The following is a 115,000-nucleotide window of genomic DNA, read 5'->3' as shown; positions in this document are numbered from 1 at the left end:
AGGAGAATGATCTCAGCGTTAACCCCGCCAGGGACCCCTATTACCGCAGAGTGACCCCGGCCCACCGCTGGCTTATCGGTCGGCTCCACGTGGGCTCAGGAACCAAACCCCCCCCCAGCCCATCACCATGACACCCCCGAGCCATTAAAGAGGTTGATACACAAGCAGGCCTCTTATCCTATACAACACTCAGCCAATGACAAGGCCCTGTGTGTGTAGTTCAGACTAATACTGTACACATGGTAAAGATTCCATTTATAGACTGTGTATGGCCGCATGATGGGTCTTAATCTAGAAAGTCAACGTAAACGTCAAATACATTTTTATCTGACTGATAATCAATCATCGTTTGGCTGATCAATCAATTAGTTAATTGATCAAAAAATGGACAAAAAATAACTATTCTTATAAATCTGAAAGTTGAATCTTTAATAAATAGTGCATTGATTTGATTGCAGTTCATTCCCGTAGGCTCCAGGAAACTATGATGAGCAATTTTTTCCGAACATGTAATTAAGAAAACAATTAATTGATGGAATAAACTAATAGAATAAATTCTAAGAGCTGAGTCCTTCATACCCTCCACTGTCTTGATTACTCACATTAAACTAGAAATTGCTTTGAATGATATTAGTTTGTATGCACCTCTGTGATAATTACCAGCCCATTGCACACACTGTTATCGGCATTTGGTCTGTAAATAATTCAGGCAGGATTAGAAAATGAACAGAAACAAAACAACACAAGAAGGCAAGATGAAAGATTTTGTCGAGGAGTAGGGTTTAAGGGGTAGGTTCAAGAGGTTGAATTAACTATATTTACTGATTATAAAGTTGTTATTACAACTTGACGTGAGATGTGATGCAGCAGCAGCAGCACTGATCTGGCTCCAGTGACACTGAGCTAACCCGGTGACATAGAACCAGCACTACAGAGCCCTTTGGTCTCTGTGAACAGGCCTGTGTCTCTGCAGAGGGCAGTGGCATTCACGGGGCACATATTTGCATAGCAGATAAAAAAAACCTTTGAATTGCCTTTGCTGCCCGCAGGACACGCTGGTGTTCACCGACAACTGGGCCACTGACTCTGTAATTAATTATCGCAATGCACGATCCGCACTGCTGTTGTTATCATTACGCTCAAACTCTACTCTGGGACGTGAAGGCCCCGAGATCCCAACCACGCTCTCTCTCTCTTCCAGCGGAGACAGCAAAGGAATTTATCCTTAATGCCAACAATCATCTCCTTACGTTTCCTGGCACTCAAACAGCCGGAGGAGTTTTTCAAATACAACTCGACGCAAATCACTATCAGCGGATGATGAAACGTGGAAGTGTGTTGTCAGCCGACCTCTTTCTACTTGGCATGAATATGTCAGAATGGTATTCACAACCCCAAGTCCTTATGGGAGACACATAAATAAGACAGATAAGAAATTAATGACACACAAGGGACATATCCAGTGAGTGATGAGTGCAATGTAGTAGCAGAGTGCGACCGACCAACAAGTTTCCTTATCAACGGCACTGCGATAGAGAGACTATCAGAGAAACTGTGCGAGTGTGTGTTTAAGTGTGTGTGTGTGCCCTCTTCGTGAGCATATGTGTGTGCCCGCATAGGCCAGAAATAGACCGAGCTCAGCATTGCGAGCTCCTGCAGACAAAGACTAATAAACTCACTCATGTTGCCACTGTTGCTTTCTTTTTCTCTTCCCCCTGCAGCGTTTTCATGTGGTTCATTGTGACACGGCTGCAATTCACCCTCTGCCTCCGACCTGCAGAGCTCATACAAACCAAACACGTCCAGTTTCCTCTGGGTGCAAGACATACTGTATCGATTTTTTTTTTGTTGTCAACTCGAGGAAATCCCAGCGGCATTAAGGTTTAGCAGCTTTGATAATGTATGTTTGACTGGAGGAAATCTTGAGCAGTAGTAGAAGCTCAGGTTAAATCTGAATTCTTATTTAAAAGGTGTAAGGTTGCAGGTTCAAACGCCGCCAATAGACTGCATATAAAGATGGATGACACTTCCACCCACGATTCAGAAATGAAGCCACGAGTAAGTCAATTGTCAATCCTGGCGTTTCAGCCCATTTTCCGAGTCTAAAATAACTAATTAAAACCAAACAATCCAGAAAAATTCACATATGTAAAAAGCATCTGTGTGAAACATTTCTTTGACACAAACTTTGACTTTTTAGTTTGATGCATCTCCCCATCCACTAACATGGAGGAGGCAGGATTTATGAGCAGTCCTGCCATCCATCTTTATACACAGTCTATGTGTAAAGCAGTGACAGAGCAATGCTTTCTCCTCAGAAACAACTTCACTTAAGAAACCTCTATGCAAAGCACTTGACCTCCAGCTGCTCTTGTGGATTTGCCCAGACGCCGCTGGTCAATGTGGTCAATGTGGGAAGCCTCGGCTGAACGTGGCGATAAGAATCTAAAGGGCAGGGCTGCAAAAAACGCTTTCCTGGAATAAGATGGAAAAAGTGCCCAGTGTTTAGGCAGGCAGCAGCAAGGCTTTGTGAGAAAGAAAAAAAACCAAGCTTGCCTGTTCACAGTCCAAACACTGCTGGCACTTCAAACTAGTTTAATTAGGGAGCCTTATTCAAAATGAAAGGCCGCCGCATGGAGTCCCAAAGGTGGAAGAAACCCGTCATCAGCCAGGGTGAGAGATTTGGTCTAGACTCGAGTCTGCTCAACTGTGGCCTTGCAAACTGCCGATACACACGAACACGCTGGCACATGCAGAGCCAACCCCGCAATCAATAAAACAACAAGCGTTTACAGTGTGGAAATACTGGCTTTATCTCCAGCCCAACAACCTGCAGCATTAAAAATGAATATTGACACGGATGAGTCAGCCGCTTTGATACTGCATTCGAAAACATGTCTGAGGAGGAATATGGGTTGTGGAGGAACCACTAAGCGCTGCAGTTGTTACCACTGAAGTGCTTACGGCAAATGACTCACCGGTGTGACCACAGAGCATTTTCTCACACAACCCACACGGGCATCCTCACACATTCATAAAATAAAAAACGCTGCCGTGCGCACACACAAACACACACACACACACACACACATACACACACGCACACACACATACACAGACGTCTCCCCAAGGCTGTTGGGGCTGTTGATCAATGTGTTGCTGATGGGCCACTCGTGACCCCTAAACCCTGCAGCAGATAATCAATTTCTCCCTCTTGGACAGAATGATTGCCCAATCTATCTGTCAGTCAAACCAAACCCCAACGGGCCCGTTCAGAAACAGGGCTGGGAGAGCAAAGGGTTAAATACCACACATGCAACAAATATGGAAACACACACAAACACACACACACACACACACACACACACACACACACACTATCCCGTGTCTGTGGGAGGCACAACCCGAATACACACATGCTCTCTGGCTACAATCAAACCTTCAAATCCAGTTTGGTTGGTTAATTTTGGAGATGGTAGACCAGAGCTAAATTCAAACAGAGATCTGATTGGGCGGTGGAGCAGCAGCACGGGGGGGGGGGGGGGGGGGGGGGTTGACGACTCTTAAGAAACCAGATGCCAAGTGGAACATTTTTTCCCTGCATGGCCTAAATATGGCCACCAACATAGTGTTTGTTCTGGCAGTCGTCGTCAATGACAGAGCTGGAAAACGGGGGGGAAAGTTTACAGCCAAATCACAGGTTCTATACTGGAGGGGAAATAAACGCGTGACTGGGGCGAGTAAACAAGTGCATTCATCAGGAGAAATCTCTGCAGGTAGACACACACACACACACACGCACACATGCATTACTGCTGCAAACTACTGCAGCAGCGAAATGACCAGGATGATTTGGAATTTTTTTACTTTATATTTTAAAGAAAGAAGTCCATCTCTACATCCATTCACAGATCCATCCCTTGCTCGTACTCACACAACCCAATTAACCCTTTCATAAACCATGACGGGTGCCCAGCCTCCTGCTTGTGGCTCAAGGGGGGGGGGCCCTCACTTTTCTCCATGATGCTTGCATCCTTCTCTGGTTTCAGCCCCTGCTTTCAACGCTACTTCATGATTTTTACTTGATTTTTAACCCACACATACATACATTCATACTTCTATCCTTCTTTTTTCTCACCCGCCCTCCCTCCAGCAATCAGTCCTTCCTCAAATCATGACATGCATGTTTCAGAAGCGTCTTCAACACCTCCTGAGGATCCTACTTGATGTTCTTAGGGGACCATCATGGCTCCATGAAGCTTGACTCAGCCCCTGCTATCAATTCTAACTATATCATGATTTTGATTTAAGTCTTTTTTGTCCACCCATTCAGAGATCCATCCTTCTTTTTGCTCACAATCATTCCTTCTTTTAAATCGAGAACATGGTCAAAACGGTTATGAAGGTGATGAGCAACAGGGATTTTCCTTCCCTTCAGGATCCTTAATGACCCGTCACACATTCCATTCTCTGAATCTCACCGGTTCCCTTCAGGCAGACGTTACAGAGCCTGTGAGTGTAACACCAACCGCCTCCAGCTCTCATTCATCCCTCTGTCCATCACACCACTCGATAAGGAAACATGTTGACTCAGCCACGAATCTCAATAACCTCTGGCTTTTAGGTTTTAATGCCAGTTTTGTTTTGTTGTTTTGCATTAATTCCTTTGAGTGTTTTTAGGGCAGGTGCAATATTCAACTCACTTTTATTCTGCATTATTATTCTGTGCCTTGCAAGACATGTACTTGTGTAGTTTTTTTTGTTGTGTGTTGCACAATGTACTGTTCTGCAGCTGCTGTGGCACTTTGGCCCCACATGGCTCCATGATCTTTGTATCCATCTCTTGCTTCCGCCCCTGCTATTAGTCCTATTGATTTTCACTGTATTCACTGTATTATTAAAATAGATAATACACATTTTTAGTCCTTATACATCCATTCATTTATCCATCCTTATCGTTGCTCACACAGTCCTCCCACCAATCACCAATTCCCATAAGCCATTATGAGGCTGAACCTCTTGCTGAGGATCTGACCTCACACTCTTGAGGAACCACATGGCTCCAAGACGCTTGCATCCATCTCTCGTTTCAGCCTCTACTATCAATCTTAACTTCTATCTCATATAGAAAATATAAATATCAAATCCATCCATACATCCATCCTCCTTTTTGCTCACACAGCCCTCCCTTTAATAACCCCTTCCATTAACCGTGACACGATGCCCAGCCTCCTGCTTGTGGCTCAGGGGGGGTTGGGCCCCCCCCCACATGGTTCCATGACGCTCGCATCCATCTCTCGTTTCCAGCCCCTTCTCAATCCACCCTGACACCAGCTCCCGTAGCAGCCTCCGCACGGCTCCATCCTCAATGGGTACACACGGCGAGGTGGGCCGTGCAGGAAGCGCCCCGTAACCATAGAAACGCTGGGGATGCTTACCTGCTCTTGTATGAGCTGAAACAGGGAGCTTCTATCCATATACTGGCCAGGGAGGTGAGAGGAGCCGCCGAGGACAAGGGCATAGGGAGGAGCGGGAGGGGAGTGAGTGGTGGTGGTGGGTGAGGACGTGGGGTAAGGTGCAGGGGGATTCGGCTGAGGTAGCAGCTGCTGCCTAAATTGTAAGAGTCAGGCCCCCTCCTCCTCCTCCTCCTCCTGCTGGTGCTGCTGATGCTGCTGCTGCTGCTGCTGCGTCCCTCCTGGTGATGGATGGATGGAGCACGCGTGGTGAGCTCGGTCCCCCTGTTTCCTTTTTTTTTGGTTTCCTTGCAGGTGGTGCTGATGATGCTGGAGGAAGAACCGGTGCTGGGAGCGCGGATGGTGACGGCGGTGGTGGCCAGCTTCAGCAGCAGACGACAGGCGTGCAGGCGAGGCAGATCCAGCCACTTCTCATTCACTCATTCCTCCTCCGCCTCCTCGCTCTCCTCTATCCCATTGCACTGACTGCTACCTCTCTCTCTCTCTCTCTCTCTCTCTCTCTCGCTCTCTCTCTCTCTCCTCGTACACACACACACACACATGCACGCACGCACGCACACTGCAATGCACACTGCATACCAATGAGGAAGGGGAGGGAGGTGGCCACACTCTTCCAATTACAGAACAGGGGGGAGTGGCCAGGGGCTGCGGCTCCTCTCCTCACTACATCTCAGGGATGGAGCAGGGGATGGGCACCACTGCGGCTCTGCTATTACTACAGGAGCAGACCCTCCCTCTTGCATACACACACACAAACACACACACACACACACACACACACACACACACACACACACACACACACACACACAGATAAGCTGTAAACAAAAGCTACTAACACAGGCCAAGTAAAAACCCAAGCATGCTCTCACCGTATTCATTCTTCCCAGAGAGGATGAGTGGCATGAGAGACAAAGTAACACGACTAATGATGATCACCACCTCCACCACCACCAAGAGGAAACTTGTTTTGCATCCTTTAACATCTCTCCGCCGTGCTAATTATATCCACTGGCACATTAGCACGTTGTCTGCACTGCTGCACAACCAACCCCCCCCACCACCACACACGCTAAAACATTAAATTGAATTAGTCTGTTTTGGATGGCTCGCTGATCCTCCAGTGAGCAACACAATCAAAACACAACCACACAGGGACAAGAATCCTCGATGTAATCGTGCATCAACCAGACAATGAGTCTTTATATATCTGGTAATCCAGTGCACTTCACTTGCTCAGACCATGAGGGTCAAGTGATGAAAGCACATTGATTGCAGTCAGGGGCTGCAGGTGCATTATTTCCCTCAGATCCCCCTTTTTAAAGGTGATTCCTTTCTGCACAAATCCGCAGTGACCCCTCCTCCTCAGGACAATGGCGAAAAGGCGGGAGGGAAGCAGGCAGGGCCAGTAATGCTTCACTCATATATATATAGAATAAAAATGTGAATCAGCCTTAAATGCCCTGTGGGTGAATGGAGCAGGAGACGTCGTCAGAGTCGAGACGTGGTGACGACTCCGGCGGTTGGATCGTGGTTGGAGCAGGGGGGGGGGTTCTGGTCCTCTGAGATTTACCATCAGCAGTGAAAGTTAGCTTCTGGCTCTGTGTCAAACACTGCCTCTGTCTGTCTAAGAACCATGACTGCACCTGATATGTAGGTTTTCAACCTGTGTTTCCATGTGGTGTCACATGAAAATTAACATATGCATTTAAGATGTAATATTACTTCAGTCCATCACATTTGAGTTTCTATGATCTATAACCAACCTCATTCCAGCCAATATGTAGTCACCCTCACATTTAGCCATACACACACTGCCTCGTCTGCAGAAATAAGTCTGATTTGATTTTGTTTTGTGTTGTTTATTATGTTTATATTTTCAGCATTTTATTTGATTTCAGTTGTTTTCTGTTGTGTGCATGCATTTGTGGCAGTTCCTATAAAAAATATAGGGAAATGTACATCTTAGAATTCGTGGGTCTTTTTTCCCTTCGCTGTCAGTGTCAGTTCAAGTAGAGAGAGAAGCATCAATATGAAGCATGGCCGTTTTTTCTTCAGACCTGGGGAGTTACAGTCGGTTATCTCTCATAGGCAGAAGGCTGTAAATCAGTTCAGTGTGAGAAGTATTATTTTAAATGCGAGAACCTACTCATTACAACAACGTGCCCGGTGTTTTATTGGCTCAGGCCGCGGCTTCTGACCATATGAAGCCGTGGGTAACTGCTGTATTTATCCTAATGGATTGGGCCTCGGCCACCTTGAACATGGCAGAGCTCCCAGGCTTTCTCTGTCACCTTCCATCTGACACACTCTTGTTTAAACAAAAACCATCGTGACGACCGACTCTATGAAACAACTCGACTTTCCTGCAAGAGAGGACTCCAGTCACTCCGTGGCGTCCTTTGTGCGTCCTCTATTCTAGAGGATAGTTAGCCTCCAATATGCTGCACTTGTGAACATGAATAGGACGAATGGAATTATAAGGTCACCGCTGGAGGATTTGCAAGCGGCAATAAATGAGTTGGATTGAAGGAGCAGCGAGTAATGGAGTCGGATTCAACTGTTTCCTTGGTTACCTCAAGTCTCCCATCAAACAATGACAGACAAGGACCATGAATTAAAAAGAAAGAAAGAAATCAAGTGACAACAAACCACTCAGGGTCATATCGTATTATGTTAAAAACTGAAAGTGAAGGATTAACATCAGCACTACACATCCTCAGCTCTGTCATAAAGATAACTTATGTATATGTACGTAGCACTAATCTTAAATATGTTGTAAAATAAAAAAGCAAGAAGGATATAGCACTATAGACGGAGGTAAACAACATTCCTAAGTATATTAACAAGATGGCAACTAGGCTGCCAGCCCCACCAAGGATCATGCCAGTGTTATTGTTTCCATTACACTGCCACCCAGTGACATTATACAGATGACTGACAGAGCGCGATAAGCCTGCAGTCTTCTGCCGGAGGGTCTTTCCTGAGCCTAAGTAAACCCTTCACGTCCCGTTGGATGCACGCAGGCGGCGGGACGAGCTCTGGCGGCCTGCTCCCTCTTTAACGAGGCCCGAGCGCGGCAGACAAAACGCCTGTCTCTGGAATAACAAGGCCTTTTCAGGGAGGCACATTAATTAGACCACCGGGCTGCTCTCTTCCACACCAGCTTAATGACCTCCAGGTCCATAAGGCAGGTGTTTATCTTTCTGTGTCAGGGTGAGAACGGTTGTGGGCTGTAAACACAGCCCCTCCGAGGTCTGGATCTGGTGTGTTTTACTTACACACAGGCTGTACCGGGGGTTTAAGCATGGAGAGACCGCAGGGCTATTTATAGAACAGACTTCTTATGTACGCCACATACTGTCTGTGTATGCACAGTTCAGGGATTTGTGCTCCAGCTCTGAGCCTTTAGGATGGGCTGCACCGACCGAGATTAACTTCAAACCAGAATTATTTATTATTTATTTATTTTGTATTTCTAATGCACTAAAACTTCAGTCCATCGTAAATTTGACTAAATTCAGGCTTCTTTTAGGCACAGACTACAAACAAAGGCAATGCTTGTGTGTTTTTAGTTTTTGTTTGTTATTGTGATTTGAATTTCTGCTCTAACAAAATATCGCAGGGGGCAGCAATCTGTACAATTTCAATATCATACATGTGTAATAAGGGAGTAATAAAGGATTATTGTATCATATGGTATTGTATCATCTAGTTGTACCGTATCTAATTATCACCTCCATGTTATCTTCATTTCACAGTATCTGGGATAAATAAAGCTGATAGTTGTGACACGTCTGCTTCACAGTAACATATGTCATTTATTGTAATTTAAAGAAAAATAAAAGTAAGAAATCATTCAATAGGGATTTGATCTTATATTAACTACAAAAGTGTTTCTGTGTAAGTAGAGTGAGAATAATAATAAAATTAGATCTTCGTTTTTCGCTGCACCGTGAACAGCTGTTTTGTTTGAATTGATGTTACATGTTAAGTTTCCCTTGGGAGATTTTTGTTTTTCGAAAACTCTTTAGAAAATGGCAGCTAAGACAGAGTAGAGAGGAAATGTTGGCAACCATTTGCTGCAAGAAGTTTAAAGGATCCAATCGATAAATCAATATCTCACACATAGATGCACTGGAATGGAATATTGTTATAAATTGAGCTTTTATGAATCTTGCTCAACCTTATATTCAAAAACACAAAAACATATACGAACATAAAGCAAGAGCAGGATAATTCTCTCAAAGAAGAATATGCAAAAAGAAATAAGCAGAAATTACCACATGAAATCATGTTTCAAATCCAAGTGAGAAGTCCCAGTGCATGCTGGGAAAACCACCCCAGCTTTCTACCGACACCCAAAAAGGAGAGAGAGTAAGTTTGTCAAGTGAATCAAGCTGAGAGAGAAAAAAGAAAAGCTACAGTCTGAGAGCTCAGGAGGGAACAATATCTCAACTAATATCTCAACTAGTTTGAGGGATACAATTAATAATAATCAGCATGTTGTCAATGTGCAGGATCTCAGTGTGACAGCAGCTGATCTGCTCTGTCATAAATAAAGGAAGACGAGTTGCTCCTGTGGATCTCTGGAAGCCGTCGGCCTCCACTAATCGTGTGAATCAAAAAAAATGGTACTTCACACCCCGGCCTCTGCATGTCAAGCAGCAGCGATTGTGCAATAGAGGGAATCACCCGCCTGATGAAAGACAGCAGGAAAATGAATCAGGTCACTGACTGACACAGTTTCAGTCCAAACTGCTCCATTTAGAAGATCTCTCGGGGATGTGAGACGGAAGGGGCAAAGGAGGGGAAGGAGCCACTTGGAGGAAGGAGGTTTAAAAAAAAGAGAGAGAAAAAAAAGGGGGGGTGGGGGTATAATAAAGGCCAAAAGGGGAAGGCAGGAGGGGAAATGGATACAAGTATAGATTACAAATTCTCTAAACTCTGCCAAGATGTGAATTCATAGGAGAGCTGCTCCTTCAGCCCAGACTCGGCAAAATACGCATCTTGATCTTTCTCTCAAACATCAGTCACAGTTGTGTTTTTGGTGACATTTTCGTGTCAGTGTCACTTTGGGTTGGGTTGAGGATATCTGAACAGCTTCCTATGATGGGGTATGTGGGTATCAGTCAGGTCAGGGGGGGACCTCTGCTGTCTGAAACTGCAGTTGCATCCTGAGCTGAGGGCAGGATTGTTGGCAGGTGGACATCCACATAAACAAACCACTCAAGGGACACTCAGACTTAACCTCAAAAGGTCATTCCTGCACTTTAAATATAATCACGCCCAGTAGATAATATATATCAAAAACATATTTAGTGCCAGTATTTAATGTACTAATTCCACTGATTTTAATACCTTTCATAATGAATGTATATATCCTCAGTTTGTGAAGCAGCGCTAGATACATTGAAACCAAGAGACCTGAGATCATACGGGTCACAAATAAAACCGTTATTTACTCATTCACTAAGCTACTACTGCCCTCTGTTGGTGAAATCCGCTCACACCAGAGGTCACCACTGTATGAGGGGACTGAGGTCAAATACTTTTGCCCTTGCTTTTTCAAACTTGGGGTTAAGAAAACACAGGAGCTGTAAAACCTTTAAATCCCTGTTTGGCAGCTTATGTGACAAGAGAAGACAAAGTAGAAAGAACGGACAGGCCTGTGCACGAGATGTTTGTTTCCAGGTGGGTTTGAAAGACTAAGGATGCAATGACACTATGTAAGAATAGCTTCAGTTTGAAAAAGAAAAAGAGATAACACAAGTCTACATGAAGTAGATGGTTGTAGTGTAGCTGCAGCCTGTTGCAGCAGCTTGTGTTCCTCATGTACTCAACCCTAGCCTCCAAGTATTAAAGGGGCAAAGGTTAAAGTCAGGATTAGGGCTAAATGTGGCGTTCTTCAAGAGCAATGCATCAGTGGTAATTCAGATGTGAGGGCCGCAGGTCAATACACCACAAGTGCAGGTTCAGCTTGGACAGAAAGGAAAGAGTCGGACGTGCGATTTTACGACTCTGCATTTCAATAAGCGTGTAATAACTCTGGTTTATTTACAATACAGAATGTCTATTGACAGATTGATTCTCTTACAATGGAGCACATCTCTTAAAACAAACAAACACATTTCAGGTGTATATAAACTGCTGTGTCATGTTTCAAACCTGAGAGACAACAGCTCACAAAAGCCTCAGTTTGAGACATCTCCGCTGGTTTGAATGACGGCTCACAGGTGCTCCGACACCGGGGCCAAGGTGGTCGGACAGCTGACATTGTGTAAATAACGGCTCCTCATTAACGGAAGGACGTTCACAAAGAGCTGCATGGTGCGGGACAGAGCCACAGGGCCTGGGCCTGCTCGGCTGTGCAGCACTTGGCTGTTGACACCTGTTCAGGCGTCCAAGTGTTGTAACAACTGTCGAGAAGCGAACATGTGCAAACACCAACATGCACTGTGCGTCCACAGAGCTGCACTCACACTCCAGCTAAGTGTTTTTACACTGTGTCAAAGCCTTGTTCTCACTTTCAGCTCTGGCTCAACGCAGATTTTGAGGCGCTTTCTCCTTTTCAAATGCTTGCACCCAGAACATGCACAGAGGCTGAGAATAAACTTCCAATTAAAGATAGAAAAACTGTTCCTATAAACTAAACCTATTCACGTGATTCTCTATTTCGGTGAATGGAGAAACATAATTTGTTGCATTACATAAACATAAAGCTGGAGGCCAAAAGTATATAATCTTTTTTTTAAATGTAAAACAATGTTGTGGTTTGAACAGGGAGGGTTTATTTCTTCATTTGTTTAGTTAAATTCAGGAGATGCTGTTTTTATAACCGTAACTACAGTGAAATCCTATGAGACTGTGACTAAGAGCCTAACAGATCAGTTTGGCTTATGCTGAACTGTGTCACTGCTCGGAATTCCAAATTGTTTCCACTTCTTCTTTATTTTCAAGTTAAAAGTATAACAAAGCTATGGGATGTTGTGTTACTTTATTATAGATCAGTGGGATTTTGTGTTCCTTGCGCACATTTTTGTGTTTTTTGCCTGACAGTGGGAATAACTCACAAGATATAAGAAAACATTAGAAAGCATTAAACCATTACTGGGATGCGAGAGATTATGTCAACGGACTTTTAGGGCAAAAGTTATTATTTAGAAAATGTGGGCTACACCCTAAAAAGTGGAATAAACGGCTTTAAGTATGTGAATAAAGAAGTGGTAAAAGAAACCCAAAGGATTCTTCGCTGAAGAAGAAACAATCTAATCTAGAACCTGTGCTCAGATGATCTTCACCCACAACATGAGTAGATAAGAAAGGTGTGATTTAATCAACCTTATCTGACTTTCAAATCCACAGAAAACGACAACACAGTCATCAAATCAGAGCAGAGAGAAAGAATGCTTTCAATGTAACACGATGTGATAATGTGCTGGACAGTTCTGGACCCGCTGATCCTCAGCCCTGATACCCAGCACAGTGAGGCCTTTGCAGGCGAAAAATGGTGGGTGCCGTTACCCAGAATGCTTTGGGCCAGAGGCAGGACCAGGCCTGAGAGCGTTTTAGGAAGCTAAAATTACAAAGTGGCATCTGATAAATTTAGAGGAGCAACTGTAAAACCCTCCTGACGTGGGGGTGTAGCTGTCTCCTGTAAATACACGTGGAAGTTAACTTTAACTTCTGACAAACGAACCGGCCGCTGGGTCTGCTCGCCTGATGGAAGCTGAATGTATTTGTACCTCTGACACTGGGATGACTCAAGATAAAACTGGGTGACGGAGAGCTTTAGAAATGAATGACAAGGGAAATCCCTCATTTAAAACTATACTTATACATGAATCAACTAACAAAATGTAATTAATTGATCAGGATATTGACTAAATGATGATTCTTTTTCAGTAATGCTGATTATTTTCTTTATCGATTGCTTGGTCTTTAGAGAAAAAAATGTACTATACATCTGTGAGTATATTGTGTGTGTGTATATAGTTAGTATATAGTGATTATAATGAGTGTGCAGTGAGTATAGTGCCTATATAATGAGTGTATAATGTGTGTATATGGTGTATAGTGAGTAAATAGTGAGCATGTAGTGTGTGGAGTACATTTTGAGAATATATTATGTATATGGTGTACAGTGAGTATATAAAGTATGTGTATATAGTGATTATAATGAGTATGTAGTGAGTATAGTGCATATAGTGATGATATAATGTGTGTATATAGAGTATAGTGATGTGTATAATGTGTATATAGTGAATTGTGAGTATATAGTGTGTGTGTATAAATTGAGTATATAGTGTGTATAATGAGTATATAGTGAGCATGTAGTGTGGTTGTATTGTGTATTGAGTATATAGTTAGTATACAGTGTGTAGTGACTATATACTGTGTAGTGAGTACATAGTGTGTATTGGGTACATAGTGTGTATACAGTGTGTAGTTAGTCCATTGTGTGTATACAGTGTGTAGTGAGTACATAGTGAGTATATAGTGAGTATACAGTGTGTAGTGAGTGTATATACTGTGTAGTGAGTACATAGTGTGTATTGGATACATAATGTGTATACAGTGTGTAGTTAGTACATAGTGTGTATACAGTGTGTAGTGAGTACATAGTGAGTATATAGTGTGTAGTGAGTACATAGTGAGTATATAGCGTGCATATAGTGTGTATGTATTGCGTAGTGAGAACATAGTGTGTATACAGTGTGTAGTGAGTGTATAGTGTGTAGTGAGTGCATAGTGTGTATATGGTGTGTAGTGAGTTTATAGTGTGTATATGGTGTGTAGTGAGTGTATAGTGTGTATATGGTGTGTAGTGAGTGTATAGTGTGTAGTTAGTACATAGTGTGTATATGGTGTGTAGTGAGTTTATAGTGTGTATATGGTGTGTAGTGAGTGTGTAGTGTGTATATGGTGTGTAGTGAGTGTATAGTGTGTATATGGTGTGTAGTGAGTGTATAGTGTGTAGTTAGTACATAGTGTGTATATGGTGTGTAGTGAGTTTATAGTGTGTATATGGTGTGTAGTGAGTGTGTAGTGTGTATATGGTGTGTAGTGAGTGTATAGTGTGTATATGGTGTGTAGTGAGTGTATAGTGTGTAGTGTAGTGAGTACTGAGGCAGGCTCGGCAGGTCCAGTGAGAGTGGAGGACGTCCCTCTGTCGGCGGATGAAGGGAGTGGTCTAAACTCCAGCGCTTCCTAAACGGGGCACAAGACAAAAACACATCAGTGCGAGCTCATCGGTGACAATAACAACGGCGCCTGTATCCTCAGCTGCCTCCACTGACAAAGAGGGGAAGACTGGAAACTCCACAGAGATGCTCCTCTCTGACCAGTGATCACATGATGTTATTACACAGACCTTCCTACTGAGCAGTGCTATCAAATCCAAGCAGCGCTGCACATCTCAATCACCTCCATCGTACTCTGTTGCTCGGAATGAATATTTATAGTCACTTGGCCAGTGTGGATCTCCTTACCTCCACCCCTCACTCATTCACCCCCCCACCCCCCACCCGTGTACGCATTTGTGCTGTACAATACAACATGAATGTATAACCTAAATACTGTTCTGATATAAAACAATCCCCCCCCCCTTCCTCCTCCTCCTCCTCACCCTTTCACTAGAACTCACCCCTTCATTCACTCCTCCCTCCCTCTTCTACTCAACTGTGGAGCAAGAAGGGAAAAAAAATCCCTCACTCTCTCATTCACTCATTCACCCCCCCTCCCTCCGCGTTTGCCTTCACTGTCCTTGCTCGCGCGCACACGCACACTCAGACACACGCACACACATGCACACGCCAAACAAAACACTCAAGTCATCAACTCCTAGTGAGGACAGGTGGAGACAGAGGGACAGACATTTCGATCACTTATCATAATAATATTTTTTTTTGTTATTTACATGATTTATCAATAAATGGCCTGAATAGAAAAAATAATTTTAATTTAGTGTGCGTGTTATTTGAACGACAGTGGACATGGTCAGTGTGGGTCCACAGCAGCTTGTCTGTCCCCTGGCCCACAGATTGTCTCCTCTGCACCTCTGCCTCCTGTGGACACACATATTTGTAATAACAAGTTCAAACTAAACATCTCACAAAAACACAAAAAGTGTGCTCATGAAAACCACACACTCCAGTGACTGGGAGACTTTCAGCTATATGGGAATCAAAATGGCGTTGCGGGGAGGGACACGCAGAGGCTGATATTGAAATAAGACGCAGACACCCGCACGCAGGGGGGGGTGATGCTGAAGTTTGTTGTTTGCGGGGTGCGCGTGCTCGTGCGGGTGCGTGTGCAGCCTCGGACCCACGCGTGGCGAAGGAGACCACCGTGTCACCCTGAGTGGGGGGGTGATGCGCCACTTCGTGAACAAAAGAAAGCACCATCACTGCGCCCTACGTGCCCCCCCCCCCCCACCACTCCACCCTCCACCTCACAGCTGGACCCACACCTGGACACACATCAGCCCCCCCCCCCAGACACCCCTGTCCCCCCCACCCACTTTGATCAATGTCCCCGGTCACGATCCCTGATGTTTGGAGGTGTTGGCAACTTTCCTGACAATGGAGGAGCCGCCGCCATAGTGACACTTATAAGCAAATCTGTCCAAAAAGAGGGGAACCCCGCACCCCCACCACCCGCACGCCCACACGCACCGACCCCCGCGGGGATCCCGGGTGTGACCCGCGGGTCGGATGCGGTGACAGGTCATTTATTGCGGGTTTAACAGCAAATAATCTCGACCACGTCACTCAAAGTCAATGGCCGGAGTGTGTTAGTTGTGAAAACGTCTCGCTGGTTTAAAAGCGAAAACGGACACGTGCACCGTCCGAACCGCGCGCACACGCACGAGCATAGATGGGACGTGCACGTGCGCGGGGCGGCGGGCGTGCACGCGCCGTCCGTTCGGGTCAATTTAACGCGAATTGTGTGAAATTGTTGGCGACTCGCGCTCCTTCCGGCCGGTTTTCCCGGAATAAAAGTTGTTCGCCGGCGACCACCGACGGGAAGCGACGTGTCCACGTGAAGCCCAAAGCCCCCTCTACCGGTCCCCGGTGCCCGGTGGTCCGGGGGGGGGCCGTGGGCTCCACATTTCACAGGAGTTTGCCGGCGAAGAAACACAAACAGGCCGGCGCCAGTTCCATGGAGTCCGCTGGATCAGCTGCTGGCAGTTGCTGTTCTCAATCACGTCCGCAGATCGGCTTCATAGGCTCGCCGGAGCGCCTGTGGAATAAGACGCTTAAGTGATCCACGGCACGCACGCGTCACCCAGCGTGCACGATCCGAACCAGACTTTTGTTTTGAATCATAAAAGGAAGAAGGTGTGAGGTGTTCAGTGACAGAGGAGAAGCTTTATCTGTGGCTGAGCGGCTTGTTGTTTTTTTCTCCTCCTTCCTGTTTCCCTGCCAGCTGACAGGACCCGAGTGAAACTACATCTCCAGGACTTTTTTCTTTTTGGGTGAACTTAGTGGAAAAGAGAAAGTCACCATGGCAGAGACGTCCGCGGCTCCGGCCAAAGCCAAAAAGACGGCGAAGCCCAAGAAGAACGCGTCTCACCCCAAGTACTCTGAGATGATCGGAGCCGCCATCCTGCAGGACCAGAGCCGGACCGGGTCCTCCCGCCAGTCCATCCAGAAGTACGTGAGGAAGACCTACAAGGTGAGCGACAACGCCGACTTGCATATCAAGATGGCCCTGAGGAGGCTGCTGGCCAACGGGACCCTGATCCACACCAAGGGCACCGGCGCGTCCGGCTCCTTCAGGCTCGCCAAGTCCGAGGGCACCAAGAAGAAGCCCCCCACCCCCAAGGCGGTCGTGGTCGCCAAGCCGGTCCGGCCCAAGAAGGTGGCCAAGCCGGTCAAGGCCAAGAAGGTGGTCAAGTCCAAGAAGGTGGTCAAGACGCCGGAGAAGCCCAAGAAGCCCACCCCGAAGAAGGTGAAGAAGGTGGTGAAGAAGGCGACGCCGGTGAAAGCCAAGAAGGCTCCGGTGAAGAAAGCCAAGGCGACCAAGCCCAAAGCCAAGCCGGCGAAGAAGGTGGCCAAGCCCAAGACGAAGCCGGCGAAAAGGGCAGCGAAGACAGCGAAGAAGAAGTGAAAGGACACTGACAGAGAGAGAGAGAGAGAGAGTCACTGTAAATACTGAAGGAAATGTTTTCTTATATGTATTATTTTTGTAAGGTCCCCATGACAACTTATGCTCTTTTTACCAGTAGTTTTCTCTCCATTGCACTATAGCTTCAAGACGCTGCATAGAAACAATTGTGACCATTCTTATTTGGCGTTAATATTCTGATTATTATTATTAATGATGATGATGTTACTCTGTCTGATCCTGGGATGCTAAAGACTGAGGATCTGGTTGTGTTCTTTTTTTTTTTTTTTTTTTGCTGATAAGGTAAAAAAAAAAAAAAGATGAAATTGTAAATACAGTGGAACTGATGACTGGTTGTTAGTGCACGCGGGGGTCCCGCTGAAAATACACATGTTTGAATAGTGCGCATTGTTGAGCCATGACAATGTACACACTATAGAGGTGGTGGACGTCAGCGAGATTTTTCCTAAAGGCTCCATAGATGGCATTCAAGCTCCACGCTGTATATTTCCTCATAACATACCCCCCCCCCCCCCCCCCCAGCTGTGTCCAGTCACCTTTAAAGACTGTTTGTATTCCGCCGCTCATTAAACCCGTGTCATCTTCTACAAAGGGGTCGTGTCAACTTCTTGTGCGCCTTTTTACGCGTGCGTAAAGGTGATGGAGCGGACCGCAGGGATCGCACTGCTTCTCCTCTTGAGTTTTACACACACACACAGACACACACACGTTGCTTACACCTGCACTTTTATTGAGATCTACACGTGATCATAGTTTTTATTGTTCTGCGCCTGGATGCTGCAAACAAAGCCCTCTGATGTCATCCTTCCGCAAAAAACTCATTTTATCAAACATTTCTATGAAGTGACTGAGCTTCTAATACCATCAAGTTATAACAGTAACTGAGCTTATAGCAGTTTGACTTATTACTAGTTTCATACGTTATATATGCAAATTTTTGAATTTTATCTTTTAGGAAAATAGACATTACACTTGAAATGAGTGTAGGGGGACATTTTCAAAATTTTACAACTGTTAAAATGGTGATATCCAGGATTTAAATGTTATTTTCAGTGGGAGCTATAGTCACAAGCAGTGAGTTGAAGTCTGAATGTGCTTCTTACTGTTAAACTAATATAAGGACAAATAAGGTTAATATTTCCTTTGTGGTAAAGCATAGAAATAGAATACGTTGAGAGATGAGTTATGGCCTCAGCGAAGCATTCCTCTCACATGTGTCTCATCACACGCATGAACAGTAGTAAATAAACACACGGACCCAAACTCAAAATCCCAGCATCCATGTTCCTGAGTGATGAGACCCCCCCTCCCCCCGGACACACCCACCGCCTCTCACATGAGGGGCAATACTGCCATCTTGCGGCGTCTTTCAGGAACTCCTCGCAGTGAACTGGGGACCTGCTGGAGTCAGAGCAGCTGAAAGTCAAGTCGAGTCATAAACCACACAATCAGTTACGGGCTGAAGCATCATCAAGCAGCATCCATACATGCATGGACATGCTGCACAAGTTTAGAACAGCCGAGTGTAATTGAGCAACAGTAGGTGTTGTCTCCACAGAGAACTGTAACATGAGATTTTAACTGCGTGACTTTCAGATATACCTCTGTAACTCATGGCTGTAGAGTATCCGTACTATTGGGACTATAGTAGCATGAAATCATAAAAACATAATATTCTATATCTAAGGTCAGAAAATTTAGTCCAATTGTTAACATTTTCAAAACAAACCACACTAAGAGCACACAGTCACCGAAGCCCAACGGTTGCCTTAAATTGAATCCAGCTGCACCACTGTGCCTCTATATGAATGTAAGATCTCTTATTGCACCTGATTATTTTTCATATTTTTCTGGAGAAACTCACCAAGATGTCCCCAAAAATTCCCACAATCCTAAAGAAAGTGAAATTTAATCCTGGATCCACCCTATTAATTAAATCTCAACACTCTTTTCATTTGTCTTTTGGGTGGAAGCTCCCACTGCTCCAGTCTTTTATTAAGCATCTCAATCTTGCAGGGGAAACAGTCATATCTTTAAAAGCTGCAGAAACAGCAGGTCACCTGCTAAATTGAGCAACAGAACAATACAATGGCAGGTCATGTAACGTGAATGCACAGTGTCAGGTACATGTGAAAAGAAAAGAAAAAGAAAAACAGAACAAATAAGAAATCTACTTCAGTCTGGTTTAAAATTAATTTGATTTCAGTATGAACAAAAGGAGTGAAAGCAGAGATCGGACCAGATCCTTTCATTTAAGATTTTTATCATTTTTAAGATTCGCTTCGTCTCAGGAGAAATTATCGTTCCTGCAATTTTTGTTTTGTTGCAAACAGCCATTTTCCATCATGCACAAAGAGAAACCTCTCCATGCCGCAGCAGATCAGAGGAGGCACCGCGAGTAACACTTCAACAATTAGATTCGAGCCATTTCATTCTCAGACAAAATGGTGTGCCCCAGAAGCAGCTAACATGCTAGGATTATTGCTCATTATTTGGCCCTTAAGAAATGAAGACCTTGTGCCTGTTGTTCACTGAGGAGGTTCAGCAGCAGCCAATCAGGATGTCCTCTCTGTTGAAAATGCATCACATGCTCCCTTTGGTTCTTCAGTCTTGTCAATTTGGCATCTCTGTCATACTGAGGAAACACTGCATGTATATAAAACTCTCTGATCTCACCATTAACTCTTACAGATAACTGAGGAAGAAGACACAGACTGGACTTTACAGTCCTTGTCCAACTCCTCTGTTCTCATAAAGCACCTTTTTGAATATGAACGGTAGCAGTTCTATGTTTTTCCAATGCACCGAGCGCAGATAGGCTTACTCCTACGTGGCCTGCTGAGACAATATAAGGCAGAAAAAGCTGGGCACAGCATCGAGGACAACAATAAACCACTAGGATCCAAGTGTGGTCTGTTGACTGAGGGTAGGACAAAGTGAGGAGGTCAGACAAAGGCGGGCAGAGATATGACAAGTTTCCTGGAAGCCTCCGTGGAGAAAAGTGAAATGTTTCAAACTGCAAAAGCTCTGGATCTGGTTTGGGAGGTTTGGTCTTGATGGATAAAGGGTGCATCATTTTGAAAAACAAAACAAAACGTAAAATCTCGGCTGGCTCTGGGTCATTTCAGTCTCACAGCGGCTCTGTAGATAGCAAAGCCCAGAACTGCGACCACAGCCGAGCCCAGCGCCACTCGCAGCCAGAAGGATGTGTTGCTCATGTCTGAACCATTCAGGTGTCTGCAGGTGGGAGGAAAAACAAGTGTCAGTCACAACTAAAAATGCACAGATACTAGCATTAACATTTCAAATGTTTGGCTTCTTTGACATCTTTGTTTATCACTCTTAAAAGGGGGATTCCAGTATATTTCAACCTAGACCATGTGTTGTATGTATAAATGGATGGTTACAATTTAATCTCATGGGGCAGCTGCAGAAGTGCATGAAATATCCAATATAAGTTCTTTATTTTGACAATAAAAGACTTGTTACTCTGCTTGTAAACACAGGGTCCAGGTTGAAAAATACCCCGTTTGATCGCTCTGTGTTTTCACATAATATTCTCCATTGGCTGATGTTTCACTTATTTGTTTCACTAGAACGTACGGGTACATCGCTGCCCAGGCAAGCCGGGTGTAGATGCTCTTGCTGGTGGAGTCCAGGAACAGGCTGGAGAAGGGCAGCGGTGGAGGCAGTCTGTGTTTATAGCAGAACTCTGCCGGGGTCATCCCGTGGAGCTGCTTCACTTCCGAAAGGTCCACTTTGGAAGCGACCAACACGCATGGGATATTGCTCTCCATGTAGTGTTGCTGAGGAAAAACAAAGGGATAACTAGAATTAACATACTGCAGTTGTATGCCTCCACCAAGCAGGGCAGTTTTTGTGTATAGTTTCCAGTTCCATATAAAGGTCACTGTAACCTTTCAACACTGGAACATTATGAATTTATCTTTGAGTCCAAGTGACAACTGATCAAAAGGTAAAAATATTCCCTCAAGAGTAGAAATTGCCTACGGGAAGTCGTAATATGTCAAATGCACAATAACATGAGGTCAATGTGATCTTGACCTTTGACATCCAGGCACCAAAATCTAATCAGTTCATCTTTGAGTTCAAATGAAAGTTTGTACCAAATTTTAAGACATTTTCTAAAGCTGTTCTTAAGGTATCATGTGCAAGAAAAACATAAACACTTTGTTAGGTCACAGTGACCTTGGGCTTCCAAAATCAAGTGAGTTACCACTCGACCCCAAGAGAATGTTTGTGCCAAATTTGAGGAAACTCCCTCAAGGCTGACCACATTTTATTGTCTGGAGATTGTTACCGTGGAGAGAAAACAGATTGTCCAAAACCCACATATGTGTCTCTATTCCACTGTTAAGCCTTTATGAGCTCTTAACCACTTGTAGAGTTTATTCAAGTGGCGAAAGATGTTTGGTTGAGTGATATAATAATAATATAAAGTGAAATAGTGTCTGAATCATAGCAGAAGCTGGAGTTGGCCTGTCTTCTCCCGCAGAGTAACATTTACAGATCAAAATGTTGCTTCACTAATGGTAGAAATGAATGTTAGCAAACTGTGGGCAATGGTAGTATCCCTTTAATGCATTTGTAACCTTTGTTGTGACTGACCTTGTATATACTGGCACAATAGTCGAAGGACTGTGGGTCACCGGTGTCATACATGAGACAAGCAACGTCACAGGAGGCGTCTGACTCCTTCAGGAACTCCGCCTCGACATCCACCTCTTTGAGCTGCATGGAGGGGGAAATTATAATCTTTTAAATACTGTTGCACTGAGACTTTAGTCAAGGTCAGAGGTTAAAGTTCACCATTAATATCATGATGGGAGCTACTTACAATAAGGTACTTCTCCTGCTTGCTGACTTGGACAGTGTTTATGGCGTAGGGGGAGAAGGCACTGCTGGGATTTCCTGTTTTCTATAGAAAAGATAGAGAAAACAAAACAGGAAAACAGTTACAGCTCAGCTTCACTGTTAATGATGAGAGCTATCAAAAGCTCATCAATTCAATAATCATACATTTGACATTTTCAGCTCCAGACGAGAAGATAGTGCCATACCTCAGCGTTACGACCCACGAAGGCCTGGAGAAAGGCTGTCTTGCCCGTCCCCCGCGGTCCGATCACCTTGCAGAGAAACACTGACCGCTGGGTCTGGCCCTTCTCCAGGTCCACCTCTCTCTCCCGTGTCACTGCACATGTAAACAAGAACAGACAGAAAATATAAACCCATCACACAAACACGCAGGACTGTCATTCTGCCTTTTGGAATCTGAGAAAACACAAGGCAACACCTGCCTTAACTCAACAGATAATAAAAATGTTCTTTGATTTTGCAATTTTCCCAACTTGCTAAGTGAAGTAAGAAAATGTGAACAGGCGATATTAATAGCTGTAATAGATTTAACTGCAGCAACCAGCAGAGAAGGAGCGACCTGATACAAGGAGCCGTTTCTGTTCTTCTACATACAGACAAATTAGTTTGTTCTCTCCTGTGTGTTGTGGTTATAAACCAAAGGAATTGAAACAAATTATGTGTAAATAAGACCTGGGTTGGTAAGAAAAGAGAGATTTCCCTCCAACAAGTCAAATGAGCAGTAACAGTCACTGGCTTTACTTTTAGATGAAGGCTACTTAATAACATTGAACAAATGACACATGCACCGTATGTTGAGTAATTTGAACATGAGTTAAGTTGACCTGTAATGACATTCAGTGTATAATAATTCACATATACGGCAGGTGAGTATTACACCTGTGAGAGTGTAAGGTTTGCCTGTGTAGTTCTTCATTTTGTGCAGTGGCCTCTTTATCTGGATATCTGAAAATAAGGGTGAAGTGATGAAGAAACCGAGATGTTAACATCTGCAATCTTGTACAAGGATACAGGACTGCTGAGCTTAGTTTACTAATGCTACTAAACTCGTTTTTTCATTTCACCACCATGACACACAATGTAAATTTCAAAAGGTATATTCTATTTAAAGTTTGGACTATACTTTGGCTATGTATTCTGAAAACAACAGCATGTGTCTAAGCTAAGTTAATTAGCTCACGAGGGACAATAAAATCCCTTGGGCACAATCAACAGGTATCAGGTGATGTGAACTGTGGCTCAAATATTGGAGTCTAAACCAAGCCACGGATTTGGACTGTACCAAATTCTGTAAACCCATCTCAACATTCTACTCAAGACCAATGTATCAGCCCAACAAATGTGATTCAGCAAACATGGTTAAAACTAAACAAACAACAAATAACACTACCCAATAAACGATGACTTACAAATCTCTAACACCTCCTGTAAGGTCACCTGAGGGTTCTGACCTCAGAGACAGAATTATGTGTGTGATTAGCAGCAGTAGGACACATTACATCACACTTTCTAATCTCGTAAAACCTTTCCTGGAAAACCGTCCTTAGACTAGTTCACGTCTGCACTGACACTTCTGCCATGCACACACTTGCACACACACACACACACACACAATACTACAGCTCCTCATATTAGCTCATGTATGAATCCCTAATTTAATCATTTATCACTGTTCCGTTCATCACAAGAATAAAAACGTCCTCATTATTACGTGTGGAACATGTATCATACTTCAAACCACGCATGCATGACAGTGTCGATGAGCAATTTGCAAACCCCCGGGTTAAATGAACTACTCACTCACGTCTCAAGGACAAAAGCATGTATGTAAATCTATTACACTCCAGTGAACTGGATTATGATTGATAATCCTCCTATAGTGCTGAAGAGTTCAAGGAGGATGTACAGTGCGTCTCAAAAGATAGATGTTCCTAACATTTGTAATTACAAGAAGTTGGTCTGAATTAACTACAATTTTCCTTCTCTCACACACACACACCTGTGATAGCCGAGGTCTGGGACTGCTGCTCAGTGAGGATAGGGTAACCTAGGTATCCGAGGTGCTCCAGGCAACGGTGGATGTCAAGGTATGCAGACAGCCTGCATGTGAAGGCATAGTGAACATGGGCTTTTAAGAGTGCAGAGTGTAAATGCATTACAGTGTTAACGTAGAACACGCTTATAATCACATCATCAACAACAAAGGGAGATACTCACGTCCACTGACAGAGGTAGCCGTGGTTGGTGATGTAGCCCTCATTGGTGGTCGCCACAGTCATGTAGACTTCGGCTCCCCACGGCATGTAGGGACATACACAGAACAGGTTCTTCAGCTCTGACGGGGACAAGGCAGAGTCTTTGTCCTACGAAGGAAAAAGAGAGACACCTTTTCATCCTCCGGTAAGATTTACCCCAACATTTACCTATTATACTTTAGATTCCACAGGGGAAATGTGGCCAGAGGCAGCGAGAAACTCACTTCATCGTACTTGTCAAACAGCTTCTGGAGGAACTGGTGGCCTAGTGGAGTGAGCTCTGTGGTGCAGTCGACAGGAACCCGTAGTCTGACAACACAAATACAACATTAGATATAAATGTACATGGCCATTTAAGTACAAATATCTATAACACATTACACTGATAGGAAGTCTGAGACTGATAACTGTAGAATATACAGTGTGGGATCTAAGCTCTCAATCATTTCAATACACCATGTGGCAGAAAACATAACATTTCAGCTGTCATGACAGACAGGACATGGTCAGACTCACTCAGGATAAAGGTAATCGTCAGTCAGCTCCAGGTTGTCATGATAACCAAACCTTCTGAGGATGGTCCACGTGGTTTCATGTCGGCCCCTCTGGATAAATAATGTATTAAGGAACAAGAACCCTGAAAGAGAAGAGAAACAATGCATGGTCATTATAGTTGAGTGTGGCTCTGCACCAGCATGGGTTTAAAGCTGCATGTTCTCATTCACGGAGGATTTTTACCATTAAGCGTCAGGCCGTTGTCTTGCACTCCGTCGCTTGTGTTCTTCCAAACTACCGTCTTCACGTCTTCTAAGGCTTGAGGTGCAAGAGGATTTCCAAAACAAGATTTCTACAAAAAAAGATGATACTTTTATAGCAAACAAAATGTTTTTGGTTCACATAATAGTCAAGAGAACAGTATATTAAATGATTTTAGGTGGCACCTGAAATCTGTTGAGTTCAGCGTCACTGAGGATATGGTCATTGTCCCGGTCGGAAATGTAGAATATTCTGCTGAGGGCTCGGACACATAAAGGTTTAAGCTGTGGGAAAATATTGAAGGTCAAAAAACGTCCAGTTATATGTACACAAAGTAGACTGGGACAGAAACACAGGCTGACTCAACACCTGGTATCACATTACAAAGAAAAGTGGCTGACCTGCTTGTCTTCAGGGTCGTAAAGAGGAGCAGTGGGGTGAAGAACGGCCTTCTGTGCATAGTAGAACAGCTCTGAGATGTTTTTCAGGTTCTTCGCAGAACACTTGAATAGGAAAACCAGCAGAGGGAATATTTCAGATACAAATATCTGCACAGCCTGAAAGCAGATTGTCTGCGCATGTGTATCGCAAACGTAGAGTCAGCAGGTGTATACAGACTGCAGAGATAAGGAATGGAGGGGAAACGTCTAGACTTCAGTCGTACCTCGACACATGTCTCAATCTCAGAGAACTGGTTCATGATGGGGAGGATCGTTTCCATTGAGCTCCCGCAGCGCAGATCAGACTTGTTTCCCACAAGGATGATGGGAACTCTGAGAAAACATGTGAAGACAGGTTAACTAATGACGATTTGTTACATACAACAACCAAAACATCACATTCAGGACATGTTACGAATCCGTTTTGAATTAAAATACTGTGTAAAACATGTTCTCACTCAGCACATAATGTTTTCAAGGTGACTCAACACTACAACAGGCTGGAATACATTGACTGCCAAGTTTGCCAACATTACATACAAACAATAGGAAGGAGAGCAAAGTCCATGAGACAAGAAAAGCTCCAAGAAACACACACCCAATGACAGCTTATACATACTTGTTCCCCTTTTCTGCATCTCCATTTACTAACGGGATCCATTTAGTTCTGATCTGAAAAGCACGAGGCAGCATTTAACACAGTGTAGTATGTATTTTAAATGAATTAAGTAAATATAAATCACAGTATGAGACAATGTGAACAAAGCTGGCAGTTACTACCTTTTCTATTGTTTCCTCATTGGTGACATCATACACGACACAAACCACGTTAGCCTGCGATGACAAAAACATCAATCAAAATCAAGACATTCTCCATTAAACCTATTAGAATTTAACTGTTTGTACACACTTGAGTTTAAAAGGATGTGTGATAATAAAGTGAAGAAGTTTAGATATCTCTAGAGATTTTTTTTCATGAGTAAGGAGAAGATAGAGCACGAGATGGTGCAGCCTCAGCAGTAATGCTGTACCAGATCATTGTGGTTAATAAGGAGCTGAGCTGCAAGATAAAGCTTTTAATCTATCAGTCGATCTACATTTCAACATCACTTATTTTTCATTACTCTAAACACAAACAAAGAAGAATGACTCACAGACTAATCACAAGTAGAAAGTACTGGTTCAGGTGTTTGTTACAATCTAAAAGTGTTTATGCATGTTCAAGGAGCCAGAGGCCGAAAAGGACCAGGCTCGTTATGTTTTTTTCATCTTAAAAACTGTAATGGACATGTCCTCTATGAGTATAAACAAACCTTCAAAAAATATGCTTTTCTTTGGTAAAATGTCAGGGAACATTTTGATTGCAGAGTTGCAAACAGCCTTACAGGAAACTAAATGTATTCATATTTTCCTCTCAGAGTTGATATTGAATTTACTTATTCAAGGTTGTTCAAGCTAAATTTAATCCCTGTGTTCATGTGGTTTGAGTTTGTTTATGATGAGTTACAAAGATGTAGATTGTTTAAAAAGAATGATTTTCAAGTTCAGAATGTTTGCTGGTGCAGTAAAGTGAGTTTACCTTGATGATCTCATCTTTCAGGACTTTATCACTCTGCTCCTTTTCTGTTGAGGTTAGAGACGAACATTTGTGTCACAAAGACCCAAAACTGCAACAAGCACGGACCCCAATGAGTACAATAGTATGGGTTAGCCCACACGTGATGTTACCTGAGTAGTCCACTATGTGTGTGGGCACCTTCTCTGGAGTCACATCAGCAGGGATGGTGATTTCTTCAGCTCTGGACGGAACCTGTCAATCACAAATGTACTTTCAGTTATGAGTTTGTTGCAATAATGGCCACTATTCTTGAAGCATACAAGTGATACTAATTTGATCTCCTTCCTTAACAAAAAAAGACTTGTTTGCACACGTCCCAGTGTTTCCTGTGATGCTGTAATATGATCTATGGCAACTAGTGTTGTCGCTCATCTGTTATAATCAAAAACCAAAGTAAAACCAAAATCTGAACCCTGATGACACATTTTTAATTTATGTGTTTTTCTAATTTTAACAACAATTGTTTTATCTTTTGTTGCAACCATAGCCAAAACATACTATAGTGAAATGTTCATACATTTAATTTGTCTCGTTATATCAAGTTTGTTTATGCAGCACATTTAAAAACAAACCGAGTTGAAGCTGGACATTGAAGAGCTGCATGGACACTTACCTCTTCTGGAAACTCCTCTCCCACCAGGGACATGATAAGGGACGTCTTCCCCACCTTGGCTGTGAACAGAGACACCATGAAGAGGATGAGAGAGCAGCGACCACAGGGAGACACACGGATCACACATGACTTGTATGTTGAAATGACAGAACTAACATGTCAGTGCTGCTTGTTAACATGGCATGAGGCCGCTTTACTGCAGGTTTTATTGAAAGAATGTGAAGCAACTGATCCACGGTGCAATAACTATTCACAAACACTCCATACAGTTAATGTTGTTACTTCGCGAATGTTCATTTGAATGTATAATGTTTTAGTTTCGTATTGTTTATAATAAGCTTTTTCTATTTCCCTCTATTTGAATATAACTACTGCACTGCTGAGCTGATCAGTTGCTTCCTGTGCTGTGACCATGTGTCGACCAGCACAGGAAGCAACTGGAAACTAACGTGAGACCATCCTGAATAAACACATGTGTCACGATGATATAGAATGCAACAAAAGGCCTAATACCTGTTTTTACACATAATAACAAAACACTATTATCTATTGTGTAATGCTGAGCTCATAAGTAAGAAAGGGGAAAATTACATTCAACAACTTTAAATTCCTTCACAACTTTAAGAGCAAAGTTACCTCGAAGCTATGTTATGCTAGCATGAGCGGAAACTAACATTGGAAGGCGCTTCATTTCTTAGAAAATAAGCCTTTTAATAGCACATTTAAACAAAAGCACACACGTGTAGGTGTGTTTATCTAGTGTACTGAGCCAACATGTCCCCGGGGGACACTCTGGTCAACTCGGCTCCAAGTTAGGGAGTTAGCTTCGGCGGCTAATGTTTGCTAGCCTCTTAGCTTGTGTGCGGCTAACAGCGGAAGCCACTCACGTTCCCCCAGAAGGAGAATCCTGACGTCCTGCTTCATGTTGTCTCTGAGTGTGGACAACAGTCAGACGCGCTGCGGGGCTACACGGACATTTATCTCTCATCTGAAAGTCAAATTTTCCAGCTAAAGCCCGAGTGAGCGTCCGTCGCTCCGCGGCGAAGGTGAAACCATGTTGTTCCGGTTCAGAGAGGACGGGGAAAAGACGCCCCCTGCTGGACAAACCACAACGCTGCTTCACGACCACAGCAGATTGTATTGGAATGTACAAAAACAATATATATTACTTAAAACTATTAGATCCTTGGAAAGTTTTGATATTAATGCATGCAGGGATCTTTAATCATTTGACTATTTTTTTCCCTCGACACTAGTCATTGTGGATTATGCTCAAATACTCAAACTATAAAATATCTTAACTACAATGACAGTCAGGAGAGCACATTCCTACACCAAGGATGAACATTCCCCTTAAGTTCAATCAAGTTGCACCAATTTACTATGACTCACATGCAGATGTTAGCTACCTAAATAGGCCTTATTCTGTTTCCCATCAAACTCATGCATTACTGCCTGAGAGCTGGTGTAAAAAACACAATTTTTAGCTAAATCCACACCAAAACGTGATGGAATCTTTTGTGGCCCAACTTTTGTGGAAATCTGTTATGTAGTTTTTGCGTAATCCTGCTGACAAACAAACATAAGCAAACATACAAGAAATCAAACCAAAGGAGAGGGATGTAATGTGCAGAAGCAATGTGACAGACTGATAACCGAATCAGGGAAAATACTTCTCAAAAACAGTAACTATTTTTTATTTCACATCAGTTTTCATACGTACGAAACTGCAGCATAAAAAAAAAACTAAAATAAATTCAAAATTTAGAAATGACTGAATAAACAAAATAATCCATTCATTAAAAAAACAACAACTGTATTCTAAAACCACACACAATGTTAATTTAATTAAATAAAAACCTCTGCGGCACAAAGCTTCTACACAACTACTTCACAAAAAGAAATATTTATGGAACAATAAAATTACAGTATATACCAATGGAACTAGGCAAATTGACTAAATGAAACAGATCCGAGGCCCTCAGAGGCCCTGCACCTCCCACAGCAAGATCTCATTATAAGCCACTGTGAAAAAAAGCGTCCCAGTGGGTGAGAAGTGACACGTCTGCAGTGAGTCACTGTGCTGCAGGAAGTCCTGAAACCTGCCGCTGCTCGACTTGATTAACTTCAACACGCGCTCTGGTAAGAGATAAGACACAGAGGGAGAAATGTATTACACGTGAGCTCGAAACTTTTATTACACTTTCATTTAAAATTCAAGTTTACCTTTTGATCCCACAGCTACGAGCTGAGACTTAGAGGAGAGACCAAAGCATGTGGCCCAGTGGGGCAGGGCAATCTTTTTAATTATCTGCAGAAAAACAAATAAAACAAATAAATTTTGCATGATATTAAACACATTAACCATGATGAGGTACAAAAAAAAATCCCCACACAATGAAGCAGGGGGAGCTGCGGTACCTGTTTTTTAGTCAGGCTGTAGAAGGACAACTCTTTCTCTACTCCGTAGCCTGTGTAGACCACCAGGTCAGGGTCTGTTGGACAGAAGGCAGCCAGGCTGGGAGGTGGGCTGTCGTCCTGCAACACAAATTGTTTATAGATATATGACAATGACTGAGCTAAATGTTCTTGTGAAGATATTTTAAAAACAGGACAAAAAGATATGTTGGAAAATGTCAAAAGAACAAATAAAAACATACATGTAGAATAAAAAAGGCTGAGGGGAAGTATTGAATGCAAATGTGTGTTAAGTGAGTATGAGTATAGACTACGAAACAGAGCTGAAAATCCAGTATGGATGTACCATAGGTATGAACACGTGCAGAGACATTTCCATTCATTACCGTGTACCATCAGTTAATCAACAGCCAGTACCTCCAAATAGGCAGGAGCGGGAAACGTCAGCCAGTCTAGGAGATCGCACTTGTCCTTCAACCAATCGGCAGCCCACACACTGACACGTCTGTCAGCACTGGCTGTCAACCACATCTCCTTTTCTTCCAACGCGAAATTCTTACACTAAGGATGAGAAGATAAAAAAACACTTCAAAGACGTACTGATATAACAAAATGTGATACATACCTACTTATGAATAAAAACAAATGTAGTGACTGCTTCTAAAATACAGACACTCAGGCTGGTGTTTTACTATTCTGTCTCATAAGTGTTCAAGTTATTATTTATTTTTCAGCGTGTACCGTTTCTAACAGACTTATATTTCTGCCACTTTCTCTTACTGATAAAACTAACACAAATCTTCCGCCGAATGAAATTGTTACTAAAAGGACAAATTGAATGTGGGTACTTCTGAAGTCTTTGTTCAGTTTCTAATGTGCCGTCACATTAAGCTGAGATAAAGCTCCATTCTCTGATTCATGACTCACTGAGCTGACCTCTTCAGTCACACACTGGATGGTGTTAATCTGAGCTCCTTTGTGGTCCCTGATGATCTGGATAGTCGCTCCATTCACGGGGCTGCTGACAGCTACGAGACCATTCTTCCCCCCTGAAAGGATCACGTGACCTGTTGGGGTCGAAAAGCAGATACTGAATGAATCGTAGCAGCTATGATGTAACATGACACTTCACTGGCAGTACATGGACTTGATCATTGGTCTTTAAATTGGAAGGAAGAATTAGTTATGACCCATTTCTTTGACCATGCATACATTTTTCTATAAGGCTACATCCACACTAACAAACATTATGCCAAGTTCCGACCTAGGTATTTACAATGTAATAACTTAAAAAAATCTACTTAAACAACAAAAAATCCACGACTTGATAATTACTTTAATAATGTACATTTACCTTTGTCTGGCTCTTGCTCTCCTTAGCTTAAAAGCTGAATATAGCATAAGTCAGGGGCACCTCACCACTACATGTACCCCATCCTGCACTGTGATTACAATTAAGATATTTAGCCTGCCAGAAATCTATCACTTTTGTTTTTAAATCTGCAGAGTAGTTTGTCAAACCCTAAACATGGACATTTGGAAACACTGCTTTAGTTTGAAAACTCCAGGGTTGTGTTTTAGTCTGAGGAAAAGAAAGAATTATGCAGACACCCACATGTACTTCCTGATGGCTACATATCAATCAAGCCTTATCCCACCCTTGTTTGTCATGTTCCTGTCACCTGACCCTTCTGAGCAAAAAAAAACATCAACTTTAAATACTAGTAGGGCCGGGTCTAGGCAGGGGCAAGAGGGGGCCTGGCTCCCTCAAATAAATGTTGTGCCCCCTCAAACTAAATCCCAATTTATAATAATAATAATATAATAAAGCACAATGCCCCCTCAAGATTTGTGGCTGCCCCCTCATACATGCCTGTCTAGACCCGGCCCTGGTATTGAATGAAACACGGTTGGTCATTTTAAAGTATTGTTGAGCTTGTTGTCTTTGCTAGCAGCCTTTGTGCAGTTCAATTTTAAATCTACAGCTGCCTACAACAAGGAGGAGAGGTATTATCAGAAAACAAAGACATATTAACGTGGATGTAGCCTTGGTGTTTGACCATTGGAACAATAACCTTTTGAATCAGAACAGTTCATGGTGCTTAAAGCCAGGAAGGGATCACTTAAAGAAACAGACAGGAGAGGGACGACCAGGGGAAAGTCTTGATCTGAGTAATACCAGCAGATGAAAGTTTTCTGAAACTGCTCTCTCACCACTAGCCGAGTACTGGATGGCAGTGACGGCAACTTGATGGGGATGCAGCTTCATCTCCATCTCTGAGGAGGCAAGTCGGAAGATCCTCAGGGTCCCGTCACTGTATCCTGCAGCCACACATGCACTGTTCTCACTGGGAGAGGGACTCCAGCACACACAGCAACAGGCCTGACAGAGAAACAAAGAAAAGCAGCTGTGTAGTGAATGTAATTACCGGCACAGTGGGTATAATTCCACCTGTCTGCACAAAGAAGGAAATATGCCCCTGATGTAATAAGCATAATTACCGGGAGCTTTGCTTATAATTTTTATAGTTCTGTACTTAAAAAGACAAAGGAATAAATAGTCATCACAAACTTTTAACTTGCTATGGAGCAGAAACACCAGGAGACCAACAATTCATTGGTTGATGTTGTTAGAATCCCTAAAAATATAAATGATCTTTCTCTGATTTCCCCAATCATATTTACAGCTGATATCCAGTTAGAAATAGGGATGCACCGATCCGCTTTTTTCACCTCCGATACCGATATCTGAGGTTTAGTATCGGCCGATACCGATCCGATACCGATACTAATTAAACAGTCGGATTCCCCTGGTCCGCACCAGTTCTAAGTCACCCGCGGGCGAGTTCACCACCATTGCAGCTCCGCCGGTTCCGTTCAAACTGAGCAGGGCGGGAGACCCGTCCGGCACCGGGCTGGCGGAGGGACCGGGAGCCGGACCGGGAGCGGGACCGGGAGCCGGACCAGAACCCGGACCAGGAGCCGGAGCGGGAGCGGGACCCGGAGCGGGACCCGGACCGGGACCCGGACCGGGGTTCACAGACGCCGGGGGGAAGCTAGCGGCGGCGGCGTGCGGAGTGGGCAAAGTTCCGGGTCCCGGTCCGGGTCCCGCTCCGGGTCCCGGTACCGGGGCAGCAGCACCAGCAGCCGGCAGCCCGGCTCCGGGGAGCACCGCGGCCACGGTGGAGGCGGCTTGGCTCGCACCGGGAACCGGGGGAGAGGCGCCGGGCACTGTCGGCTCCGCACGGCGTGTTGCTTGTGTATGACGTCACTCACAGCGCACAGCATAGAATTACACAGAATAGATCAGCCGATATGGATCGGCCCATTGGCACCGATACCCGATCTAGAAATTTCTTCAATATCGGTACCGATACCGATACAAATATCGGATCGGTGCATCCCTAGTTAGAAATCCCCAGCGTTCCTTCAATTTCAACAAGACCTGACCCACCTATTAAGGTAGAATATTTCCTAAATGCGTCCCCTCACCTGGTTGAGCACCTGGAACTGCACCACCAGTTCGTTGCTGGGCACCGACCACACCCTCACGCTGCCGTCCTCGCTGCAGGTGGCGAAGTGATTCTCGTCAGGGCTGAACACGACATCATTAACCTAGACAGCGGCAAAAAAGAGAGTGTGACGTCACCGTGTCTGAAAGATGTTAAAATTACATCAAGCGAACATCAGAAACTCGACTGATGCTTCTGAAAAACAGAATTCCTCAGAGGTCATGTCATTTTCATCCTTCGCTTCTGAATCTTTCCTGAAAGTGGCTGCACTTTCCTGATTCATTCAGAATTGCGCTTTTCCCTTTTTAGTAAAAAAAAATCTTCATCTCTTTCAGTTTCAGTTTCAGTTAAGTCAAACTGCAAGAAATATGTTCACAATCTCCCCTTGTGTTCCATGTTATAGAGTTTAATAATATCCAGAACTTTTTGATGTCAGATTGTAGCTGACATTTGACTGTTAAGATATAAAAATGCCATTATGTTATTTTCGACATTTGTGTTAAATTCATAATCAGCTTGAAGTCTTCGGTTATGGCCCAAATCTTGTTTTTTTCGGGCACATTGACCTTGACCTCCAAAATCGTTTTTAAAAATCCCATCAAGGTTTTCTGAGCTGAGGGATTCAGCTTAATATGGCATAAATAATTCAGCCAGACAGGGTGCTGTAAACAAGATTTAGTTCAGGACATGACATTTGTTGACATTTTGTCAGGACAAACTGTGAAAAGGTTTGATGCTGTGTTTGCTCACTGCACAGACATGTTACATGTGTTAGCAAGTCTTGGGCAGATGTGTACCATCAAGCCATCAACAATAATATGTTGTAATAAGTTATAAGTTTAAACCTTATACTCTAGCTCTTCCCAGAGACACAAGATTTGGATGTGGTTATTTTTCATTTGTCAGGCCTGGTGACAGAGCTGTGGTACCTTGGTCTTGTGCCCGCTGACCAGCCGGATGCTGCTGTTATCGGACCAGTTGATGTACCAGAGAGTTCCCGCTGTGGTTCCAACGATGCCCATGTCTATTGTGTTATCAAATGCTGCGCTGACTACGGTTCCGTCCAGCATGATCTCTTTCTCCAACACCACAGTGGTCCATCTAAGGAAAAGACACAGGTCACCACAATAAATGCAGGGCTGTGTGTTAACTGCTTTAACACGTAGCACTGGTGTAACGGCGGTTGATAGTTTTGTAGCACATGTAAACATCTGTTATCGTCAATAAGGACAACTGCAGGTAGTGCAGTTTATCACTTTAACAGGCATGTGACAAGACAATGACTTGTTGCATACACGGCATACACATTCCAATGGGGTATTTGATTAAAAATGGGAAAATACAACTTAATTTTCCTTCGTTAAAGTTAATTTACCAGATTGTAACGTCTCTGTCTGATCTATGTGGCTAGCTCCACGTGCTGAGGAACGTATACATCACATGTGAAGAGTCTACTGCCGAGATCAAACATACATATAGCCTTAAGAAAAAGATACACACCTGTCCTCCACATGGCAGACTTGTTCCTGGGGCTCCAGGCTCTGAATAGCTTCGACCTCCCACAGTCGGAACCAGCGGGTGTTGCTGCCCGTCAACAGACGGTTCCCTCGACACAACAGCACTCCTGCACCAGGAAACCACACCAATCTCATTCACATTGCAGGTTCATTTACCGAGTGGAATAAAAAGCATCTCCACAATTTAATACAAGCAACTAGAAGATAATAATGCTGGTATGTATTTTTCGGGAACTTCAGCTAAAAGTATTATTATCCTAACTAGATGGTCAGAATGTATAATAAATATGTACCAATCTCTCCCTTATCTGCTTCCCAGGTCATAAAGCAATCCTGTGTGTTCACGTCCCAGACGCAAACATGTCCTCGGTTAGTGGCAGTGAACAGAAAGGAGTCCGTGTGATAGCACAGAGCAGTCAGCTCCACATCCCCGACCGCCGCAGGTGCTTTTACCCTCTGGACCTGAAAGGGTGAAAGACAGGTCAATCCTTATGTACCAGGGTGTGTACAAGTACAATAATTACCGACAAGAACACACTGAATGTGCAGTTGAAAATGATACAGTATTTCCTATTACAATTTCTGTTTTACCTGGAGGTCAACATCCAGGTCATGAGTGTGGAGGAGGCAGAAGTAAATCCCCTGGCTGCCCACACAGGCAAGCTGGCCGGCTGCAGAGCGGCTGAAGGCTGCATCATGGATCGGTCCAGACATGCTCACGCTGGACAGCAGCTGGAAGGTCTTGGTGCTCCACAGAGCCAGCTCTGGCTCAGAGAAGTCTCCTAGAGGGAATTGGGAAGAAACCCGTTGTAGTAACAGTAGCAACATTTGTTATTTGTCATTATGCCAAGAGTTTAAATTCAAATTTTACTGACCGACAGAGAGAAAGAAGCGATCGTCCCTGGAAAAACAGAGACTTTGCACCGCCCCTCTGTGGAAGGAGATGCTTTTATGACATGTTCCATTCTGCACATCCCAAATGCAGACGAGGCTCCTGCTGCCGTTACTGCCGCCTGCTGCTGATGCCATTTTCTAGGCAGGAGATAACAAGACGCAAAGCATTATTACATTAAGCGCAAGGCAAACTTGATTTGTAGCTGTCTCTGTGGTCTGAGCAGCGTGACTTTAGGTTCACAGAATCGAACACAAACTAAATGTCAAAAACTATGATAAAAGTACCTGTGCATCATTTGAGATCGCAAGACAAGAGATCTCCTCACTGTGGCCTTGCAAGTGTCTCTGACATCCTGTATGAAGGTGCTCCACCACCACCACGCAGCCACACGAGTACGCAAATAAACCTACAGAAAATGTATTAAGAGACAACAACTTTCACCAACCTCAGTTTTATAGTTCATTATTTATTTTAATTTACAGTTAATGTTTAACTTTGACTTTCAGTATATTATAATGACCTTGGTCAGGGCTCCACACCATGTTGCCACGGCCATTGCCATTGTAGCCAATCACTGCTTTCAGCTTGATGCCCTCCTCTCCTGGTTGGGGAGCCACAGCCGCCTGAATCCGAGAAAACAGTCAGACTGGAGTGCAAGGATATCAAAGCGCAAGAATATCAAAGCACTCCTTGACTACAGTTCATTATAATACAAATTGTTGCTTACCTGATCAATAGTGGAGGGCTTGAAACGTGGGATAAAGTGCCTGTAACAATCTGGACGTATTGGCTTCTTGCCTTTTGACTGAACTTTAAAAAAAAAAAAAACGAATTAAGAAATAAATACAACAGCAGAAGAGAAGTCAGTTCACTGCAAATATTAAATATGGCAGGGGAGCACTTACTAGTGTCGTTATGGAAGCTATTCAGGGAAGGTGTTTTGACCATCTCTGTTACTTTGAGGAAGGAGGCGGCAGATCTGGGACCAGATGACGGACCTGAACCACTGGGTGGGCCCGGAGAAGTTATGATGGTTGGGGTGTCTGCACAAAGAGACGAAGTGCCAAAAGTTTCAGAAGAGAAAACACTACAATTACAGCCTGACAGTCGTACACCTCCACCAACCACTAAAGTTACACGGAATAAGGTCCCTATAATCCACATCCCTTCATCCATAAAACACTTTGGTTGTAGCCAATAGCAACGAACACATGCTGAGTAAGATTGTGGCACGTCAATTAAGGTGTTGCTAAGCAACAATTGGGGATTGGCTTTTTTAGCTAAAGGCTGAAGTATTGAGGTTCACACCAGTAAGACAATTTAAATATTTCATATACGCAAGTTCATATCTATTCACATGAGCGGGAGAACTAACCATCCCGATCAGCTTGGTATGTCGTGCTGATCTCCAGATGTGGAGGTGGTGAGGAAGGGAGGGGTGCTTTTTGTCGAGGCATCCCATTGGCCAACTGAACTTCACTCACTGCAACATCTACATGAAAACACAAATTAAAGAAATACATTGAATTTAGTCAGAAGATTTGGATCAGGTACACTCTATTATTCTAGCATTTCAATGACCTCAATGTAAATTTACCTGATCTAGGGGCCGAGGGGTGGTTTACTCTGAGAGGTAAACTGTGAGTGAAGACAGAGCGAATTGGACACTTACCAATAAAACTCATGAAGCGTAACACACAACAAGATTCACAGGCGAGATCGATTATTACCTTTTTTCAGTCAAAGAGTAACTAGAATGCGCCAGAAAGTCCCACAGAAATATGGCGTCTCCCACTGAGACAACTCCCATTTGGTCCGGGGTGAAGCTCACCTGGCAGATAGGCTGACTGTGACCTATGAACAACTGCTCCAGAGAAACAAGCGTCTCAGTCACGACAGAAATCACATAACCTTCTAATACTTCTACTTCAAAGTGACACAAAGACAACATACTTTCTGCGGAAGATACTTAATAAAATTTAAATCTGAAGAGTGTGTGTAAGGTACATTTTAGCCACTAACAGTAAGAGGTAAAAGGGATCTAACTGTTGAGTACCTGTGAGTTGACATCGAGCTGCATGTTATAATCCCACACTTTAACAGCATTGTGTCCCGCAGTCAGCAGGAATCGACTGTCCTCACTAACAGCCAAGGATGAGATCTGGTGTTTGTGAACCTTAGACATCTGAAAGGAAAATCAAAACAAACTCTGAAATGTAACTGAAAATTGGATCAAATGATGGTGTAGAGACAACCTGTGCATATCAAAACCCTCTGTCTCTTGTTACTCTCTCTGCGGACACATTTCCCACATTCTTCTACCCTGTGAGCTTCTTGTCGTCAGTATCTCTGTCAGGTGATCTCATGTTCTACTGAAACTTTTTAAACACCTTCCTCTGCTTAATCTTGTACACTTTCAGCAAATAAATAAAAACATTGCAAAATAATTTGCTGATAACTTAAGACACAACATCTGTGGTGTTACCTCTCGAAGCAGACGGCCTGTCTTAGTGCTAACCCAGAGGATTTTGTTAGCAGATGTCGCAACCAGCAGATGTTCAGTGGAGGCCAGGGAGAAGCAGACCTTCAGTGCAGAATCCAGACGAGGGCTCTCTACGTCCAAAATACTCACATCCACGTGGAGCAACTGGGTAAGGATGACATGTGTCAGTCGGACCCATAAGAGAAGGGTGATGAAGCAAGCCTCACTACTCATTAGGCATGAAAGGTGTCACTGTGGGAGATACCTCATCCAGAGACCGTGCGTCAGCAATAGTGACGATGTACTCGGAGGGACCGACAAAAGCCAGACAGCGGCTGTCGCTGCGCACTGTGAGAGCGTCTGGGGCGCGCTCCGTGCCTCGGGCTACCACATTACCTAGGAAATCAGGTACAGAGTGAATCTCAAGACGATGTTAAATGTGGCTTTCGGATAAACTAACTGTGATGCAAACTACTTAGACTTTGAGTAAAGTCAGTTCAAGCAGTATCACATTGTGTTGGCTAGCTAATGATATTTGATTCTGTGCTTGCATGAAAGGTTTATGGTTAGATTAAGTGTAACATATGATACTACTACAATTGTCTTGAGGTATATTTGTGTGTGTGTGTGTGTGTGTGTGTGTGTGTGTGTGTGTGTGTGTACATACATACAACTCTGATGACATTGTGATCTTCCTCAGAGGAGTTATAAAGTGCAAGGGAGCCCTGAGAGTCAGCACTGTACATGTACTCCCCGTCCGGAGAGAAGGCAAGACCCACCACTTCACCAATGTGATGCCTGTAATATATATATATACACATACTGTATGTAAGCAGAAATATATATGCTGAGAAATAGGAATACAAAATCAGTCAGTACTCTACTGGCGGATACACTTTTTAACAGCAGTTATGGTGATATCTCTTGCAACTTAAAATGCACCAAAACTGACCCACATGGCAGATATTAGGTTTAGGACATAAACACAGACGAGAATTTCACATATTCATTTGATAGTGCAGTCATTACCGTACCTGTTATCTACATCAAATTATAATTGCAAAATTGTTCCTTTAATATCAAGGTCAATTTACTATTCCAGTCAAATTATAATGTATTTTAAGCATTGTATACTGTGTGTAACAGAACATATCATGCTATATAATACACTGTAGTAATTGCATCCATGCAAACATATGGTATCCACAAGAGGAAGTTAGTTCAGACGTACTTGTGTTCAGCCAACAGTTTGGCACTTGAGATGTCGAAGACCCGGATGACGCCCGAGTTGGAGCCACAAGAGAAGACCTGCTCACTGGGATGGAAGGCCACTGAACAGGGGCTGTCCTCAGACACAAAGTCGTACAGCTACACACAGGAGACAACAAGACAGACATTCAGTCGTAGAGAGTGAACAAGGACTTTGGTGGTTGGATTATTAAATAAAAACAGACAATTGTAATCGCTCGCTTTTTATAAATCACAAACTAGCCTAGAAAGAGAGATTAAAAACAGCCTCACGTGGCCTTGCTTCAGCAGAGAAAGTAAAACTGAACAGACTTGAGCCTTTTTATGTCTCGTTCAACCAACTGAAGGACAGTGTCTAGTCACCGAAATTAGGAAAAGAAATTGACTTGACGTGGATTGACCTGCTGTAAGGAGTCCATATTCCAAATGCGCACTGTGCCGTCGGAAGAGGCAGTTGTGAGATGCCGACGGACGCCGTCCACACTGAAGCCAAGCACAGTGTCTGTGTGCGACCTCATCAGCGTGTTGTACCCGCGGCTGCTGACATCAAGGAAACCCAGGATACCGGTTGAGGTGGCTGCCAGGACCTGAAGACTGTCCGATGAGACAGACACCAGGCTCACAGGTCCCTCGTGCTCTGGGAAACGATGACATGTGTCTCAGTGAGGATGTGAACTATCCCCTACAGTTTAGTTTGCTGCAGGTTAATGTCAGGCCTAACCCTGCTGTGCCTACCAGCCTCCAGGAAGACGGCAGAAAAATCAAGGGGCCACAGACGCAGGAAGCCGTCTTCAGAGCCCGTGGCACAGAATGACGAGCACACGCTGATGCTGTTGATGGCGATGCCGGGACCTGTGGCACACAAGCACCCAACCTCATGTCTTCACAGGCTCTGCTTCAAAATATAAAATAAACATTTTCCTGCTCCGAATGAGTTCAGACATACCTGTGTTAAAAGTCAATTTCTCTCTACGGCCTGCATGCTGCTGCGGTGCAGGCAACAGTCTCCTCACATTTCTAATGACTACGCGGCTGTAGTCCACCTCAAAGATATGGCCACTGCGACTGCTGGCAAATCTGTGGGAAGAGAGTCATCTTTTATTAATTCCATTTTCTGAATATCCAGATAAAATTCATATTTCTTACAATGATGAGGGATCTTTCACTCACAGGGTTTGATCATCTGGATGCTGGCTGGAGGCGTTTCCCTCCTCAAAGGCCACGTCGGTGAAGTCCATGGAGTGGTAGTCCCCCAGGTTTACTGGACAGGAGCGCAGCGTCCCGTTCCGTACTCGCCACAGACGAATATTGTCACGACCACAAGACACCAACCTAAAAGCAGCACGCTCACATATTTAGTCCCAGAATTCGAAATAACAGACAAGTCGATATGATGCCTATTTCTGTTCTACTCTTTCTACTACAAAAATCTGCTGAAGTGACACAACTCTCTTTACACAAGCACACTTTTCATTGTTTGATTATTCAATTCTGTCTTATGCTCCAGACATTCAACACAAAAAAGCCTTAAAACAGTGGTTCATCCAGAATAATTTAAAGCTGCATTCTCTAGCTTTGAACTGAACATTGATGCTGGTGATTTGGCTGTTTGTAGCTTTCTGAGGGTTTTGGGTTGATCATGAATTCAGTGAATAGCTGATCAGCAGTGAGCACTGTGGGAGTCAACAGGCGACACAGGGGCCTTGCTGTCATTGCAAACTGCCACAGGTACCAGCCATGAATCAAATAATGCTAATGCAACATTCCTAAATTCATATTCAATGAGGTTATTAGGTCTCTAGGTAGTACAATCCCTTTCACAGCTTGTTCGCTTATGCCTGTATCACAGTCTTTCATTGTTGTTGTGTCTTTCCTCTTCATCATATTGATGGTTCAGCTACTGTTCCCTGATTTACTGAGCTGCTAGGAGTGTAATGACTCATCAGTCATCACTGGAGAACTACAACCTCATTTTATTAAGAAAGTGTCCACTGAGAATGTACTACCTTTCTATGTGAATGTGTTGTGCAAAATATAACATCTATATTATGAGAGGAGATGTCCCGTCTCAGTGTGTATGTGTGTGATGTAGAAGAAACATAGCAAATGTTCGGCCATTTATAAAACTATACAGATGCTGAAAAGCTGATTCATGCCTTAATTTCTAGCCAATTCTTGTATGAAAGGTGCTTAACAAATTAAGTCTGTTATTATTATTATATGCAGACATGCACTTTTGGTGAAAAGAATCAATCAATACGTGACTAAACACAGAAACCAGGGTACCTTGTATCATCAAAGAAGGCGATCTTCATGGTGTTAATGTCCACATCGGTGTGAGCTTTGGCTAAGATGGTCACCTCTCCACCTTTAGTGATGTTCTGAGTGTTCCACACCACCACCATCTGAGAAAAGCAGAATTAGTCATGCAAATATATACAGTCTGCTTGCAGCTAAGGGCAATAATTTATAGTTATAATTCGTCATTTGAAATTACAACTAGATGAGTCAGTCAGAGAAGTGATTAAATGGGCCGCTCAGCAGTTTCTCATCTGAATCTAATGACACACATGGTTCTGCCTACAGAGACCAGCTAGTGCTAAATGCCTTAAACGATGGAATTTTCATGTGGAAACATTTGCATTCATAAGGCTTACTGTTTTAGTGTGGCTGTCTTTACCCACTCCACAGAGAACACTGCCACTGTGGGAGAAACTGTATAATGGAAAGAAAAGAGAGCAATTTTAATTGAGCGAGCAGCGTTTAACATGTGAATGCATCATGTATATGACGTGTGCAGTTGGTTACCTAAGAGAGGATAATGAATGAGCATGAATTCTGAACATTGCCAGACAGTTTCCTTTGTGGTAGTTCCATACTCGAACTACACTATGATTACCAGTTTGCGCTGAGGCCAGCAGGGTTGCGTTGGCATTAAAAGCTAGGGCAGACACCTACAGAGAAAAAACAAGTGTCAAAAAATACATTTCTGTAACAAAGACACAAGAAAATGCTGTCTCTTTGCCTTGCAACCACGTTTCAAGGCCTAGAATTAAGCAATTCAAAGAGCCTTTCAAAGGAGGCCATCGTAAACATATAACCACTCATTTACCTTATCAGTGTGGCCAATAAAGAATCTCTGCTGGTTCGAAGAAATCTTCATAGAGACGATAATTGCATGACACGGATAAACCACTGCATCACCTGATTTGGTCCACAGAGCCTGTAGCGGAATACAAAGCAAATGTTAGACCTCTAGTTTATAACGTAGGATGAAGCCAGCCTACTTTTTATTATAGTTTAGATTAAAAGGGGCATACATTTTTAAAAGTGCCTCCTCCAAATCCAATGATTCGATTGAGATTGAGAATAGGGTCTGGAAGCAGCTTCTAATGAAGAGAGCAGAAAAAGCAGATTTGTAAGGTTTAGTAATGAGCTTCATTCCCCTCTAACTCACTCTCATCTATTACCTGCTGTTTGGTTTCTTTAGCTGATGACAAATGAAGAGGATGTGGAGGAGAACTGCAAACAAACTGGGAATATGACAAGGGGAACAGTGTTTTCAAAGCAGTTACTTAACTGTATTGGATGCATTGTGATCTCGTGCACTATAATGAAAATGATATACCAGAGAGAGACATCTAGTATATTTGTGTTCTTTTCTCTTTTACAGTAATTTTTTTCAGACATAAATTCTGAAGCATTACCATACAATTACATCTGGACGCAGTTCAATACTTAAGTTGAATCGAAAGTACAGTCTAGTCCATGTGAAGCTTCACCTCTTCTTCACTTTCCTCCCCGTATTTGCTGAAGGCGTCCTCAGGGTGCGCAAACACATGGACTTCACTGTCATCAGTATCACAGGGTGACCTGGATCTGAGCTGGTGTGGGCTGAAGCATGCGGACTGCTGCTGCTGCTGGTTATCATTATGGCAAAGCCAGTCGTCTTTTGGGTGAGAGGAGGGTTCACCCAACTCAGATATGTCTGTCACCACGGGGGTTCGATCCCTCAGCAGCTGAGGAGAATAAAAGGTTTTTTCAAAATCGTATTTGACTATTTAACAAAATTAAAATCTAGCTGGGTTAATACACAGAGGCTTGATGAAAGCTTGTACTGGAGCTTACTGATTTTGGGGTGGTGATCTGCTGGACGAGGGACACGCGGTCCTGAACTGGTTTGCTGAGGGTGACACAGCGAGATACCTCACCGCCTGTGAAAAAGGGGGGGCATGAATGTCATTCATCCATAATACCGGAAATGCCTATTAAGAAAGGCAAGAACTGAAAAAGATGTATTATAATGTATTTGCTTTGTAAGTATTGATTTCTAAAAGTAAACAGTGGAATGAAATGAATGATAACAAAATATTTTTTGTGGAGAAAAACAGATGTTTTAAGGAAAATCTTAAAAAGCTAAAGGAGTCAGACGTAAAGATCATCGCACACAAGGCAGAAAAATTGTTAAATACCATGTGATGAGAGTGATGTGCAGGGTGATATTTCATGACTTACTACCTGGATTGCCTTTTTGAATGGAGTCTAAGGGCAACTCTGTTCCCTCTGAGGGAAACCTGTTGGGGTAGGAGAAAAGAAGAGAGTCCATGGCAGTACACTGCAATAAAGCAGGCATTTGTAGTTTTCTTTCATTTGCAATAGTAGACTGTTGTTTTAAAAAAGGCAGATGATAAATTCAGAACTTTCTCTGATGAGGTAACCGTACTTGATATGGTCGTAGAGGTCATGCCAGGAGCTGCCCTTGGGCACAGGGAATGACATGTCTCGAGGCATGGGACCTGTTCCCAGAGAGGAGGCCAGTCCCATCAGCTTGGCCTCACTGAAAGAAACCCCTATTGAGAGAGAAAAGGACAAAGAGATGAGAACAATAAAAATGTATTGCATGCACAAAGAGGAGACTTTGTCTTATTCATTTGTTTTTGTTCTCTTATTTTTCACATGGCATTGCCTCAAACTAGTGACATGAGATGTGAATATCAAATATAAGATTTATGCATTATTAAAAACACAAAATAAAGCCACCTGGATCGAGCAGCAGGTCACTGGTAAACATGTTTTTCACTGCCAAGTTGGCACAAAGCTTGATGCTCTTCACGTGTCTGTAGCAGCGATTGACATAGACGGAGAGTGTGTGCTGCAGATCCAGCATCAGACAGGTCCAGCGCACTGAATTGGGCGCTGGACCCACGATACCTGAACACATAAACATAAAGATAAGTTACAATACGTAGAAAAGTACAGTGGACTCTAAGTAGCGCAACTAAGGAAATAAAATGAAATGATTATGGCCATATCAGTATGGTTGCATGTGTGTTTTACCAGGTCTTGCAGATTTGGATGTGCTCTCATAGACTGAATCCTTCTCAGCTCCGCACAGAAAAGGAAACTGGAGCCAGGTCGCTGTGGCCTTGAACTCTTTGAACATATTTGAAAAGGTGATACGCACAACCTGGCCCTCCTACATATCACAGCAGGGAGCAAGAGAGAGAGAAAGGAATAAGAAAATGCTTGTAAAGTTGTAAAAAGTCAATAAAAAGGTTCATATCCTAAACTGTCTTGATAGTGCTGCTTGAATGAGTAAAAATTTAGGTCTAAAAAGAATTAAGAGATTAAACTGAATCATTTTTTTCACACATTTCGACGGCAAACAAAAGGCTGTGGAGAATATTTGCTCCCACTTTTCTATTAGACTACAATGTCGACACATTGGAAAAACAAACTTTGAAATGTCACAGAATTATAAAGAAAGCTACGTTCGTTGCTTTCTTATCGTTGCGTTTAAAAATGAAGTGCAGTCGCATGACTGTTAATTAGGGACGGGAATCGGCAGGGACCTCCCGATACGATACTATCACGATACTTAGGTGGCGATGCGATATGTATTGCGATTCTGTGGGTATTGCGATTCTGTAAGTATTGCGATTCGATATTACGATTTCCTGGGATTTCTTTTGGTTATTTTTTTTTTTTTTTAAATACTGGACCATGGAAAAATTTTGAATCATACCTTCAAATACAACACAGTCAAATTCCCTTAGAGCTTTACAAGTTTTATTTAAAATATTAACATTAACTTAATTACTGCCGGGCAGCCAATAGAGAAAATAAATAAAAATGTGCCCTCTTATTGTATAGCCCCTGTCAAGTGCACACAAACTGAGAGATTTAGAGGTAAATTAAATAGAATGAAATAAACAAAAAATAAACAAAAAGTAGGCTATTGTTGTTTGCAAGTAGGCGATACAAAGCTAGTGCTTGGGTATGTTTAGATTCTTGTGCAAAAACAAGAGCTGGTCAACATGCTCTGGGGTGATGTTGCTCCCCCCATATACCCCCCCCCCCCCCGAATAAACCAATAAATATGTTTAAAAAAAATACATATATTTTTCCAAAATCGATTTGGGAGGCAGCATGGCGATTTAAAAATCGTCATTCACAATTATCGTGATTTGTAACTGAATCGATTTTCCCCCCCATCCCTACTGTTAATACAATCTTAAACGGCCTCAAACCAAAGACCATCTATAGAGCTGAAAGGCCAGAAAACAGCTTTACAGTGTACATGTTCACAGACTCATGCAATAAAATACATACCTCTGCGGCAACATCCAGGTGGACTACAAAGTATTTCCCAGGAATGGGTCTGAACAGAAGGTAGAAGTAGCGCCCGACCAGCCCCAGAGACTGGTTGGTGTTTTTGGGAACCAGGATGTAACTGTTGGCAGGAACAGGACCCCGGATTCTGAAAACTGAGCATTTCAGCGTCTTGTCCTAAGGGTGTCATGGAGATATATATATGGAATATATAGTTAGTTCATTAAAGGGATGAGGACCCTGCCAAGATTTGAAAGTCGGAAAGGACTGAGACAAAAGCTGTTTATTTAGCCAAATCATAATAGTGGACTACGGTGGGCCTGAAATGCAAATTTCACAAATGGGAAAACACAACATTTACTTGAAAAGGAAAATAGAGGAAGCTGCTGTGGACAAGGATCAACGCTGATTGGATGACAAGTGTCCATCTTTACAGCCAGGGCGTTTGTCCACTCAGAGACGATCACTGTCGACAGCAGCTACCTCTCTCTTTCCGTCAAAAGTGAAGTAGTTAAGTTTAGTTGTTGGGTTATTGTGTTTTGCTGTTGTGCTTTTTGTTCAGTTGCTGTGTTTTCTTATTTGTCCTTTGTCAAAGTGTATTGTTTTTATTTAGTTTTGCGATAGGCTGTTGTGCTTTTTATTTTGTTGTTGTGTTTTCTTATTTGTCATTGTGTTTTGGGATTTATTGTGGTTTTTTTTTTACCCTGTTGTGCATTTTGATCTGCCATTGGTTGTGTTGTGTTTTGCTGTCGTGTTATCCCATTTGTCATCGTGATTTGCACTTCAGAGGCACCCAAGTCGACAATATGGACACAACTGGAATCCATGAAGATGGAATCCAGCATGGCACACAGTTACCGTGTATGTTGTCACGTCCCCCTCTTTCGCAGACCTCTTCCAGTCTTCAACTCGGACATGTTTGAATACGTTGACGTAAGGATGCTGCCAACCTGCAGAGTCACAAACAGGCTTCACTTCACAGCAACAAGTTCAATGTATCAGTGTAAACTCATCCTCCACGTCACAGGCTCCTCTCTCACTCTCTGTGTTGTTTACAGTCACTTTACCTGTGGAGGCCATTGATGGCGACGGCAGGTAAATCCACTTGTTGACGTGTGTCGGGCAGAGGTTTAAATCCTCAGACGTTAGCTAGCAAACACGTGAATACCCCTCGAAACACTCGCTCCCATTTCCGCAGACGTTAACACAACATGCAACCATTTGTTTTACATCGTCATGAGGCGAGAGGACTTCTCCATGTCTCCCTGACACCGAGAGGAAAGCTGCAGTTTGGGGTTTGACGTCCAGCTTCAGTCGTATATTTCCCGCGCCAGCCTCCGCCGTTTGCCAGCGACGCGCAGAGACAGCACGGCACTTATGACGTCAGCGCGTTTCGTTCCCCGGGAACTCTGGGAAATGGAGTTAATTCCGTCCAATCTATCTTTCAAAGTTTGTCCTCCACACAGTTCTGACGGTGATTTACTTCACATTTGGAAATTGTCAACCTATCTCGCACACGCCTCATATTTACAGGTGATAAACCCCGCCTCCCTTAGCCTACGTTAATGGTCACACTAAATACATTTCTCTCATTTTAGGTAATTTTTACACCAGAGTACAACCCGATCCTCTGTGGACAATATGTCCCCGATCCTCTGTAGACATGTCCCCGATTCTCTGTGGCCGGGCCGGCCCTGGCAATGTTGGCACCCTAGGCGAGATTTCAAATTGGCGTAATTTACATATTATTAGATATTGTGCAATGAATAGGTGGGTGAATTACACTATGTCAATTTAAATAAAAAAAATAATTAAAAAAAGACCTGCGGGTGCAATTCCTGCGCAATGGTCTTCTGAGCAGGATGTGCACGCGCATTTTTTTAAAATTTAATTTAATTTTTGTATTTAATTTAATTTTAAAAATGTTATATTTAATTTGAAAAAGTTATGGTTCATTTTGTTTTTAAATTCACTTACTAGATACTGTGCCATGAATAGGTGGTTGAAGTCCTGCCAACACGAAAGCCTGGTGTCCTGGTTCCACCCATGGCAGCGTAGTGGCGTGGGGCTGGCTCATCCCTGCGGCCCAGGGAGTGCATTTCTCCGTGCTGGTTCAGCGGTAAATGATGCTGGTCTTCACAGGTGACTGACCTAAGAAAGCCTGTAGCCGCCCCCCACAGGAGATTATGTGCTTGTATGTGTGTCCGCGGCGCTTCCCGGTTCTTCCCGGCATTACGCTGCCGGTGCGAACATGGGCAAGGAAATTAGGTGGACCGCTTTTCGCGGCGCTTCTACTGTGACGATAATATATTGTTTTACATTGCATGTGTCACGTCATGATAATTCAGTCTCTTGTGCCGCCCTCTAGGCTTTTTTCACCCTAGGCAACCGCCTATGTCGCCTGTACCAGGAGCCGCCCCTGCCCTGTGGACATGTCCGGCTCAGCCGCGACTGAAGCGCTGCTTGCTGGCTGCACCCCGCACCCATGGCTGGAGGTCAAAGCCCGGGACCCAGACCTCCAGGGTGACACAGGCAAAATATACAATAAGTAAAATCAGTGGACATTCTAGAATCTACTGGGGCCCCAAAAAAAATATTCCAAGGGGGGGGGGCCTCAAAACTGTTTATCAACATGTTATAAATAATCTTTAAAAAGCAGAATAAAGGAGGTAAAATCATTCAAAGAGATGTTTTAAAAATGTTTTAAAGCAGCTTATTCTATTTCTAATGCACACAAATTCCACCCTAGCTTTTAACAATACTATGGTGCACATTATGGTACACACTGTGGTACATTAGTTAGATACCACAGTACTTGTACCATAGTTCATTACATACTCTACTAGAGTACATTTTTTTTCTATAAATAGTGGAAATGGAGACGCGTCACTCGTCTTTATATACAGTCTATGATTATTTTTCATAGAAAACAATGCGAAGAGTTCCTTTAAAAAATCTCCGTTGAATTTTTCTGTTCTAGATTTACTTGAAGTGATCACAGTCACTTATTCACAATTTCTCACTGTTATAGAAGTTTTTTGGAAGCTGGTGAAAGGAGAACTCAGGCAGCAGCTGATGTCTTATGCAAAAGATTTTAATATAGACTTGATACGTCAAGGAGACAAGAAGGTGGAACAATTTCACAACGCCGACAGAGTAACGTGAGCAATTGTCACCCCCGAGTCTGAAGATGTCTCCCACAGCATTCCAGTAAATCTCCCTCTACTTTTTTACATTACATTTCATTTAGCTGATGCTTTTATCCAAAGCGACTTACAATAAGTACATTCAACCATGAGGTTACAGACCCAGAACAACAAGAAAAGTTTCTTCAAAAAAAAGGAAAACGACAAAGTGCTATAAGTAATTGCCATCTAAGTACTACTTGCGTCACCCATTATAACAGCACAAACATGAATGACTAGAATTGCTGTCATTGTCTATGTTACATGTAGGTGTAGTAGTTAAGCCTTAAGTATGCATTCCTAAATCACATCGTGTCCTTACGTCTTGCCACTGGTGAAATACGCAAAAGAGTGGAAGTTGGTGTCTCTCTGTCTGGGGCATCTGAGTTAGATATGAAAGTCCCTAAGCTTAGATAGACAGAGAAGGGAGTATCTGTGGAATTAAACAGGCATTCATATTCTCCTGTACAGGTATAATATACAATATACATTATATACACAATATATAGTGGCATATAATGTGTGAGGATGGTCCCAAATTCCTCAAAACTCACCAGCATCTTAACATAATCACAATAAACCAAATATATTATTTAAATGTACAGTGAACGTAACAGTGTGTTCAGTCTGATATTGTATCTACAATATTTGGGAGTAACTCCACAGGGTCCTGGAGGTGAATGAGAAAGGACACCTGCATGGCCAGAGACGACTGTCCTGTCCCCTCATGGTTACCGCGCTGAAGGTCATTTTCTATGTCGACCACCGATGGATAGTGCAGCAGAGATGCATCGGGTTGTGGGGACGCTGGCTGAATTTCCTGCCCCGAGATCAACAAACAGTCGGGGGTGGGTGAACTATCAGGCATTGCCCTCATCATTATGGCAGAGGATCTGTTGCGGTCTGGCACCGTGGCGATGGAGAAAGTATCATCTCGAGAGTCGAGTCCGTCTAGTCACTTTTCACAGCACGAATTCTTGGCCTGTATCCTCCAGTTGTTTAACTTCCTTCTCAGCTCGGTCCTCACCTGCATCGACAGACATGTCAGAGGGAGTGTGAAATTTTGTGACATTTTCCCATCTGATGCTTGAAAAGGTAATGAAAACGAGAGCTTCATTCACTGAGGTGTTGATCAATGAGCCACCTCAAAAAAAAGAAAAGGTAAATAAGCAAATCCTTATTGGGAAACGACAAAATAATAATAATAATAAAGAGAGAAAAATGGTTGATTAAAACAATATTCACCTCCGCCAAGAAGGTTATGATTTTGTCAGTCTTTTTTTAGCAGGAACGCGATAAAAACTACTGGACAAATCTCCACAAAATCTGGTGGAAGTATGCAGTTTAAGTCAGGGAAAAATCTGTTACATTTTGGTGTGGATCTGGGGGCAGATCCAGGAAATTATTTTTCTTTCTTTGAAATCGTGGGCAGTGTTTTTTTGACACTTACATTGATTCTGAGGGGAATAATTCCTGGTTCTTAATTAGAAAAATTAGGCATAGTAGCCTCTTAAGCAGCGGGTGAGATTCGCCTAAAATGCCTGTCTGAGGAGTACTGAAAGTAAATTGAAAGCTGTTCTTGAATCATTTGGAGTACATGCATGAGCTTGGTCTCTTTGAAAGGTAACATTCTGAACTTTCCCCACCAACAGTCAGAATCAGTCTAAGTGCTACTGACATTGAGTAATAGCAGTTGGAACACAGTGAAGTAGAAGGCTTTTATTTCCGCCTGAATAATTTTTGTTAAACAGATGCCTGCAGATGACTCTAGCTGGGACTTATGAGCTGGAAAACACACTGGGACCCTAGCATGAAGCCTTGACTAGCCGTGGTTCAAATTTGATAACAATACCACAGAAAATGAATATTTCACAGATTTTTTCCTAAGGGCATGTCTAGGCGTTTTCCACAAAGGCCATTTGGAACTATGGTAACCAACCAGGCTAAAAAGGCTACTTTTACACTCAAAATCATACTTTTATATAAAGGAGGCAAAACCGGTCATATGGTTTAAAATGTATACAAATAAACATCTTTCATGTTGTTTACATCTTGATGCTGGCTGCGCTGAGATTACGCAACAGCTGACTGTGGCTATTCTTTGATGTAATAGTGTGTTTTGGACTGATTATCTTACTGGATTGGATTGTCTGGACCTTTGGCAATGTACCAAGACTGTTTTCGTTGGAATGTTAGCCATCTGTGGATTAATATGATGCTTCTTAGGTGAGTGACGTCGACTTTGTGATTGTTTTTTTTGTGTTAGTGACTTGACTGAGACGTTAATTGTACCGGCTGTGGTGATCGGATCTTGAAATGGTTTACATCAGTTGAATCGGAAGAATCTTAGCTTTCTAATGATATGTTGCATCAGTATCTAGCGGTATGAGGCAGTTCTGAAAATAACAATGTTTGAGGCTTATCGGCAGCACCGGCCCGCCCGCGAGCCGGTGCTGCTTAACAGATGACTGGTAGTTATGAGTGTGCAATTTGCGGCAGCTTAATTGAATTAAAGGGGAATATCGGGCCTTGGTGAAGGTATGCCCTCTGCTGAGTGTCAGTAAGTCTCTTTATTTAAGTGCATCCCTAAATGATTTTACCAACTACAAATCTCAATCTGACAACACTTCGGTGTTTTCTTAGGAAGATAAATTAAAACCCCCAATCAATGCATTATCTACAATATTTAGAAGGATTTTATTCTAACTTTACACTTGAGAATTCATGTATCTCTCAAAGACAGGGACAATACTGCCAATGTCTAATCAGTGGCTTACCTTATATTTAAATTATTTATATAAAAATTTAATGAGATGAATGAGATTAAATAATATGAAGCCACAAACCTCTTTATTGGCATAGCAGTAGAGCACAGCCACCAGAAAACCCTGCAAAAAGGGAGGATTTTGAGAAACATCTCGTTCGGCAACCTGTCCAACATTCGTCATGCAGAAACACTTAAGATAATGTTTAGACAGTTAAGTCGTTCTACTCTGTTTGACACGTCTTTAATAATAATTCTCTTTGTCCCCACAGACTTATGTAAAGCTTCCTTGGGTCTCTTGAAAGGCGCTATATAATTTCAAGCTATTATTATTATTAATATTGTCCAACTGAACCCACCTGAAATGAATTGAGAAAAAGGGTGTAGAAAACCTTGGTGTAGCGCAGAACGCCTGACATCTGCTCATCTGTAGCAAAAATGAATATGATCTCATGAATCCCGAACAGAGGAATGAGGGTGAGCGTTGCCTTGGCGAGCCTGAAGGGACAAATCAAACAGCATTTGTCTAAACAGTATATATACATATACACGCACAGGCACATATATAAATGACTCCTGCCAAAATTCATCACTGCATTTGACAGCCAGTCATTAGTCGAACAAATATAATCTATCTACTAATTCCACAAACTACTGTCTGTATCTATGTACGTGGAATGTACATACAAACCGTTCATCTTATCAGTTTAGTATATGTATTGTTCATTAAAAGAACAAACTGTGAACGAGTTGAACATTTCTTCTTCTCTGTCCTCGGATAAACTACAGCAGCCTTTGAAAAAATGTCCTGTTTGATAATTTCTCTTTAGAGTAAAAGCACAGTGTTCATTTAGTGCTGTAATACTTTGTATCAAGCTAGATAACTGACCAATTCTTTTAAAAGGTAAATTGCTTACGTGACATATAATTTGGCTGATACTTTACCTGAAGTGCCTTAGAATATCTGAATTCAACCATGAGGATACAAATACAGAACAGCAAGAATGATTAACGTACAATTTCTCTGAACGTTCAGTTTCACTTCATGAGAAACATTACCACAGGCCAAGAAATCATCCCATTCCAAACAGGGCACTACAAAAGTTTATCATAATGAAAAATATGAGACTACTTACCGAAGTTTGAAATCAGCGAATCCAGTCTGGTTGCTGGCTCGTAATTTGGAAAAGATGACCTTCAGGATCTTCATGAAAATCAGAAAGTTGATCTGTTCGTCAGAAAATGCAAAAGGGGAATTGTTTAATCATCTGATGCAATAAATATTGTTATTTTATGTCATAAACATGAAGCAGAGGAGTGCTTCATGTCAGAACACAAGAGATTCAGCAAAAATTGTGAGTAGATTATTAACACAGGCGATTCTTACTATTGAGGCTAAAAGAATGGGGAAACGAATGATCCACCAGTAGCCCATGTTCTCATTGAGAGCCCAGCACCTGGAAAAAAATAACAGATCATCACTGTTGGGATTTCCAACTTTTAACTATAGGTTGTGTCTGACAGAATTCCAACCAAATAAAGCTAGAGGTAGTTTTAGCACCTCTCCTGGAACCGTCACCTTATCGTGGTGGAGAGGTTTGCGTGTCCCTGTGAACCTGAGGGCTGTGTTGTCTGGAGCCTTGTGCTCCTGGTAGGGTCTCTCATGGCAGAGTGGTCTCAGGTGAGGGGCCAGACTAAGAATGGTTCAAAAACCCTCAATGAATATCGTTAGAAGAGGAGATGGGACCCAGCCCGGAGGAAGCCCGGGGCCCCCGTCTGGAGCTAGGCCCAGACGGAGGGCTCGATGGCGAGCGCCTGGTGGCCGGGTTTGCCACGGAGCCCGGTCGGGCACAGCCCGAACAAACTACGTGGCACCCCCCCTCTCTTCATCTCATGGGCCCACCACCTGTGGGAAGACCCGTTGGGGTCGGGTGCGCAGCCACATGGGTGGCAGCGAAGGTCAGGGGTCTCGACGGACCAGACCCGGGCGGCAGAAGCTGGCTCTGGGGACGTGGAACGTCACCTCGCTGTGGGGAAAGGAGCCGGAGCTTGTGAGGGAGGTGGAGCGCTACCAGTTAGATCTGGTGGGGCTTACCTCCACGCAGTCTCGGCTCTGGTACCGTACTCCTGGATAAGGGTTGGACTCTATTCTTCTCCGGAGTTGCCAAGGGCGTGAGGCGCCGGGCGGGTGTGGGGATACTCACAAATCCCCGGCTGAGCGCCGCGGTGTTGGAGTTTACCCCGGTAGACGAGAGGGTCGCCTCCCTGCGCCTAAGGGTTGTAGGGGGGAAAACTCTGACTGTTGTGTGTGCGTATGCACCAAACAGCAGCTCAGAGTACTCGGCCTTCTTGGAGACCCTGAATGGAGTCCTGCATGGGGCTCCAGTAGGGCACTCCGTAGTTCTGCTGGGTGACTTCAACGCCCACGTGGGCAACGATGGAGATACCTGGAGAGGCGTGGTGGGGAGGAACGGCCTCCCTGATCTGAACCCGAGCGGTCGTTTGTTATTGGACTTCTGTGCTAGTCATGGATTATCCATAACAAACACCATGTTCGAACATAAGGGTGCTCATAAGTGTACCTGGTACCAGAGTACCCTAGGCCGAAGATCAATGATCGATTTTGTGATCGTGTCATCTGATCTGAGGCCGCATGTTTTGGACACTCGGGTAAAGAGAGGGGCGGAACTGTCAACCGACCACCATCTGGTTGTGAGTTGGATCAGGGAATGGGGGAAATTTCCGGATAGACCTGGTAAGCCCAAACGAGTAGTGCGGGTGAACTGGGAACGTCTGGAGGAGGCCCCCGTCCTAGGTATCTTCAACTCACACCTCCGGCGGAGTTTTTCTGGCATTCCTGTGGAGGTTGGGGACATTGAGCCGGAGTGGGCGGTGTTCAAAGCCTCCATTGCTGAAGCTGCGGCGGCTAGCTGTGGCCTCAGGGTCTTAGGTTCCTCAAGGGGCGGTAACCCTCGGACACCGTGGTGGACACCGGTGGTCAGGGAAGCCGTCCGATTGAAGAAGGAGGCCTTCCGGGATATGATATCCTGGAGGACTCCTGACTCGGTTGCAGGGTACCGACAGGCCCGAAGGGCTGCAGCTGCTGCCGTGTCGGAGGCTAAGCAGCGGGTGTGGGAGAAGTTCGGAGAGGTCATGGAGAAGGACTTTCGGTCGGCACCAAAGTGTTTCTGGAAGACTATCCGGCACCTCAGGAGGGGGAAACGGGGAACCATCCAAGCTGTGTACAGTAAGGATGGGACTCTGTTGACCTCAACTGAGGAGGTCGTCGGACGTTGGAAGGAACACTTTGAGGAACTCCTGAATCCGAATAACACGCCCTCTATGTTGGAGGCAGAGCTCGAGGTTGATGGTGTTTCGTCGTCAATTTCCCTGGTGGAGGTCACTGAGGTGGTCAAACATCTCCGCAGTGGCAAAGCCCCAGGGATTGATGAGATCCAGCCAGAAATGCTAAAGGCTCTGGGTGTTGAGGGGCTGTCATGGTTGACACGCCTATTCAACATCGCGTGGGAGTCGGGTACAGTGCCAAAGGAGTGGCAAACCGGGGTGGTGGTTCCCCTGTTCAAAAAGGGGGACCAGAGAGTGTGTACCAATTATCGGGGTATCACACTTCTCAGCCTCCCTGGTAAAGTCTACTCCAAGGTGCTGGAAAGGAGGGTTCGGCCGATCGTCGAACCTCAGATTGAAGAGGAACAATGCGGTTTTCGCCCCGGACGTGGAACTACGGACCAGCTCTTCACTCTCGCAAGGATCCTGGAGGGGGCCTGGGAGTATGCCCATCCGGTCCACTTGTGTTTTGTGGATCTGGAGAAGGCGTATGACCGGGTCCCCCGGGAGAAACTGTGGGAGGTGCTGCGGGAGTATGGGGTAAGGGGGTCTCTCCTCAGGGCCATCCAATCCCTGTACTCCCAAAGCGAGAGCTGTGTTCGGGTCCTCGGCAGCCAGTCAGTTTCGTTCTCAGTGGGTGCTGGTCTCCGCCAGGGCTGCGCCTTGTCACCAATCCTGTTTGTGATATACATGGACAGGATATCGAGGCGTAGTCGTGGTGGGGAGGGGTTGCAGTTTGGTGGTCTGAGGATCTCGTCACTGCTTTTTGCGGATGATGTGGTCCTCATTGGATCATCGGCTTGTGACCTTCAGCACTCACTGGATCGGCTGGCGGCCGAGTGTGAAGCGGCTGGGATGAGGATCAGCACCGCTAAATCTGAGGCCATGACTCTTAGCAGGAAACCGATGGATTGCTTACTCCGGGTAGGAAATTAGTCCTTAGCCCAAGTGAAGGAGTTCAAGTACCTCGGGGTCTTGTTCGCGAGTGAGGGTACTATGGAGCGTGAGATTGGCCGGAGAATCGGAGCAGCGGGGGCGGTATTGCGTTCGCTTTACCGCACCGTTGTAACGAAAAGAGAGCTGAGCCGCAAGGCAAAGCTCTCGATCTACCGGTCGATCTTCGTTCCTATGCTCACCTATGGTCATGAGGGCTGGGTGATGACCGAAAGGACGAGATCGCGGGTACAAGCGGCCGAGATGAGTTTTCTCAGAAGGGTGGCTGGCGTCTCCCTTAGAGATAGGGTGAGAAGCTCAGTCATCCGTGAGGGACTCGGATTAGAGCCGCTGCTCCTTTACTTAGAAAGGAGTCAGCTGAGGTGGTTCGGGCATCTGGTAAGGATGCCCACTGGGCGCCTCCCTTGGGAGGTGTTTCAGGCACGTCCAGTGGGGAGGAGACCTCGGGGAAGACCCAGGACTAGGTGGAGAGATTATATCTCAACACTGGCCTGGGAACGCCTCGGGATCCCCCCGTCAGAGCTGGTCAATGTGGCCCGGGAAAGGGAAGTCTGGGGCCCCCTGCTTGAGCTGCTCCCCCGCGACCCGACCCCGGATAAGCGGATGAAGATGAGATGATGATGAGAGATGAATGAGTAGTTTTAGCTAGATATTAGGCATTGGTACAAATGATTTAATTATAACCTTTTCCTTCCTAGGGTTTAATCTACAAATTAAGGATGAATGTTTCACTGGTTCTCATTTCTCGTTCTGTATTAAAGCATAATTTTCCTTAGCCGTATTCAACATCAGACAGAGTTCATGGAGCTGTCTCTTCTGGGGCAAAGTCAGTATGACATTGTTTGAGTTCAGTTGCTGCGAATGTTTTCACAGTGAGGATTGTTTTGATGAAGCAGAAACACAATAATGTTTTCTCCAAGTACAATGGCACTCACTCTTTGCAATAAAGGCGTGAGGGGAGGTAGGAGCAGGTTGAGTCAGGTATAATACCTTATACAAATCATTATTTTAAACCTTTCTCTTAATCTATTTAATATTTGGAATTTGCTAGCAAAGTGTGCGTCACAACGATGGTCAGTCTCACAGCTGTCCTGATAGGAGAGTCTAGAGAGAGTTTGTTATGGCTCATATGCTGCAGCCGAGATGGCAAGGAGCAGGACATTTTCTACTCAGGGCTAGGTTAGGAGACAACATCAGACTGTCAGGGTAGGGAGAGTTGCCTAGCAACCGGCAGAGTAGCATAGAAGCATGACGGAGAGCGGCTCCCTGTCACTTCCTGGATTCGGTGACAAGAGGCGTGGGACTGCGGCTGGACCAATAAGGGAGATCCAAAGTGATTTGCGGTGACACCCCTCCAATATTTTTAACCAATCACATCAAATCTGTTGTTATAATTATATCAAACCCCTGCTGTTCGGGGCCATTGTCAACTTCCTACTGCTAACTAAATTAGCATAGGCTGTGATAATTGTCCATAGCTATGAATAACTCTTCATTGTATCTTTAAATAAAACACTTGATTAAACCAAAACCTTGGATCGGCTTCTCTCATATATATATATTTTTTTTATAGTATGTTTATTGAGCAACGTTGATACAAAATGAGGACATTAAAGAGATACTGTACAATGCTCACATTTTTCCAAATTTTACAATTTACAGTGACCCCCCATTTTGGATCAGAAGTCAGTAAGCTTTGGACATGACCAAAACATGTGTATGAGGTGGGCAGGGGACTGGTTGCATCTATTGCAGGTGTCAGTTACATTGGGATAGAATTTAGACAGTCTATGATTGGTGTAGTAAGTCCTGTGTATGAGTTTACATTAGATCAGCCCGTGTCGGGCACAGACGGAAGAGCTGTGGACCAACTCAAGGATCCTGCCCCATTGATCTTCTTTAAAATTGAGTCCCAGATCCTGCTCCCACAGATGTTTTGTGTGCTGTGGGAAAACTGAAGTGATGGCGTCCATTGCATTAAAAATACGGGAGATATTCCTTTTCTGATTGGGGTTTATCATAAGAAGGGTGTCCAACAGAGTCTGGGGGGGGGGTGTTCGGAAAATCAGGGTAGTTTTTCTGGGCAAAATGTCTAATTTGAAAAATACGGAAAAGGTGAGATGAGGGGAGATTAAATCACTGAAGGTCATGAACGTGCCACTGTCGTAGAGGTCACCGACAGATGCCACACTTCTCGCCGACCACAACTGAAATGCAGAGTCCATAATGGATGGTTTAAAACTGTGATTATGGGATACTGGGGCATGAATAGAGGGACCTTGCAAGCCAAAATGTTTCCTGAATTGTAACCATATCTTAAATGACTGCTTAACTACTGGATTATCGCTGGCTTCAGTGGCTGACACAGGAAGTGGGGAACACAGCCATGACCGCAGTGAGACCTGGGATGATGACATTTCAATGTGGACCCAGGCAGGCTGGTCGGTGGCAGATTTGCCAGTCCAGTACAAGAGCTTGTGAATATTAGCTGCCCAATAGTAATATAAAAAATTGGGAAGAGCAAGGCCCCCTGTGCTCTTAGGAAGCTGCAATAACCTTTTCTGTATACGCACAGGTTTATCTGCCCAGAGAAATCTTGATATCGCCTTATCCAGTTTAGCAAAAAACTTTTTTGAGGTAAGAACAGGAATATGCTGGAAAAGGTAAAGGAATTTTGGTAGAACTGTCATTTTAATGAGGTTCACCCTACCGGCCAGTGATAGAGGCAAGGTGGACCATCTGTGAAAGTCCTCCTCAGCTCTGCCAAGCAATGGGACAAAGTTTTTATTGAAGGTGTCCGTCAGGGACCTTGCTATAAGTATACCCAAATATTTAAAACAGTTATCCACTCTTTTAAAGGGAACTATGTTTTCTGGTAAGTCACCAACTAAGTTATTAATTGCAAATAACTCACTCTTTCCGAAGTTAAGTTTGTAGCCAGAAAGTTGGCCAAATTGCTTTAGGATGTCCAAAACTATCGGGAGAGATGTGGATGGATTTGATACATAGAGAAGTAAGTCATCTGCGTAAAGCGACAGTTTGTGTACTGAACCTTGGCGGGAAATGCCCTCAAATCCATTCTAAGATCTCAGCCAGATGGCCAGGGGCTCAATGGCTATGGCAAATAATAAAGGGGATAGTGGACCAAAGACCAAACCAAAAACCTCTCCATCACCTCAAATAGAAAGTCCCACTCCACCCTATCAAAAGCTTTCTCAGCATCCAGCGACACCACTACCTCTGGGGTGCTGGAGCTGGGCATGTTCAGTATGTTAAAAAGTCTTCTGGTGTTGTGGAATGAGTGCCTCCCCAGCATGAAGCCAGTTTGATCCGATGAGATGATCTGTGGAAGCACGCCCTGACGACGAAGGGCTAAAATCTTAGCTAGAATTTTGTAATCCACATTCAGGAGAGATATAGGTCTAAAACTACTACAAAGTAAGGGGTCTTTATCTTTTTTTAAGAGAAGAGTAATTGTGGCGTTAGTCAAGGTCGGAGGAAGCTGGCCAAGAGACAGGGCCTCATTATACATATCGCACAACACTGTGGAGACAGGTTGGGCGAATTTCTTATAAAATTCTACTGTAAATCCATCCGGGCCCGGCGACTTGCCACTCTGCAAAGCACCAATAGCACTCATGATCTCAGCTGATGTAACTGGGCTGGCTAGATTACCCACCAGCTCCCCATCCACTCTAGGAAACTCAACGGTGTTTAGTGTACTGGCTGTACTGGTCTGGGGATGGTCAGAGGCATATAAGTCAGAATAAAATTTGGTGAATGTTTCAGTTATGGATTTTGGGTCAGTAAGAATAACACCTGGTGTTGACCTAATACTGTGAATAAGCCTGGAGGCAGAAGCGGCTCTGGCTTGCTGGGCAAGGAGTTTTCCAGCCCTGTCCCCTGATTCAAAAAAACGCTGTCTAAACTTGAGCAATTGCAATTCTGCTTCATTTGTAGATAAAAGGTTAAACTTAGTTTGGAGTTTTAAACGCTTTTTATAAAGTAGCAGGTCTGGGTTATTAGAGTAGCTATCATCAATCTCCAGGAGTCTCTGTGACAGTTCCTCCTGTCTGGACTTAGTCATTTTTCTGAGGTGCGTTGTGTAGGAAATTATGTGGCCTCTCAAGTATGCCTTAAAAGCTTCCCACAACGTTCCTTTTGATACTTCTGGTGTGTCATTTATTTCAAAAAATAGTTGTATATTGGATCTTAGGAAGTTTACAAAGAGGTCATTAGATAATAGATGTGAATTAAATCGCCATGGTTTAAAGATGCGGCTGTAATTGGGAAAATGTATGTCTAGTGATGTGGGAGCATGGTCTGAGATTACAATGCTGTGGTACTCGCATGAGTGTACATTAGAAATTAGTCTGTTGTCTAAGAGAAAAAAGTCTATTCGAGAATAGGAATGGTGGACATGCGAAAAAAAATAAAAGGATTTTTTATTGGGGAACTTAGATCTCCATGGGTCTGACAAGCCCAGCTCCTTCGAAGTGGAGGTTAGTAACTTAGCAGAATTATTGATAGAGTATGGTCTAGAGGAGGATCTGTCTAAAACAGCATCTTGTACGAAATTAAAATCCCCCCCAACAATGATGTGGTATGTTTCAATGTTGGGAATAGAATTGAAAAAATTGGATATGAATTGTTCATCATCCCAGTTTGGCGCATAGACACTAGCTAAGATGACCTGAGTGCTGCACAGCCTTCCCGTCACAATAACAAATCTACCAGCTGGGTCAGCTACAACTTTTTCTGATTCAAATGGAATGTTGCTTTGAATCAACCCCTCACATTAAACCTTGAATGATAAACATGACTAAACCTACCCCTTTTAATACGCAAGACCTCATCACTGCGCAAGTGTGTCTCCTGCAAGAAAACTACATCACCTCTCAAATCCTGAAGATGAGACATAATCTTATTTATTTTAGTAGCCTGTGCTTCTCTCATATTTAAGGATAAACGAACACGCCTGACATCACCCAATTGTCTTATGAGGATCACCAGGGGCAAGAGGTCTGAAGAAATCAGGCACATGGACACACAAACACACACGGACACACACTTACTCTTTGTTTTCTTTCAAGAGCTTCATCACCCCCCAGGGAACCACAAATAGAAGCGGTGTTCCTAAGATAAAGACAATAACGAGTGTCAGTGCTGTTAACACCTCCATAGGAAGTTTCAGACATAAATAACAATGATTGAATAAATTACAGTTCATCTATGTTTCCATGGCATCCATCTATAAAAAAAATCACAGTGTTTAAAGTGCCTGCTTTACCGCCAAAGAACCTTATTACAGTTTCTACTGTTCCAACGTGTCTGGTGTTATTGGAAATTGCGTTTTCAAGCTAACAGGTCCCAGAAGAACTCGTTGCTGTTTGTTAATCTGGACACACAGAGAATGGAACTCACCCCAGCCAAGTAGGATGTAACGCAAGTATTTGTTGTTGTCCATAAACACTGATGCTATAAGCACAGAATACAAATAAATGGCCTCTCCGGAGAACCAAAAGTGATTGGCCAAGACACAGTACTGCATCATCAACTGGGCTATCCGGCAGCCAATAGCAGCCTGGAGGAAAAGGACACGTAAAAAGGGACATTACTGTAAAAGTTGATGTTTGAATTGACCTGATTGAAGTTACTGAATGTGTCGTCTCCAAATATGAAATGTCCACTGAGGATATTTAGTGTTCAGCTACAGACAGACCTGGTGGCTGAGCATCTCCCTCACGTCGGTCTGCTTCATGATTTCTCGTCCCCAGTGGCGGTCCAGCATGGTGTCCTTAACGATGACGGAAACAGCTCGCAGGATGAAGGAGAGGAAGAGGTTCATGTGGATGTAATTCCTGAAGCAATGCAGTTTCCTGTCAGGGGATATGAATAATGGATCAATATAATGGCCTTGTATGCATGTATATTTTCTTGCTTTTATTGCAGTGCGCATTCTAAAAGGTTGTCTTTTTTTTCAGTTAATTGCACCAAACTCGAGAGTGCAGAGAGTGAATCCAATGAGATGAACGGATGTCTTGATTTCTGTTGCACATACAGACAGACATCTTTCAGAAATTTCTCAAATTACTAAATACATGTATATGATTCACAAAAACACCTATTTTGCATTTGATTTCTGCAGCTGTTTGATCGCAATTTAATCCCTAAACCCTTCCACTTCATCACGATTCAATATTTGCTGAGTAGTAGAATTATCTGCAGCTGCTTTAGCACCTGTTTTTTATGACTGCAGAGCCTCTTGGCAGCTCAGGTGATTGTTTGTTAGTACTCTATAATCATTTCACCTGAAAGCACCTCTCGCTGCATCCGTCAAGGAGCAGGAAATGAGTCAAGTGTTGCGCGGTGTGTCTGAGAGCAGAAGTGATGACAACTCACCTGAAGCTCAGAAGAATGATAAGAGCTGTGATGAGCGTGAAGAGGGACAGGGAGTAGCCGACAGTGTACAGCATCCTGAAGCTCACCATCAGTTCTTTGAACCACAGCTGTGAAAACAAATCAACGCGGGTGGTCATCATTGGGACGTCAGATAACATAAATATATATATAGTAAAGTGTATACCTTAGAGGGATATAATATTTGCAATTAATAGTTTTTAGGATAAACAGACTATTATTTAATTCAAGTCATGTTGTAAATCCACCAGAAACAATTATATATGGACTCTAAATAATACTAATGAAAATTATATTTAATATATACTAATATAAAATGCAGATAAATCCAAAGTGATGGCCACCGGAATTTGAAAGCTCTGGAATTAGCTTTTGATTGAATATGTCTCCACCACTTCACTAATGGTTGAGTTCAACTTTGAATGACTCCCTACAAATACAGGTTTGGGCCTTGTGTGTCTATAAAAAATGTACAAAATCAAAGTGAACATGTTTATCCCTCTTTTGCCTCCAAACTCATTGTATATCAGCTCCTTCAGAGTTTGTTCTTTTCCGTTGGGATGTGTTGACCTGCATCCTCTTTGACATGAATGATACAAGTGCTCACAGTCGCCACAAATTAACTGTCTAGCTGGTGACATTTTGGTTTGCCGCACCTCCTGAGCCGTGACCTCTTTCTCCTCCTCACACTCGGACATGTCTCTCCACACCTGCCCGCTGTCATCTCTCTCCCAGTGGCCGTCAGAGGCGCACCTCCGACGCACGGCTCCCTGCGACACTGGAGGAGAAGCAGTCAGTCAGTGCATTGTTATGTCAGTCATTACCCTCTTATTTCTAATTAGGGTCACAGGGGGTTGAAGCCAATCACAGCATGTGCAGGGCAGGAAGACCGGAGGAAAGGTGAAAATCCTGCTATGGTTATTGAATGGTTATGAATCCAGCACGTAGGGAAAGGATTTTCAGTTTGTCTATTCTGTCAAAGACTCATTCAAAGTGTGACTTACCTTGGTCATACCAGGGCAAGTAGAAAGGACACGAGATGTTGACTGCAGAGCCGGCAGGAGTATCTGGCCAGCAGGCATATATGTCAAATGTCCTGTTACAGAAGAAGCCCACTGAAACAGAAGAATAAGGACAGGAAGAATGAGAAGAATACCAAACTTGTGCTCCACAGCAATAAAACCATGAATGTTCCTTGTGATGTTATTTAAAATGGCATAATTTGACATTTTCCTAGTTTCCTTTTCCCTTTCCGGTTTGATCTCCTGTCATATTCCCTTTTGCGTGATGAGTCAGTAATCAAACAAGGTTTATTCATACCTTGAGGCAGCGGCTCATTTAATATCATTTTCACGCAGTCTTCTTTGTACTGGACCCACTTCTGATAAGTTTCCTCAAGGACTTTTCCGCTGGCCATCTCAAACTGAAAAGACAAAAACACACCGAAGGAAAACGTCCCTTCACTTTCAAGTCAAACATTTTACAAAAACCTTCCTTGAAGAAATTCCTGGTGATAAAAAGTTCTGCAGTTGAGTGACTTAAAGAGTCAACCTTGCTGATACTTTCTGTGAAAAAGAAAAGCAGAAGTTGTAATCAAATCTAACCTTTGACAGTAGCAGAAATATCAGGCAGGTCAATGCCATTATGTCTCGTGTCCTGTCCATCACTTCACCAGGTTGTTCGTCCTTGTCGGAAAAAGACTGAGAGGTAGAAGAAGAATAGAACAGCAGAAAGAGAACATGGTTGTTCACAGGATTTTAAAACAGTCGTGTGTCATTGGATAAAAGCTTCAACTGTTCCAAGGACGACAAAGTGCTCCTGCAGAACAAATGTGAGAACATCCCTGTGGTGTCCAACGCTGCACTTACCTCATATATATACTGAATTGTCAACATTATCACGTATAGATTTGTATCTCAGGCTCTCTGCCTTGAATGTACATTTTACACCGACAAAACAGGTTGCACGCAGTGAAATGTTATGACTGATGTGATTGGACGAGGTTTTGCGAGGAGCTTGCCTGTTCCTCTCAACCGGTCCCCCCTCGGGTTATTTGTAAGATTTCATTTTGAATACACCAATTCCAAAAACGGGTTAGAGGGATGAATGCTGTGGCTGCAGGTTCTTGTTTTGCAGCGGTGGTGTTTCCCATGTGACCTAAAATCCCTCCCAAGTAGCAGGGTCTGGTGGGGGCTGATAATGGTGCAGGGCAAAAACTTCAAAATGTAAACTGATCTCAAAACCATATACATGATCTACTTTTTTCAAATTCTAGTGGAAGGAAAGGATCGTCATATTCTCACTAAAAAGCTTTCCCTCATTTTTGTCCCAATTGTATGTCAATCAAAATTGTCTTTAACCACGTGACAGAGTGAATTATAAAACGTTTTTCTCAGTTTGTCCCATTTGTCAAAAGAAATGAAATAGTTTACGTTTGTCACTGTGGCCTATAATGGTGCCATGTCACACCAGCTTAACCTGAGGCCACATTACTAATGAGCGCAAGCTCAGAGGGGCCCCATGCTTCCGTCATCTGCAGGGGTCCCACTCCTTTCAACAGACTAAAAAAACACTGATTGGATTTTCCTCTCCTTGTTGGTGGCATTTGACAGTCGTTGCCTGTGGCGGCCCAAGGAATGAGACCACATTGGTGTTGACTTCCCTATGCGTCCAGGAGCAGCCTCCAAAGTGGAGATCTCCCCATCTCTTTACAGCTATAATACAGTCATTATCACAAGCCACTGGTGTGTTTCTAATTTCCTTTTCAACGCTCTTAGGCTAACTATCTCACACTGGATTTAAAATTCGAAATGAGGGATTTCAAGATCTTCCTGCAGGGCCAACTAAATTCCTTCATCCTCAACTGGACCAGACTTTCTGCAGCACTGACCCGATGCTGTGCAGACACACTATAGGTCTGTCTATGCGGGACTAAGGTTGTCCCAGCTGAAGACGACAACTTCCATTAATCTGGTATGATCAGCGAGCTGCGGGCCACTGATTCTCAAGTGTGGACCAGCAGCAAATTCAAATCACAGCTGTTGTGGGATGCTGACCACACACTGTGGCCTCCTTAGGGCTCCAGGCAGGGGGAAATCTCAATGTGGCTCTTTAATTTCGAACACTTCCAAGAGTGGCTTTCACCTGAGAGTGTAATGTCACTACAAGTTGGTTTCTATTTTATTCTATTCTATTCTAACGGTGGCCTTCTATAGCAGAGACTTGCCTAAGTAATGATAGAACATAAGTGAGAGGCAAACAGCATAAACAGATTGAGAACAGCGTGGCGGGGAATCAACAACAGCAATAAGCACCTGAAGGGACTTTGAACGCTTCTATAGCAAACACAAGTCGCTCCATCGTAGTGGCAACATAAAGTGGGAGCAGGTTTGCAGTTTTCTCCAATCCTTGGCATATTCTGCACAACACTTCAATAATGCACAAAATACACTTCAATGATCTTTTTCAGGAGTATTTTCTCTAATTCATATGGTAATTTACACTGGGGAAAATCAAGCTTTAAGAAGTATTAGGCAATTCACAGTCATGATTGGTTAAAATTGAAAAAAAAAATTTTATTTCATAACCCGAATGGCTTTTAAAAACATCTGGTCAAATGACTTGGTGGTTATTAAAACATACTTACTGGCTAACACTGGCATATTTACCTTAATGTGGAGCAATGTGTGTTGTCTTTATAAATAAAATGAAATAAAAACGACACCGATTTTTCAAATGTCTATGACTTACCTTATTTGTGTGTGTGCCACAAAGTGGAAAACAACAAGAAGCAACATAAACCAAAAGACAAATTAGTGAAACGAAATAATTCATAAGAGATAGAGCAGGAAAATGTTGTAACATTGATAAAACAGATTAAATATAAGCAAATCAAACCTTTCAGAAAGAGACAGATTTTGAGAGGGTGCATAATATTTAACACCCATTCTATAATGTATTAAGGAAAGCCCAACTCCTGCAGAAAAGAAGGAAAGAAAGAGTTGTGACTTACAGATGGAGGTTCCGGAGGAGAGAGCAGCAGAGTCGCTCCGTCTTGAGCGACGCTTCCTGAGGAACTGAGCACCTGAACCTGGAACCACTGGGGACACAGCGCCTGCGCACTCATCCACTCATCATCATCTCATTTCATGATGCTGAGAACAGTTTACATTTTAAAATCCCCTCCTCGTCCCACGCAACGTGCTGCAGGTCGCTGTCCTCACAGGAAACTGTCGATGAGCCGTGCGTCCTCGCTCCGTCTGGATGCGCGTCCATTGATCGAGTGCAAACATGAAATCATGAAACCTTTGGAGAAGTCACATCTTTGATCAAGATCGATCGATCACATTTCAATTAAAGAGGCTCTTTCCCTCCTTTCATTCGAGCTCAGGGAGACAAAGTGATACCTGCATTAGAGGAGCAAAACATGGTTAATGAATTTGATGTCCAATCGTGGCACATGGTACAGAATATTAAAATTAAACACAGCAGGAAACACCATCTTAAAAAACAGAAACACATGAGTTGATTCATTTGCCACCTCATCTACTTGCTTTCACGTATTTCACATGTCAAACTTAAGAATGACAGAAATGCGAATGACCGTAAAGTGAGGAATATTCAGTGTCTATTGTTCATCTTTGGGAGAGATTCTGGACACTGGTTACAGTGAAAAATTTTTTTTAAAAAATATTCACTTGCTGGCTGAGGGTAAACACTGATGTGACCAATCTTTTTATTGTTTGCATTCTAGCTGGTTAAAGTTGGAGTCAGCGATTCTAATCAATAAGCCCTTTTCATTTCTTCAGAATGGCTTACTCCACCTTCAAATAATTATACTGTAAAATAAGAAGCCAGAAATGTTTATGAAGGCTTGGTTTTTCTTGAAAAAGAAGTCGGAACATAAGGTTTTTACTATGAAGGCCAAAAACAAATGATATAAGCAGTACCTTCAGGCGTCTCCTTTTCGGGGTCACAAGTGTACCTGAACATTTCCAAAAGAAAATGGTGGAGACTCTGTGAGGCCTGCGTGGGGAGAGATTGGAGAAATATGCCTGCATTCAAACTGATAACAGAGCAAAAACCTTTCATTCCACTGACAAACTCCCGAGATCTTGACAACACACCAATCCGCTGCCAGAGGTTCCCCGTGCGGCTGATGAGGTTAATTGAACATGGATTGCATCTGAGGACAGCTACTAATTAGCAACTCCAAGAGGTAATGAGGTCCATTAAACACGGGTGGCCTGAACACACACACAAACACACACACACCTACACAAACACAGCTGTGTAAGGGAGTACTTTACTGTGAGAATTGAACTATCTGAGCATGAACGCCATGAAGGGATGGTAACCTGGGAGAGGAGGATTATAAGGACAAGGGTCAAAGAGGACAGAAATATTAGAATGAATTCATAATGGCCACCAAGGGCTTAACAAGTTCCGAATGAGAGCCAACACTTCAGTGTAGCTTCACAAATCACACACAAACTGGAGAACTGCCAGAAGGTACATTTGATACACGAGTGGAGGTGTTGAGAGAACACTGTGTCAATAAAAGTCAGCATCGTGTCAGTGAAAGAACTCAGATTATTTTTTACATTATCAAATAACTTTATTACAATCTGGATTACCCACTTAATGGGCTTAATCTGCACAATATATTGTATTTGGTACAAAAACTGTAGGTTTAAAAGGTGAATTGTTTGACCAGCAGCAAAATTATAAAATGATTCAAGAATATTTAAGTCAGACTAACAGTATGAATTGTAATTGAAATGCAGACAGCGACGCATGAAGTCCAATGTGGTGGACAGGTGACTCATTATTTTTTCCTCCAATAATAAAATGCATATTTTTCAATGCAAACAATTAGATTTTTCTTCAGTTGTTTCGTTGCTACTGTACAAGGTTTTGCAACACATTTTTGACCACACTGGTTTTTAGGAATATTTGTGTTGCACTTACAGCGGGTGGACAGTGGAGGGCACAGGATGACACACTGGTGAAGACTGATGTGCAATGGTACTATTAACACCCATGCATATAACATATATATTTTATACATGTATGTGTTTTATACAGACATATTCATATAGTGCCATTTATGTCTCATTAGGGTTGTCAGTCAACCATTCACACACACACATTCATACAGTGCATCAATGCATTATCACACTATGGTGCAATAATCAACACTTTAGACTGGGATCAAACCGCCAAGTCGTGATTGTAGTTAACCAGATTAGTCTGTGTAGAATACTGCCAGAACACATCGTTAGAATTATATTTATATTCTGGCTTCTTGCATAATGCGACAAATGTTTTATTCGAGGCAGATTGTTGCATGCTGGATGGATGTGTGTCTCTTTGTGAACGTTCCCACAACTCCGTATGTTTTGCACTCACAGCAAAGTATCACACCCTCTCAGGCCTCTGGGATTTAAACTGTCTCTCTTTTTCTTTGGTGATCAGGACTTTTAAAATCACTCTGTCAAAATGAAACCCGCAGAAAATCTGAAAATCACGTCACACCAAGATTATTGTAATGTCCAAATGCAAAAAGCGACTTTTACTGCTATTGAATTTATCACATGCACGACATACCCAAGGGATGTGGTGCTCTTCTTGTCTTTTGCCTTGTGCCTTAAAAGTCCTGAGTTCCTTTTTCAGCAGTGCACAACTCGATGCCGGCATTATAAAGATGTTAGGTTTCTGGGCTTCCATGGTTTAAACGATACAATAGCTGATGATTTTAATTTCCTTTTCCTATTGTTGGATATACCCTAGTATGCCATAATTACCATTAACGGACCTCTTCTAATTTCCTGCCGGACCGTCCCCTTATTACATCCATTTAAAAGCCTAAGGAAAGAAAATGGGTCTTCAGGACAAAGGCAATAATTATCCTATAATGTCGTCTATTGCAACCTAAATATAGAATATTGCTTTATTAAGAGGTTATATGCAGTCATGACACGGAATAGGAGGACGGTGGACTTATTAGCTCAGTACAGAATATACCAGGTCATAAAAAAATGTCAAGATCTGAGCAGAGTTATTCTTTTTCCACTTTGTATCTGTTGTTTATTTTGTACTCACTTCACTGAGAGTTGAAAGCTGTGTGTGGGTTATGTTTTATGAATAATAGAAGAGGAGCAGGCAGCTATTGGAAAAGCATCGTTGTGAATATAGTCCTAAAGCTTCTTCAATAGCTTCCTAAGTGCACTATTGTGAGATGTCCTTGCATTCAAACATACAGAGCTATTATTATTTTTGCATTGGAAAATAGGATTTCAACAGGAGAGGCCCTCATCTTTCTATAGTCTTTCAAGATACCACCCACCATTATCAATAGTGATGGAAAAAAGTATGGTCCTTTCTTATTTAATAATAATTATTTAATTAAATAAAGTAGACTGCAGCAAGTATAGAGGAGTTGCATGAATACAAATTTGTATTAGTGTCATACAACATCACAAAGGCAATCCAATATCCTATATAATCTTTTGATATAGCAGGATTGTAAACCCATATGTTGATGCTTCTTCGTCCTCATAATAATTCGTAATAATAATAATAACCTTATTTGTCTAGCACTTATCTCAAAGTGACAAAGTGCTTCACAAACAGCAATGGCAAGAGAAGCTTGAGTAAAACAACATTCGGAATAAATGTACAATGTTATGGGCAAAGGCCATTTTTATTTCTATACACCAGAGTCACTTGTGCAAATAGAGCAAATGTACAGAACAGTATCCTAATGCATCGTACATAGAAACAAGCTGCGACTCAACGTCTCATCACGCTAAGTCTTATTTCTCCTTTATGGAAATAGCTTCTTGAAGACAAACTGTTCATTGTCAAAATAAATATAATAAAATATATCTTAAAATACTGTTAAACTGGTAAAGTAGATAAACCAAGAGTTGTTTCAGTACCATTATGTTATGTTAGATAGAGTTGAACAAAATTCCAGTTTACATTTGTTTCTGGCACCACAGCCTACATGTACTGTTTGACCTCAGATGTCCACCACACAGCCCGGAGCGTTGGCTCTGATGGCGTCTGATATGACCTTCGCTCCAGATTCACCGATGCCGTTTCCCTGCAAACTAACATAAACATAACAGAGGTTGGCGTATGGATAACAATAACTTCTGCTCTATGATGCATAAACACACAAACAAATTAAATCTCAATCAGTTAAATGTGCAGAGATGTGAGAGGACACTGTTTATCAGAGAGACTCACTTGATGTATGTCATTTGGTGGTTTCCCTTCAAGGCTGTTGCGATGAATATGGCTCCATCCATTCCCAAAGAGTTCTCCTGCAGGCTGAGGATGCACACAGACCTTTTCCTTTAATCTCCAGTGATGCACATATACAACTCTCATTTTCAAATGCATGATGCTGATTTGGTTAAGTGTAAGCAGTAGTGGTAGTACTATGTTTTTTCATCACAGCTTACTTCAGTGACTTGAGGCTTCTGTTGCTTTTCAGTGCATTCGCCAGAGCCTTTGCTCCCTCCATCCCCACAGTGTTCCCACGGAAACTGAAACACAGCGTGGAAAAATAAGCAAACATTAAGTACAAAAACTCCAGTTGTTTCCCTAAGTTGTCAGAGTGTGTTTTAACACCAGCAGCATGAACAGAGCGGTTAGAAAATCCAAGCTGCTACGGGGACATAAAGATGACAAATATATATGGGACGAGGATTCTAGAACAGAACTTTCTCTTGCTTTATGTCACATTTCACTCAAGCTTAAAACCTGTTCTTCACCAAGTGTGTGATCCTTGGTTGAGCTACAGTATGTGCTCTCGAAGTGCAATTCTAGGTTCAGTAAAGTTCCAGAAAGATTGAAATTCCCCAGTATGTCATATGATATTGTGAAATCAATATAAAAGTATAATAGTTAAACCACAAACCAAACTTGGTGAAGAGTTTATGAGCAATTAGAGTAGCCAACTTTTTCACCTACAATAACAGTTGGAAATAACATTTAGGAAACAATCATCTGTACTGAGGGGAAAAAGCCGCACTTTTAGATTGAGTGGGAGGGAAATTTAGCTTCTAAACGTCAAATCACAAAAGAATAGTTTGAACAACAGAGAGCTTTTGACTCACTCTAAGGTTTGCAGCGTCTGATTGGTCATCAGAGCCTTTGCCATGGCACATGCACCACTAGTTCCTGCTGAGACCCCTTGGATGCTAAAGAGACAAGCTCACAATGAAGTGAACATGTGGGAAAAATAATAGACACACAGTATGACGCACAATTTTCTTATCAAACTGCACAAAAAAATAATGCCAACCATAATGTACGGAGAGACACGTTGGTTTTCAGGGCTTCCGCAAGAAAAATGACGCCTTCGTTCCCAATAGAATTCTCCTGCAGACTGGAAACACACACAGGCACAAGGCAACTTGAAATAATAATATCATAGAATTAAATGTCACACAACCGTTTAGTGGCTTATAAACCCACTGATGGGTCACAGTAATGTTTTACATCTTGCCGGGGGTCAGCGTTATTGCAGAGCAAACAGTGTGTGGGATGATGTATGACCGATGCCAGGGTGGATAAGGAGGCTGAACGATGGGTAACGCCTGGACCATTAGACTTACTCCAGGAGCTGCATTGTGCTATTGGAGAGCAGAGCATGGGCCAGCGCTTTAGTGGCAGTGGACTTGATGAAATTCCACTGGAGACTGTCAAAGGAGAAAGAAAAGAACCATCAGGTTTGCACGTATAGAAAGTATTTAATACCGAGTTTAATATATACTCATATGACTATAACTTAACTTAATAAATTCTGGTCTTACAATTTTTCTCTTTCCTTTAGTTGTAGTTTTTTTACAGTGCCTGTAAAATTGGGAGCTCCTCTCCTCCACAGAGGATGACTGAAGCTCCTGAAACACCTCATCACCACAACTTCCTGCATCATGATGTCGTGTGACTTCACAATGCTACATATTTGCATAAAACAAGTCTAGTGGCTAGTCTGACGCACCCCCCTGACGAAAGATATAACCACACAGTTACTACATGCACTGGAAGAGATGCATGCAAGAAATCCTCAGTAACAGTCTCAAAGTTAGTGGCACTTGATCTACCCGCGGGCCTATTTGTGCGTTTCCTGTGCATGCTTGTGTACTTACTGCAAAGAGGTGAGGCCTTGATTGAACTTGATTGCGCCTGCTATAGCTTGAACCCCTTCATCATGCAACAGGTTGGCTGTGAGACTGGGACACACACGCACAGACACACGCAAACTCACATGATAAACGGGTACAGTAAAATAATATCATAGTATTTGCAGGTTTTCATCCTCCAAGAGCCCTGAGTGACTGATTTTACCATCCCTCTGTGGAGAATAACATCACATACTGCTAATAATACTTTATAAGGAAGTAACTCACTCAAGGTCCTGTAGAGAGTTGTTTTCATGGAGCGCGTGAGCCATGTTCTTAGCTCCCTCCACCCCGATCGAGTTCTCCCTTAAACTATCCAGATAAAAACAAATATATATATATATATTTCAGGGGAGGAGAAACGGTTCTAGAACTCACAGTATCCAAACAATCTTAATTTACAAGCGCAGACATTTAGTTTAGTTTGACATTTGAGAAATAAGCTTGTTGTTCTTTTAGAGAAAGAAATGGTAAATACCACATCATGGTCTATGTAGTTGATATGAAGTTGCAGCTTAGCTCAGCATTGTGTGACGATGGGGAAAAGGGGCCACCAGCTAACCTGGTTGTCCCAAAACTCTCCGTTTTCATACTCACTTCAAGGAGACGAGACCTCGGTTCAGTCTGAGTGCTTTGGTCAGGGCAGTCATCCCCCTGTTGCTGATCGAGTTACTCTGAAGTCTGCAGAATAAAAGATAAACAGGACTGTAATGTTGTTTGAAAGACAAACTGGGTCATGGTTTAACTCTGCGTGAACTCATTGAAAAATGAAATGTATCAGCAGCAGACTTTTGAATAGGGGACACTGACTGAAGCGAGAGCAGGGTGTGGTTGTGTGTCAAAGCCTCTGCCAGAGCGATTGTTCCTTTATCTCCGAGCTGGTTGCTACAAAGTCTGCAGATGTGAGAAAAGCACACAATAGGCACATTGAAAATCAAGTCATTGATCTTGAGGAGGAAAAATGTGACTGAAATACGTCCTCTGTGGTAAACTAGCTAGAGTAATGTAAAAATCAAACTGCAAACAAAGCAGCTTTCACTCGTAACCCACTGGACTGAATATAACAAATGTCTGCATAATTATTCCAGCTCAACAGTATGTAAAGTACAGTTTAATACTGCATATGTATTCAAGATCAGCACATGGGATAAATATGGGAATTTAAGATTACATCAGTTTGGTAAGAGTCCGGTTTGTCTTCAGCGCTTCCGCAATCCGTTTGGCCCCTCCCGCTCCGACTGAATTTTTCCTTAAACTGAATCAACACATGCGTCATAGATCATTTTACAATTTATTCTGCATATAATGATACAAAGGATGTGCAGCAAACTTGTAAAGCCCAGACCGGACTCACTTCAGAGACACCAGTTTGCGGTTGCACTGCAGCACTTCTGCGAGGGCTTCGGCCCCTTCCTCCTCGATGGAGTTGTTCTGGAAGCTGGTGAGGGGTTCGGGGGAATCGGAGAGTTTTACGTGCAGTTTGCATGATTGTTGTGTGCATGGACTCAAATCTACAGGAATTACACTTACTTGATTGATACCAGCACTTGGTTCATTTTCAGAGCTTCTGCCAGGAACTTTGCACCTTTAGAGCCGATGTTGTTGTTCCGGAGACTGAGTTATAAATAGGGGATTAGATGACTCACAGCAATGTACAGTAGTAATGGAAACACACTGTATAACAATGTATATGCAAAAATGATGCGATTCTGAGGTTTGGATTTTTTTTTACGTCTTACTTTTTTAAGCGGAAACATTTAAAGACAAAATTATTGTGTAAAGAAATGCTCAAAAGAAATTCAGGTAACAATTCTTAGGAACTCAGGAATACCACTCAGGAATTATTTTTTTTCCCAAAAAAAGAGTATGAATTTGGCCTTTCTTCTGTCTTCCCATTCTTAGATGTACTGTAAGACTAAACAGACTTGTGCAGCTTTATTGTATAATATTTGTATCTTGCAGTAAAATCATCTGTGGCATGAATGTTGTAATATTATTAACATAAATAGTGACAAACCAATGGCAACAGTGAAATCTGTTGTAATGTATTATACACAAGTGGTGAATTAATTTACATCCTTGTCTAACTCATTATATTCCAAGTAATACCATTTTAAAATGTGAAAGATATGACCGGTTTCCACCTCAGACGTGTTTTTTTTATTGTGGGCACACCATTTCCTCTTTTAAACTCAGAAACCTGTGGTTGTTCACTTCATTGCGATGACTTAAATGTCAAAGGAAACAAAAGAGGTCTCACTTGAGAGAAGTGAGAGTCCGGTTCACCAGGAGGGCTCGACTCAGTGCTTTGGCTCCTTTGTTGCCGATGACGTTCTCCGCCAAACTGAGGGGAGTGAATAACAGACGGTATATAATATTAATGATAATCACATTCATCATCATTGCAACCTCAATCCTGCATCACATGATATCCGCTGAGTGTCGATTACACCCTTTTAAAAGAAAAGGCGGATGTGAAATTATATATCAATCGGGCAATTTCATTTGATACAGGCTGTAGGAGTAGAAGTAGAAGAAGAGAATGGGTAGAAATGTAAGTGACCTCTCACCTGATCCTCTGAATGTGGCAGTCTTTGGCACTGAGCAGACTTCCCAGTAATTCCATGACGTCGTCTTTGAAGTGATTGCTCTCTAACCTGTTGAGCAGAATAAAACACATACAAGTTTCACGCTGCAGGTTTTCTCCTGACTTTGAGGTTATTGAGGAACGGTGCTCGGGGGAACTGACCTGAGGTGGTTGCAGTACAGCAGCTGTGGGAGCAAACATTTCACCGTGGCGTAGTTCAAAGAGCCTGTCAGGTTGGTCTGTTCACTGCACTCTGGAGACACGTGCAGCAGATATCCCAGCACAACACAGTGAGCCCGTGTTAATTTCCCTGCTAGGCTACCGAGCCGTAAACCTTCCTCTACACTCCGCAGCAGCTCTGTGTGCTGCAGCTCCTGTAAGCAATAAGCCAGGTTGACTGTGCGCAGCGATACCACTGCACCGCCGCTGACCAAGAGGCTTTGCAAGAAGCCCGCGGCCCAGGCCTTTTGATTACCATCATCTTTCCCGAGGGGCAATAGTCCTCCAAGAGGTTTCAGTGCCGCTGGGCACAGCAGGCCTGTCAGAAAGCGCACAAACACATCCAAATGTCCATCTTCTGCTTGCTGTGCATGCTGAAAGGCACTTCTGAAGTGGTTCTGGAAACCAATTTTAGGCCAGGACATGGTGCTTTCCGAGAACAAGTCAAAGATTGCCCGCTTGGAGGAAACATGGTAGTAGGTAGCCGCAAGAAACTCCTGCAGAGTCAGATGAGTGAACCGGTATGTTACGTATATGGCCGACTCCTCCCGAACAAGAACTCCTGCACCAAGGCTGCTCTGAGTTAAGAGTAGATCTATCCCGTAGGCCCTGAGGTCCTGCTCACTGAAGCTGTACTTGTGTTTGAGGAGCCCATAAAAGGCCAGTCGTCCAAGATTCCCCAGCAGTTTACGATTACTCCCATGAAGCTGCTCCACTTTGACATGCTCCCTGCCTCTTGGTTCGCCAACCTCTGCCTTCATGGAACAGAAATGGGCGTAGAGCTCAGTGCAAGTCCTTGGAAGGCTTTCTTGTGTTTCACTCTGCATGATGTACATCAGAGTATCGGCTACTATCCAGCAAATGCACGGTATGTAGCACATCACCATTAGAATCTTATGGGACTCCAAGTGTTCCCATATTTTGGTGGCAAAATCCCTCTCAGAGAAGTGGTGGTTCAGGAAGATCTGGATATCCTTCGGGCTAAATCCTGGGATCTCAGTCACCCTGTCTACTAGTCCTCCAGGGACGAGTGAGGCCACTCCTGGCCTGGAAGTCACCCACACTGCGACGTCAGGGAGCAGATTCCCCCGGATGATGTTAGTAACTAGGTCATCAATAGACACCTCTTTCTTTGGGTCATCACAGGGTGCTGCGTCAGAGAAATTTAAAGCGCAGCGGAATTCATCCAAGCCTTCAAGTATGAGAAGTGTCCGGCAGGAGCTGCTCAGGACCAGACCGGGGTCAGTTAAATGAGGAAAAGCAGTTTTCACCAGTTTCTCAGCTGAAAGCTTCTCCAGTGAGTTCAGTTCACAAAAGGTAAAAGGTAAAACAAAGCTCACGTCTGTAGAAATGGCCCCTTGGCTCCACTGTCTAACGAAGTGTCGGACCCAGGTGGTCTTGCCGATACCAGCAACCCCAATTGTGAGGGAGACCCTGGGAGGCAAACTGACGCGGGTCAGGGGCTCCAGTAGCTTGGCCAGCCCCAGCTGTCTGAGATGATTCCTTTTCCGGCCTCGAGCTGCTCCCACCTGCATTAGGTCATGCTCCTTTTGCTGGAGGTCAGAGAGTCCATCGACCAGAAGTAAGGTTCTTGAGGAGACGTTCAGTTTGAGGCAGCTGACTGAATCTCTGTCTCTGTACTGCTCATACTGACGTAGAAGCACCTCTTTGTGCTCCTTCACCATGGAATCTGCAGTAAAAGAAAATTACTCTTTCATTGTTTGCAAAGACGTTAGAGCAGGAAATGGAGAGGACCGGTGCAAATTGCTTGACAATACGTTACGATTTTATCAGCACACATTTATACCCTGAAGATGACACTGAACAGCACATGAAGAGCAGTTTGGGACTCCATGCCAACACCCCTCCGGGCTATTACTTGATAATCTGATCTTCCACATGAGCTAAACTACTAATACACTTGGAACAACGCAAACATCAAATCCCATTTCAAGCCCCTTACCGTGGTTGACGATGAGCTGAGCCATGGGAGAGTCTGAGCTCTCTATGAAACCCTGGAGAGCATCAGAGCCTTGGGTGTCCTTGCTAGTGACAATAGTTGTGAGCATGTTAACCTGATCCTGCAGCCGGCCGGCTTCCTTGATCTTGGACTCCTCAGCCAAACTCAGCACATCCATCTTTCTCAGGTGGGTTAACAGCTCCTCGAGGAAGGAGGCCGTAGTGAAGCGTTGCAGCTGATCATGATGCTTTTGGATCCAGCCAAGATCTAAGCCAAAACAAAGCACAGCGCAGAGAAAGCTCTAAGAACAGAATTGATGTAGTTAGCAAGTCAAATTGACAAGAGTTTATTCTTATTCTTTTTTAACAGTTTGTAAAGTTGGAAAAAAACGAACACTATGCAATGCATGGAGAGCGAGTTTTGTCTCTTTATTTGTGACTTCTTCTCAGCCTTCATTACAGAGAGTACTAACAAAAGAAGCCAATCACTTTAAAAGCGTGTCCTGATTCTATTATGCTCTTATTGTTCAACTCAAGATTGAGAGATGTGATTCCTACTGCCTCACGTAAACAAGACTATTGAAGGACAATAATGCAATTAATAAATAAATTGTCTTTTTGTACTTTGCTACTTCTGTTGTGTGGGCTCATCAAGCTGCAACAATGCCAAATTCAATGCATTCTAGGAACTGTCAGTTATTCTTTTTAAATTCTCCTTTTCTCATCCAATCTTAACAATTCTTAACCCTAACCCACTTCCAACCTTTATCTCTCTTCTATTTTAGCCATGCTGGCAGTCAGGTGTTTTAAAAAAAAAAAACTGTGATGGCTCTACTCATAACAACGGTGGGTGGTTGATCAGTCAGTAAGTCATTCAGTTTGGTCCATACTTAAAGCCGTCATTCACCAATGGATGGATTACAGTGACATTTTGTATAAAATGTTTTGCCCAATACCACAAATTTGAAATTGTGCCATCAGTGGTTGAGCTGCATATGACACCCTTTATCCATAATACAACAAATGCACGACATGTATACAAATCATTGGAAGGTATCTGTGCTTAAAAAGCTAGAGCCACCTAGCCGCCAACTCTATACGACTTGTTTACTTGTTAAATTGATTTCCAATTACCAAGCCACATCCTCACAATGAACTACTAGGAAATTATGTAGGGATCCCGGGGAGACATTCGATTTCTAATGGCTTCTCTACAGGTCCCCCCCGATCCGGAAATATTGGCCGTGTGTTTTTAATCATTACTTATAATTCCGAGATTCTGAGAATCTCTTCAAAGGATCACACAGGCTAATCGAAGCAAACGTATAATTAGAGGATGTTTTACCCTCAATTATTTTTGATTCATGAAATGACAATTGCTGGATAACCATAACATTTTATGATTAGTTGCATATCATCCGTTCAACTTCGACTTTATTTATACAGCACTATAAACACATTGTTTAATTTATTTATTTAAATGTATTATTATTTTTATCCAGGGTGCTTTGCAAAAAGAAATTGATGACAGATAAGCAGTGATAACAATGATAACGATAACAACATTGATCATAATACTACAAAACACCACAATTTAGGCAGAGTGAAAGGCTCAAGTATAAAGATGTGTTTTTAGTTGCATTTGTTCTGACTTATTCTATATTTGACCTAAGAGTGAGGAAACCCTACCAAGTGATTGAATGGATTTGAAGATAAAACATTCAACATACTGCGCAACAATCTATTAAACTAACACAATCAAATAGAGGTTTGGGATTTTCCCAAACCGTGAAGCCAATTTCAAACGCTGGTTCACTGATGACACACGTCATGAATTTCTGCTTGCTTTTGTGCAGCAGTTTATCTGATCAGCAATTATCATCAGTGGTTTTCAAAGTTCATAGATCTCACTCCAGCCTCCCTCAGATTTGGGTAATGACTGATCTGAAAATTTAATGGAACTTCAAAGATGAAGAAAACCGCTCCTACTTAATCTAACGGCCTTTAATCCCACGTATACAGCAAGTCAGTCATGAAGAGATCAGATGAATGTGGATACTAGTGAATATGATGAAGGCAACACTGATGATAATGTCAAATTGAATGAATATTGATCCGAGCAGAATATCGATCTTCACGATGGTAGAACTGAAATTCAATCTTGTTTATTAATTTACACCTTTATTGTTACTTTATGCAAAATTTACCAAGATGCTGTAATAGCCACTGATTATCTTTAACTTACTGACTGGACCACACATTGCTGTCTTTACCTTTTTCTTTACCATTATGATTGTCCCATCCACCTTCTAGTTAGAGCTTGTTGCCATTATAATTTCTATTCTTTTGTTTTTGGTCTTTTTATTAATCTCTGTGTACCATCCTTCACGCTTTAAAAAAAAATGAAAGGACAAGATAAGAGTTTTGGGGAAACACACCGCCTCAATCAGTCTGTGGAGGAAACTCTTACCCTCTGTTTCTGATTGTGAGGAGAGAGGACCGGAGGAAGACTGAAGATCCACGTAGCAGTCATCCTGCCATGTAATGCGTTTGCTCCGGTCCAGGATGGAATCGTAATGCTCTTTCCTCTCCATGAGAAGGTTGGGTGATTTTTGATTCCTGTGAGTGTTCCTGTTTGTGGCTGCACAATGTAAAACTGGCCATTACTCACACAGTGTGCAACAATAACAAATTGGAAAATACAGGCGGTGATGAAGGAAGATGAAATAAATGTTGGAAAAGTCACATTGATGTTATGTCATTAATGTTACAAATGTGAATACGTGTATTAGGTCTTATGTTACAAATACAGTGTGTCTGCAGAAATGCAGCACTTAAAATATGCGACTGCAGTGTGCAAATCATTTTGCTCAACAAGATATATTTGTGCCGTTAACAGTGACTAGAAATACCACTCAGCATCACAGCTGCTATTTCAGGTATGTATCATTAGGTCAGTGAATCACTTCCAAGGCAACTAAACTAGTTTAGCACGTGATCTCAAGTGCTTGACCTATGAAATCAGGTCACAAATAAGACTGAGAAATCTGCCTGAACACAGGCTGAAAATGGCATTGAAATGTATTATGTCAAGGATTATTAATATTAAAAAAGCTTTACCTATAGCTGTCATGTTACACTGGTGCAAATTGTATTTCTGAAATAAAATGATCCTGTCAATCTCAGTGCTGAAATTAATATTATACTGAAATGAACGTATGTTAGCCAAAAAAACATCTCCTCGCTACTTCTTTCTTTTAGTTCTGCATTTGAAGCAATTAACTGGGTTCATTTTATTAAGAACTTTTATTGCCCATTTCTTAGTTTCCCTTCTCTTTACACACAGTCTATTCTTTTGCATCTATACAGTTATTGGGATTACTGGTATCACTCTAGGTTCTACCATTTGTGAAACGGCATCTGTTTTATCTTGTTATGCAGATGACACACAGCTTCACATGCTTCACTTCATCTCAGTCAGTTTGACGGCAGCTCACAGATGTTTCGATGTAAAATAAACACAGTAGATAGTTCAACAGACCATTAACTTCCTATTCTCAAAAAATGACATGTCTAGGCTGGAATCTGGGATTAATTAACAGTTAGTTATTTCTGATCATGTGAATGCTCAAACCCGCAATAATAATAATATACTACATATAATAATTAACTTAGAGTCATGTAGTAATATATTTATCCAATATTCATTCGCTTTTAGCAAAACTTTGGGTCTCTTCCGCCTCTCATTAGTTTAACTCTGCGAGTGACACCATTCAAATCATTGTGATTTAATACGTCATATAAGACATTTTTAATAAAAGTGTAGAAATCATTTCAAAGGTCCTGTACTGGCTGGTTGGGCCTCTGGTCAAGTTGAAGTTGGGAGGAGGAATGCGGGCAAATGCAAGACATCACAAACCAATAGGAATGATAAAAAGGTAAGTGGGTGTTAGTCTGGTGGTGACACCAGATGGATTTATATTGCAGACTGAAAACCACATGAGTTCAGTTGCTCTGAAATCATGGCCAAGGAAAAACAACACTAAGTGACTATAAGTAAAGGTAGTCACGAGGGTTCTGGGCCTGGTAACAAACTGCTGCTGTTTTCAAATGATTCCAAAGCCTCGATTTAAATTGCATTCGTAATATTTCCACACTTCAAACTTTCTCCGTCAGACTTCTTGTTACAGACCACTGTGCTCCGCTTACTGACCTATATTTCCCCCCCTTCCATCCATGGTAAAAAAGTGGTGTAGAAACCCAGAGCATCAGTTGGAGGGTTGTCTCTCTGCAGTGGGAGAACTGCAAAGATGAATTTAAACTGTGTGAAAGAGTTTCTCTGACACAACCTGAAAATGGCCGATTCCTTCCTGTGTGGTTTTGGCGCTGATCACGTAACTTCTCGCAAAGGAAGTCAATTCAAAAACCCAGACCTCAGATGTTGCTGGTTAGGTTCCGTTGTCAAGACAAGCACAAACAGTATTACTGTTAACGGATGTTGAGGAAGACGCCAAATGGTTCGGATCGTGTTCAACGTCCCAGTGAACACACCAGGGAGCAAGTCAACTCACACGATTGTCATTATCAGCAACGAGCAAAAAATAAATATTAGTGCATGTGCAAGATGTAAGTAGGTCAGCATTACACTGTAAATGTAAAAATGTATAGCCAAGCAGATCAGTTGTAAATGAATAAAACACGAGGAAGTTATGAGTCAAATTCAGGTCGAAAGTTATGGCAAAGAAAATGAAACACAGCTCCTTTTTGATTGGACTGAAACAAAAATATTAAATATAATTTTAAAAAAAGAAACTTGGTTAACTCACCACGGGTTTGTTGAAGTTGCCTGTTGGTGTGTTTAAAATGTGGCCCATACAGATGTTTTATGTGGCAACGCCATAATTCTCATGAAAGCAGCCGTGGAACAATCGGCAACAGGACGAGTGCTCAGACTAAACGTGTCACAAACACTCAGCCGCTCAGTCCTGCTCTGGAGATACTGTGTCAGGCTGCAGCTCCTTCCTGTCTATCTGAGCCGCCTTCCTGTGCTGCGGTGAGGAGGTTGAAGAGTGAACAGACAGAAAGCAAATGGTGCATTGCACTCAAGCGCAAAATGTGATACGATCTGAGAGCTAATCCACACATCAATCTCCTCTTTTTTTGGGGCAACTGAGTAACGCTACAGCTGATGTGGAGCCGTAGCCATGGAGGCCAAAATGAGACACGTGATTATTGTTAATAAGGCTCAGCAGTGGGGGGGGGCAAGGGGAGTTTCAGATGGCATCTGAGAGCACGATTGCAGAGGTGATAAATAAACAGAACAAGTGTTCCTGGTGCAAATTGACAGATGTAATCCTAAATGCTGATATTGGCAGAGAGCAAAAAAATAAAACAATTAAAAAGTATCATAGATTTCAGGGGATCACAGTCAGGCTCAGAGACGGGACCTGCTCTTTTTTTCAAAAACCACAACGTCCGGCATCAGAGCAGTGATAACCATGAATCTTCAGTGCAAATGTTCTGCACGACACAGGAAGGAAAACAGAGGAAATAAACCCCAAGGTAAATCCTGTAGAGGAAAGCTAAATATTTAAACTACTGTATATCAACATTACCAGAGCGCAAAAGCATCAAGAAGCAAGAAACTCCACTAGCAAAGTTAAAAGTAATAGTTGGTTTGATATCTGATGTATTGAAAACAGTAATCCAACCAGACCCTATTGCATTTTTCAGTCTATAACATACTATCAGATTATCTTCAAATTATCACCGTGGCCAAAATAATTCACAATAATGAAAACAAATCACAATATTTGAGTAAAGTTAAAATAATAATAATCAGAATAATGATTTCTGCAAGTTTATTTTTTTAACATTGTTTATTGTGTGTTTTAGCTCATACAAAAATCAATTATGCTCAAATGCTATAAAAAACAAATCCTGACTGGGGCTGTGCAGATTGACGAGAGGGATCATAGACAGTACAATATCAATGTCAATATTCATCTCATATTTCCATTAATGTATTTAAATATAATCACTCATTTACTCAGCTATCTGCATCTCTTGGCAGACATTTCTCACATTTCTTACTTGTTGTTTTTCCTGGTTGTAAATAAAACTTTAGGCCTTAACTACAAGCAAATGGCCAGTCTGCTTTAGGTTTATAACGTCAACTGTTTTATGCAAAATCAAAAACATATAAGCCCACAATTGAAGACATTTCCAGAAGATTACACTACACACAAGTGTAAAACGTCAAATTTGCTCACTTAGTTTACATGATTATGCAGATTTAAAATTTTTATAAAACACCTGGATGTATATGAAGAGCTAATAGTGCTGTGTGTGATTTCATCGGGTTAACTCAGCTGGACAGAGGTGTTAAAGGCAGTATTGACAAATTGGAAATGATAGACATGGAGCTGAGGAGGAAAAACCCCTTCACCAGGGTATTTAAAACAAACAAACAAACAAACAAACACAACAGACAGTCTTTGCATCTGTGCACACGAGTAACAAGGCAAGCAGCACGTGGACATCTTCAGAAACGGAGCATCTCCAAGCATTGACGTGTACTTCCTGGCACTTGATGTCTTGGCAATTTCATTATTATTCAAACCTTCATCTTTTCAAACTAAATTTTTAAATCTTTTCATATTCTGATATTTTTCAGATTGGAGGTAAGTGGCCGCCTCCTGAGAACACTAACATAATTATGGCTGCACGCTGGCTCTGAGAAAAGTGGAACCCGCTGAACAAATCACACGCAGCAGAGGTTTCTGAGTCACTTCAAAACAAGTGTAACACAAAATAGCTCGTTTTTTTTCTTGCCCCTCGACACAAAGCAGTTTCATTACTCGGACAACAAATACTATTCATTCCAAAAAACCCACTTCTCACATCCTTTTTTGTACCCTAATTTTCACTCTAACAAATGTAAACAGTTTGCTTTAAGTAAGCATACACAAGTGGTTACGGACGCTCATCAACGAGTTAGCTACACATAATCACATTTAAAAGACAGTCAGAGAGACTCGAGTCGGAACTGGACAAGTAGAGCATGCAGCAGCAAAGTAAAGCAGGTAGTCGACTCATTTTGAAGAATAAATGTGAGCTTAAACAGAGATTATCTCTTCTTTTTTTAAATTATTTATAAAACCTGTTGTTAAGACACTGTAGTACCAGTTGAGAGTGAAGTTCATTAAGTTGCAACGAGCTTCCTGCATAAATCAAGAGCATACTTTTTTTTTTTACACGCTTTTCTACCACAGTAACAAACAAGTCAATAAAAAATGACCCTTTAGGACTCAAGTATTTTAACATCCCTCCCTTATATCTTAATTTTCCTTTAAAAGTAGTAACCAGCAATGTTCACAGGCAACTAAATATGATGTTTTCAAATTCAACACGCAGGCTGCCGGATTTTTATGTCAGTGTGTCACCGGTGCCATAAGGGATCACATGTCACACACTGGGTGCAGCCACACTGTTGATCAGTGATCGCCCAGAGAACGGAGAAGGACACTTGTGGTGCAATATTGTTTCCAAACAACCACACAATCAGTTACGCACAGGTCTGATTATTACCCCGTCTCTCTCTCTCTCTCTCTCTCTCTCTGCTGAGGTCCTTCCACACACAAATACTCCCAGACACGGACGCACAATGATTCGAAGCCTGGATTATAGATCTGACAGTCCCTCTGCGTGTTCATTCAGCTCCATGGTGTAGTAGTCCAGAGGACGCCTGAGAAAAGTGACAAGAACATTAACAAACACACACGCACGTCCACGATCAACACATCGGATTGAAACGTCAGTTTCCACTCACTCACATTCAAAGTTTTCTTGGGGTAGTTTGTTGATTAAGTTGTATTTTTTACCTTTAGACCGCCCTCACTCTGCCCCCAGCCTTTCTTATCAATGAGTTTTAAAAATATCTGGGCACAGTTGTGATCTCTCAGTGTTAACTGGAAACTGGAAGGAAGGATGGAGAAAGGGGGAGAACCTATGACATTTTAGTGCAGATCCACATCAGAAGGGGGATTTTATGTTTTGAGAATTATTAACCAAAAGAAAGAAATAATAACTGAGAATAATTTATCGATCCTGCTGAAAAAAAAACAGGGATGTTGTTTCATGAGGGGGCTGTTGGGCCTTGGGGGAAACACTCTACTAGGTGATTCCAGTTAAATAAGATTTTACACTTCATTCATACAGGGTATCCACATCTATATCTGTCATGGTTGTAGAGCATATAACTTTGCAGAACCTCAAACACCTCTGAAGGCTGCTAGACTTGTGCAACCACAGAGAAAAAGGCCATGAACAGACATCTCCTTTCACAGCCATAGGCTTTTCTAAGAAAACCAAGAAGGGAGAATTTCTTAGTATTAATTAGGGAGACATGAAGGCACTGGCCTCTGTGGATAAAAACAAAAGAAACACATCCTCAGGGAGTGATGCACTTATTTGAATCTCTTGCTCTGTGAAGATTTCTAGTGAAAAAAAAAACGGTACTTAAAAGTTGTTGTCATGGTCATTGTATAAAGAGTTTTGTCTGTCATCAGTGTGCACATCCAGCACAGCAGAGAGAGAGAGAGAGAAGGAGAATAATGCAACTAACAGTGCTCACCTCCTTCTGTAGAAATATGTGAACAGAGCAGCTCCAAGTCCCAGCACCAGCAGCACTGCTATTATCAGTCCGATCTGTAAACCCAGGGTCGACGCTAAGGAGAGAAATGAAAGCTCAGTTACACCTTCAGGACATGATGATAACTTTAAAACCCCACAACTCAAAGATGAACAGATTTAGTTAGCTTTTGGAGTCCATTTGATTTGCTATTTAGAAAACAAATCCATGCAGCCAACTCTGTCCAACATGGAAAACAACCAATTCAAATTTCAGAACAGTGTTAGTCACACATTTCAAAACAAACGTGCCGCTGTGTTTGAACTAGCATGCCTGTCAAGACCTAACAAAGCACACAATAACCTCTTTTTCTTTCTTGTAAAGTTGTACAGTGTCTAAACTTAACCCGCTGGTTTGTAACAGGGGTTTGTTTCCCCTTTGGTGATGCCAGTAGCTGTTCTCTTTCTAAATCATTGCCGACCTGCTGCTAAAGTGAAGCTCACTGTTGCTGCTGCACAAAGAGTAACCTTATATACACAGTCTACTGTCACTTCTGATGATGCTGCCGCCGCTACTGCACGGCGATGGTCACCTCTTTATTCGACTGAACGGTGCACATTTCAAGTATGACACAGATAAGATGAACAGTTCTCAAGACATTTGAGCCACAGACACAACATTATTAGATAGAAGATATGTTTTAACATCTGGGTTCAAGTAGTGTGTTCCACATTCACTCTCTAAAACTGGGTCAGTCCAACATTTAAAGTAACAGGAGGACTTAGTATCATTACAGATACCTGTTAACTGGTTGTCACACCAGAGCACAAGGTGTGTATGGTTGTCCACAGCAAGGAGGAAATATAAGAATGCAGCCTGCAGTTCTTCTGTTGCAGTCATGATGATGTCATTGAAAGATGGTACGATTACGATATGTAAAACGCTGAAAATGACCACATCTTGTTTCCTAGATGCACATCTTTGAAACTTCCCTATGAAGTTAATTGTTAATTATTTCACATACCTTAATTTCTTGATCTTTTAAGATTTCTTACATGTAATAATTATATATTCTTATGGATTTCTCGATTCTTCTATGTAAATCATTGGCTTTACATAAAAATGAATGACATGACAATGCTGCAAAGCTGGATATTTTGGCTTCATTTTTGTTCAACATGAGGAAGTTGAGACAGAGTTTCTCTTTATTTACACTTTATGTTGTATATTAAAGGATTGCCATGACACTGCAGCGACACCGATTTTGGATGAGCTCATAAGTTCATGTTTTCAGACATGAACTCTGGGAAATGTCCTGGACATATAGTCAGGACATTTTCCAGTTTGCCTTACACATGTGAAGAATGCAGCAGGAGATTGTCCATATCATTTATGAGATATTTGTGTAATTTGTTCATCATCTCTCATGTGTCAGAAATGTCATCAACACACCCACTCGCTTGCTGTGATTTCTTTCAGGCATTCCAACATTCCAACATTTGCGTTCTCTCTCTTACAGCAGCTATAATGATAATAATGAACCACTGTTCCTCCACAGCTTATCTGGCAGATTTTACCACAATGCAATCCATTATTAATTCTTTTACAAGGACATGTCTAGAAACAGACATTACAGATGAAAACTATATTCAATTAGATGAGCACTCAACACCAAGGGAATTCAATGCGTTAAAAACCCTAGAGAAATTTCTAAGAAGGATTTTGAGAGCATTGTACAGAATCTTAGTTGATTTGGTTGATCCTTTAAAGTACTGATCAATGAGTTGTGATAGCAGGCGTATTTGTTGTGCCGGTTCGCTCGTGATGTGTCGAGAAGCTGCTAACCTGTGCTCGTGTAACGGCCCGTGGTTGGAGAAGAGCAGACGTCTCCCTGAGCCGATGAGGGATTCATGTGCGACGTCTGGATGATGAGGGCCTTCTGATGGTCCGACAGAGCCTGGATGTTCCCCCACACTCGCAGCCAACCAGACACACAGGAGAAGTTGGCTCCTTGAAATCGAACAGGCAGACAAGTGTTTCATTATCTACACACAACTCTGTTCACCATCTGCTTCAAGATGTACTCGGATTCGTTCAATTGTGCGAACCCCCCATACCACCATGTCGCATCATGAAACCTTTTCACAGCAATTTCTTGAACACCGGACAAAAGTCTCAGTGAAGAGGCGGTAAATCGTTACATTTAAAACTGCCAAATGTGATGGTTTCCAGTTCAAAGTGAGGGAAAGTGCCTCACCTTGGAGATACAAGGCAGTAATGCCACAGTGACACCTCTTCTCCAGGTAGTTGGCCACATCAGCGACCCTCTTCCCCTGAATCAGACTACTGCAGTCTGTGAAAAAACAGGGCAGCTGTCAACTTGCACAAATGCATATTTATCATATTATTACCAGTAGAGAAAATAAATACTGCCAGAATTTTCAGATTTTTGACAAACAAATGACAAAAAAGATTTGTTTAAGAATGTATATGAGCTGGGATCGAACCAAACACTGCAACGACACAATCTGCAAAACATTCAGCTCCCTCTTTATATCGTTCTCCTTAGACGCTACTCTGTTTCACATTCAATGAATAATTTAGATTTGTTAGATGTCTGACACCTCACCTCCTGATTGCTCCTGCCAGTCACTGGACAGGGGTCCAAGGCAAAGGTCAATGTGACTGGAGAAGGTTGGGCTCGGGCAGAGATTGGTGCTGTGGGGCGTTGGGGAGGAGCTTGTCCAGGAGGAGGGGCTTCTCACCTCACAGCACGAGCAGCGGCTGAGCGAGACGGCACCATCCTCCACTGACCTGCACACACATGAAACAGTACAATGTATCAATACACATTATGATGATGACGATGAAGAAAAAGCAAGGATGCCTAGAATAGAAGCATGTTTATACATCTATCTATATAAATATATATAGATCTAAATTGCTGATTGATAAAGCTAAATCAAATACAAAGAGTGTTAGTTAATGGAAAAAACTGATGCTTGAAGAATGTTTGATTAACTCGGTCAGACACAAATAGTATCTGTCGTCTACAACGCCTACATTGTTCCAGCTGTGATTCAAATTGATATAATTCAGTGTCTGAGCGGTTTCTGAAATGAAAGCAACAAACAGACTCTTGAAGATTAGAAAAAGGAACATGTAATCTCTTTGTTGAGCCAAATCAAATACATATACAGATATATACATTTTGACTCATTTAAGAAACCCGATCAATATCTTTCATCATCTGAACCTAAATATCTGTCTCATTAAATGTGATGTAGTATTTTAGATTTCTTTTACAGCTTTTTTTCCCTGAAAGGTTCAATGGTTAATTTATCAATTTAACTGTATTTAATTATTGGGTTAATGATAGCAACAGTGCCTACAAAACCCTTTTTGAAAAAAGAAATTCCAAGTTCTATTAAACCTATAATTATAATACTTTGTGAGACCATTGTGACGTTGACCTTTGACCAACAAATCTTAATCGAAGAGTGCTAGTGAACATTTGTGTAATTCTCATCAAGTCATCCTTATACAAATGCATGTTTGTTCCAAATTATTCACCTTCGCAACAATGAATGACGGCTGTATTGTATTAAGCTGCTTCAGGCTCCTGGTATTGGCTCATTGCCATTGGGGTTACTGTAAAAGCAATGAACCATCATCACTGTTATTAGTAACACGTGTGCCTTTCCTCTTAAGCTTGTATAGTAAAACTAAGGTCGTATGACCTAATAACTGGTTTCCGCTGTATGGTTAGAGGCCCTAATAACATAGCAAGTGGCCAATAATAATAATAATAAAACTAAGATCTCTACTGAAGAAGTAATCACAGATGGACAGTGGATTAAGCCTGGTCTCTTTTATCCTTAGTGGCCTCACTTAACTGTGACTGAAGCAAACTTTAATATCACAACCCTGTCAGAATCCAGACTACATTGAATGATTATAGAATAGGGGACAGTTTTAATACAATTTTTATTAAACTCTCACAGTTTAACCCGCCCTAGTAAACAGTGCAGTGGAGGTTACCATGGTAATCTTCTCTTTTTTAAAGTGAACCAGCTGTGATCATAAATCACATCAGGGCCCATGCAGGTTTTTTTTGACAACAGTTTTTGTTGGATGAAAGAATTATCAGGGTTTAGTTAGGGGCAAGTTCAATCATGTGAAACTATTTCTGTTGATTTTGCTGTTTACCTGAGTGCTGGAATGACTTGTCTCCCTCTGGTGGTGGACAGAGAGGAGAGCAGCTGCTGGTTTTCACTGAACACAATCATGTCTCTGAGACTGGAGTTGGTCAGAGCCGTGCCAGCTCTGCAGACACTGAACAGGTCGTAGCACAGGACGACCGCTCCTCGTACCGGCACCGTAGAGCCCTGCGGGAAAGTCTGATCTATGCAGGAGAGAGAGGAGTGAAGGAGCACGGTCAGAGGTGGTAGAGACGAGAGGATCAGAAAAACACAGACATGGTTGTGAAGAAGGAGATAGAAAAGATAATTTTTATTTAACATAAGTCATCTAACATAGCAAGTGGCCAATTACTTGCTATGTAGTAATAATAATGTAATCATTCAACGAAAATGTCTCCCACTACCCTCACCTGCTCCAGTGACATCTCCAACTATGTAGAATCCATCCTGATCAATGGATCCAGTCAGAGGAAGGGCGATGACGGTCCCGCTGCGCTCCTGGTCAAACACAGAGAGCACCAGGCCTCGCAGGTCTGTCATGGGGGGCCCATGCAGCTCCACAAAGGCTCTCTGCTGGCTGTGATTGGTCCAGTGGCCACTGGCCACCTCACTGATGACCACACCTTCAGGGGCTGGAGGTGGGCGGGGGCAGCTGTTCTCCCTCAGAGGGGTAGGTGGAGCCACCTAGGATGACAGATGCATGTCTTTTAACAACTCTAAATCCTTGTTATCAGTCAGAATTAAAAAGAAGACAAAACCTCTTGTTTAGCTGCAAAACGTGGCAAACTATCCCTTTAAAAACTGTTGCGTTTTTATTGTACCTCTTTTAAACAAAATTAATTGTTATATGCAACATTTTTTAAAGAGACTAAAAATCTGCTTAAAAAGCTATCGAAACTTTGCCCATTGTCTATCTTGAAGTTGGACCTTTTTGAACGTGTTAGTGGGTGTTTAACCAGTGCCAAAGAGGACTTATATATGAAAGCTATTTGTTTTCCACAATGGTGTGCTTCTGCCAAACTGTAAAAGCAGAGTTTGTCAGGAACTGACTTGCTGTTAAATTTCAGCAGTGTCTTCGAAATCTCTTGTTTTTGTACTCACTGAAAAAGCAGATAGGTCATGGGGGTAAAGGGCTCGACAGCGGCTGAGAGACTCATCCCCAGGCAGAACATCTGGATCCTCCAACAGAGGCAGCTGTCCCGGGGTCAGAGCGTTACTCAGCTCCTGCGCCTCTTTATCAGAGCCTCTCTGCCGGTACACCACTGCATCCAGTAGGCCTTTAGTGGGAATCCCCCTCTGCGTGGCTGACGGGGGGCCATACGGGCTGCGGTAGAGCGCCACAGCGTCAGGCCCGTTCTGGATGGTGTTGGGAGGCAGGCGAAGCGATGGAGCCGGCACCAGCCTATCACTGCCAAGCAGAAAGTAGCCCTTAGAAGTAGTGAAGTGTCCACTCAGGCTGATCTCCCTGTAGGGTTTGTTGTTGTGTGCACTGAACAGCAAGATCCAGATCCCCTGCAGCGAGACTCGACGACCCGACGGGTGCCAAAGCTCGATGTACTCGCCATCCTCAGCTGCACCGGGTGTATCAGTGTTCAGCTCATTGATGAGGAAGTCACTGTTCCCCCATGGTGGGATGTGAGACTGTGAGTCTCCACCTCCTGGAATCACTACAGCATAAAAGAGGACGTTAAAGGAATCAATGACATTTTGTGGGATTCACTTATTTGCCTTCTTAACAAGATATGGAAATATGAAGATGCACAAGTTGGTAACAAACTTGTAGGTAACAAAGGCCTACCAGCTCCCCTGCAGCTTACTTACACATTTTATACCCAAACCACAATTTAATTTATATCATTCTTCAAATAAGAGAATTCAAATGTCATTCAGACACTCACATATACTGTGAGGGCAGATCTTTGGCCAGGGGCACTGGTTTGGCAGCCCAGGAGTTTGCGGAGCCTCCCAGAAGACACCGGGATCTCTGGGCCAGGACGCCACACCACAACGACTCAGGTCGAAACCTCCTTCTCTCAAACTGCGAAATAATGAAATCATTAAGAAAAAACCCTGACAAACGGACCCTAAGGAATTTGTTGTGTCTGTGAAAAAAATTGAGTTTATTCCATTGTGTTGCAAATCCTAGTTTACGGCTCAATTTTTTCATCATGAAGGATGAAACATATTTGGTGCTTTGGGTTTTTCCAGTAAGAAAACAACACAGTGAAATTTACATTTAATTTATCAAAAATCTACATTTATCCATGATCGTGATATGTATAGTTATCTCGTCATATTGCGCAGCCCTAATGGTTCTAATATTACAGTTGAGTAGAGTCAGATGATAAATTCATATTTTCCATTGGGATTCTGAAACTCAATACTCCAGTAAATCTAGTGGTAGGGCAGTTTGTTTAAGAGTAAAGTTAATAAAGCCGACATTCTCTTAGGAATCCTTCTGTCTTCAGTGATCACCAAACTTTTCTTCTAGTGTCAGCAACAGTCTGACATTTTTGGTTTTTAGTCAAATATCTTCAGAATAGTTGGATGGATTGCTGTGAAATTTGGTAAAAAAATGATAATATCTACAGCGCCTTAAGGATGAATTGTCACTACTTCAGATTCCCTGGCTTTTCCTCTAGTGCCACCAACAGGTCAAACCTAACTAATGCTGTGAGATACAGTATCTCAACATCTACAACATTGGTTGCCACTGAATCGTGTTTCTTGTGTACTTTGAGACAGTGTAAGATCTACTTCTCCACTGTGATGACACTTGCTAAACACAGGAAAAGAGCATTAGCAAAAAGGGAACAATGATTACAAGCTGATCCTTTACTTAATAGATTTCACAACATTGAAACTACTGCCTCTGTACTACATCTGCTGAACATGACTAACACCTCTGTCAGTCACATCAAGAACCCAATAACAAGTTTCATCACCCAAGTGCTGACTCATTCTACCTCTTTCATGTCCTAGTCCAGTCTAATCCGTGCAGTTTTATAGGAGTGGAATAAGATCCTTGATTCTTGCCTGTTGCTGAGTTGGTACGGCTGTCTGCCTGGGATGAGAGTCTCGGTGAGGTTGGCACTTGGCTTGTTTCCGGGTCCGGCGAATACAAACGCATCTAACGGCTGAATCTGACTCAGTGGACTGCCTACAGGGAAGTCTGTGGCTCTGCCGCTGTAAACAGCCACTGCCCCAGACTCATCTCCTGAGAAGAAATCATGAGGGGAAGAAAGAACTTACGATGAAACGAAAGAGAATCAATGAATACAAATTTACCAAGAGTCAATGGTGGGCTTCCTCGTGCACTGAAAAGCTAAGGTGATGAGATCACTACGACTCACAGAACACTGACCTTTCATGTAGTTCTTCTCTATCGTCATGGAGATCAGCAAGTTCCTGGAGGTCTCCAAATTCACATCCACACTCACACTGACCCGGTCGGTTTTCCCATCCAACACCACCAGCACCAGAGGACCTGCATCCCGGGCGTCCGTGAGCTCCACAAACCCCTCCACCTGCCCTCCTCCCAGCTTCAGCTCAGTGATGACAGGACTGGTTTGTGGGGCAGCAGGCGGGGTGCAGTTGTTTCGCTGACCTGGGGATGGCGAGGACACCTGAAAACCCCACCTGTCTTCGGACATCAGGCACCTCTCGATTGACTCGTCCCCCTCAAGTGTTGTCTCGTCCTCGACGAAGGCCGGCTCTCCAGGTGTCAGCGTCTCAGCGAGGAACTCAGCACCCCCGGTCCGGCGAGTCATGTACACGACGGCGTCCACCATCCCGACTGCCGTGACGTTCATCTTCTCGTTGTAGCGACCAGCAGCTGTGTGGTAGAGGACGATGGCGTCCGGGCCGTTCTGGACTGTATTGGGAGGCAGGAGGATGGAGGGTTTGGGAAGCATGTCCACTGAGCCGATCAGGAAGAAGCCTCTGTCGTCTGTGGTTTGGTCTTTGAGATCCAGCACCTTGTAGGCTACATTTCCATTCCCGTTATAGAAGACAAGGGTGTAGCCGTCCAGCGAAGCCCGTTGTCCACTGGTGTGATACAGCTCCACAAACTCAGTGGTGTCCAGTCTCGGGTTGTCGGCGTTGATCTCGCTGATGATGAGGCAGGGTTCACCCCTGACTATCGCCACCACCAGGCAGAGACAGGCCACGCAGGCAAAACTCACTGCCATGGTTTAAAGATCCTCTGAAAAGCCTGAATACAGGGAAAAACAAGATCTCCATCAGTTACATTCCTATAGATGCAATGATCAACTGATCAATTACTCAGTTAATCAAATGGAACCATTTAGTTCCAGCTTCTGAAGTGATAACATATGCTGGTTTTCTTAAGTCTTGTAAAGATTTTAAAAACCTCAACCACAGACTGGTGTTCACAAAGGGCTGGGCAACTAAACAATATCAAAACTTATGGCAATATAATTGTCATCAATAAAACAAAAGTCCAACATCGATATGCCTCGTGCATTGCGTAAGCACTGTGATGAGGTACAACACACGATTGGTCTCACTCAGATTTCTAAAATGTTTTACAGTTGAGCAATTGGAGCCGATAGTATTAGCCTTTCACATATATATCCGTATCAGCATTTAGGTTTGATGATTAAAATGCGGAACAGGAAAGCAGCGTACTTCTTCAGGGAGATGACTTGCTAAATATAGTGAAAGCAGTCTGCTTACTGAATAGTTGTGACAGAGGCCTGAGCAGTCACTGGGACATTGTCAGGAGACTCTTGAGTGGAGGGTGACTACTTGGATGTACATGATTGTGTGTACACAATAGAATAAAGTCACATACATCTATCATGCATGTAGCTGCGTTTCGGGGATGTGATGTATGTTTGATGTATCCTCACCACCTCAATATACTGTCACTCTCTACAACAATTGCAGGAGATATACTGTATATAATGCATCACGTAAACCTTCACCCGACTGGATTGTCTTGGATTTGTGTAAATACTTTCTGTTAAATATGAGAAAACTGGAAAAGAAAACAATATATTCCACAGTAAAGGTACACCGTGTAAGAATTACCTGAAATGGATCGAAGATTGGCAGAAATTGAAGATGAAATCAACCATATGATGTTTTTACTAGTGTGTTTCATCGCTTTATGTATACGCTTTACATTTAAAATACTCTCTAAGGAGGCCGCCATGTTTTTTACAGTAGCCAAGACTGGACAAATTAAACACCTTTTAAGTTTTTATGACAATTGAAGGCCACCACAGGTTTAATTATCTTTGGCATGTATAGTTATTTGTCAGCTAATGTCACAGTATCTGGATTTCATTTTGCTCCCAACATTGCATGGACCCAACAAATGTGTCATTACCGACTAGTTTTAAAGAATAATCTGACTTTAAACTCAAAATAAATATTATTATGACATTTATAGCTTAAACGATATCATCTAATGTTTATCTAGATGATCAGATCTTTATGTTTCCCAGTCACAGATCACACTCCCTGGTGGAAGGAGGAAAAAAAAACGATCACAACATGATGAATGAGTCTTCTATGAGTTTTCTGTTTTTTTGGGAGGCTGGTGGGGGGTGTGGGGGGTGACACTGGGAATGCACGTCTTCAGCATGAGTCACGAAATGTTGCGAAAGACAAAAACGGGAAACTTGTGAATGAAAACAGTGAATCCGAGAAAACGGAGAAACAGTGGAAAATGCTTCATTAAATGGACAGAAGTGGGGAGTTTGTGAGGGGTTAACAGGAGCATCTGTTGCGGTTTAACCCGGTGTCATCTCCGAATTAAACTCCGAACATTGTTCACAACACGAGGCTTTAAATTGGCGTCGTAAGCCCACGCAACAGTTTAAGAGAAAACCGCGAAAAGATGCTAACAAACAGCACGCAGAGTGAAATCCAGCCTGGAAACCTTCTCCCGGGTCTGCACAGTTATTCCAGTCACGGTGAGTCTCCTCTGTGTGTGTCTGTGTGTGTCTGCGTGTGTGTGTGTGTGTGTGTGTTGTGTGTGTGAGTGTGTGCATCTTTCCCGTCGAGGACTAAAACAGAGAGACCCTGTCACTGTGCCTCCTCTCAGCCGGGCTCGGGCTCCTCCAGCCCTGCGTCACTCACCGTGTGCTCCCGCTGCTCCGTCCGACCGCTTCGGTGTCAAAACAAAAATGTCCTCCCGTCCTCGGGGACACTGTTGTGAAAGTTTAGTTTCCAGTTCCTCCGCCGCTCCCCTCATTCACAAAGTGGCTCTTCTTCCTCCCGCCCCCCGGCTCCCCCCGGTCCCCCGGTCTGTGGGCGGTCAGACTGACGGAGGGGGGGATGACGCCTGCCAGGGAGGCTCCTCGGTTTCCTCCCCGGCTCAGCGCTCCCTTCACACGGCCAGAGCTCAGTGACACACACCGGCCCGGCCCCAGGAACCAGCCGCTGCGAGCATCGAAACCCGGAGGGGCCGGGCGACATTGCTTGTGACAAACGTCTTTAGAAGAATCTCGAAGCTGCTGGGTCGTGTTGTTGGGGCCCTGTGTCTTTAGAGTTCATCCCCAGGGGCCTCGTAGAGACCTGAAGGGGGCCCCTGACCCCACTGTGTGAAACAGGAGAGAGGGGGTTCGTGTCAATGAGAGTCCCGCCCAACGCAGGTTACTGCTCCCCAGGGGCGGATCGAAGGGTTGTCTGAACTTGGGGCCACAGTTTTCACTTTTTGTTGAATTTGAATCATTCCTTCAGTCCTAGGGGGGGTCAAAGTTCCTATTTGACCTGCAATGACCTGTTCAAGTTCAACATATATAGTCGATACGCAAATCAGACCGTCTGAAGTAGTTTGTCTCCTGATTAGGGTTGCAAAGGGGCGGCAACTTTCCGGAAACTTTCCATGGGAAGTTAAGCTCGGGAATTTGGGGAATTTTGAAAAAAAAAAACTACGCAAATTCAACGCTGAGCAATAAAAACATCATTTAAAACTCTATTTTAAAGATGTATGGAATGCAGCACACGCTGCTCGTTGAATTTCAACCCTCCACTCTGCATTCTTCCATCACATGCACAGATAATTCCCAGCATCCTGCACATCCATACACTATATATTTATAAGACAAGGTAAATACAGTTAGTATAAATTACCCACAACATTTCCAGTTTATTCCAGTTAATTCCCGTTAATTCCTGTTAATTCCCGTATATTCCCGTATATTCCCGTTAATTCCCGTTAATTCCCATGGAAAGTTTCCAACTTTGAATATTCCCGGAATTTTGCAACCCTACTCCTGATTGACGATCACTTCCCCTCTCGCATGACCTTTTGACCTACAGTAAGTCAGCGATGTCTTTGAACGTTCCAATTTAATTTCTGTCCAAACGCTGCTCTGCCTTTCCAGTCAACAAGACCATTGACAAGGTAGATCTAATTCATTTGGCTGGTTCTGTTTCTCTGACTCACTACTTAGATGTCATTCATCACTTTAACCTGCTCGTGGGGAGGAAAGTACTCTTTCGTGCAGATAAGATGTTGGGAGGTTTTACTCAGAGTAACATAAGGGAGGATTTTAATTAGCTTGAATATTTAATGTGGGCAACAGAATCATTAGTATGTCAATTAGGCTTCAATTTAATATTTCGAGGTAACTTGAGGAGAAGCTGACTTGACCTTGACCTCAGTTAACAAACTCTTAATCAGCAGTGATGTAGCAGAATCAAATAATGTGCATTTTTAAAGTTTTATGTCTCAAACTAGCTTAAGATTTTCTCAGCATTTTTCTGCCACATGTACAGACGACGGACCTCTTTTTTTTTGGTGTATCCTTTATCAGCAAAAGACAATGCCTGCAGACCCGTGCTGCAAAAAAAAAGCGGCGATGTCACGTTGGTTTGTCAAGAAAATGGAGAGCGCTAGCAAGCAAAGCCGTCCACACCAGACATTCATGACATCAGATCATCTAAGCAGCACATTGAAGTATTTTGGGTTTTATACTGTATAGATGGCAAAGTAACGATCATAGGTGAAGGTGTTTGTCGTCTTTGTACCATTCGCCTTATGACGAATCTGTGGGTTCACCAGTTGAGAAGGCATCACGAACAAATCGTGTGTCAAGTCAAATTCGTTCAAACATGATTTCTGGGAAAAAATTACAATTGAATGTCCAACATCTGTGTACAACTTCTGATCAACCAAAGCTTTAATCAGAGCTCCACATAACTTAATATAGATGTATTTAGAAAGTTGTTCCATGTTCAAGTTCATTGTGTTCTTCAAAAAGCTTAGGAAATGAGAAGTGTTCCTTGATACCCTTTTCTGGACAGGAATGATGTCACTAGGCCGACTCCTGCAGCCATTGACCTTCCACTGGAATAATTAAATGTAAAATTGACCACAGAAAACCTCAGTTCAGTTTCAGTATTGGTCAGTGGGTCCAGAGTTTCACTTCTTCTCTCCATGGAACCAATATCAAAATTACAGCCATGACAAGTCTGTGGTGAGGGAGATTACAGTGTGATGAAATTGTAAAAACTCAGATTTTCCAGTTTTTTAATAAACCACGTAGATTTGAATCTTATACATTTTTTTTAGAAACACTAATTTTTTTATTTTTTTATTTTCCTTGATTAACACAATCAAGCCCAAAAAAATTGAGTCTTTGACTAAACTTTTAGATAAATCTTAGTCGTTTCTTGTTCAATTGTGTTATTTTCTATTATAAATAATTTATGTGTTTGTGTGGAGTGAGACAGATTTTGTCACACACCAAACCCTGTGTTGTGGATTCACGTTGGTGTTATGTTAATAATATGTATATTAATATTTGAAGTGCGGGTTATTTAAGTTTATTTCCTGTCGTTATTTCAATTCAGTTAATTATAATCAATGATCAAACAAAGTGTCTCTGTTGTGTTGTGTTATAAATATGAAATAATGTGAAAATACTGCACCTTAATGTTCGTATGAATGAAGATTTATGTATCGGTAGTTTTTTATGGCGCCTTCATATTATTTATACTTTCGAATACACTTTAAGCTTTCGCCAATCATTTTGATGATCAGCATTTGTCTGTAAACAACATTTGGGTCCAGATGAAATGACAAAACTATATCGCAACCTGCCAGAGGAATTTTGTGTTTTTACCACATTTTACAACTTTAAAAAAGACATGAACTGATAATGTCTAATGTTTGGATTTTCAGGTTAAAGCCTCATATTGTCTATCATATATGTCGGTGAATATCTCAAACCAAATTTTTTCACACTGAGGCCACAATCCTGACCTTCACATTTGACTGACTCTGTAGTCATACAGTTTATAGGAACTAAGAGGGCTTGTGAGGGGGAAGGTATTTTATTTTCAGAAAAATGCCCAAACGTGGACTTTCAACATATACTCACAAAAGGAAGTGAAGACAGAAGTTGTGGTGTATCCCAAATTAGAAATGTGTCACATCTTTGATCAACTAACAGACAAAAAAACAAGCTTTGATGAACCTCCTTGGCCGTCAACAGTCTTAAACCAATACTCCTGAATGGATTACCACAAAACCTGGTGGATGAAGCCAGTAAACTTAGCTGTGGATCCGTAGGGGACGGATCATTTATTTAATTAATTTATCTTCACGGAAAAAAACATATTTACTGGACTGAGATGATTGCATATAATATACATGTGGACAATTTGGGGCAGTTTGAGTGAATGTAAGGGACTGTTGGGCCCTGGCAGGGTATGCGCTCTACGGACTGCAACCGATTTCCAACAAACTTTGTGTATTGGACATGACCCAAGGAAAAAAACTGTTTTCACTTTCTTCAACATTGTGAGAATGGGAGTTTTTCAACACATTCAATGATTTCTCAGAAAAAAATTCATGGATCTTGATAAAAACTAAAATCTGGCAGATCCAAATAAAATTCTGGATCTGATAAATTAGAATGTGCACATCATTTCATAAGAGGACTGTCTTGGCAGAGTTATATACTAGGTATAATGTGGTAAGTTTCTTAAGCACTAATGTTACTGTAGATGCATTCCTCCTAAAACCACTAGATGGCCTTCTAAGCATGAGAGAGTGGTCGCGCTGTAGCACTAAAGGCATGTGGACAAAATTAAATTGTCAGCTGGAGAAAATAAGCAAAAATAAAAAGACCTGTAGTAAGTGAGGTTGCCTGAGGTAAAACTCTCTTATATATTCTGTTGGTCAGACTCTGGTGTTTGTGTGGTTCATGTTTTGACGGGAGCGGATATGTTTTGACACTGGAAAAAGGTCAGCTGAAATGTTAATGATTCTGTTTGCACCCCGCAGTACGAAGCTGGCACTGCAGCCCGAGCAGGTCTTTGAACGTTCCAATTGAATTTCTGTCCAAATGCTGCTCTGCCTTTCCAGTCAACAACACCATTGACAAGGTAGATCTAATTCATTTGGCTGGTTCTGTTTCTCTGACTCACTTCTTAGATGTCATTCATCACTTTAACCTGCTCGTGGGGAGGAAAGTACTCTATCGTGCAGGTAAGATGTTGGAAGGTTTTACTCAGAGTAACATAAGGGAGGATTTTAATTAGCTTGAATATTTAATGTGGGCAACAGAATCATTAGTATGTCAATTAGGCTTCAATTCAATATTTCGAGGTAATTTGAGGAGAAGGTGACTTGACCTCGACCTCAGCTAACACACTCCTAATCAGCAGTGATGTAGCGGAATCAAAAAGTGCATTTTTTAAGTTTTGTATCTAAAACTAGTTTAAGATTTTCTCAGCATTTTCTTGCCAAATTTACAGACGACGGACCTCTTTTTTGGGTGTATCCTTTATCAGCAAAAAGACAATGCCTGCAGACCCGTGCTGCAAAAAAACCCAAAAGAAAAGCATCCAACTCAGCACAACCAAACTGAATGTACGTTTTATCTCAGACGAGTGAGCTGTCATGTTGCTCGTTTGATCTCGGCAAAGAGTGTGACAGTGACTGGATGTGAGCGTTGAGTCATTGTGTTGGAAGTGAAAGCAGCCAGCTTCATCTCTGACTCCATCATCACGATGAGTCTCAGTTTGCAGCAGTCGCAGGCTGAAGAGGATGTTTTCACCCTCTGGTGTAAAGTGTGGGACCAACTTCCTGACAGATCAAACACAGGCACAGGCAAATGAGACAGTTTGTTCTGCCCCTCACTCCAGACCACCTACAGCTGGAAATCTATTTCCTCTCACTGCAGCATGAAGTTCTGCCTGATTTTAAACTGAGGGACTTGCTCATGGATTTAATACAAATACAGAAACGCTGCTGTTCCTTCAGACCTTGACTCAATTTCCTTTTTGATTAATTTGAACAATAACACAATAATAAGGTGTCTCTCCAAGAAAAACCCTTTGAAACTAGAATCGCATGCATAACAGTCCCTTAAAGGTTGTGTGTGTAGAATTTAGTGGCATCTAGTGGTGGAGTTGCATATTGCTAAAACAAACTCAAACAGGGGTGGCAGAACTGCATAGTCATAAGTTGTGTTGATGGTGAAATCTTAATAGATTGTTTATGTCACATGCTTCATGTCGGTGATCAATCTTCCACTGAACCTGATCCTATCGCACTCTGAGGCACTTTGCTCTTATCGATACAGTAACTTTACGACCTCACCCCACCGTAAAAGCTTTTTTCTAAATTTTAAATCCATATAACCACAATTGGACGGATGTGTGCTCATTTGTATTTTTAAAAATATTAGTTGAACAACAATGGAAGTCTATGGCACAGAGAAAAAGGCCGTATCAAGTTTTGGCTGCACATAGACGTAAGTTACCAATTTGACTGTATAGACCAGGACCTCGATAATGTGGCCGGACATTGTTGTCATCACTAATCCACAAACCGCCAGCCTCAGATGTTTTTGTTCTTCCTGTACATAAATACATAAATACATAATGCCCTGTCTGTAGCTATCCCACACCAAAACGTAGCTTTGCCTTCTGCTGACCCTACAAGCTTCCCTGGTGCATGGGCCTCCAGCTAATTTTTCACCTCATTAGTCTGGACAGACATAAAACTGGGACAGTGTGAGGACAAAGCAGGTTTGTGTGCACGTCCAGAGCAGGAGAGGAGAGCATGGGACAATGCAGCCGAGAGGGAGGCCATGATAACTGGAGTGTTTGTGCATCGCAGTTCTCAGAGGCGTAATGACAATGGATTATCTGAAAGGGTTCGGCAGTGCATCACAGCGACTCACGTGTGTTTGGAGGAATCTCCACCTGTGTGTGCCGATATGTGATCGCACACACACGTGCACGGTCTAACCAGGCGATGAGGGCAGGGTTTGACACTGATGAATGATGGGAGCCGGGCTGCCCCCCCCCCCCCTTCTCTTCCTCTCTCTCTCCCTCCTTTCCTTCCTCTCTGTCTTGCAGGCACAGAGGAAGCTTTCTACCACTTCTCCTTTTTTTTTTCCACCCAAAAGAACCTCATCAGCATTCAACATGCATCACCAGCTCACTGCATCCAATCACGTGTGATTACCATACAGAGTGCATGTATGTATGTGTGTGTGTGCGTGCGTGTGTGTGTGTGTTTGCTGGAGGGAGACAGGCAGAGACAGGCAGGGAGAATCCCTTTGTGTTCCCTGTGAATCCTCAAGGTCACGTATTCATGAGCAGATCGAAGACAGCCACCAAGTGAGGCAGAGGCGTTACTGCCTGTCAGAGTGTTTGGGATGAAGATTTATTTATTTAAAACAAATATTTTCAGGTGAATGGATGCAAAGGCATCTCCAGCTTATGTTTGACCAGATGTGTGATGGATTATGGATCCAGAGGGATGCCTCGTCTCCCTTCTTATCACTTGCAGATCAGCGTGAGCTTGTTTGGTTGATGTTAACTTTCTCCGGCGAATATTCCCACATCAGCTGCGGGATAATCCGAAAGGGTTAACCGCTGAGAGGGGATGAGAGGTGCCAGAGCAGGGGAGCTTGGCCACGAGTCGATTTCTCCGAGAGATTGCAGTCATGTTTGATACCCAGTTCCCATGGCAACCGGCAACTGTGGTGCACCTGACCTACATGCGTGCTGTATGTACACAAACACGCGCTAACCATCTGTTACTGTGGCGTTGCACGGCGGCTCGTTGGGGGGGGCATCGAGTGGCTGCTGAATGAGTCTATCAGAGATGGGTAGAACAAACGGACGAGCCAGGAGCCGCTCGCACCTTTTCTGTCAGACTGTCAATGAGTTGTGTCAACAGAGGCTGTTGCTCAGTGAAGACCGGCCGCCATCGTGTGTTTACAACAGGCCCTGTAGACACAAGATGTTGACATCATTATATACAGTATATGTTGACATGTACTTTGTATCAAGATGGCAATGCTTGCAATTTTAAAAGAACCGCAAATAAATATCACAAAGAAGATACATGTATTTTAATGGGCTATAAACTGATAAGGTTTTCTACCCAATACAATATTGTGTTTTATTGAAATAATTGGCACATATTCAATAGGAGGATTTTTGACAGTTGAAATATTCTCCTTTAAAATCGAATAATGTAATCAATTGTTTAAAATTACTCAAAATTAACTTGTTTCTAGGGATGAGAATGTTTCCCTCTGGAGGAATTGTAATATCCTTGTGGTCCCCCTAACTTTTCCTCTACAGCGCCATCATCTGGTAATTTCTTTATTCATCCATTTCTTTGGTCCATGATAATTAGAATCTTAGTTAAGACAGACAGTCCACTCTTCAATCTCCACTTCCTCCCACTATAGGACATATCATTCGGAGCCAGTCTGCGCAGTAGAGATTGTGAAGTGGAGCTGCAGATGCGAGGTAGAGCCGATAAACACCCTCGACCAATCACGAGTCAGTCTCAACTGTGAGAAAAACCAATTTGATGTGTACTTAGTTTAGTCCATGTCCCATCCACTAACACGGAGGATCGTGACTACTGCTAATAATACTGCTGCCAGCCACCAGGGGACGATCCTTACTTTTGGAGAGCTGTCATGTCGTCCATCTTTAAATACAATCTATGTTTATGATTGAATACCTGCATAAGCAGATGACAGGTACACTCTGTTTAGTGTAGTGCATTCAGCATTTTAATGCACAAAACTAAGATGGTGAACAAGATAAAGCTTAAACATGCAAAACCACAGGATCTTGGCATCATCACGTTAGCATGGGCATGTTAGCATTAAGCTTGCGTCCCCACAACTTCACAGAACTGCTGACGTGGCTGTAGGCACGTGACCGCTTTACATGAACACACACACGAGACTCTTTCTACTCATGCATTGTTCTGATGCCTGATATTAAATTGCTTTTCTGACACCATCGATCACAGAGACCAGTTCAGTAAATTACAAAGTGGAGTCTGATAGATTATCAATAACTGAGGAATGAGGTGATGGGCACCGAACTGAAGGTGAGAGTAAGATTAAGCATCAAAGATTTATTGCTGAATCTGACTGTGCTGACATGATAGTTAAGAGGGATTGAGATCCACTGAAAGCAGGCAAAATGCAGATTGAATATAGGCTTAAACAGTACAGATTAAAACCAAGGTTATGTTATAGGACAGCAGCTGAGACCATCCCTCTAAGCTGCAATATAACGAAGCTGAAAATACCTTTTAATGACATTTTTTAAATCTTTCTTTCTTTCTCTTCTTTTTGCTCATCTACTCAAAACGTTGTTAGATCAGAAAAAAAAGGTGGCAGCAGGAAAATATATGTGAACACAACAGCGACATACATCAGTGTGATAAGGACCTAAAATGACGTACACCATCATTTAGGAAAAAAATATTTAAACTTTTAAATGTGGTCCATGTCCCATTCAATTACATAGAGGAGGCACGGTTTCTGACCTGTACTGAAGCCACCACAGTGACGTTCAAGACAAATTGGCTTTACTTTTGAGGAGCTGTCATGTTGTCCATCTTTATATTCAGTCTATGCACATATATAATGAACGTATTAGTCAAGAGTTCAAAAGTGCCACATCCATCAACAATGGAGCAGCACTGGTTCTTTATGTTAATGGACACCCAATGAATTTCATTTAAATATTCATTCACAGTTCAGCTCTGTTTCGTTTCCCACCAACTCCAGAGAAAAACATCTGGCTCTTAAGCTGTTACATTAGAAAACCTAGCCCTTAAATATGCCTCCGTAATGAGGGGACCTGCAGATTCATTCTCTGATCATAAACCCATTGCTAAACATATTCAGAACAGCTGCTTTTTATTTTAGTTTCAGTAGCAAATGGGGATGTCTGTGACAGTTGACCAAAAATTGGGAGGTAGCTGATAACTGACATGAAAAGAATATAATATCAAGGAAGGCATGATTTACATCAGGGAAGTATGACAACTTTACATCCAAGGTATAAGATCAAGATAAGATCTTCTCTATATGCCGCATTACGTTCATGGATTTGATTCATCACATCATTTCTGTGATTCTTCAGCTACTCTCGATATTGAGAGAATCTCTTCTGCACTTTGCGTGTGCAACTTGTGAGTTGGGGCTGAGTGGGCGTCACTTCATGTTCAGAGCTAAACAGGAAGAAAACAACTTGTTCCTCATGTGGCTGTAGCTCCTGTGTGTTTGTAGCCAGGCGTTGAAAAGAGCTTGAGGACCTTCTGCCCTCTTGCTTCCCTCCTGTCCAGTTTTCTCTGAGTTTTGCTCTCTCTCTCTCTCTCTCTCTCTCTCTCTCTCTCTCTCTCTCTCTCTCTCTCTCTCTCTCTCTCGCCCTCTCTCTCTCTCTCTCGCGGGTGAGCTGCCTTCCGAAATAGCCGTTCCTTCTCCTCGTCTTGCTGCCCTTTCCTCCCCTCTCCCTTCCACGTTTCATTGATTCTGCCTCTAGACAGGGCAGGGGACAGTGTTCCCCAGTGGGGCACTCTGGGTAATAAATCTAATTCCTGTCTACACGTGGAGACTCATGGGAAGGTTCTGGCCCACTTTTCACCCAGACAAATATATCCACAAAAAATTGAGGAAAGTGGGCCAAAATAAAAGGAGCCTGAATAAGTGCACTGGCTACAAGTCCAAATTAGATCTGTACTCTCATGACAATAATGACAATAATGTTTCATATTCTCATAATACAAGTAAAGATTTGTCTCCTAATTCACCAACAGAATATTCTTCATTGCTGGATTCAGGTAAGCCGGTTACATTCAGTGATTTCTAACTTGTTTCCCCCACAAACCCATGTTATGCACCCATGTACAACTTCACCACCTTTTACTGGATTAGTGTTGTTACTAGGGATGAGCGAGTACAGCATTATCTGTATCTGTATCTGTTAACCATATGAATTATCCGTATCCGTATCCGTACTCGGAGTGGGCGGGGCCTAACCCGGACGTGGGTGTGATTTAACCCGGAAGTGGGCTGGTTCAACATAACTTTCTTTTTCAACTTTGAAATTTTTTTATGATTTTTTTATTTTTTTTTAATTTATTTCCACACCAGGTGTGTGTGTGTGTGTGTGTGTGTGTGTGTGTGTGTTTGTGTGTGAGTGAGATGCGAGGGACGTTCACTGTCTCCCTGAGAAATGAACACTCTGTGTTTTTAGTATAGAAAGACGTGAATTATATTCGTTCACAAGTCATACAGACTGGTTTTGCTATTTTCACTTTACATTAACACTTAAAGTTTAGTGCAGTGTAATTGTTTGCCGTGATAATTAAATGCCAGTGTGATAATAAATGACAATTTCAAACCATACAAACTGTCATGTTGTACTGTATTTAATAGAGGTTTACTTTACTGTAAAGTAAGTGTAAATGTAAAGTGAAAATAACAAAACCAGTCATTATGACTTGTGAACAAATAAAATTCACGTCTTTCTATACTAAAAACACAGAGTGTTCATTTCTCCGGGAGACAGTGAACGTCCCTCGCTACAGCTCCAGCGCTCCTCTACTGAGCCAATGCAGGTCTCGTGAAAAATGATCCAAAGACTCGTACCCGAAGACCCAGTCGGGAAATGAACGAATCATTAATGCTTCCTTGACTGAGCCTATGGAACAGTCCCGATGCGCAGTGAACCTGAGTGACTGAGAGACAGAGAGCTGTTCTGTGAGTGAGTGAGCAGAGCCGTGTGTGACGGGAGGAGCGCTGTGACGCTGTGTGAGGATTTTCATTCAGTCCGAGCACAGATAATGACTCCGATTACTCGTATTATACTCGTGATCGCCAAAAGTGCTATATCCGTACCGGCAGGGGCGGCTCCTGGCATAGGCGAAGTAGGCGGTTGCCTAGGGCGCAAAATGCCGAGAGGGCGGCACAAGGGACTGATTTATCATGACGTGACACATGCAATATAAACCAACACATTCACATCACAACATCATCTTCTAAAACCGGGGACGCACCGGAGATAGAAGCGCAGCGAGGCGCCACGAAAGCTGTCCGCTTCCTTTCCGCGCCCATGTTAAATAATTGGGCTGTTCGCACCGGCAGCGCCGCGGCCGTCTCGCGATCTGCAGCGATGGTTCCGGGGTCTGTTCTATTTTTTTCGCTCGCAGCGAGCAAATCGGGCCGGAAAACACACTGAAAATTGATATATTTCAAACGATCTATCATGTCATTACAGATATGATGTCGGAAATGGCAACAGAGTTGTTAGTGCTGTTGTGGCGATCTCAGGGTATTCTGCCGTGACTTTAATCCAGGACACCAGCAGAGTTGTTTTCTCAAAAATACTTTTAAGGCCGCCGTCATTTGCGATCTCCAGCAGCTGATCTCTTTCTTAACCAGACATGCTGGATTCACCTGGTTTGTTGACAAATGGGTCCGACAAATACCGTGCTGGTTTGTGTTCAGCGAAAAAGTGACGTGACCGAGACAAGCCTCTTGACATGCATAAAGCATGAGTCATAACGCAGAGGATCCGGTAATTTTTCAAAATAAAACGGTTTTATTTTGAAAAATTACCGGATAATAGATAAAACAGAAAACACGTAAAATGTTTATTCTTTCTGTGCGGCCCGGTACCAAATGACCCACACATGGGCCTGTTGCCCTGTTGATTACAATAAATAGGTCTAAAAAATATGTTTATTGTGTTTGACTGTTCAGTACTGTTCATATTCATCATTACATTTAAAAAGCAGACATAAAGACGTGTTAGACTGTGGTAAGAGTTGAAGATGAGTCAAAAAAGGATTAAATTATCAGGTGCACGATTCAGAAAGCACAGCAAAGTAGGGGAGGAGAAGAAAGAACAATATAGAGGTAGAATCACCCCAATTGCGGACATCATTAATGTTTATTTTTGTCGACATGACATGATATGCTGTCACTATAGCTGAGTTCAGACTTTTTATATTTTTATTATATATTTTTATTATTTTTTATAGCTTAGAATTTTGTCTGCCTGTGTGTGCATCTGTTTACAGTCCAAAAGTTCTTGGGGATGCACGACAATTTGCGTGTGTATGTGGGGGGGGGGGGCGCCATTCTGAAATCCCGCCTAGGGCGCCAACATTGCCAGGGCCGGCCCTGCGTACCGGATACTCGTTTCAGCCGAGTATCCGGCTCATCTCTAGTTGTTACGTTATTTGCAGGCAAAACTGTCCATGCTCATGTCAATGTGGTCAAGATTGTGTTTTCCTACAAGGAACAGAATGTAGCTGTTTCAACATGTTATTTGGCCTTGGTCTTCCTCCGGGGAGCTTCCATGTTCTTCCTGTGTCTGCGTGGGTTTTCTCTGACTTCCTTCCACATCTAAGACACGCAGATTGGTGTTGAACCGTAGGTGAGAAAATAACTGTAAATGGTTGTTTCTCTTTGTATATTGCCCTTGAGATAAACTGGTGACCTGTCCAGACACCCAATGTCAGCTGTGATTGGCTCCAGCCTTCCTGCGGCCCCTCAAGGGATAAGCGATAAAGCTGATGGATAAATGGATCTTATCTGCTTCAAACAAATATCAATTAACACTTGACAAAAATCTTTAATTAGATGGCTCACTTGCCAATTTATCTTAACACACTATCTGTTTCAACATGTAGTGTCCAGGTATTAAAACATGATATGTACAGATATTTACTGTATTTTAGTCCACAATCTTTCAAGTTACCCCCTTAAATTAGGAAGAAGCCCCAGGAGGAGCTGGGAAGGTATAAAACTAAATAAAATTAAAGTGTTTACTGTAAAACCACCTTTGCCTAAATCAATTTGATAATTATACAAATATTACTATTTGTTTTGATTGAATCCCATTTTGAGTCGGATCCTTTCATTGAATGAGGGCATGAGGAGGTTATAGTAAACTAGACCAACCAATTTCATCAGAGAAGCCTGAACTAATGGCCGAGCTATGATTGTCTGATATACCACTGTTAGATGTTAACCATCAGTGGAGTCTTCTTGCCTGCTGCATTTGTTCATAGCTCATAAGATATATGATTTCATGAATAATGTAAGGCTTCAGCAGTGCAATAAAAGACAAGGTGGTCATTGTGAGGCTCAAGGCCATAATGAGCAGCATATGCAATGCTTGTCTCACTCTGTTCTCTACACTTGATTGCTCTTTGTTATCTCTTAAGTTTTCTTAGACCTCTCTCCCCTTCATTTCCCTCCATCATTAACAAGTGGGAAAGAACCCAGTGCCCGTCTCCTGAGACAAAACATGTGAAAACACAGACTGAGATCGACGTCTATTAGAAGCTGTTGTGCTTAATGATGAGGCCGAGGGGAAAGAATCTGTGTAAAGATCATGTCTTGTGAGAGAACCAGGGTTTTTTAGATGATTGCTTATAGTTGTGTGGTTCTGTTTGAAGTGTATTGCACTGATTGGAAAGGCAGGAGGTGAGATGAAAATGCAGGATGGAGCAGCCGAGTGAAATGTAGCCTTGTCAGAATTGGTCGTGTGAAATCGAGTATGCCACAGAGCACCGACCGTCCGGATATGGAGAAACATAATTTTCCTGCAGCAGGTTGCTCATAATTATCTGCCGTGAACAATGGGATATTCTTTCTCTGCAAAACAAAGATCTGCAATTTGTTTGCAGAAAGGCTAACATGCTTGGTCAGACACTTCTTCTCCCGCAGCCTGAGCCACATTATCAGTATATCTTTGTGGCCTTAGACCATGATTGCACGTCATCACCTCGGCTCTATCTCCTCTTCCAGGTACTGGTTTCATATCTTGTGCGGTTCAGCTGCTCGCGGCCCCGGAAATCTTTCTGCCTGAATGCGTCACAATAATTAAAAGTGGAATTTATAGTCTGGAGAGCAAGAATTTCTGATGCTTCATTAAATTTTAATGGTTTTCCAGAAAGGAAATGAGAGGGGGAAATTATGTAAGATAAAACATCACGCTTCGGACGACACACGGCACTAAGAACAACATCGGGTGTCACTTAGCCATCGAGTCCGCTCAGAGATCTTGTTCAAAATACTAAATACATGAAGTTCTCTTTATAGATAAATGATCTGTCTGTATTTATATAGTGCATTGGGATTCAACTGCAGACTTTTGGTTAGTGGGCAACACGCTCTACCTCCAAAGCCACAGCCGCTCCATAAAAAGGCCTTGGGTAGATGCATTTTCTATAATCGAATATCTGTGCACTCTGACCTTCCATACAAGAAACCAGGTGACAGAAATGCACACAAAGCTACAGAGGTCTCTCCCCCGTCACGTCTAATAAAAATGCCGGGTATCAGAATTCTCCCATGTTTTTCGCGTCAGCCACAGTTCATTTCCTCACATCTGCCCAAAGGAGGCTTCTTCTGTCGGCACAAAGTACACACATCATCGTGCCTGCTCATATATACAGTATGTATGAGCAGCTAGCACAATTAGCCTGGAAAAGCCTTCTCTCTCCCCGAAGTGCCTCCTTTTTTTTCTCATCCCTCCATTTGCAGCACGAGCAAGCTATTTTGGACAGGCTCACGTTTGATGAATACCTCAGGAAAGAAGCGTGAAGGAAATGTCTTCTTTCATCCACTGGCTGTTTCTGTCAACCAATACTCACATTGCTTTTCCTGCTGTTGTTTTCGACAGCAGGAAATTGTTGCGGTCGAGGAGATGTAGGTCGTCTCACACATTAGCAGAGAACAGAAATACAAACGCAGTTGCAAAACCGACGCAGAGGAAACACAACCACAATGGAAGTCAGTGACAAGGGACTTTGACAACAATGACACAAGCAGAGTTACTTACTGCAGTCAAGGGATCCGCTGATTGTGAAAAGTCAGACAAGCCAGTCGACACTTAAAATGTTATATCTAATTGAGGTATTACAGTACAAATGCTTATTGGCCCAAATACGAAAGAACAAACTTGTACAACTTTTGCTGTTTTCTGTTGTGGCGTTTGGCTTTTGCGTTAGTGTTGTGGCTTCTGTGGTTGTGTTCTCCATTAATCTGCTTATGTAAAACATCTCGGTCACTGTCGAATTTACGCCTCACTTAAAAGTACAACGCCATCAATCGATCTTTAGATGAAATTATAACTTTTAAAATGCTTTTCTGCATTTCTAAAGGTTTTATGTTATGGACAAAGTGTGCATTCACAACTTTGCATAGAAAAACTAAAATAATGAGATGATACACACGGGTTGCCGCTGAGAAAATATATTGTTTTATTATATTCGTTTTTATGGGCGTCACATTTTGTTGTAAACGAATCCTCAATGAATTGAATTCTTCTCGCTTCCTGTCGCAATTACTTTCCGAGCACGGAGAGATCTTCCCTGCTTCAAATGTCTCGCCAATGACGCATGCAATCCTCTCACGCAGTTATTACTTTAGAAGAAGAAGACAAACTGCATAGTTCTTAACAGAAGGTCAACATTGGTGATATGCCGACAGACGTGCTGAAGCACATAATTATTAATCATACAATAAAACTATTTTCTTAACTTTTCCGGCCTGTAAACACACTGACTCCCTTATGGACGGTGGTAGACGGAATAATCATCCACATGTCACTGCCAATTTGAAAATTGCAAAGACCCCCCCGGGGTGCTGCTCAAACGCTTCTCATAATCAGTGTTGTTACTTTCAATTATACGCTGATGAGTTTTGGTAACAAGTGGGGAAGCGAGAGATGCAGAGTCTGACAGAAGAATTACCGCCGGTGGCTCAACAAAGTCGATTCACGTCCTCCACAATACCCCCAATAGTCTGGAAAAGCCGTCATCTTCATCCTAACATGGGAGATGATTTTTTGCATTGTCATGTCTGGATGTGATTTATTTTTTGGCCAAGACAAACGGCGATGAATCAATTCCCCTGATTTCAAACTGAACAAAGCAAGAGCTCCTTTCCTTAAGGAAGCCAGTGGTCGGCTTGGACTGGCCACTGCAACATCTGTCCCTTTCCATCAACACTTTCCTTCTTTCTTTTCACTGTCTGCCCTCCAGTCAATCTCTCAGTCGGGGGGGTTGGGTGTGGGGATTTATTTCAGACTCCTGCTAGGACATGGAGTTTACATTATGAAGACAATAACCTGTCGGGGAGAATTGTCCTCCTGGGTGAAGCCCACTCGCTGCATGCTGTGGTTAAAGAGCACTGAAGCACTGTGTTGCTGTTAATGCACCTGTGGTGAGTAAACACTGCAGTGAACCCTGCCTCACCATGAGCAGCCTCTTCATATACTTATTTGTTCTTTGTAAAAATACCATGTGTAAGTGCTGGCACACAAATTATCTGAAATCATGATATAATTATTATAATTCATGTAATAAATACTGAATTCGATACAGTTTCTTGCCTGCAATTAGTGTTTTGTTGTAAGTGGTGCCCTGCGGCCATAAAAAAATTATAAAAACATAATGTCACATTAGTTAGTATTGTTAATAAGAGACAAGTTAATTTAGACTACTGAAGGGAATTGGGCACTTCAAGGGCCAATCAGATTTCAGTAGCCTGTGCCCCCTCAGCCCTGCTCCTGGATCCACCCCTGCATGTATTGTCTGGACAATGTTGTCATGTCTTTGTGCACATGTTTACTTGCAAAACATTGTGAAAGGCTTGAGAGAAGCCCACCTGAACGATATGTCTGAGATAACGGGGCTCAAGGTAGGAAATCAGGAACTGCAGCAGAAGGTCAACCATCTTAAAGAGCAGGTCAAGCAAAAAAAAATGAGCTTATACAAACAGAGAAGAAGAGAAATAAACAAACTGCAGCTCATATAAACTGCCTGGCTGAACTCTGCAAGAAAGACATGAAGCTTTAGAGCAGTGAGGCCAGAACAATGGAGGCAGGCCGCCGTCAGGAGCCAACTTCAAGTGAGTCCCTGGAAAATGACAACATGGCCCTGAAGAGCCAGCTCTCTTTGTTAGGTGATGAGTCCTACATTAATATTACTTGTTCATTAGTCCAAAGCCATTAATAAAGTGATTTATAAAAAAATACTTATTTGATATAAACCTTATTCATGCCCAGAGTGGTTACAGACCTGTTTTTGTTTTTGATCTGGGAAGCTTGGCGAGATTTGTCCGAGCTGGAACGTGGGTTGCTGACAACCACGAGCAGCTTGTCCGCTTCTTTCATCTTGAGCCTCAGCTTTTTAGACACAGTCTCTCATAGAGAGGTGGAGGAGACACTGTGTGTGTGAGTGTTTATGAGTGTTGCACTTGTTGGGAATACACCTGGAAGGTCTTGGATAAATTGTCTGAGGGGGTGGATCACAGGTGGAGGAGGAGGTCGGCTGTTGGACGTCCTCCTCATACTCTTGGGTTGGTCGGCAGGAATAAAAT

General features: G+C 42.8%; 6 protein-coding genes across 6 annotated transcripts; 1 reads left to right on the top strand and 5 right to left on the bottom strand.

Moving 5' to 3' along the window:
* Window positions 1–16,710: 16,710 nt before the first annotated feature.
* Window positions 16,711–18,197, top strand: LOC133027505 (histone H5). Its single transcript, XM_061094520.1, has one exon. The coding sequence runs from the start codon at window positions 16,983–16,985 to the stop codon at window positions 17,586–17,588; it is 606 nt and encodes a 201-aa protein (XP_060950503.1). The 5' UTR covers window positions 16,711–16,982; the 3' UTR covers window positions 17,589–18,197.
* A 1,363-nt stretch (window positions 18,198–19,560) lies between these two features.
* Window positions 19,561–29,242, bottom strand: rhot2 (ras homolog family member T2). The gene is made up of 19 exons (XM_061094411.1): window positions 29,072–29,242; window positions 28,185–28,243; window positions 27,682–27,763; window positions 27,533–27,576; window positions 26,734–26,787; window positions 26,573–26,625; window positions 26,178–26,286; window positions 25,915–26,016; window positions 25,699–25,797; window positions 25,496–25,604; window positions 25,274–25,394; window positions 24,982–25,066; window positions 24,720–24,865; window positions 24,502–24,602; window positions 22,688–22,818; window positions 22,465–22,545; window positions 22,236–22,358; window positions 21,210–21,412; window positions 19,561–20,843 (listed from the first exon to the last, which is right to left on the bottom strand). Exons 1-19 carry the CDS (start codon window positions 29,106–29,108, stop codon window positions 20,726–20,728), a joined length of 1,857 nt encoding a protein of 618 aa, XP_060950394.1. The 5' UTR covers window positions 29,109–29,242; the 3' UTR covers window positions 19,561–20,725.
* Window positions 29,243–30,009: 767 nt separating this feature from the next.
* wdr90 (WD repeat domain 90) lies at window positions 30,010–47,997 on the bottom strand. The gene is made up of 43 exons (XM_061095068.1): window positions 47,936–47,997; window positions 47,727–47,818; window positions 46,869–47,045; window positions 45,594–45,732; window positions 45,297–45,467; window positions 44,980–45,106; window positions 44,775–44,830; window positions 44,385–44,470; window positions 44,039–44,275; window positions 43,727–43,789; window positions 43,577–43,645; window positions 43,369–43,479; window positions 43,065–43,210; window positions 42,914–42,971; window positions 42,543–42,661; window positions 41,427–41,588; window positions 41,203–41,333; window positions 40,992–41,108; window positions 40,658–40,893; window positions 40,240–40,376; window positions 39,676–39,806; window positions 39,274–39,404; window positions 39,012–39,173; window positions 38,583–38,711; window positions 38,257–38,390; window positions 38,124–38,164; window positions 37,902–38,018; window positions 37,432–37,569; window positions 37,254–37,336; window positions 37,047–37,149; window positions 36,811–36,932; window positions 36,507–36,663; window positions 36,223–36,413; window positions 35,925–36,093; window positions 35,615–35,738; window positions 35,044–35,215; window positions 34,095–34,217; window positions 32,817–32,985; window positions 31,539–31,669; window positions 31,020–31,163; window positions 30,606–30,722; window positions 30,411–30,495; window positions 30,010–30,323 (listed from the first exon to the last, which is right to left on the bottom strand). The coding sequence occupies exons 1-43, from the start codon at window positions 47,946–47,948 to the stop codon at window positions 30,166–30,168; spliced, it is 5,478 nt and encodes a 1,825-aa protein (XP_060951051.1). The 5' UTR covers window positions 47,949–47,997; the 3' UTR covers window positions 30,010–30,165.
* Window positions 47,998–51,008: 3,011 nt separating this feature from the next.
* LOC133028316 (glucagon receptor-like) lies at window positions 51,009–65,200 on the bottom strand. Its single transcript, XM_061095511.1, has 13 exons — window positions 65,141–65,200; window positions 64,857–64,959; window positions 64,541–64,651; window positions 64,193–64,314; window positions 63,519–63,625; window positions 62,839–62,995; window positions 62,541–62,700; window positions 62,192–62,252; window positions 54,205–54,274; window positions 53,954–54,045; window positions 53,177–53,315; window positions 52,900–52,941; window positions 51,009–51,080 (listed from the first exon to the last, which is right to left on the bottom strand). Exons 1-13 carry the CDS (start codon window positions 65,198–65,200, stop codon window positions 51,009–51,011), a joined length of 1,296 nt encoding a protein of 431 aa, XP_060951494.1.
* Window positions 65,201–71,215: 6,015 nt separating this feature from the next.
* nlrc3 (NLR family, CARD domain containing 3) lies at window positions 71,216–83,350 on the bottom strand. The gene is made up of 19 exons (XM_061095029.1): window positions 83,327–83,350; window positions 80,971–81,141; window positions 78,505–78,768; window positions 76,485–78,231; window positions 76,306–76,392; window positions 75,996–76,079; window positions 75,266–75,349; window positions 75,090–75,173; window positions 74,907–74,990; window positions 74,546–74,629; window positions 74,333–74,416; window positions 73,964–74,047; window positions 73,703–73,786; window positions 73,169–73,252; window positions 72,856–72,939; window positions 72,668–72,751; window positions 72,011–72,094; window positions 71,793–71,876; window positions 71,216–71,653 (listed from the first exon to the last, which is right to left on the bottom strand). Exons 2-19 carry the CDS (start codon window positions 81,092–81,094, stop codon window positions 71,563–71,565), a joined length of 3,405 nt encoding a protein of 1,134 aa, XP_060951012.1. The 5' UTR covers window positions 81,095–81,141; window positions 83,327–83,350; the 3' UTR covers window positions 71,216–71,562.
* Window positions 83,351–84,383: 1,033 nt separating this feature from the next.
* si:ch211-183d21.1 (uncharacterized) lies at window positions 84,384–97,520 on the bottom strand. The gene is made up of 12 exons (XM_061095038.1): window positions 97,446–97,520; window positions 94,699–95,547; window positions 94,371–94,551; window positions 93,233–93,372; window positions 92,436–93,001; window positions 91,745–92,018; window positions 91,342–91,537; window positions 89,762–89,946; window positions 89,390–89,485; window positions 88,978–89,142; window positions 87,136–87,229; window positions 84,384–86,247 (listed from the first exon to the last, which is right to left on the bottom strand). Exons 2-12 carry the CDS (start codon window positions 95,522–95,524, stop codon window positions 86,184–86,186), a joined length of 2,787 nt encoding a protein of 928 aa, XP_060951021.1. The 5' UTR covers window positions 95,525–95,547; window positions 97,446–97,520; the 3' UTR covers window positions 84,384–86,183.
* Between the last annotated feature and the right edge of the window lie 17,480 nt (window positions 97,521–115,000).

The sequence above is a fragment of the Limanda limanda genome, chromosome 21, assembly GCF_963576545.1.
Source record: "Limanda limanda chromosome 21, fLimLim1.1, whole genome shotgun sequence".
Lineage (NCBI taxonomy): Eukaryota > Metazoa > Chordata > Actinopteri > Pleuronectiformes > Pleuronectidae > Limanda > Limanda limanda.
This window is presented reverse-complemented; position numbering and strand designations above follow the sequence as displayed.

What these genes read in the sequence shown, in the direction of transcription:
- LOC133027505 (XM_061094520.1), top strand. Translation starts at nt 16,983, where the DNA reads ATGGCAGAGACGTCCGCGGCTCCGGCCAAAGCCAAAAAGACGGCGAAG.
- rhot2 (XM_061094411.1), bottom strand. Translation starts at nt 29,108, where the DNA reads ATGAAGCAGGACGTCAGGATTCTCCTTCTGGGGGAAC. An exon ending in GAGAGGAGTTTCCAGAAGAG is followed by an intron (nt 27,764 to 28,184) that starts GTAAGTGTCCAT and finishes TGTGATTGACAG; the next exon opens with GTTCCGTCCAGAGCTGAAGA. An exon ending in CAACGGCCTGACGCTTAATG is followed by an intron (nt 25,395 to 25,495) that starts GTAAAAATCCTC and finishes CTTCTCTTTCAG; the next exon opens with GGTTCTTGTTCCTTAATACA.
- wdr90 (XM_061095068.1), bottom strand. An exon ending in TGACCTGCTGCTCGATCCAG is followed by an intron (nt 45,107 to 45,296) that starts GTGGCTTTATTT and finishes CTCTCTCAATAG; the next exon opens with GGGTTTCTTTCAGTGAGGCC. An exon ending in GCCTTCTTTGATGATACAAG is followed by an intron (nt 41,589 to 42,542) that starts GTACCCTGGTTT and finishes TGCTGCTTTTAG; the next exon opens with GTTGGTGTCTTGTGGTCGTG.
- LOC133028316 (XM_061095511.1), bottom strand. Translation starts at nt 65,200, where the DNA reads ATGGACAGGACACGAGACATAATGGCATTGACCTGCCTGATATTTCTG. An exon ending in ATCATTCTTCTGAGCTTCAG is followed by an intron (nt 62,996 to 63,518) that starts GTGAGTTGTCAT and finishes ATCCCCTGACAG; the next exon opens with GAAACTGCATTGCTTCAGGA. An exon ending in GGGAGATGCTCAGCCACCAG is followed by an intron (nt 62,701 to 62,838) that starts GTCTGTCTGTAG and finishes CTTTTCCTCCAG; the next exon opens with GCTGCTATTGGCTGCCGGAT.
- nlrc3 (XM_061095029.1), bottom strand. Translation starts at nt 81,094, where the DNA reads ATGGAGAGGAAAGAGCATTACGATTCCATCCTGGACCGGAGCAAACGC. An exon ending in TCAGCTCATCGTCAACCACG is followed by an intron (nt 78,232 to 78,504) that starts GTAAGGGGCTTG and finishes CTTTTACTGCAG; the next exon opens with ATTCCATGGTGAAGGAGCAC. An exon ending in CAGACGCTGCAAACCTTAGA is followed by an intron (nt 72,095 to 72,667) that starts GTGAGTCAAAAG and finishes GCTGTGTTTCAG; the next exon opens with TTTCCGTGGGAACACTGTGG.
- si:ch211-183d21.1 (XM_061095038.1), bottom strand. Translation starts at nt 95,524, where the DNA reads ATGGCAGTGAGTTTTGCCTGCGTGGCCTGTCTCTGCCTGGTGGTGGCG. An exon ending in CTGGCAGGAGCAATCAGGAG is followed by an intron (nt 89,486 to 89,761) that starts GTGAGGTGTCAG and finishes GTTTTTTCACAG; the next exon opens with ACTGCAGTAGTCTGATTCAG. An exon ending in GGGCCGTTACACGAGCACAG is followed by an intron (nt 87,230 to 88,977) that starts GTTAGCAGCTTC and finishes TTCTCTCCTTAG; the next exon opens with CGTCGACCCTGGGTTTACAG.